We start from the raw sequence: 136599 nt of genomic DNA on the forward strand, positions 1-136599 counted from the left end.
TATGTTGTCTGTGTGACTTAGTGTAGAATAACAATCTGATGAGGACAATGGAAATAAGCGTACATGCTTTTTGTGTTATCCTTGGCAATTTGCGATTATTATTCCGAACTATGTGTTCTTGTCATTATTTGCACTTCATGTACATTGATTCATTGCCAAATAAAGAGTATCTGTCTATCTATCTATAGTTGAGTAGATCTTGGCATCATCTGCAAATAGGCTGGCTTTCATCTCGAGGTTGTTGACAAGGTTGTTGATATATGTCAGGAATAATACTGGCCCCAAAACAGACCCCTGTGGAACTCCACTCATTACAGGTAGCCAGTCTGAGGTGGTGTTTCGGATTGTCACTCTGTGTTTTCTCTCTGCTAGGAAATTTCTAATCCACCTCAAGGCCCTGTCCCTTATACCAAGAGTATTGGTGCCCTGTCCACTGTCTTTGTGGGGTATGCTGGTGGGAGGAGTTACCAAATGTCTCCATAAACACAGTTCTTTAGCAAAAAACAAATATTTTTTATGCAATGGGGTTGCCAGAGGTTGCCAATATTTTATCTATTTTATGCTGTATAAAAAAATAGAAATGAAATACTGTTGTATAACTTTGTATGAGTGTTGCTACTATCATAGAGATTCTTTTGAAATGTTTACCTAAAATTCGCTCATGTACCAGAATTTTTCAAATGATTGCTGGTGACGCTCACTTAATGCATGGTGTATTTGTTTTATTTTAATTAATTCCTTGAATATATATATATATGTACAACACTGAATGGGTCCCACTGATTTACCCTTACCTTACCGTCGTGCCATATCCTCTTGGACTTCGGCAACCATGGAGCGCCACTGTTCACGGTCCCTAGTTACTTGTAACATCTGTGCTGGTTTGAGTTGTTTTCCCATCGCCCTCATCAGCCCATCCATATACCATACTTCTCCCTCTGCTTTCCTCTTGCTCTCCTTCCCTCCACCATTCCCGTCATCACCACCTCTTCCAACCCTTCCCTCTGCATTATATGTCCTAAGAATTGCAACTGTCTTTTCCTTATTGTTCTCATCAATTCCCTATCTGTCTCCATTTCTCTCAATACTTCTTCATTTGTTTTCTTCGCTGTCCATGGTACTCTTAATACTCGTCTCCATATCCACATTTCTGCTGCTTCTAAGTTTTCCTGCAATTTTTTGCTGATTGTCCATGCTTCTGAACCATATAATAGTGTTGACCATATAAATGTTTTAACTGTTCTTCTCCTTATATCTGTAAACATTTTCTTGTTTGTTAAAACCCCTTTCATTTTCTGAAACGTGCTTTTAGCTATCGCTATCCTTGATTTTATTTCTTTTTCACATCTACAGTCTTCTGTCAATACGCTTCCCAGGTATGAAAATTTGGTTACTTGTTCTATTCTTCTCCCTGCTATTTGTACTTGCACTCTTGGTGGATCTGTTTTACTGGCCACTAGTATTTTAGTTTTCCCCATATTTACATTTAAACCTTTCTCCTCACTAGCTCACTGACTAGAGATACATTTTTATCAACCACAATGCACTTTAATTCTAAGCCATCAACATCGGAAGAACCATGGAGGCAACATGCAGAAATTGAAACGTGGTACACCCGAGGACTCGAACCTACGGCCAGCACGTGACCAGTGCTGTAGTGACTTAGACCATTGCAATGGTCCAAGTCACTACAGCACTAGTCACGTGCTAGCTGTAGGTTCGAGTCCTCAAGTATACCACATTTCAATTTCTGTATGTTGCCTCAACGGTTCTTCCAATGTTGATGGCTTAGAATTAAAGTGCATTGTGGTTGATAAAAAAAGATATATATATATATATATTCTATTTTTGCAATATATTTCCTTTTGTTGAAGAATTATTGGTTTTTATGTATTCACTATCCAGTTTTTGGTAGAGATTTTCATAATTATAACTTATACATATTTCTGGATTTTGTGGACAGCTTTCCTTATAGTCTTTCAAATTGAGTAAGGAATATAAAAGGTTTTGTGATTGACATCATCTAAAATACTGTTAACTTCATAGTCATTTGAGTTGTCCCATCTTTTTACATATACTGTAAAATTATTGCAGCTTTACTCCAACACATAAATGAGAGAGATACCACTCAGCACTTGTCACCGAGCCGGTGTCCAGGAATGCATCAAGAAAGGAATCCGGCAGGATGGAAGAGAATTTCTTGAGGTTCGGCCAGTTGATATTAACTTTGGCAAAGATTATGGCTCCTGCACAGTTATGCTTGGAGCAACAAGAGTGTTGGGCCAGGTGAGTCCCTCCCCCTCCTTTTTACACACATTTTGTTACTCATTCATGCATACATATGCAGTCATATTACTTATTTGTTTAGTTTGTAAACATTTCTTGATTTCTAAATTTGTTGTATTGTGGGTTGTGTAGTTATCTGAATTTTTTTCAATCAATCTGTTGCCCCTGGTCTCTCTTGCAAAAGAGCTGCAGGATTCAGCTGTATTTCAACTCCAATAATTAGTGTTTCTATCCTTGAGGATAATAGTTCACTGAAGAAGCAGTCATAGAGTTGGCAACAGGAAAGATTTAAGGAGGGTAATGGAAAGGAGAAATAGTAGAAGATAAAAGTGATTGACATCTCCTTTGAATTAAGATTAGATTTCACTCATGAAAAAATGCTGTACAAGTGGTCCATAGTAATACCAGTCTTCAGCATAATGACTGTATAATACTCCATGTAGATTTGTGTATGTAAGGAATCTACATTTAGGTTTAATGAGCAAAGTATTGCCATATGTATTGCTTTTAATATTCATATATGTGGGGGTCATACAATACTTCCTATTTATTTATTTATTCAAAGGAGAATAATTATAGTTTCATGTTATTCACAGGTGACTGGAGAAGTTGTGGAGCCAAGAGCATCTCGTCCCAATGAGGGTAAAATCCAAATTTTTGTTCACTTGTCACCCATGTCTGCCCCCCAGTTTGAACCTGGAAGAGCTAATGACCTTGTAGATGAACTCCAACAGATCCTTGAAAGAAATGTCAAAGATTCACGTTGTATTGATGTCGAGGCACTCTGCATCCTTGCTGAAGAAAGTGTATGGCAGCTACGTGTGGATCTCACAGTAAGTTGACATAGCAAATATTTAATAGCTTTTAAGCTTAGTTTATTTGTAATGTGTGGAAATACAGATTGCAAACAACATTCTAATGTTTTTTCATAGATATTTATAGGAAGGTGTGAGGGCCATTGCTCTTTAACAAAGAGCCACAATTGTCTGGTCTAAGGATAATGATGACAATAGTCTACTTATATATCAATCTATCCACTCTCAACTTACCTTCCACCAAATATTGATCTGATATTCCCCCACTCTCTCCCTTTAGGACATGTACATCCTTAAATCTTCCTACTATTCTCCTGGTTACCACTATGTAATCCATTAACACCCTATCTAGCACCCTTCCATCCACCACCCTCCCCCATGTATACTTATGCCTGACTTTCTTCCTAAACTCTGTATTTGTTATCATCAACTCTCTTTCTAGACACATCTCCACCATCAACTCTCCACTATGATTTTTTCCTGGAACTCCACACTTCCCAACCACTCCGTCTGTTGCTTCCTTACCTACCCTAGCGTTAAGGTTTCCCAATACCACCACATTGACATTTCTCCCTAATCCTTCTATGCACTCATTTAAATCTATCCAAAAAAGACAGGAGAAAGGGATTATATAATACATATTTTCATAACACTTCATTTCACCCTAATGTGTGGAATATAATGTTAGGACACAAACAGAGGCCACTCCAGTTTCAGTGTCTAGCAGGAGACAAGACTCCAAGGTATTCAGCACTGGCTTCTGAGTTGGCACAGAAGAAATATTGTACTACTGTCTGTTGTGTTAATGCTGGGCAATGTAAGCCCATGTATTTTCTGTCATCTGTGTGATGTCTGTTGTACAGGATAGAAATATGAGAATATCTTCATATCTTAAAAAAAAATAATAATTGCTGAATATCTTTTCTTCTAGGTCCTAAACCATGCTGGAAATCTGACAGATGCTTGCAACATTGCTGCAGTGTCTGCCCTTAGGCATTTCCACCGCCCAGAGGTGACGGTAGAAGAAGATGGGCAGGTTACCATCCATTCCTTAGAGGAGCGTGAGCCCATTCCTACCTTTCTGAAGAAGATTCCTGTGTGTCTCACTTATGCCTTCTTTGTTCTTGATGATGATTGCTTCATGCTCATGGATCCTACAGATCTTGAAGAGAGGGTAGGGTGAACAGTTGTTGCCGTCTATCTTTATACCAAGTGGTTTCTTCCCCAATATGAAGGAAGTAGACTACCAAAACATGCAACCACCTATTTGTTTTTCTTTTAAAAAGTTCTTAGCTCCTTGTTGATGAAAGGCCATCCTTGTTACCATTTGTTAGAAAACAACAGTTGCTGCCACTGTGAAAATTTTGTTGAGTGCTTTTACATGGCTGGGTTACTAGGGTCCTATAGATAGAGACCAAAAATAGTTTAAGAATGTAGGACCATCAGAACTTAAGGCACTGGATTACTAGTACACATGATGAACATTGTTGAAAATGGCCTCTTTTATATTGTGTCCTTGTCATAAATGTAAAGCTGTACTGAGCAAATGGTTTCTTGATTAATTCATGTCTTACTATCTGTCATAAATGTTGCTTCTTTCCAGGTGATGTCAGGAAAGTTGGTCGTTGGCTTAAATCCACACGGAGAAATCACCTCGTTACTCTTTCCGGGAAAAGTTGCCCTAACAAAGCAACAAGTTTTGAATTGTGTACAGAATGCATTCACCAAGGCCAAAGCAACAGCAGAACTGGTGCAGAAAAAAGTTGAGGATGATATCGAGGAAAGAAAGTCCATCATTCGACCTGAAGGGTTCACCAAAGTTCTCCGAGGTTATGGTGAATATATTCTTCAGAGATCCCAGAAACTCATAGAATCAAATACCTGGGTTCCAGTGAAGAAGGAAGAACAGAATGGAATGAGTGATAAGATGGCTGATGTTCAGATAGCAAGCATGGAGGGTATGGATGATGGTGAGGATGATGATAATGACAATGATGTACAAATGAATGATGAAGGAGCTTTGGATCACATGAACATTGCAGGAGCTCCTGGTCAGACTGTCAGAGGAGGACCATCATTTGCACAAGCTCTTGGCAAGAATGTGAACAGAAATCCTGCAGTTGTCAAAGTGGAGGGTGATAGCAGTGAAGAAGAGGAGGAAACTAAACGGCTCACTGCATCAGACTTTATGTGAAAAATAATATATAAATAAAATAAAAATACAACTTTGTAATAAAACGAAAATGTTGTTAGCTGGAGTTATTTTAGACAATAAATGAAACCTTTACAAGCATGTATTTTAATACTATTCCATATGCTTTGCTTGGAGGGTAGCCTTAGCAGCTATAAAAATGAATGGTGTGATTATTAATTTTTAGCTAAGGTGCTAAGATGGGAGGGGGTGTGGAGTGTGTTCAGGGGTGGAATGGGTGGTAGTGATTTTATGCCTCTTTCTTTTTGGCTACCTCTCTTGTAAGGAGGAAAAAGCCTTGGTATATGTATGTAGCTATCAATATTTACAAAATGCAGTCACCTTACTAGTATCCCCATTTCCTTTTCTGCATGAGGAGACGGAGAGGGGGGTCACCGATTTAATGAAGCAGCCTTGCTGTGGATGTGTGGTGTCTTGCGACACGGCTTCTGACCCAGGGCAGTAGACAAGATACAGGGATGACCCGTCATCTATGAGGTGCCGAGATAAGAGGGAGGGGAGTGGAGTGTGATGGGGATGGAATGGGTGGGAGTGGTTTTTATGCCTTTGTGTTTTGGCTACCTCCCTTATAAGGGGGAAAAAGCCTTTGGTATATGTATGTATTATTATTGGAGATGGTTAAAGAAAATGGAGAAAAATGGGAGATTTGCCAGTTGTTTGCTGTCAACACTGCTTGTAATGGGATCAGAAGAGGGATTAAGGAAATTAGTGGCAGAGTTTGGGAAGGTGTGCGAAAGAACGAAGTTGAAGATAAGTGTGGGTAAAAGTAAGGTGATGAGATATAGAAAGGAAGAGGATGGCAGATAATTGGAGGTGAGTATTAAGGGAGAGAAACTGGAGGAAGTGGATATTTTTAGCTACATGGGGCAAATGTGGTAGGAAAGGGTTGAATGGAGGCAGAGGTAGAATGTAGATTGTAAAAAGCAAGTAAATGCCTTTGGGGAATATAAAGTGTAATGAGAAACAGACATTTGGGGATGGATGCTAAGAGGAGATTGTATGAAGGGGTGATTGTGCTGACAGCATTGTATGGAGCAGAAACATGGAACATAGGAAGAATTTAAATGAGATGAAATGTCTAAGAAGTATGGTAGGGGTTACTAGGCTGGATAAAGTGAGAAACTAGGAGAGCAGGGGTAGAAAAGGAGTTGGGAGACCAGGTTAATGAAAGAATATTGGGATAATTTGAACACATAGAATAAGATTAATAAAAGAGGTGTGGAAGGCAGAGGTGGATGGAATGAACATGAGGGGACAACCAGGGATGAGATGGATGGATAGGATGAAAAGGGCATTGGGAAAGGGGGATGTCTGTTGAGGAAGGAAGGGAGAAGACAGATGATAGGGGTGAGTGGAGAATGGTTGCGTATGGATGATGCTATGATACATGGAAGAGAGTGGGTGGGGGATGGGGGGTAAGGGAGTATGTGTGAATGATATTTTGATGTATCCCAAAGGGATTTTTCCCTGTCCTCTCTTTTTCTGCATGAGACAGAGAGGAGGGGTCACTGATTAAATAAAGCAGCCTTGTTGTGGATGTGCTGTCTTGCTACATTGCTTCTGACCCAGGGCAATGGGTGAGATGCAGGGATGACCCATCATCCAGGAGCCAAGAAAAAAGGGAGGGAGTGGAGTATGTGGGGATGAAATGGGTGGGAGTGGATTTATGCCTTTTGGCCACCTTGTAAGGGAGAAAAAGCCCTTGGTATATGTATGTTATTATCAATCTATTTACTTTTTTTCTCTCTTTTTATGCTTAGTTCAACTGATATGGCTGGGTCTGGTGAGTGTTAGGATGGTTCAGACATATGGAAATAATGAGTGTAGAAAGATTAGTAAAAGAGGTGTGGATGGGGTGAGCTTGGGGGGACAATCAAGGATGAGATGGATAGATGGGGCAAAAGGGGCTTTGGGCAAAAGGAGAATGTCTGTTGAGCAGGGAAGGGAGAAGGCAAGAGATTGAGGTGAGTGAAGAATGGCCATGTAAGAATACTTTGAAGCAAGGAAGGGATGGGGTGGGTTAGAGGTGGTTATGTGTGGATGACATTTTGACAGCCCAAAGGGATTTCTTCCGATCTTCTCTAATTTCCACAAAAGGGGACACCAATTGAGTGAAGTGGCCCTTCTGTGTTTTGCTGCATTGTTTGACTCAAGGCAGCAGGCAGGAGAAAAGGATGACCTCTCATCCATAGAGAGCTTAGATAAGAGGGAAACAAGGGTGGTGAATGGGAGTGTGTGCATGTCTTTTGACTTGGTATATAAACAACTAATATGATCTTTTCAACACTCAATACAGATATTTCCTTTGTTAAAATTCCTATTCAATCTGGTAAACCCTTTTACCATAATTTGTCTTTTCATGTTCACTGTGGGAACTGCCAGGCAGTTTTACTTACCTGAGGGAAACCTTTCCAACAAACAAATGATTAAATGTGTCTCGTTCATTCCTAGGTAGATGGTAACACCCACCAGATTGCTCCACAAGTCATTAATAGATGAAATATAGTATTGCCTTAGTAAGGCTAAAGCAGAACAATATAATAAAGTGGTGTCTTGTGTGTGGTGATTTAATCTGGGTCAATCACCATATGACTTAGCCTATCCTCTGTTGGGATTTTAAAGCTGGATGGTAATATGAATGTATATGTTTAAGTGGTTATTGCTTGTCATAGGAGTAATTTCTCAGTACTCTTAATGCAGAGAAAAATCGATAAGTAACCTTTGGAAATTAGGGCATCACAAAAACAAGAAAGATCTAAAAGTGTCTGTATTTATCAAAGCTTTATCTACATATCCTGTACACTATGTGCAACCAGTAGCCACCCAAATGCATATATTGTTGCATTTAGAAAATACCCATTATGCATTGGGGAGTTTTTTTTCATTTTATAACAAGGTTTCTACTTTCCACACATCATTGTCATTTGTGAAATCTTTAAAATAGTCTATAAAAATATTGCTCCTGTTCCTTAACAGCTCAATAACGAATTGGACTGTGTTAAGAAAACAGTGCATTTTTTGTTCTAATACTTTGTGAAATACATGTCCCTAAAGTACCCATAGAAACTTCTGGACAAAATGGTAAACTGATTTTCAAGTAGTACAGATCCACAAAACAGTGAAATCCTACTGTGCCCATACCACACCCCATCCTGTTTACCTCTGCATTGCGAAACCATGACTAGATTCCATAATATGAGGCACACTATCATCACAATATGACCTGGACAAATATTTCTTAAAAAATAAATTCTGATGAAAATAAATAAACAAGTAAAATAAAAATAATAAACATAAAAACCTATTATGCATTACACAAACCAATCCATTACTAGTCAAGCCATTAAAATACAAGAAAACACAACCATCCCCCTTTTCCTATTTTCTTTAAAACTACAATTGTCTCCTAAGATCATGTTTTGAACTCTGCTTGAAATCTGTTGAAGCACCTCACATGTGATTCAAGCATCTGAACACCCTCAATAAATAATTCCCATTCATCAGATCAATAAAAGAACAAAAGTATGGGATGAAAAATCTTTTAATAGGATCCTTCCATCCGTGCAGCTAATGGTCTTGCCCTATGGGAGAAAAAGGGGTGGAAAAAATGAAAGAGCATTAGTATGCATTTCTAGAAAAAAATAAATAAATAAAATAAATAATAATAATAAAAATAAAGTAATAATAATAAAATAAATTAAAAAGTCATCAATCAAATGGCAGGTGCAAACATAATGTATCATTACACGAACAATCCACAATGAATGTGCTGGTGTTTTTTTTTTTTTTTTTTTTTTTTTTTTGCTGATCCAAACAAGAACCTCCCTATTTTAGCTCAACTTCAGCACAAGGACTTGCTTAATAGGTTCTGGACTCACTACAACTACATTATTTCATTCAATTGTAAGGCAAAGGTAGGCACAAACCTTCCAGTCAGAAAATGAAGAAAAGGAAGAAAAGAAAAAATAAATATACAAAATTAAGAGAGAGAGAGAGGAAGAAGATAGGAACAACTTAAACATCTTAAATAACAAGACCTGTTCATTATGCGGCCAGTCACTATGTACTTATACACTTCTGAGCAAAGCATTTTAAACACTACTTTTGCTTTACTAATGTGAAACTTATATTATTGATCATGCAAGCAATCCAACAGTCTTTATTCAATTAAATTGTTGCCTCGAGTTTCACTTTGTAGAAAAAATGCAGACCCCACAGTGGCTGGCAATGGTCCTCAGAACCTCCCACAGATCTCTTTGGGAAGAAACTTTGGACTGTAGTCTGTGTTGTGTGAGTGTAGGACTATTTGTATGTTACTGACTCAAAGTGGTAGGTAGGGGAGAGCAGCTATCAGCTCTCCATGTGTGAAAAGTGTAAGAAATACAGTTGAAGTGGATAGAAAGAGATTTTGGGCCCAGTCTGGAGACCAAATGCCAGCTCCTCAGGGCTGCACCTCCTGATGGAGATGAAGGGATTGATGGGTTTTGAAAATGAGCAGCTCCATTGTCCATTTTGCAGGACCACCACACACAGGTATTTGTCATTGGCTCCTAGACTTCCCCATAACGGCCATAAATGGGCATGCCTAAGATATTCACTAAACTACTAAAAATCCACTACACTTGAACTAATACTTACAAAAGGCCATTCCTAAATTTCTGATAGGTGTAGCAGAGCTGTGAATAGTTCAAAACCTACATGTTAGACGTGCACTTGTAAAATGAGCAACTCACACACAACACAAATGTTACACTTTAGAGACAAACATTAGTTCATTGATTACAACACAATATTCAATGTATAAGACTGTACCCTACATAGTGTAATGGTTTAAAAGATCACCTTTACTATCAGTTTTTGTTACAGTGTTATTTCATTCAGAACCTGAAGTCATATTTGAAATGTATCCAGCCTGTGAGTCTGACACTGGAAGCTAGACTACCTACTCCACACTACTTCAAAAAATAAATAAATACATAAATAAAAGACACGTGCATGTCATTTTAACAAACACAATGTTTCCAAAACAAATCACTCATATCTGAAGTTGCGCTGTATACGCACTTAGAGGACATGCTCTGCAATGGCAATAGTGTTATTATAAAACACAACAAGGAAAAAAAGAGAAACCAATGCTTACCTGAACCTAAGAACAGTTTTTCCTATCTGTTCCCCTTTACCAATGTGATTAAAAGCAACCTCAGCATCCTGGGCTGAGTATGCTTTATCCACAACCGCCTGCAGCCGACCAGACTCCACCATCGGAGATACGGTATCTAGAACTTGACCTGCCACTCTGATTGTACCCCAACCACTACCAGTTTGCCAGGGAGCCTGCCATGATAGAAAGACCCTATGAAGCTCAAGATTGTATGTCATTTCAATATAAACATATAACATCTTTCATTTCCAGCACCTGCACAGAACTCATTCACTGGTAGCAGGTGTAAATAACAAACTGTACTAAAACAACCATTCACCATCCACACTCAGGAACAAATATACTTCTACAGAGTAACACATTAGAATGACTAGAACATAGTTCTGTTCAAAATCCCTTTAACCCAGATGAGGAATAATGGAGGGAGGATGAGGAGGAGGGTTGTACCCTTGTATTTGTTCCTTTTTCCTTTATATAATGGACTTCTCCATGCACTCCTCCAGTCCACTGGCACTCTTGCCTCCCTTAGGCACATATTACACAACCTCACAATGCAATTCACCACAACTGTTCCTCCTTGAGTCACACAGTGACACCCATCCAACCTAGGTGCTTTACCAGATTTCAATGTTCTCTATATCTCTTCTTTTTCTATAACCCAACCATTCTATTCTTCCATAATAGGCATTTGCCTGGCATTTCCCACTTCCACAATCAGTCCTTCCATAAACTTCTCTACACTCCACAAATCCTTGAAATATTCTGCCCACCTACTTACACTGGATTCTGAAGACCCAATTTATTTCCAAATCTACGTCCACAGTTGAACAAAATAATTTAGCATTAGGCACATCTTTTGAGTGACAGCAGTGAAAAATGTACAAAAATTTGTGATAAGTATCAACAGATTGAAGGTGTTACTATCATGACTGCATCATCTTACCTTTGTGAAGAAATATTTACATCGCATGAGGAGGGAGTATAACGCGCCCGAGATATACCCATAGGAATCAGACGCTAGAGGACACATGGTCGTCGTGACCACCATACCTCCAGGAAGACAATGTTTTGTGCTTGACTCGTGCAAGACTTGGCCAACTGTGTTGAGTATCACATCATATCTGTATGCAATAAGATATCAAAGCTTCTACAAAAGGATCACATAGGTTTTAGCATCAGAGGGAGGGCCTCAAGTTTACTATGGTATTGTCCATACAATTTTAATTCATACAAGTTCAATCTTCTGCCCCGAGTATAGGGTTAAAACTGTACTGACAGATATAACACTGTAATGGATGCAACAAATTTCAATCCCTCATGCACATATTCACCAATTCCCTTCCATTTCTTCAATCTACAACCTTTCCTCTTTTCAACTCACTTTTCCCTAAGAAGAAGCTCCTTATCAAAGTTGGAGTTGTCAAAGGTAATGACATCATCTGCTCCAAGCATGTGGACAAGTGGTGCTGCCCGGGTCGTTACTGTAGTTGTGACATGAGCACCCCAGGCTTTGGCAAGCTGGATGCCAACCACGCCAATGCCACTCGCCCCTGCATGGATCAGGACTCTGTGTGACAAACATCAGATGTATACGATGGGATAATTAAGTTACCATGACCAATGAGAACATCATTACTTCTAACATAAAACGACACATACATACATAACCACCAGAGGGCCTTTCTCCCCTTTCTAAGGGAGCAGCCAAGTCAGAGCCTACAACCACCCCACACCCATCTAATAAAATCAAATCCACTTGAAAGAAATAACTTCACCACTTTGGCTGCAGGCCTTGTTATTGACCAATGAATCTACCAGATTGCTATTCAACTGTAAAACTAAAAACAGCATTCTATAATGGGTGATAGAACCTGTGGAGTTTGTATAATTAACCTCTTCACTCCCGGACACATCGCACGTCTGGCAGTATTAGCTGCCCAACGTGCGATGTTGCGTCATAATAATCGCATTATAAAAAATAAAGTCAGTGCTCAATCGTTCGTTCTCTTTCACCTGTGAATTTTGATAACCATAGAAAATATGAAGAAGCCAGTTTAGAGAGAATGGAGGTTACGTAGGTACGACTACAATAAATATAATCAAGATGCCGACGTCGGCATCATCGCGTACCCACTTGCTCCTCATGACGCCAACGTAGGCATCACCGTATGGAAGTGGTTAAGTTCATGTGGGTGGGATATAGGGACAACCCATCATCCATGAGAAGCTAAGATGAGGAGGAGGAAGGGGGTGATGGAGGGGAGTGGAATGGATGGGAGTAGGCACATGCCTTTGATTTGGCTACCTTTGGCTACAAGGGGGAAAAAGCTCTTGGTAAATGGATAGATAAATGAAGAAAAGTTATGCATTTTCTCTATGAAGTTTCCTTCTGTTTAACAATATAAAGGCCTGTTTCTCTTAATAAGGGGGTGGCTAATTCAACACCATATTATTTGATGGGAGAAAGAAAATATTATAGACTTCATATTGTAACATTATATGGATTTCTTGTCTACTCAGTGTAGCAGGGAGGGCATCACCATGTAACAAAGCAGTGGAGGGTGGGTGTGGGGTGGATATATGCTTTGACTTGGCTACCCCCCTATAAGGGGGAAAGACCTTTTGGAGTATGTATAATATACACACTAAAAATATATTAAAAAAATATATACTTTCAGCAACAGATATATTGGTGTATCTAACTATATATCAAAAGTTTTTTCCCCCTTCTAAGGGAGGTAGCCAAGTCAGAGGTATGATTCTATTTCCACCCATTCCACTGCCATCCACCACCCTTTCCCCTCACCCTCTCATCTTAGCTCCTCATGGATGATGGGTCATCCCTATACCCCCACCCACTGCCCTGGGTCAGAAGCAATACAGCAAGACACAGTACATCCACAGCAAGGTCACTTCACTTATCGGCGATCCCCCCTCTCTGTCCCCTCACACAAAAAAAGAGAAGACTGGGAGAAATCCATTTGGGCTATGTCAAAATATCACTCACACATAAGCACCCATACATAAGATATATTGACTAGATAAACACCATATGAGGACGGAGCCTTTATTTGTACGACGTTTCGCTTATTACAGCTGTAATAAGCGAAACGTCGTACAAATAAAGGCTCCGTCCTCATATGGTGTTTATCTAGTCAATCTTGTCGGCAGACTGCAACTTTTAAGCATAAGATATATTGGTAACAACTATTATTAGCAATAACTTTAAGTTCACAAACATGACACATAATATAACTTTAGTATTACCTTTTCCCTTTGGAAGTCTCTGGATTAAGCCCTGCTTGTCTGACAAGTGCATCCCACGCTGTCATAATATTGTATGGTAGAGCTGCTGCCCCTTCGAATGTCAATTGTCTTGGCTTCAAGGAAAGAAACTCTTCATTTACTACAATATACTCACTCATCGTTCCCGGATGAAACACAGGTACTGCCAACCATACCTGAAAGTTTCATAATTACTCATTACTACCGGTTCCAATATGATAGTTATACAAATTTTTAGTAGAGTATATGAAATAACACATCATGACTGTCTTTATATATATATACATATATCCCAGCATTTGCTGAATACGACCATGATTCGTGACAGCATGATTTGAATAGCCTGCCAGGTCATGTGAGTGCCAGTGTCTGGAGAAGGTCTGGGAACCTAACCTATTTTTTCCAATAAGACTTGTTATTTACCCAACATGATGGTTAAGGAACCTACCACTCATGTTTGGCAAGGTCTGCTGTATACCAATGGCCTTTTCCCCTTTGTAAGGGGGAGGCAAGTCATAGCATGCTTTGAAAATCTATGAAAAAAAAGTCTCCCCAGTTCCTCCACCCTGCCCCCTGTTGTTTTTTTCCTAGCATCTGATCCCATTCCCAAAGGAGTATGAGAAACAGAGAACTGGAGTTATCAACATCCCTAAAGTATTGATAGCATATAACTATGCGGCCAATACCTCATACAGGGTTGTAAAAATATTTGATAGGCCACAAAGTTAATGTGGAGTGGTATGACGTCCCAAAATAGTTAAGAACTATAGCTGAGAATCTTACCTCATCTCCTTGGTCCACCCGTGAAACCTCTTTGCCTACTGCTACCACAATGCCAGCACAGTCTCTCCCTAGAACCACAGGAAACTCCCCAGTGTTGTTCTGCAAAAGAGAATTTGTATATAAAAAAAATAAATAAAAATAAAAAAAAAACCATACAATTACTACAATTTACTTTATACTTATGACATATTTTGCTTTTTGCCCAATTAGTTGTCACCCAGAAAGGCTCAGTGTGGGAAAGAAACCTTTTCACATTTGTCTCGTAACCTTACCAACCCCTTGTCAGCCTGATCTCTTTCTTCCATCTCTACACCAGCCTATTCATGAACCTTTTTACTCCACATATTTCCAATGAAAAAATATATATTTTTAATATTGAATCCACAAAGTCAGACATAATATCTATAAGGATGTCATTCAAATACTTTCTCTAATGTCTTAAGCTAAATGATCAGCTGAAACAGAGAGAGAGAGAGAGAGAGAGAGAGAGAGAGAGAGAGAGAGAGAGAGAGAGAGAGAGAGAGAGAGAGAGAGAGAGAGAGAGAGAGAGAGAGAGAGAGAGAGAGAGAGAGAGAGAGAGAGAGAGAGAGAGAGACAAGAGAGAGAGAGAGAGAGACAAGAGAGAGAGAGAGAGACAAGAGAGAGAGAGAGAGAGACAAGAGAGAGAGAGAGAGACAAGAGAGAGAGAGAGAGAGACAAGAGAGAGAGAGAGAGAGACAAGAGAGAGAGAGAGAGACAAGAGAGAGAGAGAGAGAGACAAGAGAGAGAGAGAGAGAGACAAGAGAGAGAGAGACAAGAGAGAGAGAGAGACAAGAGAGAGAGAGAGAGAGACAAGAGAGAGAGAGAGAGAGACAAGAGAGAGAGAGAAGAGACAAGAGAGAGAGAAGAGACAAGAGAGAGAGAAGAGACAAGAGAGAGAGAAGAGACAAGAGAGAGAGAAGAGACAAGAGAGAGAGAAGAGACAAGAGAGAGAGAGAGAGAAGAGACAAGAGAGAGAGAAGAGACAAGAGAGAGAGAAGAGACAAGAGAGAGAGAAGAGACAAGAGAGAGAGAAGAGAGAGAGAAGAGACAAGAGACAAGAGAGAGAGAAGAGAGAGAGAAGAGACAAGAGAGAGAGAAGAGACAAGAGAGAGAGAAGAGACAAGAGAGAGAGAAGAGACAAGAGAGAGAGAAGAGACAAGAGAGAGAGAAGAGACAAGAGAGAGAGAAGAGACAAGAGAGAGAGAAGAGACAAGAGAGAGAGAAGACAAGAGAGAGAGAAGAGACAAGAGAGAGAGAAGAGACAAGAGAGAGAGAAGAGACAAGAGAGAGAGAAGAGACAAGAGAGAGAGAAGAGACAAGAGAGAGAGAAGAGACAAGAGAGAGAGAAGAGACAAGAGAGAGAGAAGAGACAAGAGAGAGAGAAGAGACAAGAGAGAGAGAGAGACAAGAGAGACAGGAGAGGGACAGGAGAGAGAGAAAAAGATATAACAACAAAAGATAAACTTACTGGGTTGTATTTGTTGAGTTGTTTTCTCAGCACTCTTGCATATCCTTCTGCAACTTTGATGTCGAGGTAGTCAATACCAGCTGACTTCACCTGGACCAACACCTGATAGGGTTCCACTATTCTTGGGGCTAACATGTCTTCCACTACAAGGATTGACTGCCAATATGGTAAGTCATTATATATTTCAAACCTTAAAACCTTCAGCACAATAATAAACAACATATCTTAATCTGGTTGATATCAGGCAATCTCATTCAACTGGACTCACATCACCACTGCAGAGATTAAAACCATCATAATGAATCATTCAGAATAGGGACAAATTTTATGAAATGCATCCTGGTTAACATGAGATCAATCAATCAACCCATCTGCTGCCCCTGGTCTCTCTTACAGAAGGCTCAGAACTCGCAAGTAACCTGCAACAGCCACTAGATTGGCACACAAGTCATTCAAGGGAGAGATATAGTGGTGTTGTTTGGCTAAGGCTAGATTAGGGCAGTGTAAGATGATGTGTTCAGTGTGGTGACTGCATCTGGAACAATCCACTTTTATGGCCAGGCCCATTCTGTGCTGATATTGTTTTAAAGCTGGATCATGGCCTGAATGCAGTCATTCTAGCATGGTTCTTGCTTATCGTGGGTGGAGTCTGCAAAACTTTCTGGGGGTGCCAGGTGGTCAGTCTGGGAGTGTTTGTTTTGTGATCTGAATGTGTATGTGTTTTAGTATGGATTGTTGTGAGACGTAAAGGTGTGTTGCAGTATATTTGGAGAAGAAAGGACAAATGAGAGATTGGGTGGTGGGAGTGAAATGAAGATGATCTAGGAATTGATTTACTCTAATGTTTCGACCAACATTGGTCTTCTTCAGAGAGATCTACAGAAAGATTTTACATGGGTTACAATTTATAATCACTCCTATAGGGCACTCGGTTAGGTTACAGCGCCTGGGTGGTGATCAATTTTCCCGTGCACGACCTGTTTTGTCGTGCCCAGCATGAGGACACTTGTCACCTTTGCCAAGCAAACAAGTCCATCTCTTCCATTGGTGTTTTCATTGGTATTTATGTATGGAGCTTCAATTGTTTTCCTTGCCTTTTTCTCTAAACCCTTTTTAAGAATTTTAGCCTCCTTCCAGTGGGGCAGGTGACCCACTGGACCCAGAAATGACCTTAGAGCATACAGGACTTCAAACTCTTCTTGTACAGCACTTGGACAAGCATGGTCACCTGCCCCACTGGAAGGAGGCTAAAATTCTTAAAAAGGGTGTGGAGAAGGCAAGGAGAACAACTGAAGCTGTATACATAAATACCAATGAAAACACCAATAGAAGTGATGGACTTGTTTGCTTAGCAAAGGTGGCAAGTGCCCTCGTGCTGGGCGCAACAAAACGGGACATGCACAGGACAACTGATTGCCGCCTGGGCGCTGTAACCTGACTGAGTGTTCTATAGGAGTGATATAAATTGTAAAGCATGTAAAAACTTTCTGTACATCTCTCTGAAGAAGACCAAGTTGGTCGAAACATTAGAGTAAATCAATTCCTAGATCATCTTCATTTTACTCCCATCACCCAATCTCTCAGTTGCATTATATGTCCAAGTAATGTACTGCAGTTGTGGTTTTTTTATGTGTTCACTTGACTATGCTTGTGCTGTGTATTGGGAATGATGGTTGGAGTTGAAGGCTCTATCCAAAACTCCCTTCACCCTATCCATCTTTTGTTATCATTGTTCTTCCTTTTGTACCCTCTCCATTCACTTCTAATTTCCATACTATCCTTGCATTTCCTCACTCATTCTTTCCACATGCACAAACCACCTTAACACCTATCCCTACCCTATCTGACAGCTTTCTTCCTACATCCATTCTCTGCCTTAACTCCACATTTATCACTATCCATTCTTGTAACTTTTATCATATTCCTCAAATACATCCTTGAAAACATTCAATCTTTCCTCTCTGCTTCCCTCATATTCCAAGTCTCTGCTCTATACAACACTATGGGCACAATCCTTCCTTATCTTCAGTCCATCCCAAATACCTACATAAATACATATACCAAAGGCTTTTTCCCCCTACATGGGGGGTAGCCAAAAAGAAAAAAGGCATAGAAATCACTCCCATCCATTTCATTTCCGATATATTCCACTCCCCTCCACCTTCCTATCTTGGCACCTCATGGATGATGGGTCATCCCTGCATCCTGTCCACTGCCCTGGGTCAGAAGCAGTGTCGCAAGACACAGCACATCCACAGCAAGGCCGCTTCATAAATTCGGCGACCACCCCTCTCCGTCCCCTCATGCAGGAAAGGAGAAGACGGGGAGAAATCCCTTCGGACTGCGTCGAAATTTTTCTCATACATACTTCCTCACTCCCAATCCCCCACCCACTACCCCTCATGCATCACAGCCTTATCTATACACGACCCTTCTCTATTCACCCCTACCTTCTGTCCTCTCCCGTCCTTCCTCAACAGACATTCCTCTCTTTTGTAAAGCCCCTTTCACCCCATCCATCCATCTCATCCTAGGACGCCCCCTCATATTCACTCCTTCCACCTCCGCCTTCCACACTTCTTTTACTAATCTTTCTTCACTCATTCTTTCCATGTGTCCAAACCATCCTAATACTCTTTCATCAACCCTATCTCCCAGCTCCCTTTCCATCCCTGTTCTCCTCCTCATTTCTCACTCTATCTAGCCTAGTAACCCCTATCATACTTCTCAGATATTTCATCTCAAACACATTCAAACTCCAAATACCTAGTTCTCATAAAACTTTTCATTCTTACCAAATATCTACTCACTTCCCTTAAATCCATTATTTAGTGCTATACACATCCCCAGATTATAGCCTCATGTTAATATAATAATCTGACACAAATTATCCACAAATATAAACAACATTGAATGAAAATACCGCCTCACCTCAACACCTTTGTAGCTATTGGCAACCACAGCTCGCATCTTTTGGGGAGCAACAATACTTGCACGCAGACGCATACCCACCACTATTCCAATTGTTCCGCCAACAATAAAACAAAAACCTCCAAAATACATATGGGCTTTTGTCACTATGGAAGTGGGGAGAAAATAAAAATGCTCAATTCTAATCTTTTTCAAATTACTTTCTTTCTAATGTAACTTATTTCATGGGAAACATTCAAGATATATGAAGTATCTATAATTAGATTTTATCTTGGAAATTCATTCTCATACAAAAATTTAAAAAAATATTTTTAAGACTAAAAAGTTGCAGAACTACTATGTACTGTACAGGTATATGTGATGAAACACACAATGACAATAACCTAAGAAAACATCCACCTTTGGGAACTATCAGAATTCTAATATTTACAACATGCATCAATATCAAGATGTTAATAGTGAAGGAAAAACTTACTTTCCGTGAAAACAAAGAACATAAATCGTTGATAAATTTCCTCTGGTTTTAATGTTGATAATATCTCTCGTAACCTTCTCATCATCTCTTGGATTTTATGTGCCAAGTCTTGCCCCAAGTTATTGTGCCGTAACGACATACGGCTCCATGAGTTATGAGCCCCATCTCGTAACTGTTCATACCCATGAGCCACACTAGAGGACATGGATCGCAGGCTCACCTGTAGAAAGTAATATTTAAATTTTAGGTTATGAATGAAAACCCAGTATTTTTTTTTTTCCTAAACACATCACACGAGCATCTCTACAAAACATTCCTCTGGTTCCAAACTCCTACTCCCATTCAAGAACTCTACAGAACCCTAGATCCCTGCTACTTCACCTCCTTGTAACGGCTCGCAGTATTACGGAGGCTCTCAAGCCCTGGCAGTGCTTCCACACCAAAAAATTTCGTTACCCCAGACAGTTGTGTCAATTACCCTAAATTACTCTAAATCATAACTTTATTTAATATATATATATATATATATATATATATATATATATATTTATGACAAAAAAAAATTGCTGGCAAATAATAGAACTGCATAAGAACAGTATTATGTAAGTCAAAGTCACCTTTATGTAAAGATTTAGGTATTTCTATAAAGATAACAACTACAATTCTGAGCGTAATCCAGAAAATAAAGACTGAACTCCTGCTTCCAAATAGGTGCAACATGCGATTTTATGGAGACCGTAATCCAGAAAATAAAGACAGAACTCCTGGTTCCAAATAGGTGCGACATGCTATTTTATGAAGTACTGGAGCTAGGTTCTCCCCCTAGAGCAGCAGATTCTTTGCAAGTAGTACTGCTTTTCACATTTCTAACAGCTTTAACTAAACTTTCGTCAACAATTAAGGTGTTTGCTTTTGCATTGTTGTTCTTCATGCGGTAAATTGCGTGCATGAGCCCACAGATTGTTTCATTTTTCAGACTATTCCTCTGGGATGTTTTGGTTAAATTTAGTTTGCTAAAAAAAACTTTCAACAGATGCATTTGAAAAGGGCAGCGACAGTAAGCTACTGGTCACAGTTTTTAGATTGGGAAAGCATATACTTCCAGCTGCATTTCTTTTGTTGAAAAACATGTTAAAAGGCCAAGGAGCTACTGGACAGAATATTATCATACCTGTCCATCATATATATTCGTTATTTATCAATGTCGAAAATTCTAAATTGGTTTTGTTCTAAAAGAATGTGAATGTGTCTGATTGCCCTAGATTCTCTATTTGTACCCCAAAATTTGCCCAATTACCCTAAAAAAACATTACCCTAAACTCTACCCCAGCATAGGCTTGATTACCCTAAAATAGGGTAATTACCCTAAAAGTGGAAGCACTGAGCCCTGGGTGAGGTTGTTTGTGTGGGCGCGCGCAAGCATATTTACCTAATCGTAGTTTTCAGGCAAAGAGCAACGCTCACTGGATCCCGCCAGCATGCCCATGCAAGCGTTGATATAATTTTCCGTGTTTTGTTTATTATCTCACATTTATCTAATTGCATTACACAATATTAATATGAGCTACACTCCTGGGATCCTGCCTGCTTCCCTATCATACCTAGCTTGCGTGTATACTGTATGTGGATTCATGCATGAATGTTTAAGTGAGCGTTTCGGTGCGCGACTCCAAAGCATGCGAACACACATGTACAATACAGGAAGTTGACAAAAACAAATGGAACAACCTACCTGAAAATTGACTTCCGCTCGTCCTGTATTAATTTACAATATAATTTGCAACATCAGTACGAATTTTAACAATCGCCATCCACCGACCTCTTTCCAAAAGTAATAATGTTTTTAGTAGATTATTATTATACCTTGGCCAACTACAGATAATTTATAAAATGAAATGATTTCAAACGAGAGACCTGTTGGCCCATAAACAAGCCGATATAGGAGGCGCCATTGAAATAAAACAGTGAACCTCTAAACCACTATAAATGCCTTGTGCTCAAAATACACCAACTGCAGTTTTGATCTACCTCACAACGCAAACAGAGCTAGACTGATCGCTTGCTTCGCTTCTCGGAAGCATCTGACGTTCACTTTCTCGTCACGCACCTAACAATGATATCGCTAGCAACAACGCTTCTTTCCTATGGGGCAATACAGCACCAATAAAGCGTCAGAGGAGTGATAGCAGATGATACAACTGATTAGCATTTTTCTCTCTGTGGAAATTACATGGAATTTCCATTTTTTTCGCGGTTCGGGGTGAGAGGAGCAAACAGGCAAACTTATATAGTTTACCTTATATTATCACCAATTGCCTTTACATTTCTTTTACAAACTAACTTAGTGAAATTAAAAAAAAACATATATTTACAAATGCACCGCTTTAAAGCGCGTAAATTACATCAGACATCTGAACATCTTTCGACACATGCGCACTGCGACATACTCGATGTAATCACGACATGAACGATATTGTCACTATCCAGAACACAACATGGGGACAATTTTCGACATGCTGACCATAGCCCTTGAGTTATCTATCATATTGGGTACTTCATCTTTGATACACAGTATAGAGATACTTCCTGAGATTTACTCTATAATCATCCTTCTCTTCTACAGAATAATTGAATGAATTGAGATATATGAATAAATCAAAACCCAAACTTACATTACATGGTTTCTTAATTAAGTGAAACAGCGGGACTTGGTCCGCAAAATATTAGAAAATGGAAATAACAAATAACGAAAATGGCAGCTGATATGGATTTGTTATCGACGAGACATGCCTTCCTACTTCGATAGTAATAACAATGATGATGATGATGATGGATGATGATGATATAATAGTAATTATAATAATGATAATAATCACAATAATAAAATTAAATCCAAATCTGGCCCAGTAATTCCCATCACAGAAGAGAATTTGAAATCTCAACCAAATGCATCAATTAATCATTGAATGTTTCTGAACCATACTCGGTTAAATTTACACGAAAAATAGATCACACCATGTTTGAAAACTGATGCACCAAAACTATTCAACATGTTGCCAGCTAAGTGAAAATTCATTTACGAAATTGAACAATCCAAGAGAAGACAAAATGGCAGCATACTAAGCATTTCTCCCAAGCACGCTACTTGTTATTGCTATTTCGTTTCAGTATAAACGACTTCGGTTACGATCTTTTGTTTTTCGAATTTCCAAATATCAAATTACTTTCGTCATATATAGCAAAGTTGAATGACGAATTCAGAAAAGTTAAACCTACACGAATGTTAGACACATTGTTGAGATGTTCTTACGGAGGTCTAGAATAATGTAACCGAAGTAGTTTTTATTTAAACGAAGTAGCAAAAGCAAGCAGCGTGCTAGCCTAATACGCCGCCACCTTAATAAGGTTTATCGAGAAACCATGATCAAAAACTGAAAAACACAAACGATAAACAATGAAACAAGACTGAATGTCAATGCATCAACAACAAAGAAAATTCAAAGTAAAAAGTAAATAGAGTATGCCCAAGATAAGGTGGTGTAAATTTGAGCAGCCCACGCCAGGAGGCGCTGATTAGCTGCGTCTGAAACCGACACCTTTGCACTATGTATTTGGACTGTTGGGGCAGGCAACTGCTGACAATCGGAGAGAAGTGCAGGATTCGAACCAATAACTTTGACACATCTTCCTATCTCTAGCAAAAAAAATTTTTTTTTCGAAAGTCGACTCCTATTCCACAATCAGTTAATAAACAAATAAAAACCATATCAATAAAATATACAAATAGATAAATTGTGGAAGATTACTTTTCCTTGTTACTGTCTCTATATAAACATATTTTTGCAACTCCCGAATTCTTTAGCACTGACTCAAGAATGTCGAAACATTATTGCGATCTCTGGACTGGAGTATCCACCCTCGAGTTGATGGAGTTGTTACATCTACGTGAAAAGGAAAATAGAGGCCACCTGAGACAGACAGACAGGGAGAGAGAGGGAGAGGGGGAGGACGGAGGGGAGAGAGTGGGTTGTGATGACTAACTTCCTCGCGTGCATGACTAATGACCCAAGATCTGACACTACACGGTAAAATTATACCAATTATTAGCTCGGTCCACATTTCTGAGTAGCTAGTGGGTCATTCCTCCACAACAGAGAAAGGAATTATGTATGTGTACATGCGCGTATACCTCGATATAAAAAATCAAGATCAATATCGTTGCGTACCCTCTACATTTTTCTCGAGTTCCAAGATATGATCAATGTTTTCTATGAACCCTCATGGCGTTCCCTCCCTTCATCCTTGCCTTTCTATGCGTGCGAGCGAGACACTGCGTCCTTGCTCGAGCGTACATCCATGTATACAAAACTGCACTACACACGCACGTACACACTACATGCAATGACAATATATTAAAAATTAAAAGAAAAATAGCAAGGAAATTTTTGTAGAAAATGAAAATATGGAAAATAAAAATGAACAAACTGTGGAAGAGGAAAAGGAAGCCGATGAAAGAAAACGGGGATAAATTATGCGAGGGTAAACAAAGGGAGTATGAACAAAAACTAAGCTCAGTAACGACATCGGCAAGGCAGAGGGTAACGCAATTTGAAGTGTGCCGTTATAGGAATTCCATCACATTAAGACAGCAGGTCATAACTCGTAGTACTGGATTTGAATTTGACAAACTTAGTTTTCAAAAGGAAGCAGCCAAGAACTGCTCCAACAGTGGTTAACAGATGGAATTAACACAGTATGTTGTGAGCGCTGAAACAATGAATTTGAGAAAACTTTACGGATGGGGATGACAGGTGGCAATGGACATGGAACTGCCTAGTGTAAGCCTTATGGTCTCCTTTATTATGTTCTATTAAGTTCTCAAAATGTTTCAATAATTGCCCCACCGACACTCGAATAAAACCCGAATCCTCTATTGAAGTGGAGGTAAAGTTGTTATCACACTGGGCTATTTTTCCTCCGACTCTAGGAGCAGATTTGCAGCCAGTTACTTTCGGTAAGTAATCCGACATGCTGGAAGAAAATAAAAATTCTCCATCATATCAAATGACATTCTATGTATTTTTGTCCAAGAAACAAAACAGTTTGCCACGGTGATCTTACGGCGGGAAAGTTCTGGAGGTGGATGGTACCGCCGATAAGTCGGAGGTCGGAGGAGGAAGAGCCCAGTGTGATAACCCCTCAAGACTTGCCTGCATTGACTCCATCCGCTCCTGGGCAAGGAAGAGGAGGTGGTCCATCGGAGCGCGACCTTCCCTGGCGCGGCGGCCCGGGCTCCTACAGCATCGCTGCTCCTCTGCAAAGGACAACAAACGTCCAGAATAATAATTATGATAATTAACATTATCATTCCGTTATTTTCACAAACTACGTCCGTGTATCCAGCGTTTGTGCTAAGAGGCGGGTTTTCTAATTTGGATTAAGTCGTCCGTTTTCCAGTTAAAAAAAACAAGAATAACTAAAACAAAATGAATTAAATAACGGGATAAAGTAAAGCAAGAAGAAGAAATCACACCAAATATTCTAAGGAGCTATTTACAAAATACACAACTCCAAGTTCATGGCATTTTCAACCAGAAAAAGTACCCCCTCCCTAGAGGGGCACCACATCGATGAATAAAATCGCCTGACGGCAGCCAGAAAAAATCCATTTATTGCGGACGAGATTCGAAGACTCGTTTGCTCAGCTTGGTCCCCGTCTCGTGAGGTCAAAGGCCCCAGATCGATTCCCAACGGCCACAATCGACGTGTGGCATGTGTCCCGGCTACCCCAGAATATGGGGCAAAGGTGACGTCCTGGCCTCAGCTAAGCGCCTCCTGGCGTAGGCTAAAAAAAGAGTGACTCTAGCACGGGCAACAGGTAAGCAGGAATGCGGGTAAGTGCCTGTGTGTAAATATGAAGAGAGGAAGAGGGAGGGAGGGACATGGAGAGGGAAGGAAGGAGGGGAAGAGGAGAGGAGGGAGGGGAAGAGGGAGAGGAGAGGAGGGAGGGGAAGAGAGGGAAGAGATAAGAAGGGAGGGGAAGACAGAAGAAGGGGTGAGAAGAGAGGAGGAGGGAGGAGAAGAGGGACGTGGGGAGGAGGGAGGGGGATGGGAAGAGGAGAGGAGGGCAGGGTGGTACGGAGTGAAGGAGGGGTGGGGGTTACCACAGGGCTGAATAAAATCACCTGATGACACAAAAAGAAGCAGAAACGTGGCATCCGGTACGGAAGGGTGCCAATTCACTCAAAGATCTTTGGCACCCGACTCGACCCTCTACCAACTCCTACGGACCAGAGTTGGTGTGTGTGTGTGGGGGGGGGGGGGTCTGCGAGCGGGCTGTCACCCGAATTTCCACCCTTTCTAGACGGCGGGCCACTTGGTCACTCACATCTGGGTGAGGCAGCTCTGTCGGGTATTTACATGTGTTCTTTGCCTCCTCCAGGCTCCACACAGACCTGTCGTCTGGAAAGGGTGGTCTTTTGATAGGCGAGTGCACACGCTAATCACCTCTCGTCTCTGAGGAACTTCGAGAGGAGAGAAGAATAGAGAGGGAGGAGAGTGAGAGTGAGAGAGAGAGAGAGAGAGAGAGAGAGAGAGAGAGAGGGGAGGGGAGAAAGAGATAAGAGTCAGAACGCCACTCGCCTCCTCCACAAGCAATTCTATTCACCTAAGGAGGTGTCCCTAGTGCACGGAAGGCTCCAGTAAGTTGCAAACAAATGACATGTTTTAAGTTTCAGTGACAGCCCCTACGGACCAAAGTCACGCAGCATTTCTTTACGATTGAAGGCTGACTCGTTTCCACTCACTACACACACACACACACAATATATATATATATATATATATATATATATATATATTTATATATATATATATATATATAATCACTTTTTATCTTCTTCCTTTACAAACTCGTGACCCAACAATGCAACTTGGCCATCGCGAAGGTTTCGTAATTATCTCTATTACACTGATAAGCCAGGTGGGCACACACACACACACATTTACCTCGAAGTGTAGCAGTGTTGGTAAAGCACAGCCCGTCCCGTTCCAGATGTTACTTTTCCCTAGATCTTGGCTGTCGTCAGGCGATTTCATTTGTCCCTTAGGCACTGTATTTCTTAAATGGGAATAGTGATGGTGGTGGGGATGGTAATAGTAGGGGTGAGGACGACAGATAAGTGGCGATTGAAGTAGAGTTCAAATGTGACCAATATTCTTTTTTCCGCTGGTTACGAGTCACCTGTCATGAAATAATGGCACGACTCTGGTCCGCAGGGGTCACAAAAATTAATAAATAAAAAAATAAAATAAAATAGTACAACATACGCACTCGATCTCCCTTACGAGAGATCACTCACTCGCTGTTGTTGTTATTGTTCTTGTTGGCAGAGATGGTAGCGGCAGCTAAGACTAGACAAAAATGGCAACTAGATCTAATTATATCACAGGTGACAACGATTCATACTACCACCATCACCATGATCATCTACCGTGTGTATACATACACGCAAGAAACGCAATAAACGTACTACATGACTAACTCGACTTTGGCAAAAGATTCCATATCATATGTGTAGCAATTGCTTGATGCAATTGTAAATTGAAGCAGGATTATCCTTTTCACTGAGCAGGGATATTTCTATACTTGATAAAATTATCCGGCAGCAGCCTAAACATATGGCCCATTTCTGATTGGCTGTGACAGGGGATAAACAAATCAAATTTGTCGATAGGATCAAACGCTGCGAAGTCTGTTCGTTCTCATGAAAAAATTATAATAAAATCAAGTAATAATAATAATAAATTAACAAACAAAATAAATACAATAAACAAATAAAATAAATAAAATGAACAAACAAAATAAACAATAATATTAATGATAGATTACCGTAAGCCATAATATGATATTAAGGACCAACAGGTCCGCTGCTGTTCGTTTGCCCATATAACTCAGCCCCGTCCCTCTTTTACACACACACATTTTTTTTGCAGACTGTTGTGATGGTATAAGCTCACCTGTCAAGAACTGGACTAGAACAAATTAATAACACCTTACATGCCCATTTTCTGTTGCACCAAGTTGTTTTACGGTTAGAAAGGCAAGCGAGAACCAGATCATTTAAAGAACTGAAAAATATATATAAGAATTAATAATAAACAGAAAAATAAATACATAAAACCATAATCACCGGGACTTACTGAAATTATTACAACCCTGAAACACAAGTTTGTACACACACAACTTGCACACCTTGCTGATATCGTGGTTAGCGTCGCTAGCCATCACGTTACGGAACCGAGCACCCGCCCCGTTCTCAGCATGAGTTTCCCATTAACAAACTTAAAAATAAGGTGAGGGAAGACACGGAGCTAATTTCTATATCCTCACACACCGAAAAAAGCCAACTAAGATAGTACGTCCACCTCAATTGTATGGATGAAAACTAAAGACCCGTAGAATATCTACGTTACTGCTCCCCTTGTACGCACAGATTGGCCTATATGACCTCGGAGCTCTCATCTGGAAGAGCAACAGATGTCACGAGCCCAGCATGTGATCCAGGACCATGGATCATTTGTGGTGATTGGTTTGATGACACCACCAACACTATCGCCACTAGTTGCTACTAGAGGTTGATACTAGACAGTGATACTAGTTTTCGTCATCGCATCACGCGATGGGCATGACGCATCGCACGCTGGGCCCTTCTCGAACCATAAAAAAACACTCGAGCCATATGCTATTCTGCTGAAGTTGTATTTCTGAAATGGGCACGTGATGGGACGTTTACGAAAAAGGCATGTGTTCCCATTGGTCATTTGTTGTATACAGAGAGAATCTTAACCAATCATAATAAGTTGTAGGAGGAGCCTATAGCATCCAGAGGTTCCCTTATAGCCAGCAATAGTGTAAATTTCAGTCTTAAGAACATAACAACAGTGTCAAGTTCAGGCATATCTGAAATCAAGTTATTATCAATTAGTCTATTCGTGAATTGAGTAGTGCATCATGAACCGTGAAGCATCCTCGCAAACCAGAGAAAGGTCTGTACCAATTATGTCATAGTCCAGCCTCCCACATCCGCACACCGTACGCATCACAATCATTCACTATATACTTTGAATAAATTAACAATATCACATAATAATAAAAGTCACATACTTAGGAAACATTAGTCTCATTCACCACCAAATGTGAAGTGATAATTTCTTGTACATACGTTTGTTCGTGTTCCTTGTTATTCTGGTTATCTTGGCCACAGCTACCACTTACATATATTTATTCATATTTATTCGTAAACAAGGAGCACGACACATTAACGAGTCCTGGGAGGAAGCAGCACAAGTTGGCAATACCTGGGACTATCTCAAGCCACGAAAGCGTGTGGACGAGAAACACTAGAAACGACAACGGAGAGAAAGCAGTTAGTACCTCCTCCCAGCCTGATTCTTCCCAGGCTCCTGCCCAAACGGCAACAGACTATATTCAAGGCGCGGATCAGACTTACCAGCCATCTTCACACACACACACACAACCGCTAGTGGTGATCAATATACATAAATACCATTACATTTTTTTTTACCAGAAGTCGTGGTTGACTTCGCCTGCGAAGGATAAACGACACCAATTGATGGATCACATGCACGCGCACACAAACACACACGTTCGGTGAATTCACGACCTCAGCCTTCCGGCATCCGCCAAATGATGGTCTCAGACCGGGAGTCCGAGAATTATATCTTCAAAGGAATCCGCGCCGAGACACGAAACTGCTTCCCTCGGGCGACCATGGAAAGTGCGGGCGTGCACGTTTGTTTGTTTGAAAGACAGACAGACAGAGAGAGAGAAAGAGAGAGAGAGAGAAAGAGAGAGAGAGAGAAAGAGAGAGAGAGAAAGAGAGAGAGAGAAAGAGAGAGAGAGAAAGAGAGAGAGAGAGAGAGAGAGAGAAAGAGAGAGAGAGAGAGAGAGAGAGAGAGAGAGAGAGAGAGAGAGAGAGAGAGAGAGAGAGAGAGAGAGAGAGAGAGAGTCCTTACAGTAGCACTGTTGATAGAAGTGCATGGGTATTGATATTGAGGTGAAAAAGTGGAATCAGCAGTTTTCAGCCTATTAGTTTACATGGGATACAGCTCTTTGGAGATGGCAGTTAGTGTGGGTAGGGTGAGTTCCAATGCCAAACAAGGCTAGATTGTTGACACACAGACAGTAGCTTCACGGATAAAATATTTGGTTATATAATCAATTGTGTATGGATTCTAGAATCCATACACAACCATTCTAGTCTGAAGAGGATAATGGTTGTGTATAGATATGACGAGTTTAACACCATATGAGGACGGAGCCTTTATTTGTACGACGTTTCGCTTATTACAGCTTTTTCAACTTGAAAAAGCTGTAATAAGCAAAACGTTGTACAAATAAAGGCTCCGTCCTCATATGGTGTTTAACTCGTCAATCTTGTCGGCAACTGCCACTTTCATGAAAAGTGTATAGATATTGATCCAGCCTGAAGGGATTTCTCCCCCATCTTCTATTTTCTGCATGTGGGGACAAGGAGGGAAGGTTACTATGCAAGTGAAGTGGCCCTCCTGTGGTTGTACTGTGTCTTGCTGCATTACTTCTCATCCATGCAGAGGGCAGGAGACAAGGATGACCCTTCATCCATGAGAAGGAAAAAATGAGTGGTGGATGAGAGTGGAATGGTGAGTGGAAGTGGATGTGTGCCTTGACCAGTTACCTCCCTTACAAGGGGGAAGAGGCCTTTGGTATATAGGTAGACATAATCAATTGTTGTGGAGAAGAAATGGACTATGAGGATACTTCCTTAGGTGACTACTTGTTCGATATATGGAGAGGAAAGGGATGTTCCTATACATATTCAAAAGGTTTTATGGGATAGGCATTGGGATATATGAAGATGGTCAAAGCTCCCCAGAAATCCAGAAGGAACATTTTATATTGTAACTATAATTTCCTGGATATATTATATGTCTTTTTCAGGTGAAAAAATACAGCATAGGCATGTTCCCTTTCAATACAATGTGATATACAAAGGGATTACAAAGGCAGAGCATGCCGACAGGAGACCTTTAGGTCGGATGCGAAAAAAAATCAAAATAATAAATGAATATGAAATTGTGTTTCTGTTAATGCCAGAATATCATTGATGCAGTAACCTGTACATAAGTCCATTTAAAGAGATAATATGAGGGAATGGCACTAAGTTGCCAAAGTTGGAACAAGACAATTTTCTTTCTATGCATATGCAGACATTCTAAGAGAGTAACTGGATAGTAGTTGTCTGGGGTAGTTCTTCCTTTTTCAAGTTTAGAGAAAAGGTGAATGACAGCTTCTCTTCAGGTGGTTGGAAAAGTGCCTTCCACCCATATTCAGTTGAAATCATTTAGTATAAGAATGCTACAGTGCACATGGTGTTGTATCATATCACTGCACATAATCTGGGCCTAGGATTCTCCTTTTCTGTTTGTTGCTGTTCCCTAAACTGTTTGGCAGTGCAGTCCTGTCTTCCTGAGGGATGGCACAGTTGGAATAGGGTTTTCCCACAAATCCTTTATAATGTATATTGTGTTGTTGGTGTGTGTTATTGTGTACAATTTAGTGTTCCATAATGTGTTGAATGGCATGGGGTAAAGTGTTGCATCCAGGACATTTATCTGCAATGGAAGTGCATACCGGTAACAGCTTACAGGATTTTTGATGACAAGACTATTTCTACCACTTTTCATGTTCCTGAATAGTACTCTCATGTGTTTGTATGCTCTTGCACATTAACTGCACCTTGTGGACATATTTTCACTTTGTTGTTTCCTCTGTGGTGGTAAAGTATGGTGGGATCAGGTATCGTTAGATAACAGAAGTGCTTGCATGTTGTACACGATTAGCTATTAACATCACCCACTGTACAACCTGAATCCTTACATATGTTTAAGCCCACTGGAGGCACTCAACTTGTTTAGCCTACAGCCATTCAGATGTTGCACCAATCAGTTCCAGTGATGAAGACACTTATACAGTAGAAACACTACACCAATTCAAATCTGCAGCAAACAAAATTTTAAGAGCTTCTCTCAACATTTAGGTTCAAACTAGTTATCTGTCTAGTTAAAAGACCAGATAGATATTTTAAATGTTGATTCCAGAAAATTTACCCTCATTATCTGCTTGATAGGGTAATTATAAAGAACTGTTACTGTTGATGATTCTTGATAACTGTTCTTAAGCTCTGTCAGTTGTTGCACAGTTTTTAAAATAAATTTTACTTCCAATTTGCTCTTTTTTAAAGATATCACTGGTTTTGTTTCAATCTTTCTTTCTCCCTGAGTGAGTATGCATTCTCATGTCACTGTTTCTTGTGTGCTTCACCTGTTTTTCTCTAATGATTATATGAGTGAGGGTTACAAATGAGCATCCTACATCAGCTGTGCTGTTCCCACTCCACCTGTTCCATGTAGTTTAATATAATACATACCAAAAGATTTGCCCCTTATATGGGAGTTAGGAAATTCACAAACACCCATACAAACCCATTGATCACACCTCTCATTTTGGCATCTTGTAAAAGAAGGCGCAAAAAAAAATGAATATTAATTCCGTTTGTATTAACAGTCAATTATGTTCTTGAGAGGAGTGAGATATAAAAACCTGGTGGTGGTGGTTCTAGAATGTATTGTCGTATTCTGTCACTGATTTCCAGCACCTCTGTTCCTAGGGACAACAGATTATGGACCACAAATGGGGAGACATAAAAAATGATCTTTTGGGATGTGAATTTGGGTCAGTGGTGTGTATGAATGGAGTCTGATGATAAATAATGTTTTATTTAGTATTTCTGCCACTTGAAAGGGCAAGAAAATTGTTTAGGATTAATACACAAGGCACTAATCCTAAACATGATGTTATGAACAATATCAATTGGATATAGTCTTGAATAAGGAGTGCTCCACTGGGTGAAATCATTTGCCTATGCTAGTGACTGATGTTCATTCTTTCATTTAATTCAAAGGAGTACACTCAGTATGACACTATATACTATAGCTTAATAAACATCAATATAGTTGAGATTATAAACTGTTATATAGAACTCTAACAGATTTTGTTAGAATTGAAAAAATATCTAATCAAGGTCTAACTTCATCATAACCAAACCTAACCTCTTAACCTCACCCACTACCTAACATTCTTACAGAGCACTTGCTGTGGGTAGTGCACCTCCCACCTCGCTACTTTTTCCCTGCTAACAGACTCTAACCAGGGGCTACGGCCCCAGACACCACCTCCACCCTCAACTCTAGCCTTACTGCCAAATCTTATAAGGGGGGCTTCACCTCCAAGACCCTACAAATCTAGTCTATCTCCACCAACTCGCCTGTAGATATGGTCTCCACATTTGGACTGTATATAAGACATGACCTACAATAAGGTCTTCACAATTTTCTTTCCTCTATTAGACAAACAAGCAATACATAAGTATGTGTGTGTGTATGTAGGGGTTCTTCAATAGCCTACTTTAATTTTTGTTTTTGTTTTTTTTATATTCTCTGACAAAGTAATAACTATGAATACTTGTTTGCCAGCAGTTACAGTTCCTTAATTGAACTATGTGTTTAGGTTATCATTGGAGCTAACTCAGTATGGGAAATACATTATTTTCACTGCACAGTGATTTTAGACACATTTACTAACTTCACCATAAGACAATAATACCTTCACAAGCAATTTTAGCAAGTGTCATCTCCCTTTTAAGACTGGATAATAACTTTTTACTCCTATTAAGCCGTGTGGGCAGGCCATGTTAATCTTTTTTATTCATTTTAGTTAGAATTATAAATTAACTTGCCATCGCTTTGTTAATTTCTGGAAAAAGTTGCTAGGAATATACAATATCTTCTGTACTCCTCATAGCCTTGCAATTATATTGGATTAGTACTGCATTCAGTAAAGATTTAGTGATTTTGAAAATTCAAAGTATTTTTCATCAATATCTACCCAACATCAACCAAAAATAATCAACATAATACTGGCTGGTCTTCTTTCTATACAAAATGCAACCATATGATCAATGTAGCATGTCATGGCATTATATTAAATAATGAAAATTATAATTTTGAAAAGAAAAGACTCCTAATTGGTGGCAATCTTGAGGTTATTCTGAATTCAAGGACATGAAGAAGAACTACATGATTTGAGCACCTGAAAAGATATTCATCAGTTTAGAATTATTGTAATAATGGGTTCTATCAGATGATATGTTTGAAAATGTGCTAATGCACATTGTACAAAAATGTAATCATACCAAGATATTGAATGTTTAGTATGTTTTGGAACAACCATCAGTGCCAACAGTTATGGATCTTTCCTTCTAATGGAAACCTCTGGTCATATCACATATATGTTCTCTGGATGTCTCAAGAAAGGCCGAACTGATGAGTAACCAGATCAGTCAGCATCATTCCATACTCAATATAGTTTTGCATGAGCAATTAGACATAAATCTACACACCAATACTGGTGAACTAAGACATACATAAATTATCACCTCATCCATTTGGTAAATAAACACTAGTCATTTAACATTTTCTATGCCCCAATAAATTCTCTTAATTTAAATTTATGTGTTTAGTTTCCGCAATCATTCTACCAAGTACTGTCTTGATACTTTATATATATGAGCTAAAAATACCCCAAATAAACTGATTCACTTTGTATGTAAAACTCACTGACTTAACTTGTACAAGTGGGATAACCTCAAGTTCTGTAATTTTGTCTAAGACGGCGAGACGGCGGATCACAAAGTAAACATGATATGCCTGTGATCCAACTTCAAAGTTTACACTTATTTTAAGTATTCTTGTTTCGCATCCTACTTTCCTTTGTTTGTAACGATTGAAACCATGGGTTTTCGCTATAATTACCATTAATGCAAACAATCGAAGAGACTTACATCAGCTGATCACCAAAAACGGCGTGTGATGCTTCACCTATGATCCTATCTATGTTTTGATGCACCTTCGGTACTAGCAGACGATGCCGCATTGTTGCTGTTGTGCTGCCATCTGTTCTTACGTGATAATTAGCACGGGGTCACTAAATAATGATGCCTTGTACCAAGTATTAATGCGTATTGACGTTCGTATTTGCACGTGAATATGCCATAGATATGATAAAGACTATAAATCAAGCAAAACCATTGATTGACATTGCATATATAGATTTTTCAATAATGCTAAAAGAAGCCATACCCCGTGCACCCAGTAACCTGTCGGGACGAAATAATTACCTCGCCTGTCAGCTTACACTTCATAGAATGGAACGCAAAGTTTAAGCCCAGTATATACTACCAACAATGTTTTGAAAATGTGAGAACTTGAGTAATGGCGTGAATGATGAATCAAAGCATGCACAGAAAACAATGGAGATGTCAATGCTGTGAATAGCACTGAAACAGTGCGCAAAGGAAAACTGACCAACAGGCCCGGCTAAAGTAAAGTATGAGAGGTGGTATAAAATCAGAAATGGAAATATTTGAGACAAGTAGAAAACAATGTAATGTTTATTTCATGTACATGCACTTGAGGAACAAGGAAAAACTACCAACGCAGTATAGACGGTGTAGGGGAGACCTGATTGAAATCTGGAAGCACTAATCAGTACGAGGAGCAGTTGTATCCAGCATCTTTCAGGCCCCTGTACAGCCCCAGTCTGTTACACAGTAGGCAGCTTTACCAGCATCATCCAGCAGACGGCGTGTATGGAGTGCAGCGCAACAGCTTCTACTACAGAACGACTACTGTGTGGAACAACTCCCTGCCGAGGTTGCTGAAGCGACAACACTAAATATGTTTAAAAACCGCCTTGATAGCCACTGGGAAAACCAAGATATCAAATTTGGCCCGACCAAACCGCCACCACAGTCTGGTCAACGCACTGAACATCATGTGAGCGCAGCATAGAGTCATCACCGACTGGTCTGCGATATGTACTTAGTGTAAGTGTAGAAGAAAATGTAAATTGCAAGCACTGGGTAGTGTGGCTGAAAGCAAACTTTTGTATTATTCTTATACAGTTACTGGTAGAAAATTTCCATTGACATCACAGCAGATGATGTTAATAGTAAAGCGCAGCGGGAAAATAAGAGAATTGGCCAGGATATAAAATTTTCTTCTGATGGCACCAAAAGTCACTAAAAGTCTTGAAGTTGACGATTCGGCAAGGTACTTCCTATCTCACTTTTTTTTTTTTCTTTTAACTAATTGGGAATGGATGCCAAGAGAAGATTGTATGAAGGGTTGATTGTGATGACAACACTGTGTGGGAGAGAAACATGGAACATAAGAGAGGAAGAGTTGAAATGTGTTTGAGATGAAATGCCAGAGAGGTGGTAGTGGTTATTAGGCTGGATGGAGTGAGAAACGATGTGAGGAAAGCGGGGATGGAAAGGGAGTTGGAAGATAGGGTTAATGAAATAATATTGGGATGGTTTGGACACATGGAAAGAATGAGTGAAGAAAAAAAAATGAGTAAAAAAGGTGTGGTAGGGTATCTATCTGATCTCTGGCTACCCTTTCTCACTGGCCTCGAGGTAAAACAATAGCTGTGTACAAATCCGGTTGTTACCCGTGCTTGCGTATGAAGTTTTGTGGTTTGTTACCTCGGATGAAATATTATCACCTCTGCTTCCTAACCTACAGTGAGTTGATTGGGTTATATCCTAGTTGGGTGGACTATTGTGTTCCGAATGTCCACTCCTCCTACGTAAGATGTATTTGGTTCCTCTTTTATATCACGCTGTGATCTATCCTTGTACAATATATCTGGTGGTAAGTAACCTTTGACCAGTTCCACCCGCGAGTGATGTTTACATTAGATCCAAGATCTAAGAATATAAGGTCTAACCACTTCCGACCGAATTTCGAGGGAGTTGGCGCAGCGGGCCCGTGAACGTCACCTGGCTGTTCAAAGTGGGGTTAGCGGGTCCTATAGCTGTCACTGTAGTGCTGGGCAAATACCGCTAATTTCAATACCGGGATTACCGGTAAACAACAATGCCGTTACCGGAATTACCGGTAATTTACCGGTAAAAGACTCGTGAGGTAGTAGTGACGTCCCAAGTTCGAGTCGCCTTTATGACTTAAATCTAAACAAATTTCATCCTACTATGGTGTGTAGTCACAACTCAAGTTTTATAACGTCGTCACTATAAAAATCCTGCGCTCCGAGTCGTTTCTCCAACTCTTGTGGGCGGGGAGTAGTAAGGTCACAGCATTACCTCCTCTCCCTCAGTGCATAGGCCTACGCACAAATCCCCCCTCCCCCTCTCACACTCCACTTCCGTCTCTATGTAAGTGCAATTTCATACAAAGAATATATTTTTCACATAGAAACACAATTTCATAAAATATTTCTTTGTCGCGGCTCGTGCCGCTTAAATTCTTCTTATCGGCTTAAGAAACCTGCACAGCGAAGCTATAGCGATAATCCCATACCACACTCCTGGTCATTTGGCCATTTCCCGAAGGTTGAGTGTGGTTTGAATTTTCCGCCAAAATCATCGGAAATTTAAAATTCCCGGCTCTGTGCAGGCATGCGCATTGTCGACCCCACCTCCCCCTCCCTATCCCCTCCCTTCTTACCCGGCTAGCTCGAGCCGGACGTCGCGTCACTTCAATGAGAAATGAAGGCTTCGCCTGTGGGAGGAGGGAGGGACCCTAAATCTGTGCAGGTTTCTTAAGCCGATAAGAAGAATTTAAGCGGCACGAGCCGCGACAAAGAAATATTATTGGCTGAAAGAAACCTGCACAGCGAAGCTATGCATGAGACGAGGACAGGTGGGAGGAGAGGTGAAGCCTGAATCAAACCGTTATTACGTGTGTCTTTCCTATGGGAGACTTATTCATTTTATCACTCAGTAGAGGGGAGACAGAAACGTCAAGTACCCACGCCGAAGAATGTGACATGCACAACATTGCACTGTTCACACAATGCGTAAATTATACGAAATTTGTATCCTGTTCAACGGTTCCTGGCCCCTCCCCACTCCTCGGTCGCCCTTTGCCCCCTCCACTTTTTTGAGATGAGAGGGGTGGAGCCGTTTCCATGGCGACACATGGGACAGGGGCGACCGAGTGGTAGAGACACCGTGTCCCCAAGGGAGTCGTCGATGTCCAGTCCCTAGGTCCCGCACCCGCTCCACAGAGTGGGTGCGGAGAAACTCCAGCGACCGGCGTAGGGCCCCCGACCGAAGCCAGGGACGCAACAACCTGTGGAGTGCTGAGGGTATCGGCCCGGGCAGGTCACGCGGGAGAAGCAGTATGCTCCTGTCGACCTCCCGTACCAGCCGTCGGCGCCCCAAGCGGCTCAGTGGAAGGGCCGGGGTCGCGAAGTTGAGCCCCCCCCCCCCCCCCCGCCACCGAAGGAGGGAGGACGTGTGAGAGAAGCACGCTCTTTTGGCGCAGGGGAGCACCCGAAGGACGCTGACTGTGTCCCACTCAATCCCGAGCCAATAAAGTCTCTGTGTGGGAGCAAGGGCAGACCCGTCCCAGTCCACCCCGAACTCCACGTCCGCCAACACACTCAGAGCCACTGAGATGTCGGCCGATGCACCCTCCCCGGTGGGCAAATGCATCAACTAGCCGTCTAGGAACATGAGTGTGGAGACGCTTGCTTCCGTCCAACGTACGCCTACCACTCTCACTAGTTTCGTGAAGATCCTCGGGGTAAGCGAGAAACCGAAAGGGAGTATGCGAGGCCAAGTTCGTTTCCGAGCGACCTCGTCCGTGGGCGTTAGTCAAGAGGCTTCGTCCTGGGTGAAGACGTTCCCTGAGCGTCTCCCACGAAGACGGGCCTGGACCCTCGGTATGTATCCAACTCACCCCAAGTCTTCCCGCGGGAAGTTCTCGAAGCCCGTGGCGAGCGTCTTCATCCAATAGTGTGCTACGGCAATTTGTGACGTCTCATCACCCACAAGCGGACTTCTATATGTTTAATACCTAGTGACATCATGTGATTATACTGTGACGTCACCGGATTGATCATGGCGCCATAGGATCGTCTCGTGACGTCACAGGGACACAAATTGACGTCATAGGACTACATGGTGACGTCAATTTATCACAATGACGTCATCTTATCATACCGTGACATCACTGAGTCACAGTGAGCGTTGAAATCAATTTTGACATGGTAAAATTCTGGACCATCATGACTGTAGATTAAATTAAGTTGAATAGGAAAAGTCATGTTCATTTCGACCTAAGTCACAGTGAGCGTCGAAATTAATTTTAACATGGTAAAATTCTCGACCATCATGACTGTAGATTAAATTAAGTTGAATAGGAAAAGTCATGTTCATGTTGACCTGAGTCACAGTGGGCGTTGAATTAGTTTAACATGGTAAAATTCTTGACCATCATGACTACAGATTAGCTTAAGTTGAATAGGAAAAGTCATGGTCATTTCGACCTAAGTCACAGTGAGCGTCGAAATTAATTTTAACATGGTAAAATTCTCGACCATCATGACTGTAGATTAGCTCAAGTTGAATAGGAAAAGTCATGTTCATGTCGACCTGAGTCACAGTGGGCGTTGAATTAGTTTAACATGGTAAAATTCTTGACCATCATGACTACAGATTAGCTCAAGTTGAATAGGAAAAGTCATGTCCATTTCCACCTGAGTCACGGTGAGCGTCGAAATTAATTTTAACATGGTAAAATTCTCGACCATCATGACTGTAGATTAGCTCAAGTTGAATAGGAAAAGTCATGGTCATTTCGACCTGAGTCACAGTGAGCGTTGAAATTAATTTCAACATGGTAAAGTTCTTGACCATCATGACTATAGATTAGCTTAAGTTGAATAGGAGAAGTCATGTCCATTTCGACCTGTTTTTTTTTTTTTCCAAGGTCAAGGCATTTTATTTATGTAATACCTAGCACTTTGCGCCAACTTAAACTGTACTATTTAAAACTGATTTTCCTCTTCTCATTACACTAAATGATTGTAGTTTCTTTGAACTAATTTATACTCATTTTAACTAACACTAGACTCCCTAAGTCTAAAGTTCTTTTGTGTTTTACTTGGGGGTGGAACATCAGGTAAGTCATCTTTAAACTCAAGCCAAGTGAAGTTGATAAGAGGTTGGCTGTGGCTCATGAGAAGGGCTGGGTGGTGTTTTTTTTTTGTTTGTTTTTTTAAGAAACCTGGAAGGAGGGTGGTGCCGTGAGGCGTTAGAAGACCATTGAAGCTCGGAGGTATGGGGCTGCCGAGGCCTGATGATCCTCGGGGAGCCACCCTCCGTATCATAAGACACGTCCCCTTGTCCTCCTAGAGGCCCGGGTTCTTACCACGGACGACTTGAGGACGTATGGGGAACGGAGTACGAGTGGAAAAGGTCAAAGTCTACGCCTAGGGCCTGACAAAGAAAGTTATAAGGCGTTAAAGGACCATTATTGGTCGAAGGTATGGGGCTGCCGAGGCCTGATGACCCTCGGGGCGTCACCCTCCGTATCATAGGACACGTCCCCTTGTCCTCCGAGAGGCCCGGATTCTTACCACGTACGACTCGAAGACGTATGGGGAACGGATTACGAGTGGAAAAGGTCAAAGTCTACGCCTAGGGCCTCACAAAGGGAGCCATTAAGGCGTTAGAGGACCATTATTGGTCGGATGTATGGGGCTGCCGAGAGGCCTGATGACCCTCGGGGGCACCCCCTCCGTACCATAGGACACGTCCCCCTCTCTTCCGAGAGGCCCGGGTTCTTACCGCGGACGACCCGAAGACGTATGGGGAACGGATTACGATCGTATAAGGTCAAAGTCTACGCCTAGGGCCTGACGAAGCAAGCTATGAGGCTGTTAGAGGACCATTGATGACCGGAGGTTTGGGGCTGCCGAGAGGCCTGATGACCCTGGGGGGCGCCACACTCCGTACCATAAGACACGTCCCCCTGTCTTCAAAGAGGCCCGGGTTCTTACCACGGACGGCCTGGAGACGGGGACGTATTGCGATCGTATATGGTCAAAGTCTACGCCTAGGGCCTGATACAAACCGTGAGGCAATAGAGGACCGATGATGGTCAGAGGTATGGCGCTGCCGAGAGGCCTGATGACCCTGGGGGGCGCCACACTCCGTACCATAAGACACGTCCCCCCCGTCTTCAAAGAGGCCCGGGTTCTTACCACGGACGGCCTGAAGACGGGGACGTATTGCGATCGTATATGGTCAAAGTCTACGCCTAGGGCCTGAAACAAACCGTGAGGCAATAGAGGACCGATGATGGTCGGAGGTATGGCGCTGCCGAGAGGCCTGATGACCCTGGGGGGCGCCACCCTCCGTACCATAAGACACGTCCCCCTGTCTTCATAGAGGCCCGGGTTCTTACCACGGACGGCCTGAAGACGGGGACGGATTGCGATCGTATATGGTCAAAGTCTACGCCTAGGGCCTGATACAAACCGTGAGGCAATAGAGGACCGATGATGGTCAGAGGTATGGCGTTGCCGAGAGGCCTGATGACCCTGGGGGGCGCCACACTCCGTACCATAAGACACGTCCCCTGTCCTCCGAGAGGACCCGGGTTGTTTACCAGGGACGGCTCGAAGACGGGGACGGATTGTGCTCGTATAAAATCAAAGTCGAAGAATGAGACAAACCAGCAGCCAAGCGGAAAGCGATAAAACTAACAGACGATTAACCAGCAGGAAACGGGACCGCCTGCTCCCATGTGGGCAGCGAGTTAACCACTCGGTCCCGTTTCCGCGATCTAAGTGACGCGACGTCCGGCTCGAGCTAGCCGGGTAAGAAGGGAGGGGATAGGGAGGGGGAGGTGGGGTCGACAATGCGCATGCCTGCACAGAGCCGGGAATTTTAAATTTCCGATGATTTTGGCGGAAAATTCAAACCACACTCAACCTTCGGGAAATGGCCATATGACCAGGAGTGTGGTATGGGATTATCGCTATAGCTTCGCTGTGCAGGTTTCTTTCAGCCGATAAGAAAAATAATTACATGCATCATTTTTACACATTACATATAAAAATTCATTTCCAAAATCACCCATTTTTCATTTAGTCAGGACAAAGTTGTTTTTTTTGTACAATTGAGGTTTTAAAGGTTTTGTGTGAGATGAATTGACATATGTAGGTCATTTTCATAATGTTTTTTTTTTCTTTTTTTACCAAGTTCCTCTTATAGGCTCAGGAACACATAATCTCAACCCTTTGAATTTCTGTCAAAGTTTTTTTCAATTGTTCATAGTTGTCATTTTTTATATTGGAATTACGTTAATTTTGTATTAGCAGGACTCTACGATCCCTATATTTATATTATAGTACCTTTAAATGGACAAAAAACACACGCATATATTTTATTTTAATTTTTTATTCTGTGTATCCATTTGGATACATGCCCACCGGAATCGCCAGCGCGCGCCACCTCCACCAATCTAGGGTAAGGCTCGCAAATATTAGTTACTTAAGACTGCGCGAATAATAATTACATGCGCATCACTAACAAAATATGATTTTTGAATAACACGTTACCTTGCGTCGTAGAGGCCACTTCAATGGGCACAGTGTTAATCCACCAGAATCTTTGATCGTCTCTGCCCGCTTGTTCTTGTCTCTGCTTTCCGTGAGTCTGTTGTGGTGTACTGTATTCCCTGCCCCAACCCATAGCTTATATATATATCCTTGTCAGTCATCACTCGTGCGAGTCTGACAAGTGTATTTGTGAACTTGTTTGTGATTAACTCCAATACAAGTACAGTACAAATAGATTGTAACATGCAGATGGTGTCTTTCATGAGCAACTGCGTACATAAAGTTAAATATGAAGATTGGTAAGTGTGGAAACAGTGTCTCTCCAATCTCCCCGTTCTGTGAGCTTTCATGTCCGTTCTACAAACTTTACAACGTGCCTTATTTCCATCCTCTTTCACTTCCGCTAACTATTTTTTAAACAGGGGATCCTTTAACCAGGCAGACTGAAAAGTTTTCGAGTAGTTTGACCACCTCTTCATTTCTAGATCACATAGGCTGACTAATCGAATACATACATTTTGCACTGAACCTCTGCGGGCCGAGATGCGAACAAAACGATCTAGCACGTCTGTTAATTTTCATATTCGAATACGTACATTTCGTACTGTGCATCTGTGGGCCGAGAAGGGAGCACGACGATCTAGCACGTTGAATACGTTCCTGTTAATTTTCATCCTACGTAGGGCCGTCAGTACTGTCACTCAGTACCACCAAGCCGAAACGTGCTTACCGCTCTCTGAGTATTATGGGATAGCTTATCGGTTAACGGAGCCTAAACGGTAGCAGATTTTTTGCTGGTAAGCTACCGTCAAGGTTGTTACCGATAAAACCCTTAACTACCGGTAGCTGCCCACCACTACCGTCACTCAGTACCACCAAGCCGAGACGTGCTTACCGCTCCACGAGTGTTTGGTATAGCTTATCGGTTAACGGAACCTTAACGGTAGCAGAATTATTGCCGGTAAGCTACCGTCAAGGCTGTTACCGATAAAACCGGTAACTTTACCGGTAGCTGCCCACCACTAGCTGTCAGTTGAAGCTGGTCCGTCGTTCGAAAATGACGTCGCCTTCGCTCGCACCGCTCCACTCAATTAGTTATATTCTGACAAATATTATATAAAATATATATAAAATATTATAGTTCCTGTCTATATATATGAACATATAATATATATATAATATATAAAACATTATAGTTTCTGTCTTCCTTGGCGTTTCACAGTTTTCTTCAGTGTATCACAAAGAGAAAATGGACTCAGCCAAATGACGTCAGAAGCTGCGCAGAAGAATGTAAACGGTCTGACCTGTATATTTAGACCTTGATTAGATCTTCGTACCATTGGTCTTCGTACAAACAGAATTCCGGGATTGTCTACAATTTATCTCAACCTCCCATGAGAGCGATATTCATAAATCGGCGGTAGAAAAATATAAAATAGAAATGGAAATGCTGTGCGGAAAATCTAACATAAATTGGACGGAAGTTTATTACGATAACGAGAAGTTAGCCACAATTACTTTTCTAGAATAATTAGTATTTAGAAATGTTACAATTGAAATGACGTACAGCCCATGAAAATAGAATATGACGGGGATTTTTGGAACAAGTATTGGGAATTGAAAAATAGAGGTCCCGTTTGATTTGGGGTCTGTATCCTTCAAAAGGGCAAAACTGGTAAATTAAAGGAGTATCTGCGAGATTAAAGAAATGTTTGGGTCAGGTTAGTATGTAATGGATGTGTAGTGACGTGATGCATCCTACGACCCGTCACACACTAATCAAAGAAATCTTCGGAGCTAGCCTTTCCAAGTTCCTGTAATTGGCAAGCGTAGTTCGCAAGGGTGTCCCTGCCAGCCAGCGGTCAGCCAATCAGGAACTTGGAAAGCTCCTCACGTTCCCGCCAGCCTCCTTTAAAAGGTCGGCGTTTCGCCGAGATGGGCAGCGCTCAACACACCGCTCCTAGAGGTCGGACGTCTCTTCGACCAGCTCTCTCTACAAGCTCCAAGTATCATCGCCGGCCGGTGGTGGCTGGGAGATACATCTCCTAGCTGCCGCCGGTCTGGCATGGCCGACCTCTACGCTGACGTCGGCAGGCGGGTTTACACCAATACAAATACACACACACATTTCCCAAGTCACGTAAATCTCTGTTTTCAGAGTAGTGCTTGGAAGAAAAGAGGCACATGCACACTTTCTTGCTAGCAAAGCAGAGGCCCATTCGTCTCTCTCAGTACCCCCAATCTGACCGCGGGCTGGTTGACGGAGAGACTTGGGACACCTTTCTGTCCGACCGGCCCGCAACCAAACGCTGGCCTCTCGCTGACGCTGGTGAGCGAGTTTACACTTCTGACATTTACACACAATTCCCAATCGCGTAATTATCTGTTTCAGAGTTGTGATTGGAAGGAAAGAGACCATACAACACCCGCCCGTCTGCCCCTCCCTCGCATCGCCACTGAATCTACTCTTCCGAATTCCAAACCCAGTCTGGGGATAAACAGACAACGCTCGCCCCACCTGTGGCTCATCAGGTTCGCGCTCGCCAGCGGTGGCGGCGAGGAGTTATCTCCTTGCCGCTCCCGTTCTGGTCACTGATCTCTCGTTGACGTCGGCAGGCGGGTGTACACCGCCCGTCTGCCCCCCCTCGCACCGCCCCTTGATCAGCTCTAAAAGGACTTCAAACCCAGTCTGGGGATAAACAGACAACGCTCGCCCCACCTGTGGCTTATCAGGTTCGCCCTCGCCAGCGGTGGCGGCGGGGAGTTATCTCCTTGCCGCTCCCGTTCTGGTCACTGATCTTTCGTTGACGTCGGCAGGCGGGTGTACACCGCCCGTCTGCCCCCCCTCGCACCGCCCCTTGATCAGCTCTAAAAGGACTTCAAACCCAGTCTGGGGATAAACAGACAACGCTCGCCCCACCTGTGGCTTATCAGGTTCGCCCTCTACACGCGGAAAGTGAAATCAACTCACTTCTCGTAAGATACACACATACACCTCTCACGAACAGAGCCACAAATCACGCACAAACATATACACTTACTTTTTCTTCGACTAAAATTCGCTTCCTTTCTAACTTTCTCTTCTACTACATCTTCTCATTTCAGTTTACCTCCCACTAAAGATTTTTCCGTTTTTCCACCTTTCTCTACTACTACGCCTCCTACCATTTTCTAAACTTTAGTTGGTGATCCTAACCCCGTTGGTAATCCTAACCTCCGGCGTCAGGCGCTTCCCTCCAAGCTCCTGGTCCAATCCTCCTAAGCCATGACAACAATCTAGCCCCTAATCGCTCGCAATTCGCCCGGTGGCAATAGCCCTCTTTTATATACTACTATCTTCTCATTTTCTAACAGACATTTTTCCCCTCCCACAAAACCCGATCCCGCGCAAGCGAGGTGGTCTTTTCTTGGAATCCAGAATCCAGAACAGTACCCACCAGACCGACCAGCGCACAAGCTACATCTCCTCGTCCAGACTTCTAGCTGTCCCATCGAGCCTCGCCGTCATCATCTGCTACCGCCTCGCTGACGTTAGGCTCCACGTCCAGCTACAACCATAAGCTCCACTAAGCTGTGGCCTTAGTCCGAGCTTCACCTATATTTCTCATGTGACACTTCTAGTGTCGCACCTTGTGGCTAATTACCAAAAGAAAGAGATTAGATATTTTGTGTTGATTTTCATTTGTCCTGCCGTTGTTCCGAACTAAAACTACTACAGATGTAAGGTGATGAGCCCACGCTAGGAAGGGTTGAGTAGCTGCGACCGAACCCGTCAACTTTGCCCTATGCCCTTTAATTTTTGGGGCAGGTAACAGTCATTACTAGGAACTGGAGAAAAGTGCAGGATTCGAACCCCCAACGGTGCCACCAGTGCACATAGTGAATGAGCTAACCAGATGGAAGGTGGCAGATAAAGATAAGTTTAAAAATGTTTGGATAAGAAGAATTGCAAAGAGGAAGAATGAACAAAAGAAACAAAGTAAATAAAGCAATAAACAATGAAGACATTTTTTCTATTGGAGGGGTAGTTGTGTGGCACAAGCCTACATCAACAAATAAGTCTCGTTCAACCACATATTCCATTCTTTAATCTTGGAAATAAAGGGCCATCATGTATATATTAACAACCACAATGCACTTTAATTCTAAGCCATCAAAGGTCGACATGCAGAAATTGAAATGTGGTACTGCCAAGGACTCGAATCCGGCATCCTCATGGCAAGTGCGACAGTGACTTACCAATTAGGCTATCAAGAGATATCAACGTCTGTGATGGCTTATAATTAAACTGCACTGTGGTTGTTAAAATATATCTCTAATCACTGGGAACCATTCAGTGTTGAACATATATGTATGTATATTTATATATATATATATATATATATATATATATATATATATATATAGATATATATATATATATATATATATATATATATATATATATATATATATATATATAGATATATATATATTGTCAGTGTATTTGGGCAGGAGTTTTTCTCTAATGCATGTGAAACAAATGAAAATTCTTTTAATACAACAGTGTACACAAAACCCACTAACCCTGGACACTGCCTTAATGGATCCAGTGAGTGCCCTCAAAGATATAAGGACTCTACCATCAGTGCCTATATTCGAAGAGCACTAACTCACTGCAGCACATGGACACAAGTGCATGATGAAATCGAACGTTCCACTCAAGTTCTGATCAATAACGGCTTCAATGAAAAAGGGATAAATTTTCAAAGAAAATAATGGACGGCTGGCATAACAACAACAATGATAAACAAAATAAAGAGAAAATCAACATATATTATAAATCCACTTTTTCGTCAGCTTATAAAGAAGATGAACGCATTATGAAACAAATTATAAAAAGAAACATTAAACCAGTCAATCCAGAAAAAATACTAAATCTAGTTATTTATTATAAAACTAAAAAAACTAGCCACCTTCTTATTAGAAACAGCCCCCTACAAGAGAGAAAGGAACTTCAGAAATCACATGTCATCTATAGGTTCACATGTACACGAGGGAACTGTGAAGCCCTCCCATCCACCTATATTGGCATGACGACAATGAGGTTATCCCGTCGCCTCTCATACCACCTGACATCTGGAGGCCCCAAAAATCACTTAAGAGAAGCCCACGGCATAACACTAGCAAGAGAGACACTAGAGAAAAACACCGAGATTTTGGATTTATGTACTGACGATAGACGCCTCCCAATTTTAGAAGCGTTGTATATTAAAGAGTTGAGCCCAAACCTAAATGTACAAGCAGAAGACCTTAGAGCCCTTCCAAGCATGAGACAAACCGTTACAAATACAAACATGAGACATAACACCACAAACGCCAATACGAGACAAAACGCCACTCGTCCAACTACGAGACAAAACGCCACATTCCGCCACAACACAAACCCGGAGGCTCCCTAGCGCACGTGACATTTAGTCCCTGCCCGTAATACCAGGTGACCTCCCCCAGTGATTAGCAAGTATAGGAACTCTAGTATAAAACTTAGATTTTACTAGAATCTTCGGATTAATTCTTATCCCTATAGCTACTGAAGAAGGGTCTTGAACCCGAAATCGCGATCTAGCTAATATGACTACATACAGCCAAGTCATAAATTTCCTTCCTAAGGAAAACAAATCCTTAATAAGGTATATGGAAAATACCTTTAAGAAAATTATTAATGCACAACTAGCCATCACTTTTAATGAAACATATATATATATATGTATATATATATATATGTATGTTTATATATATGCATATATATATATATATATATATGTATATACATATCAAGGACTACTATTACACAGGACGTGCGCACCCAGATCCCTGGGTCCGCTAGCGGAGGCCATTGCTTTCTTTGTAACCTAACATTTTATATTGGACAAATATATCAAAACTGAAAAAAGTATTGCTAAAAAGAGACAGGCTTATAAGAAATATAAGTGCTCGGGTGCATCTAATGACTATGAAAATTATGTATCAATACAGAGAGATTTAAAAAAGACAATAAGGAAAAGAAAACGTTAATACGAAATGAACATCGCTGATAAATCCAAAGAGAATCCCAAAGAATTCTATAGTTACATTAGAGATAAAAAGGTTGTTAGGAATCACATTGGTCCACTATTATCTGCTGACGGTCAACTTGAATATTCAAATGAAGGAATGTGTAATATCTTAAACAATTATTTTAGCTCGGTATTCGTAAACAAAACACCTCAAAGTGAATTCCAAACTGAAACCTGTGAAAAGTCTGGGGTAAACTTACTCACTACGGTAAATATAACAAAAGAAAAAATTAAAAGGTGTATAGACAAACTCAAAGTTAATAAAACACCAGGGCCTGACGGTTGGCATCCAAGAATCTTAAAGGAAATGGAAAATAAGATTGTTGTTCCATTAGAAATTATTTTCAAGAAATCCATCATATCCGGAGATGTCCCAAGAGAATGGAAGCTAGCTAACGTTACTCCCATATTCAAAAAAGGTGACAAAAAGAAACCAAATAACTATAGGCCTATAAGTTTGACTTCAATCGTAGGAAAAATAATGGAAACTATCATCAGAGATGCTATCGAACATCATTTAGAAAGTAACCGTTTGATAAATGATAGCCAGTATGGTTTCAGACGGAAACGTTCTTGCGTGACTGACTTACTTGAATTCTACAACACAGTTATCTCGAATTATGACAAAAGAAACAATATAGATTTAATATATCTAGACTTTGCAAAAGCTTTTGATACCGTCCCACACGAAAGACTACTTACTAAATTAGCTTTGCATGGAATAAGTGGTAGCCTATTAGGTTGGACTAGTAATTGGTTGAATGGTCGAAAACAGAGAGTTGTTTTAAATGGAAAAACTTCTGGATGGAAAAGTGTTGCAAGTGGAGTTCCTCAGGGTTCCGTTCTTGGGCCACTTCTATTCATAGTATATATAAATGATATAGACCATGGACTAAAATCTACTGTTCCCAAATTTGCTGATGATACAAAACTGTGCGGAGTGGCAAATGATCACTCAAACCAATTAGATATTCAAGTAGATTTAGATAAATTACAGCAATGGTCTGAAAAGTGGCTAATGAAATTTAACACAAGTAAATGCAAGGTAATGCACATAGGTAAAAATAACAGTATACGATAGGCGAGTGATACACCGGAGTTCGTCTATTCTTTATTGATGAGTGACGCCTACTGGCGGCTGGTGTGGATACAGTGGGTAGGCACGGTAGTGGTGCCTGCCTGGAGCCCAACTTATCCTACATCCCCCTCCCAAGACAATTAAATGGACCATATGGTAAATTTAACAAAACTAGCAATGTTAAGTGTTCACAATTCCGAGAAAACAATATGTTTAACACAAAAGCAAAGTGAGGGATATCTATTGTTCCTTCGTGAGAGGAACACACACACACATACACACACACACACACACACTGACACTGCGGACACGAAAACTCGCAATCCGCCGCACACTGAGTGGAACGAGTAAAGTAATCACTTATGGACTCACTGGGTTCTTGCACTGCGGAGAAAAACCGAAACCACTCCGCCGCCTGGTTGGACGCCTGCACGGCCATGCACCCAATAGCGTCCAGTGCTCCTTGGATGGAGAGAGCCTCCCATTGCTGCGTGGTGAATCTAGAGTCCAAAGAGCGTTGTAGGGTCGGCGTGCAGAGGAGACGGATATGAAGGACCGCCTCAGCAGGTGCAAAGTCGCTGAGGGCCAGCCAGTACTCCATGGAGCGCCTCCAGGATCGGAAAGCTGCCGTGGACATACTTAGGTCACATTTCTCGGGTGCTGAGGACCGAGGAGCCGATGAGTGGTGTCTGGGCTGTGCCGCTACCTGGCGTTGCAGGGCTGTGATGGCTTCCGACTGTGCCAAGAGAAGCCGGTGAGCTTGCCCCAGGGCTGTGGATGCTTGAGGGGACCCACGGCTGGACCGTGGGGTCTGAGCCGGTAGACGAAGACGACGTCCGGCCATGTTGAGTGCGTAGGTCGTGAACCGGTCACTGCGCCATATACGATAGGCGAGTGATACACCGGAGTTCGTCTATTCTTTATTGATGAGTGACGCCTACTGGCGGCTGGTACGGCTACAGTGGGTAGGCACGGTAGTGGTGCCTGCCTGGAGCCCAACTTATCCTACAAACAGTAAGTACGATTACAATTTATTTGGTAATTCGTTAACAAAAGTGGATAGTGGAAAAGATCTCGGCGTAATTATCAGTAACGATCTCAAATCATCCAAGCAGTGTATTTCAGCCTCTGAGAAAGCAAATAAGATTCTGGGACTGATTGCGCGATCTTTTGATTTCAAAAGTCCATCACTCATTAACAAGCTATATAAATCGTTAGTTCGTCCACATTTGGAATATGCTGTTTCTGTATGGTCACTGAATCTCATTAAAGACATTGACAGACTGGAAAAAGTACAACGGCGAGCCACAAAACTGATTCCAAATATCAAAAATAAATCATACGAAAATCGACTAAAACACATGAATCTGTTTTCCCTAAAAAAAGCGTAGACTCAGAGGTGACTTGATACAGGTCTTTAAGATTTTAAAGGGAATTGACAACATCAAAAGTGACAAAATTTTCACATTGAATGAAAATCAGACAAGAAACAATGGTCTCAAACTGTCCGGAAATAGATTCAATTTGGATGTAGGTAGAAACAACTTTGCCAACCGTGTAGTAAATGAATGGAATAAACTTCCTGCACAGGTAGTGCAATGTAGTTCAGTTCGAAGCTTTAAGAATCAGTTAGATAAATACCTAAGTAAGATGCTGTAATGATTATAATTTATCTTATATTATTTGTTTTTGTTTTGTTATCATTTGTCTGTCTGATTTTCATTTATTATTAGTTATATGTCAATTTATTATTATTTACTATTTACCTGTTTGTTTATTATTTAACTATACCTATGCATTTATTTATGTATTTTATTTGTTATTTACATTATTATAGTATTTATTTATTGTTTTATTATTAATATGATTTTTTTCGCATCCGACCTAGATATGGATCAAAAGGTCTCCTGTCGGCATGCTCCGCCTTTGTAATCCTTTGTAAGAGAGTTGATGATAGCAAATACAGTGTTTCGGAAGAAAATCAAGCATATGTACACATGGGAGAGGGTGGTGGAGGGAAAGGTGGTAGATAGAGCCCTAATGGATTATGTAGTGGTAAATAGGATTATGATAGGAAGAGTTAAGGATGTACATGTGCTAAGGGGAGAGGGTGGGGGAATATCAGATCATTTTTTGGTGGAAGGTAAGTTGAGAGTGGAGGATAGGTGGAGAAAGAGGAAAAGGACAGAAGGTAGGGAGGTTCTTAGAGTGAACTCTTTGAATGAAAAGGGAAAGGAGAATGAGTGCGAAAAGAAGCTGAAGGAGGAGTGGGAGGGAGTAAAGGATAGAGTGGAGCTGGGTGTGGAGGAGGAATGGGGATGGTTCAAGGAGGGAGTCATAAAGTGTGCAAGGATGGTGTGTGGAACAAGAAGGACAGGGGGAAATAGAAGAAAGGGTAGTGAATGGTGGGATGAGGAAACAAAGAAGGTTGTTGAAGAGAAGAGGCGAGCTTTCACAGATTGGTTACAAAATAGGACGAGGGAGTCATATGAGAGGTACAAAGAAAAGAAAAGAGATGTAAAGCAAAAGGTAAAGGAGGCAAAGAGGAGATCAGATGTGAAATGGGGTAAGAGTATGACAGAAAATTTTGAAAGCAATAAAAAGATGTTTTAGAAAGAATTTAAGAGAGGAAGAGGAGGCGAATCAAGTAGAGAAGAAAAGGTAAAAGGTGCAGATGGAGAGATGATAATGGAAGAGAGGGCAGTAAGGGGAAGATGGGCAGAATATTTTAGGGAGTTGCTAAATGTGAAGGAGGATAGGGAGGGAAAGATAGCTGCAGTGGGAAATACGAAGAAAATGAGAGTAATGAGTGGGGAGAATGGAGGAGAAATAAGGAAGGATGAGGTGAAGGCAGTTGTTAAGATGATGAAAGCAGGTAAGGCACCTGGTCTGGATGGATGCCATGCAGAATGTCTGAAAAAGGGAGGTACAGTGATGGTGGACTGGCTGGTGAGGTTATTTAATGTTTGCTGGAGAGAGAGTAGAGTGCCGGAGGACTGGAGGAGTGCCTGTATAGTTCCTCTTTACAAGGGAAAAGGGGACAAGTGTGAATGTAATAGTTTCAGAGGGATTAGCTTGTTAAGTGTAGTTGGGAAGGCTTATGGGAGGATCTTGATTGAGAGGATTAGGAGAGGAACAGAAGGAGTAATTGGTGAGGAACAGTGTGGATTTAGGACGGGTAGAGGTTGTGTAGATCAGATCTTTGTGGTAAGACAGATATGTGAGAAAGCTATAGGAAAGGGGAAGGATTTTTTTTTTGGGCTTTTATGGATCTGGAAAAGGCTTATGATAGGGTAGACAGAAAGGCACTGTGGGAGGTTATGCAGATATACGGGATAGGAGGAAAGCTTCTAGGAGCTGTCAAGAGTTTTTATGTGAGTAGTAGAGCTTGTGTCAGGATTGGAAATGGAGAGAGTGAGTGGTTCGAGGTAAAGGTGGGACTTCGTCAAGGATGCGTTATGTCGCCCTGGCTGTTCAACTTATACATGGATGGGGTGGTGCGAGAGGTGAATGCAAGGGTAGTGGGCAAGGGATTGGAGATGATTAAAGAAAATGGAGAAAAATGGGAGGTGAGCCAGCTGTTGTTTGCGGACGACACTGCGCTTGTAGCAGGATCAGAGGAGGGATTGAGGAAGCTGGTGGCAGAGTTTGGGAGAGTATGTGATAGAAGAAAGCTGAAGATAAATGTGGGTAAAAGTAAGGTGATGAGATGTACAAGGGGTGAAAGTGGCAGTAGACTGGAAGTGAGCATTAAGGGAGAGCGACTGGAGGAAGTGGATAGTTTTAGATACTTGGGTGCAAATGTGGCAGGAAAAGGTGGAGTGAAGGTGGAGGTAGAATGTAGATTGAGAGAAGCGAGTAAATGCCTTGGTGGATCAAAGAGTGTAATGAGGAATAGACATTTGGGAATGGATGCTAAGAGGAGACTGTATGAAGGAGTGATTGTGCCAACAGCACTGTATGGGGCAGAAACATGGAACATAAGAGAAGAGAGAAGGAGTTTGAATGTGTTTGAGATGAGGTGTCTGAGAAGTATGATGGGGGTTACTAGGCTAGATAGAGTGAGAAATGAGGAGGTGAGGAGGAGAACAGGGGTGGAAAGGGAGTTGGGAGATAGGGTTGATGAAAGAATATTAGGATGGTTTGGACACATGGAAAGAATGAATGAAGAAAGACTAGTAAAAGAGGTATGGAAGGCAGATGTGGAGGGAGTGAACATGAGGGGACATCCTAGGATGAGGTGGATGGATGGGGTGAAGGGGGCTTTGGGGAAGAGGGGAATATCTGTTGAGGAAGGACGGGAGAGGACAGAAGACAGGGGTGAATGGAGAATGGTTATATATGGATGATGGTGTGATTGCATGAGGTGGTGGGTGAGGTAGTATTTGTAAGCAAAATTTGACGCAGCCCGAAGGGATTTCTCCCCGTCCTCTCCTTTTATGCAATGGGGGGACGGAGAGGAGGGGGGTCGCCGATTTAATGAAGCGGCCTTGCTGTGTATGTGCTGTGTCTTGCGACACTGCTTGTGACCCAGGGCAGTGGACAAGGTGCAGGGATGACCCGTCATCCAGGAGGTGCTCAGATAGGATGGAGGGTGGATGGGTGTGGAGTGTATTCAGGGATGGAATGGGTGGAAATGATTTTATGCCTTTCCCTTTTTGGCTACCTCCCTTGTAAGGGGGAAAAAGCCTTGGTATATGTATATGTATGTAGAAACCTAACATTGTATATAGGACAAATATATCAACTATTGACTTATTCAATGCAATATAAGTTAATATAAATTTTTGTAGTGAAATAAGAAACTATTTTTAATGCACTGTTATGCTTTGAAATGCCAATTTTAGCCGAACTTAACAAGTATTATTGTATGAGGTTAGTGGACACCAGGGTTGGCAATTTTTTTTTTTTTTTTTATAAAAATAGATTTTTATTTAAATCAGATTTATTTGATTTAAATAGATTTTTTTTTTTATATAAATTTTAAATATTGTGGGGTTGCTATCTGATATGCGATCTGATTGCTAAAGGACATTTTTAGCATATCAATATAAGGAGCAGTGTTATATAGACTTGCCACAAGTATGCAAGGAACGGTATAAGCCGTGAGGACGGTATGCTCAGGTTCACTCGATTCCTCCAAGAGTTTTCTCATCTTGGTGACATTTGCTGCATTGTCTGTCACAACACTTCCAATGTGACAACCAAAATCTTGTTCAGCCTTCTTGATCGAATTTTGTACAAGTTGTAGAAGATATTCAGCAGTGTGAGGTTTCCTTGATGTGTCTATTGTGTCAACTAAATAAATCTGACCAGTGGATGTTGTTAGAATGACACATATTATGGGCTCATTATGGATGTTAGACCACCCATCAATTGAAAGACATACAGTTTCATTATTCAGGTCATCTGCACACTCTTTATATTCCTTTTCATACACAAGATCCAAGTACTTATCAGCAATATCTTTTCCGGATGGAGGAATATAACCTGGCCTCAGGCTCTGAACCATCTTGAGAAACTGAGGATGCTGAACAAGACGAAATGGTGAATTTGTAGCAGATATAATTCTTGTAACTTCTTTGTCGAGATTTTCCTTTTGAGAGGCTGAAGTTTTTATGATAAATCTGTCCAGAGATGTTGATGACTTTCTTTTAGATGAAAATGATTTAGCAGAAGTGGCGCCTGTGGAGGAGTCTGATAGTGACCTTTTTAATGGTGGAGTCAGGTTTGCAGATAATTCAAGTGGAGCCGATGATGAAGGGATGTCTGTGGAGGAAGGACGGGAGAGGACAAAAGATAGGGGTGAATGGAGAGGGGTTGTGTATAGATGTGATGCATGAGTGGGAGTGGGTGGGGGATGGTAGGTGAGGAAGTATGTATGAGAAAAATTTGACGCAGCCCGAAGGGATTTCTCCCCGTCTTCTCCTTTTCTGCATGAGGGGACAGAGAGGGGGGGGTCGCTGAATTTATGAAGCGGCCTTGCTGTGGATGTGCTGTGTCTTGCGACACTGCTTCTGACCCAGGGCAGTGGACAGGATGCAGGGATGACCCGTCATCCAGGAGGTGCCAAGATAAGAGGGAGGGAGGAGGGTGGAGGAGAGTGGAATATATAGGAAATGGAATGGGTGGGAGTGGTTTCTATGCCTTTTTCTTTTTGGCTACCCCCCATGTAAGGGGAAAAAGCCTTTGGTATATGTATGTATGAATGTAAATTTCTGGATGGCAGTTACTTCTGAGTAAGGTTTATTCAAATATATAACTAAGAGTATATTAAGGTAATAATGAAAATATAATAAAGCTGAGTTGTTTATTAAAATCTACAGTATTAACATTGTGAGGCAATACACAAAATCTTGTTAGATACTGTGCAACTATTTCACAAAATTCAAGTTGATGCTTGCATTAAAAATGTTATAATAGCTGATGTGCAGTGCAAACTTCAACCTATATAAAATACTCTAGATGTAAAACAAATATTCTCAAAGTGAAAACACTTCCTCTTAAAGCATTCTGATATGTAGAAATTCACTCAAATGTGATAAATGCCTTTCAATAAAAATTCTACATTTCAGTGAAAATATTTCATAGATTTCCAATTCTTAAGGCTTTGCATTTCTGATATGCAATTTGTATAAACTACTAACACACACACACAGAAACATCTATAAAACATCCAATATCACATATATCCTAGAGCTTTACATGTGCTTCTATGGCTTCACATATATAGTAAAATTTATAAAACTATCAATAATGAGTCTCATCATACACATGGATTCATTTTGCCAGTGTTTTATAACTCTACCTATCTATATTCTCCTGAAGGTAGGATATCGTAACTTATTACATAATGGTACAAATGCTGCATCTACTGTGCAATGTTGACAATGCTCAGGTATAAAGTGACAGAGCCTGCCCTAACTCTTGTACAGCCCAAATGAAAAATAATTTGGAGTTCCCTTTGTCCTTTTATGATAAATATGTAAAGACATTACAAATTACTGACAAGACCACCCTTCTGTTTTCTTTCGTATACATTTAGGGTTTTGGTTTTATTTTCTTGAAAAATAAAGTATAAATATGACACTAGGGTTAGAGGTCTAATCCCCTCCCCCTTCCTGCCTTCTTTAATCTTTAGGGCCCTAATTGAAAGATGAATTCAGTCATAGTCAGGGCCGGTCCTGAGAGTGAGGTATTATTGCAGATAAGCAAATGATATCTGTGCTAAACGATTTGGTCTTAATAAAAGTTGAAACCCATTTTTGGAATGTGGGAGATAAGTGACAAGTACAAGACCCTGTCTACATGAAATAATCTACAAATAAATCATTGTACAATAGGGTTCCACACAGCCTGATGGGACTTGCATCTGAGAGATAGTCATAAACTTATTATCAAAGTTTAAATAAAATTTGATGATGTCCAATAAATTAAAAGAGTTTGTGATTACTTACAGTACTAACCATTTCAAACCAACATCTTTATATCCTAAGACACATTTCAGTAATTTCATAGCAGCAAACCATCATCATGCCTCTTATACCCAGAGAGGAAGTGCAAGCACTATATAGGAACTTCTTTACATGTCATAGTTAACACAAACTCAAAAATCATAAAGCAAATGGTAACTTTTGGAATGGGTAGAACAGGATTCATCTCATTCTTAATAAAGAAAAGAAATTAAATGTTTCTGATGAATTTCCTTATAGCATGAGTCATCTGTTTAGTATATTGTACATTGTAGATATACATGCCATATTATCTCAATCTGCTGAAGGGAGTACCACACCCTCAATGGGGTCTCAATTAAGATTATAGTTATACCAGGGTCTATCCTTCAGCTAGATATAATTGTTAGCATTTACTATATATATAGTAACACTGAAATAAAGATGAACACAAACCATGAAGTAGTCCAATCCAGTATGAATTTTGTAAAACAAAATATTAATTCATTATGGAAAACTACACCAGTTAACAAAAAAATACAATTTCAAGTACATACATACACAATGTATATACATATATACATACCAAAGAGCATTTCATCCTCTTTATAAGGAGGGCTAGCCAAATCAAAGTAAAGTATTTAATAATGATTGTTGCCTTGAGTTTCATTGACATGAAGCTTGTAGCCCCACAGCAGCCAGGAACAACACTTAGGACCTCCTATCAAACTCTCTCTTTCTCTTAAAAAAAGAAAGAAAGAAAAAAGTGTATATATATACATATACATATATATATATATATATATATATATATATATATATATATATATATATATATATATATATATATATATATATATATATATATTGTATCAGTGTGGGCCTGTTTTCATGCCTTTAGCTAGCATGAGGAAGAGAACTGTTGCTAGTTGTCAGCTCCCAATGGAAAAAGAAGGAAGAACAGATAGAGGTGCTGGAAAGATATTGATATCTTAGGCCTGGTATGGAAACTTGAATGACACTCCCTCAGGGCTGCACCTAGAGATGGAGGGAAGGTTGTTGACAGGTTTTTGAAAACAGCCAGTAGAGAAAATGAGTCTCTGTGATGTTCATTTTGCAGGATCATCTCTGGCAGGTACCCATCATTGGTCTCTCAATAATGAAGATTTAAACACTGAATCCTGAGTTGGTAACTCACTTTCTATGGGTACATTATGTCAGTGTGAAAGTGACAGCCTATGTCTGGCATGACTGATCTTAATGTTAAGTCATATATATATATATATGTATATATATATATATATATATATATATATATATATATATATATATATATATATACATACATATATACATACATACATGTGAGACTAAGAGTACACTAATCATTCAGGGAAAATAGCAAGTAATTGAAAATTATACCTCAACGTTAAAATCTACTACAGTAACACCAGTTATTTTTGTTTGTATTTTGCAGATTTAAATATCTGCAGCTTTCCCCCCTGAAGTTACACTACTGTGTAAAGATTTATCTGCAGCCCCATAGATGGTGATTCATGCCAAGTAATTCCCACCACAACCTGTTTGGTGTGAAGATTCATTGCCACCCAGCTACTGCCTCTGCATAGCATCAGTTGGTCTGCTCCAGCCTTATGCACTATTTCTTTATGTTCTCATATGTAGTGGTTACAAATACAGAGCTGTGCTAACATGAGTGAAAAGGCAAGTTTACTGGCCTATTTTGTGCTCTCTGAGGTGAGAGACATATGTGGGTATTCAATACTCATGGCAATCTCATTTCCTCAACCTGCACAAACAGAAGAGGTTATCTATACTGAATGAAAACAATGATTGGTTTCATTGTGCTATTCCCTATGATTACGTGCATGAATGGAAGGAACTGATAATGGTTACCAGCATGTAATGGTCCTGATGGAGAGACAACAGAGAACTTCACTTTCCCATCGGCATTCCACAAAGCCAGTCACCATCCTCACCTCCACCTACAGGTGCAGTTCCTGACATTTCATTCCTGGACCAGACCCAAGAACTTTCTTCATATCTCCTTGCACTATTTTCCTTCCACTTTTTCACAATAATACCCGACAACTGGAAACTCCTCTCTTCCTCTTACTCACCAGTGATGTGGAAAAAGATCAACACTCACACAATCATTTCTCCCTAGAGAGATACCGTATTTTTCGGACCATAAGGCGTGGGAAAAATCCTTAAAATCGGCCAAAATCGTGCGGTGCGCCTTATGTGTGCCTTCAGTGCAAAAAAATGCCTCGGATAGTGACATACTATTTGACATGTTTCGTAGCTAGCCTGCCGATGGCGACAGTGCATGATAGGCCTAGCAAAAGTTACAACCAAGTTATAACCAAGATGCATGTATCTTGACAAGAAAATTGTGAAAACATCGACAGTTTTCGGGTCCATGCCACAGAATTCATTCACGCTATCATGGCTATGATATGATAGCGTCCACAACACAGACAGCCATTTTGCATTGGTATAGTCTCGCTCCACTCAGACTGTAGTCATTTGGGTATTTTTTTAGTTTCGATCATGGGCCCAATATAGCAATATAAAATTAATTATTAATTTTGTAAATTAAAATGTATTAACGTAATATGCAATTTTGTGGCCGGAAATGAAAATAAAAAATACCTTGCTACAAGCAAATATGCTAATGAACAAAGTCGGTAGCATAGGATCGGGACGCCAATGTCTCTCACGACGACAACAACGAGGACGAGCCGGATGACATTTAATTTGCAGGTAATGATTTATTAAACACAGGTTAGGTTAGGTTAGATGAATTTATCACCCTTTCATATCTTCAACATCGGCATTTATCATAACAAACATGGCGTACCATTCGTCCGACACGACTTCGTTACTTACGAGATCTGTTTCAGCACATTTTTTGTTTTTTATTTCCGCTCACAAAATTGTATATTACGTTGATACATTATAATTTACAAAATTAATAATTAATTTTTTATTGCTATATTGCGCCCATGGTTGAAACTAAAAATTTACCTTCATTTGTAATCTTGTGTTTTTAAGTGAATAGAGAATTCCGGGAATAAAACTGCTAATGTTGGTTTTATTCCCCACAATTCCCGTAACTTGTTTGTTGTTTTTTAGGAGTATTGGCAGGGCAGACCGTCCATGGAGGTGGTCTGATTTCACTGACCAAAATAAAAATATATATCATTTATTTTTGTAATTTTGCTAAATCCCAACCAATTTTTCTCATTCAACAACGAAAATGTTGTTCTGAATGCACTCACATATGCATGATTATCCGATGACGAGACCAGGTGCGCCTTATGTAAGGACAGGGAATAGCAAATTACGGGTGCGCCTTATGGTACGAAGCGCCTTATGGTCCGAAAAATACGGTATATGGAATGGCCTCAAGACTGTGACAGGATGATGTGAAAAGAACATGACAGCAATCAAGTGACTGGTTGCAGACAATTACCATAATAGTACCTATACTTTGTTCCTGATAGTCTGGCACTGAAACCCCCACCCTTTTGGTAGTTTTGATAGTCACCATTACCTAATTGGTGGAGATAATATATTCAAAGGAATTCAAATTCCTTCAGTGTTTCTCATCAGTATCCTTATCCAAATAAAGATTTGCAACAAGTAAAACAAGTTGTTAACATTTTTATACAGAACTGTGAAATGGGTAGGGCTTTGGTGTTAGAGTGCAGTAAATAGTCTATACTTTTAACATCCATCATCCAAGCATATAAGTATGTACCAAAGGGCCTCTCTCTCTTACAAGGTAAGGGCTGAGTCAAGACACCCACCCACATTAGAAATAAATAAAAACTTATTCAACTACCCCACCCATCTCAGCATTCAATCATGTTCCTAGAAAAAAATTTGGTTCCTCAAAGAGGGGAAGAGATAGATGACATGGCTTACCAGAGGAATTGGTATGTGCTCAAAGTATACACAATTACAAAAATAAGTAGAAAGGTATGGTAACTTCTAGACCATAGAAATAATATTTAACATGATAAGGTACTGCAAGTTTCATCTTAGTTATCTGTAAAAATTGATGAGCACAGTTCCTTTATCATGTCAAATCAGTTCCTGTATGCATTCCATGTTATCTTTGTTTATTTATTTATATATTATTCAATTAGTTATTTATTTATATATTTATCTGTTTATACTTTTTTGTAAAATATATGATTGTCACCAATATTGTAAGATATATGATGAATTAAACTGCAATCCAAAAGTTGCCCTAAAATATATACTGTCCTGCACTATAATTTCAATGACTGACAACCACTCCCTAAGACAAAAGGTATTAAAAAGAAGAAGAAAATAACAAAACCAGGTCCCTGGCTAAGGGTTACACCAGAATATAAGCCCACAACAGCTATGCATACATAATGGACGGATGAAATGAGATTCGTATCACACAAATTCATACAATATGCTGAGATCAAACCTAGACTAGAATAGAACAATAGTCAACAATGACCAAAACCATCTAAGAAGAAAGTGTATCAATAACCAGGAACAAGTGCTTTTCATTTGATCACTAGTATGTTATTCAGACTGAGGGTTGATGCTCTAAAAGTATTATACCCTTAACAATGAAGGAATGTCTAAAAGTCAACATAAAAAAGAAAGTTACAAATGACACATTACTAGCAGCTAAAAACAATGTGAAAGAGATATAATGAGCATCAGAGCCCTAAATATACTTTATGAAAGTTGCACTTGACTTAAGAAATTATTGATAATTGGCAAAATATAATAAGATTAACTAGTATATTTCAAATGTAAAGTTCTGATAAATGTAGAAATTTAAGGCTGTGAAAATATACTACTAATGTATAACCAAACAGACAGGGTAATGTCTCCTATCACATCTCTAAAAGAAATAATAATAATAGATAAATAAATAACAGTGCATAATAAATTTCCTTAGCATAACTCAAGCTGACATCCAAAATTGAGAAAAAATGGAACTACTTTGTTCCTGACTATAATGATAGTGTCATAGATGCATATGAAAAGAAAGCATCAATCTGCTTTTCATTTGTGTCTGAGTCTGATGTTACATAAACTACCTCCTTGAGCTTTCCTTCACAGTTTTCATTCATCCGAGAAGCAATCTGAAGAAGAAGAAGAAGAAGAAAAAAAAAAATGAATTATGGTATTTCCCTGGATTGTTAAATTATATGGAAGCTGTGTGCAAAACTAAATGTTTTTCAAATATTCAAAGTGTTGTATTGTAATTAGTTTAAAATATAGAATAAAAAGATAAAACCAAAAGCCTCTTACTTTGCTACAAACTTGCTGCACATCAAAACCAAGACATAGTAGGGCTATAACAGGTCCTTGATTCACAACCATTTTATATTTCTGTACCTGAAATACCCTTTCTGCATCACTTGGCTCCATTTTTACTTCACGACTCAACTGAATCACACTTTGAGGCTGAAACAGTAACAAGCATATTTGTCAAGTGCAATACAGTAAATGGAAAATAGTTTTATGGATTGTAGGGTTAATGACACAAAGCAAGAAGGGAAAGGAAGACATGACTTCTATACATATAAACCTCAAGGAAGGGCAGTAGTTTGCAAACAAAGACAGCCAAATCCAATTATGAGTGGATGAAATTAAAGGAAATAGATATAAATTCAAGAAAATTTGAAGAAAAAAAATCTTAAAAGATTTAGCTTCTTCAGTATATCACCAACATTTGTTTGAGGTAGTTCATCACAAGGACCCCTAGGAGGTATTGACTGCATCAATTTTATGAATTTGAATAAGTGAGGTGACATCTTTACAGACCAGAGTCATGCAGTATTCTTTTAGGATTACAGATTGACTTTCACTCAAAGAAAAATGCTGATCACTTTTAACTTTTACTACCCTTTTCTGCTACCCTCCTTAAAATTTTCCTTTAACAATTATGTGACTTCATCTCTTCAATGTGATATTGTCCTTATGGTAGAAGCACTGATAATTATGGGTCATGAAATATGTGTTCTGTGGATAGCCCCTACCTCAATCAGAAACATTAGGGGAAATCCTATAGCCATGGGTATTTTCTCATCTACTTAAGAGGTTTTTTTTACACGGTCTAACGGTTTGTCGAATGCGGTTCGACAGACACATGTTTAAAGTGATGTGTAAATTTTAACGCAGCCCGAAGGGATTTCTCCCCGTCCTCTCCTTATATGCAAGGGGGGACGGAGAGGGGGGGTCGCCGATTAAATGAAGCGGCCTTGCTGTGGATGTGCTGTGTCTTGCGACACTGCTTCTGACCCAGGGTGGTGGGCAAGGTGCAGGGATGACCCGTCATCCAGGAGGTGCTCAGATGAGAGGGAGGGTGGGAGGGGTGTGGAGTGTATTTAGGGATGAAATGGGTGGGAGTGTTTTTATGCCTTTCCCTTTTTGGCTACCTCCCTTGAAAGGGGGAAAAAGCCTTGGTATATGTATGTATGTATGTGAACATGTGAACGGGATATTTGGGGTTTAACCAACGTGTTCGACAACCAAATACTCCGTTCACACATCACTTTAAACACATGTCTGTTGAACCGCGTTCGACGAACCGTTAGACCGTGTGAACCCCCTCTAACAGGCATAGCTCACCTTCACTCATACAAGCTGGGAAATTAAAAATTGGATAAACATGTTGAGCAGAAGCCAAAATGATTCCCAGCCTTGTTGATTAACCATACATGGAGAGACTAGGAATACCATCCCAACCATCATTAAAGAATCAGAGAAAAAGAAGGGAATTGATTGTAGTGTTCAGATCATTGAAAAGGGTGGACAAAATTGACAGAGTAGATATTTTAGGATAAGAGAGTACCATGAGGTCATGAATACAAGTTAATAAAGACTGCATGAAGGATGTGAAGATATAGTTTTCTGTACAGATGCATAAACTGAAGTAGCCTAGGAGATGACACAGCACAAGCTGGAGCCATAAATATATCTAAAACAAGGTATGGTGCTTGGAGATTAAAGAGCCAGGACTCCATGGACAAACTCCTTCCTGTGCACTAAAATTGGGTAAATAATATTAGGTAAATGCACTTTCATGCCAAACTCATGGATTGTGATACTTATGACATCTCAATTCTTCATACTGCACCAAGATAAGGACACCTAACATTTTATATATTTAAATAAAGAATAAAGGTATAAGCCTATTGACAAAAATCATAAAAATATAATTACAATATGCTAAACTTAAGAAATTAAAACATACCAATTCATCTTTTAATACTGAAATGAATTCCTTTGCCCTTGCATGCTGCTGATCATTAAAGAAGAGAATGACCAATGATGCTTCATCTCTACCAACATTTGGAGAGCCTCGGGTGTAAGGAACAACACTTTGTGAAGGGTCAAAGCTCACTTGTACACTGTTGAGAAAGAAATGATCATTATTAATGTGAAAAAAACTGAATCAGTCTTTTTTGCTTAGATTTCATGTCTAAAACAAGAAAACTGCTGTGATAAAGACAAAATAAATTAAAGAACTATGACTTGCTCCCTACACAATGTTCTGCCCATCTGAAACCAAAATGTATTTATCATCAATCAGTTAATCCTCCACTGATCCAGTTCTCTCTTGCATAAGACATGCAGCCCTAAGAAAATTGGCCATAATCACCAATTCTACCCACAAGTTATTAGGTGAAGATATTTTGTGGAAAATTCTGAAATGGATGAGTGTTGTACAGTGCAATATAATGTGCCATGTGTCTTCTTTGTGGTGGCTACATCTAGGGCACTTTGTGTCCATTGCCAGCTCAATTCTGTATTCGTACTGTCTCAGTGTGGAGTGATTATCTGAACATAGGTATGCCAAAACTACTCTTGTTTGTCTTAGGAGTGATTTCTCTCTGCACTGATTTCTATAAGTCTGATGAAAAATGTATAGAATTTGTATATGTGTATGCATATACCAATCACCTTTTCCAACCTTGTAAAGGAGGGTCATGTGAAAGCATGGTTGATGGGCAGAACATTGTGTAGGGAGCTATACAGAAAAGGAAGGATGAGTTTCCTTACCTTTTATGGCATGCAGGTAGCATGGTGTATATGATTTTATGCCTTTCCCTTTTTGGCTACCTCCCTTGTGAGGGGGAAAAAGCCTTGGTATATGTATGTATGTATGTAGGTAGCATGGTAATAGCATTATTATCTCTCCACCATGAGAAAATGAAAAAAAAGTGCCCAAGGAGTGATACAGAGGAAATTTAAGAACAACAGAAACAAGAGAAGTCAAAGTTAAATAGAAGTTTGAAATTCTCAATAAGTGGAGCTTTGTTTTAAAATATAAAAGAATGCTTCATCACTCTGGTCCATAGGGGTACCATTATATTCCCTATTGCAATGACTGTTTATAAGTATGTAGCCAATATCCCTAGTATAGAGAAATATTAAAATTTATAGTCTATGAAGGAGTGTTTGTCTTGTGATCTATGTGTGTTATGTGTTTTTGTATGGAAATGTTATGAGGTACTAGGGGTAGGCTGTTGCAGACAATAACTGTTGTTTAGAATTTCACTGACTAGAAACTTAGCCCTGCAATGGCTGACAACAGTCTTGAAAGCCCCCTATAAATCATTCTGGAAAGAAACTGGACTACTGTTTATAAGGTATCAGTGTGGGTCTGTATACATGTTACCAGGTGAAATTAGTAAAAAGTGGGTAGCAATAGCAGGTATTCAGCTCTCCATATGTGACAAGGTGTAGGAAACATGGTTTAAGTTGATAGAGAGAAATCTTGGATCCCTGTCTTGAGAATGAATGTTTCCCTCTCCCCCTAAGTTTCATCTTAGAACCAGCTTGATGGTGGTGGCTGGATGCTTTGTGGCTTCTGGACTCCTACATAAGGAAACGGAGACTGCAAACTGATGTGCAGAACATAGGTGCATATAAAGTTCTTCCCACACACCTTTTTAGGAGTTCTGAAGTGGGGAGTTTGACTGACTGATCTACAGTTGCCTGACTCATAACAGACCAGTTCTTCTCTCCTTCCACAGGTGTGAAGTCGTGGATGTTGGCCCAGTTATTATTGAAGATACTGAGACTGGCTTTATCAAATTGCTCTGTCAAAATAAATCATCTTCATTATTCATCTACTTTACCCTAGATAAATCCTGTATACTATTTGTTTTTTACTGTTTGTATAATAAAGATCCTAAAATCAACACATCAAGCAAAGTTATTAAGGAAACTTGAGGAAGCATAAAGTAGTTTTGAATACCTTTAAGTTGAGGATAATAAGCTTGGAAACAACCAAAACGCATTTTGGTGGAAGCTTCAATGATTGGCTGGGTCTGACAATGTAAGAAAATATCCATTTTGTGGCAATCTCTAATGCGAAATTGTCCACAAGCAGCAACTACGATGCAATCCTGACAGTCTCGCAGAAATAAGCTTTGAAAGTATATAAAGAACTGGCTCATAATTTGGTTTCCTACAGGTATTTCTACAGGTAATAATAATCTCATTTATAATATCTATAGGTAATTTCTAATGGTACAAAGACAACCAATGCAGAGATAAATAATTATACAAAAGGTTATACTTTTATATTAGGGTGACAATATAGGGAGGACTTCAATTATATACCTTCCTGTAGTTGGGCCAATAAACATTGTGCACCCAGAGCAATCATCAACAGTTATGGTATTGATATGATCAAATAAATAGATGAAAGATGATTGACAGTTTTGGATGATAAACTGTTGGCCTTTAATAGTTCCTGGTAGTCGTCCATATTCTCCACTGGTTACATTTTCTATTGTGAAGTCAGCTGGGTTAACCTTCTCCCGGTTTTCCCTTAAAAAAAGAAAAACAAAATAAAACACTGTTTTACTTGGTATTAAAAGAAATTCAGTGACACTGCTTATCTCTACCATGACTTTAAAAAAACACGAAATGGTCAGACTAAATAATCAACCTTTCACACTGAATAATAATTGTTGCCTTGAGTTTCACTAAATGTAAAAACTGGAGCCCCAAAGCAGCTGACAATGGTCCTCAGGCCCTCTCACACATCTCTGTAGGAAGAAACATTGGAAAGTTGTCTGTGTTATATTGGTGTGGGACTATTTCTATGTCACTTGTTGAAAGTGGTAGTAGGATGGAAGCAGTCACTCGTTGTCAGTTTCCCATGTGTGAAAAGGTGTAAGAAATACACTTGAAGTTGATCAAGAGAGATCTTGGTCCCGGTCCAGAGACCGAGTGTCATCCCCATCAGGGCTTCACCTCCTAATGGAGGTGAGGGAATTGATGGGTTTTGAAAATGAGTAGTTTTACTCTCCATCTTGCAAGACCACCACCTGTCAACAGTCCTTTTCATGAAGAAATGGTGTGGTATTCAGTAGAAGGTGATAGTGAGGAGCCTACACCAGGAGGTGCATAATGGCCGAAGCCTTCACATCTGCCCTATTTCCTTGGACTTTTAGAGCAGTTAATACTCACTGAAGAGAATTGGGGAGGAGTGTGGGATTTGAATCCACAACTAAGCAAATGTGAGACCAGCACATTTCTTATTATACCACCAGCACAAGTAAAAAATCTCCTTTTTGTTTTTCTTTCTTTCATACTTCACATTGAAACAGCAGTCTATTTTGAACTTCCACTGTTGAAGGTTAGATCACTGGTTTTAAGAAAATGAATATCAAAGTAATGGAAAGGAGCTTGTAGGTGAATAGAATAGAATATAAACCTACTATCTATTTTGTGAAATACAACAAAGTGAATACACACACTTATGGTAAAATCAAGTTATGTAGTACTGTATAGTATTATGGCACTAAAATCTTAATAAGATATTTACTGCGTAAGTTGATTCATGAGGATTTAGAAGTATGGGGACAAAAGTAAAACAGGAGTACACCTAGAAGTTCTCTTAATCCATCACTCACCAACTGCCACTTGTGCAGACATTTGGGCCTGGGACATAAACCAACTTTGGGAATTAGTCCACAACATAAAATACCACCAATTCCCAAACGGAGTTTATGTCCTAGGCCCAAATGTCCACACAAGTGGCAGTTGGCAAGTGTTGGATTAAAAGATGTGGGTGTACTCTATCTGACATACAGCATATCTAATGCCAATCTGCAGAATGTGAGGAAAAAGTTTTTCATATAGATACATAAATATTTAGAATAGCTTAGAAGGTGATATAGCCTATGCTTAAACAAGATGAATTCAAATCTAAATATGATAATTGGAAATCAAGGATATAGACTAAGTTGGAACTGCACATGAATTTGTGGCTAGGTATGACAAAATAGGAGAGTATGAGACACGACCCAATGAGTGTTGCTCCTTTCTTGTATGCTACAATTAGGTAAATACCTACAATTTTAACTTTGAGACTTGATAATCCTCTATGAATAATGCAATTCTTCCTAGATTTGATTTAAGTTACCTTATAATATGGTCTATCTTATCCAACTAAACTTAACTTGTACTGTCTATCTTAGGTTTCATGCTATGGTTAAGAATATCTAATATATGCAACATCTTGCAGGAGGGGAATAAAATGTGACAAATTTCATAAATGAATCTTTCGGAAAAAATGTGGGTCAGACTAAGAGAATAGCAAAAATGCTAGTTTTTGAATAGATTGAATTTGATGTTAACAGAAATATATTATCATATTATGGAAAAGCTTATGGCAGAAGGTACTTCTACTTGACTGGGGCTGAAAATATTACCTTTGCTCTTTAGGCTTGGAGAGCTAAGGCAGGTAATGATTACTGGTGGCCAGTGTTGAACAAACTAGTAAAACTACATTACCAAAATATATATTCATAATCTTGGAAGATGTGTAATTTATTCTATAATTATTAAATACATTACACATCTAAGTAATATGTTTAAACATAAAACATCCTGCACTCAATTAAACACCTGGAGACTAACTAATATTTATAATTTTCCTATACTGAAGAGCACATATTCTCATATCAGGTTAAACACATGGAACTTAATAAGACTTGTTTTGGATTATTCATACCTTCTTTCAGATTTTACATTGGTTGTTTTGCCAAAACAAACCCCTCTATGAAACATCACGTGTAGACTAAGTTGCAATTGTTACAAGAAAGAGTTTGCACTAATTTTAGAGAGTTTCGAAGAGTATCCAGGTAACACCTTTACAGAAAAATAAGACGAAAAACACGCTCGTTTTCAAAGATGGGTCAAATTAAAGTCAAGGGAGTGGTCAGTGTAACAAGACTACTAATGTACATTTAACCATCTATACGAACCAGGAGTAGGTCTTTGGGACTTCCGTTTCTTTATTTGGGTTGCAGGAGCTAGCATCGCCTTTACTGTGTAGACAACCCATCTCCCTCTTTGTACTACGTTGACATTTAGACTGCAGACGACGTTCTTTCGTCTTTTTCCCGCGAAGAATTCCTTGACGATGTAAACAATGCAGGGTCAGCAAGCAGCGATGTAAACATGTAAAACTTTATTGTTTTCATGTCTAATAACAAAAAAAGTCATAAGGGCAGCAAATAATTTGATATTAGCGTTTTTATTTAAATTCAATAGATAACTGAATACAGTGAAAGTGATCATTTTACCATACCAATTGTTCCATTAATCCGGGTCATCTTTTTTCATGCACGTGATAACAAATATGTTTATTCATGAACGTACATGTTTTATTTTTTTACTTTAAAACTTATACGTTTCTCATACTTTATATCAGTTTTGGAATTGGTTATCAACCTGTCAATTTTATCGGCGGTTTTCATCGTTTCGAATGAAGTGTTGACATCCTGACTGAACTGCAGAAGCAATAATAAATACCACGTATGTTAAACATTTTGTTTAGGTTTTTCTTTTATTGCAATATAAGTTGAATGTGCTACAAATTACATTCCATGCTATCAGTCTGTATTAAGTAGAATATCATAAAGCATTGAAGCTAGTTACCATGTTTTAAACTTGTGAAAGATTGCCAAGTTGGCTGTATGAAGAGGTCAGATTGGATTTCCATGATGAAAGCATGATCACTCTGACACTCATTTCTCATAATTCAAATTCATTTAAGACAAATTTGTTGTCATTACAAGAGGTTTATCTTCAGTTGTGCTGAATGTGGTGATCACTGCAGTTACACACATCAAAAACTCAAATAACAAAAATAATAGTGGTTGAAAGGTAAAATCTTACTGCACGTAGTTAAGTATCAGTGTACTGATGAATTGTGGAACTTGAAAATTATTTGAGTAAGCATTGTACATGCAAATGTTCATTACTTATCACAATAGTAGAATAGATGTGTGTCTGATTATACTCAGACTTGCTTATTTTCTTTACTTTAGAAGTTTGTTTTCTAAGGAAAATATAAAAGAAAAATTGGGTAATTGTTAAAGTTGACACATGTTATTATTTTCTAATTTGAGTATGTTTATTTAAAGTTGATCTGACAGAATTAAAGGGAATTCTTGTGTGTTCTTATTGTCAAGGTTTAATTGCAGCCCACCAAAAGGATGCAAATCTTGGCAGAACTTGATATCTTCTTATTGATGTCTTGGTCACAATATCATTTATTATTTCATAGTTGAAATTCATCTTGCAGAGTTTCTAATTTTAGATCATTGCATCTCTTAAATGGGATTGATTTTTAATTTGATTTATTCTAATGGGTAATTTTTTAAAATTGCACACCTATGCGTTCTACCATTAGAAAATTAATTATTGATTTTGTAAATTATAATACATCAATGTAATATACATTTTTCTTGGCAGAAGTCAATACCAAAAAACCTTGCTAAAATTAGATATACTACTGAATGAAACTGTAAGCACATTGAGATGCCATGTTGTCATCTGTCCAGTCAAATCAATGTCATTTAGACAATGGCTTTCACATTGTGCATCGGGTGTTCTCCAACTCCAGGTGACGTTAATAAGTGCTGTTACAAAGATAACAGGGCTTCCTTCAAGCTATGGAACAACTCTATTCCCCACAGTCTGATCAAGTACTTAATTGGGCCTTCAGCATCTGTGATGACAATGACCCAGATGATCTTTAGAATTATAGGTACTGCATTACTAAATACAGCTTAAGTTATGTAGATTAGGTAGGTTAAGTTAGATGAATTTATCATCCTTTCATTTCTTCAACCTTGGCATCTATCAAAACAAGCATGGTGTATCATTCACCCACCATGACTTTGTTTGTTAGTAAATTGGTTTTAGCAACTTTTTGTTATTAATTTCCTCCAAGAAAAACATATATCACATTGATGTATTATGATTAACAAAATTATTAATTTTCTATTGCTATATTGTGTAGGTGTGCATTTCTAAAAATTTACCTTTTAATGTTCAGTTTTTGTAATGCTTTAATTTACCCAGGCAGGTGAAATTCCCTCATTTTTGTGAGATTCTATTTATCTAAGAAAGTTTTCTCATGGTTTGGCAATATATATATATATATATATATAATATACAGGGTGTGTTCGGGATAAATTTGACACTTTTGGGAAGAAATAAAATGTCATATCTTGGCCAAAAATTGATGTATTCTCAAAATTCAAAGTGTATCTCTTAGAGGATCTTTTGCCAAATATAGCTTACTCAAAGAAGCCACCCTGAGCCTCCACCACGGCCTCTAGGCGGGACCTGAACCTGCAGCACACGGCTTTCACAGTGTCCTTCGAGTGACACCAGAACACCAGTTTGATCCTGGCAATCAGCTTGTCCTTAGTGTTGCAGGCAGTACGATTGGTGTCTTTTTCAAGTGCGCCCCACACATAATACTCCATGGGGTTCCAATCTGCCACATTGTGGGGCCAGATGTTGGGACTGGTGAAGTTGTAGAAGTTCTCAGACAGCCACTGCACAGCAACTCAATATAGCCATCTGAAGTGAGTCTGAGTCCCTCTTCAAAGATGTGGGGCAGCATGATGTGGCCTTCACAGGAAATGCACCTAAAGACCACAGTTTGAGGGAACTTGGTCTTCATGAAGCGCAGGACTTCGTGTGGACTGTAGGCTAGCCACCTGTTAATCTGCGCATTGTCCAACTGGTCCTGGCAGAAGTTCTTCTTGTCTGAGAAGAACCAGAGCATCTGTCCCTCAACTGAGTGTTTGACTTTCATGAGGAATTTCTTGGCTTTTGTTAAGTGGTTCTCTTAGGCCTTGGCGGTGAGTAGTTGGCCCTTGCACCTCTTGTATGAAGAGTAGCGAAGATCCTCATTCAGCGCTTTCTTCATAGTCGCCACTCTGATGCCCATCTCTCTCGCCAAGGTCCACATTGCCTTGCCTGGATCTTGCTGCACCTTTTTTTGTAGCCCTTCAACAAATTTCATTGTGTGGATAGAGTCAGAATCCCAGGTATGATCCTTCCTGCTAGCCATTGTTTCCACATCTCCGTCGCAATTCTCCAGCTCACATCTCATGGCTTTCACAGTATTCAAGGAGTACTGAGCTGCAGCTAAGATTTATGAATTTTTTAATCCAGAGCAAATCATCATGATGCAGGTCACTCTCTTCCAATGTTCTGGTACTTTCCAGTTGTCCATGCTCTCTAGCTCTCACACCCTCCAATAGTACACAGAATCAGCTATCAGTTGCACTTTACTGCTGTTAAATCTTTTAAATGGTTCTGAAATGACAGAAGATAAAAAAATTATCAAATTTATCCCGAACACCCTGTGTATATATATATATATATATATATATATATATATTTATATATTTTAACAACCACAATACACTTTAGTTTTAAGCCATCAAAGGCCGACGTGCAGAAATTGTAATGCGGTACTGCCAAAGACTCGAACCCAGCAACCACATGACAAGTGCCATAGTTACTTACCAACTAGGCTATCAAGAGAGATACAAGTTGAGCGCAACTTTTCTTATATATTTGTATGCTCGAGTACATACACATACATGAAATTTTGTGTTCAACCCATCTCCACCATGATAGTATAATTCAACACTGAATGGGTCCCAGTGATTAGAGATACATCTTAACAACCACAATGCACTTTAGGGTACGAAATGAACCAATTGATGAAGTGGTTGGGAAATTTGGAGTTCCAGGAAAGAATCGTAGTGGAGAGTAGATGGTGGAGATGTGTTTAGAAAGAGAGTTGTTGATAGCAAATACAGTGTTTCGGAAGAAAGTCAAGCATAAGTACACATGGGAGAGGGTGGTGGATGGAAGGGTGGTAGATAAAGTGTTAATGGACTATGTAGTGGTAGATAGGAGTATAATAGGAAGAGTTAAGGATGTACATGTTCTAAGGGGAGAGAGTGGGGGAATATCTGATAATGTTTTGGTGGAAGGTAAGTTGAGAGTGGAGGATAGATGGAGAAAGAGGAAAAGGACAAAAGGTAGGGAGGAACTTAGAGTGAACTCTTTAAATGAAAAGGAGAAGGAGTACAAGAAGCTGAGGGAGGAGTGAAGGATTGAGTAGAGCTAGGAGTCGAGGAGGAATGGGGATGGTTCAAGGAGGGAGTCACAAAATGTGCAAAGATGGTGTGTGGAACAAGAGGACAGGATGAAATAGAAGGAAGGGTTGTGAATGGTGGGATGAGGGAACAAAGAAGGTTGTAGATGAGAAGAAGTGAGCTTTCACAGATTGGTTACAAAATAGGACGAGGGAGTCATATGAGAGGTACAAAGAAAATATAAAAGAAGTAAAGCACAAGGTAAAGGAGGCAAAGAGGAGATCAGATGTAAAATGGGGTAAGGGTATGACAGAAAATTTTGAAAGTAATAAAAAGATGTTTTGGAAAGAATTTAAGAGAGAAAGAGGAGATGAATCAAGTAGAGAAGAAAAGGTAAAAGTTGCAGATGGAGAGATGATAATGGAAGAGAAGACAGTAAGGGGAAGATGGGCAGAGTATTTTAGGGAGTTGCTAAATGTGAAGGAGGATAGGGAGGGAAAGATTGTTGCAGTGGGAAGTGCTAAGAAAGTGACCATGATGAGTGAGGAAAATGGAGGAGAAATAAGGAAGGATGAAGTGAAGGCAGTTGTTAAGATGACGAGAGCAGGTAAGGCACCTGGTCTGGATGGATGCCGTGCAGAATGTCTAAAAAAAGGAGGTACAGTGATGGTGGACTGGCTGGTGAGGTTATTTAATGTTTGCTGGAGAGAGGGTAGAGTCTGGAGGAGTGCCTGTATAGTTCCACTTTAAAAGGGAAAAGGGGACAAGTGTGAGTGTAGTAGTTTCAGAGGGATTAGCTTGTTAAGTGTAGTTGGGAAGGCTTATGGGAGGATCTTGATTGAGAGGATTAGGAGAGGAACAGAGGGAATAATTGGTGAGGAACAGTGTGGGTTTAGGACAGGTAGAGGTTGTGTAGATCAGATTGTTGTGGTAAGACAGATATGTGAGAAAGCTATAGGAAAAGGTAAGGATGTTTTTTGGGCTATTATGGATCTGGAAAAGGCTTATGACAGGGTTGACAGAAAGGCACTGTGGGAGGTTTAGCAGATATAAGGGATAGGAGGAAAACTGTTAAGAGCAGTCAAGAGTTTTTATGAGAGTAGTAGAGCTTATGTCAGGATTAGAAATGGAGAAAGTGAGTGGTTCGAGGTAAAGGTGGGACTTCATCAGGGATGCATTATGTTGCCCTGGCTGTTCAACTTATACATGGCTGGGGTGGTGCAAGAGGTAAATGCAAGGGTGGTGGGTCAGGGATTGGAGATGTTTAAAGAAAATGGAGAAAAGTGGGAGGTGAACCAGCTGTTGTTTGCGGACGACACTGAGCTTGTAGCAGGATCAGAGGAGGGATTGAGGAAGTTGGTGACAGAGTTTGTGAGAGTGTGTGAAAGAAGAAAGTTAAAGATAAATGTGGTTAAAAGTAAGGTGATGAAATGTACAAGGGGTGAAAGTGGCAGCAGACAGGAAGTGAGCATTATGGGAGAGCAACTGGAGGAAGTGGATAGTTTTAGAAACTTGGGTGCGAATGTGGCAGGAAAGTGTGGAGGTGGAGGTAGAATGTAGATTGAGAGAAGCGAGTAAATGCCTTGGTGGATTAAAAAGTGTAATGAGGAATAGACATTTGGGAATGGATGCTAAGAGGAGATTGTATGAAGGAGTAATTGTGCCAACAGCACTGTATAGGGCAGAAACATGAAACATAAGAGAGGAAGAGAGAAGGAGTTTGAATGTGTTTGAGATGAGGTGTCTGAGAAGTATGGTGGGGGTTACTAGGCTAGATAGAGTGAGAAATGAGGAAGTGAGGAGTAGAACAGGGGTGGTAAGGTAGTTGGGAGATAGGGTGGATGAAAGAGTATTGGGATGGTTTGGACACATGGAAAGAATGAGTGAAGAAAGACTAATAAAAGAGGTATGGAAGGCAGATGTGGAGGGAGTGAACATGAGGGGGCGACCTAGGATGAGATGGATGGATGGGGTGAAAGGGGCTTTGGGGAAGAGGGGAATGTCTGTTGAGGAAGGACGGGAGAGGACAGAAGATAGGGGTGAATAGAGAATGGTTGTATATGGATGATGTTGTGATGCAGGAGGTGGAATGGATGGGGGAATGGGGGGTGAGGTAGTATGTGTGAGCAAAATTTGACACAGCCTGAAGGGATTTCTCCCCGTCTTCTCCTTTTCTGCATGAGGGGACGGAGAGGGGGATCGCCGATTTAATGAAGCGACCTTGCTATGGATGTGCTGTGTCTTGCGACACTGCCTCTGACCCAGAGCAGATGTAGGGGTGACCTGTCATCCAGGAGGTGTCAAGATAAGAGGGAGGGTAGAGGGTGGAGGGGAGTGGAGTGTACAAAGGATTACAAAGGCGGAGCATGCTGACAGGAGACCTTTTGATCCATATCTAGGTCGGATGCAAAAAAAAAAAAAAAAAATCATATTAATAATAAAATAATAAATAAAAACTATAATAATGTAAATAACAAAATGAAATACATAAATAAATGCATAGGTATAGTTAAAATAATAAACAAACAGGTAAATAGTAAATAATAATAAATTGATATATAATTAATAATAAATGAAAACAAAAACAAATAATATAAGATAAATCATAATCATTACAGCATCTTACTTAGGTATTTATCTAAATGATTCTTAAAGCTTCGAACTGAACTACATTGCACTACCTGTGCAGGAAGTTTATTCCATTCATTAACTACACGGTTGGCAAAGTTGTTTCTACCTACTTCCAAATTGAATCTATTTCCGGACAGTTTGAGACCATTGTTTCTTGTCTGATTCTCATTCAATGTGAAAATTTTGTCACTTTTGATGTTGTCAATTCCCTTTAAAATCTTAAAGACCTGTATCAAGTCACCTCTGAGTCTACGCTTTTTTAGGGAAAACAGATTCATGTGCTTTAGTCGATTTTCGTATGATTTATTTTTGATATTTGGAATCAGTTTTGTGGCTCGCCGTTGTACTCTTTCCAGTCTGTCAATGTCTTTAACGAGATTCGGTGACCACACGGAAACAGCATACTCCAAATGCGAACGAACTAACGATTTATATAGCTTGTTAATGAGTGATGGACTTTTGAAATCAAAAGATCGCACAATCAGTCCTAGAATCTTATTTGCTTTCTCAGAGGCTGAAATACACTGCTTGGATGATTTGAGGTCGTTACTGATAATTACGCCGAGATATTTTTCACTATCCACTTTTGTTAACGAATTTCCAAATAACTTGTAATCGTACTTACTGTTATTTTTACCTATGTGCATTACCTTGCATTTACTTGTGTTAAATTTCGTTAGCCACTTTTCAGACCATTGCTGTAATTGATCTAAATCTTCTTGAATATCTAATTGGTTTGAATGATCATTTGCCACTCCACACAGTTTTGTATCATTGTATTTAGGAATGGGTGGGAATGATTTTTATGCCTTTTCCTTTTTGGCTACCTCCCTTGTAAGGGGGGAAAAGCCTTTGGTATATGTATGTATATAGTCTCCACTCTGCCAGTCCAGTGCTAAATCTTTAATTCTGAAAGAATAAAAGTGGTATACATTACACATACATCATGTAATAATGAATATTAATAAGAATGAAGAACCGTATTAGATAAAGACAATAATCTCCTACTGTATTTGAACTAATTGGGTAGCAGGGTGTTCAGATTTGAAGAGTAATTGGATATGCGAGGTCAATTTATGTTTTGATGTTGGTGAGGTTTGGTAAATGGCAATCTGAATATAGAAGGGATTTACTGTATGTGATCATTCTTCTCCTCTTGTAACATGAAATAACCTAGCCTAAGGCATCAGAAAACTCATATAACAATAAAATTGGCAATATTACCATTTTAATTTCCTATAATTTCCATAGGAAAATTAAATATTTCAAAATAAACTCTTACCAAAGATTGTTGCATAACTGTGTAACCTTTCTTTTAGGGTAACCTGGTGGTTGTGGCCAGATACTTTGGGACCACAGGTCCCCAGAAAGAGAAATCCAAGACCACTAGATCACTTGGTTGTTGATGTAATATTGGTCTATGTTAAAGAGACACCTTTGCACCTATTGAAACCATGTTTATTATGTTTGGTTGAGGGGCATATAATTCAGTTAATATTTTTCATATGTACCAAAAGCCCTTTCCTCTTTGTAAGGGAATGCCTGAGTCAAAGCCTAATCACAATAGGTATATATCATAACGATTTGCACACCACTGTGCCTATGATAAACCATGTCCATTAGTACATGACATCTTAAACAGTTACCTGTGGAAGTGCAAAATTGTTCTTTAATGTCTTTAATGAGATGCGGTGACCATACGGAAACAGCATATTCCAAATGTGGACGAACTAATAATTTATATAGTTTGTTAATGAGTGATGGACTTTCGAAATCAAAAGATCTTGCAATCAGTCCTAGAATCTTATTTGCTTTCTCATAGGCTGAAATACACTGCTTGGATGATTTGAGATCGTTACTGATAATTACACCGTGATCTTTTTCACTATCCACTTTTGTTAATGAATTTCCAAATAACTTGTAATCGTACTTACTGTTATTTTTAACCTGTGTGCATTACCTTGCATTTACTTGTGTTAAATTTCATTAGCCACTTTTCAGACCATTGCTGTAATTTATCTAAATCTTCTTGAATATCTAATTGGTTTAAGGGATCATTTGCCATTCTGCACAGTTTTGTAACATCAGCAAATTTGGAAACAGTAGATTTTAGTCAATGGTCTATATCATTTATATATACTATGAATAGAAGTGGCCCAAGAATGGAACCCTGAGGAACTCCACTTGTAACATTTTTCCATCTAGAAGTTTTTCCATTTAAAACAACTCTCTGTTTTCGATCATTCAACCAATGACTAGTCCAACTTAATAGGCTACCACTTATTCTGTGCCAAGCTAATTTAGTAAGTAGTCTTTCATGTGGGACGGTATCAAAAACTTTTGCAAAGTCTAGATATATTAAATCTATATTGTTTCTTTTGTCATAATTCGAGATAACTGTGTTGTAGAATTTGAGTAAGTTAGTCACGCAAGAACGTTACCTAACAACAATTTTGTCTTAACTAATCCACACATTTACTTAGTTGGAGTTAGTTTTCATGCTCATCCAAGAATGACTATTTTTTTTAATATTCAGTGTTGAATTTTATATATTGTCATGAGTGCAGTTTGATTTGACCAGTCCTCTTATAATGGGTAGTGTGGCCTTTCAACATAAATGTGTGTTTGGTATCAATCACCACTGTTGATATATTGGTGATGTTTTATCATTCCAGATGGATGCAGGACCAATGTAGCTCTCCAAAGTTGACGACCCTTCATCTGCAGTCAAATCGAGAACAGCAGAGGACAGCAGCAGCAAGTATGAGGAAATATCAACAGCTTGCCTTAACTATTATTACAATTATCAGCCTTGTCTCCTTTTTGTTCTACAAACATGAATATGAACGGTTACGGTATGTTTTGGAATATTTAGACACCTTTGGTGAGCCACCCTCGGATCTTGGGGCTGTCAGGCCACAGTGCGGGTATAGCACGCAGAGCAAAGTTTCTACACCTCCTGCTGACTGGGTGCAGGTCTCCCCTGAATTCTACATTTACTCAGCTTTCTGGGACGATAATGGAAAGGGACAAGCTCAGGTGCGGGCCATAGGAGTTCTACGCACTGGTGTAGAACCTAAAGAGGTCAACTGCAAGTTATGGTATGAGAGAGAAAATCAACCAAGAAGTGGGAAATGCACCATGAAGAAAGAGAATGATCGTAATCATGGACTAATGCCTGAGGAAAAGAGCAGCATAGAGATTTGGTCAGTTTTCTGTTCACAGGAGGGAAAGGTCCAGTCTGGAGTTGTTCCATATATGATACAATTTGAACAAACTAATGGAGAGCTGTCCAGTGCTGTTTATGTGTATGAGAGTGAAAGCTGGAAGAGTGTGGTGAACAGAACAGCCATTTGTGTCATTCCTCTGGATGCACCAACAGAAACTTTAAGAATTGTTGAATTCATATCCTACCACAATCTTGTTGGTGTAGAGAAGTTCACTATATATGGATCTGTTTTAACTCCTGCTGCTCGAAAACTTCTCGATAGGTATGGTGATGAAGTAGGCATTCATTTTGAGGAGAAACAGTTCAATACACCCATGCAGATCCAAAAAACCAGTTTGACTGCCAGAAGAGTCATAGAATTGGACTGTATGTACCGACACAAGGACACCCACGAAAATGTTCTTATCCTGGCACTAAATGAATTTATTTTACCCAATTATCATGGTAACACCATTCAGGACCTCCTGGCAGATTTTGTCTTGGGGAGGAGCAAGTCCATTTCTGAATTTCACTTGAGCTCCCAGAAGATTTGTATTGATGCTGACCATAGTGCAGGCCATGCATCTCTCTGGCTGGGCATGAGGACCCATATCGTTGAGCAACCTAGAGAAGTTGGGGTGGCACTTTTGAGGCCACATTTGGTGGCAGTTCCTGTAGGACACCTCAACCCAGCAGACGAGCAGCATGTACCGCCTTCAGCTGCAAGGATATACAACTACGTCAGTTGTAATACACCTTCTCATCCAGAAGAGAACCACCTTCCTATTATTGCAAAGTATGTTGATTTGATAGAAAAATCTTTGCTATATAGAAAATGGAAAATAATTTATTAATGTAAACTGAATTCTGTATGATTGTTTGTAATTATCTTCACCATGTTGAGTTTTAGTGGCAATTTTGAAGACATGCATTTACCTTCTTTTGTGACATGAAATATGAAAAATTCCTTTTCATACGACAAGGTGCCACATGTGTTGGTTGCTAGTTAATGTAAGTACCATAGTTTCATTAGCTGTCTCACACCATGCCCTTATATCTTTAGTATTCTCAGATTTCTTTCACCTGAATAGATATTCTTAAAATTTTTGCATTCCGGAAGCATTTAGATGAGTTAACCCTAGACCTTGCCAAAGTAATGATCTGTATTTTTGTACAAGATTTGCTTAAAGATTGACTAGTACACCAAGTCTTCCCACTTTTGTACTAGTTTTAGTATGATACAAGTCCACTGTATATGTTTGGAGTAGAGATAAAAACTCCCCTGTTTTCATTACTGCAATGTCATGTCAGGTCACACTAGAAAAGACATGGTGCAGTGAATAATTGACCCTTTTTGGGGTCCTGATTAGTGTAACATAATTATGACTGTTATCCAGTAGGCATTGGAAGGTAAAATTATTGTTATTTGTTAATGATCAATCAGTCTGTTGCTCCTGGTCTCTCTTGCATAAGACCTGCGGCCTTCATTTGTTAATGAAAGATCTTTTGGTGTAATGGTGCATATTTCTTAACCTAGATCAAGGGTTCTCAAACTTGTTTTTACCACACACCTGAAGTCAGGAGAAAAATGGATGGAGTAGAACGGCACAAAACATATTAGAATGTAGAGGAAAGAAAATAGCTTGACCTCTTATTGGTAAGTTGGTTTAAGTGAATAATAACTCCTCCCACTTATGCACATATACATCAAAACCACCCCAATCGGACAACTACATATATACTTAAATCCATACATATGCCAAGGGTTTTTTTCTCCTTACAAGGGAGGTAGCCAAAGTCAAAGGCATAAATCTATTCCCATCCATTTCATTCCCACATACTCCACTCTCATTCACTATCCCTCCCTCCCTCCCTCTTTTCTTGGCTCCTCCTGGATGACGGGTCATCCCTGCATCTTGCCCACCGCCCTGGGTCAGAAGCAATGCAGCAAGACATAGCTAATCCACAGCAAGGCTACTTCATTTAATGGGTGACCCCCCTTCTCTGTCCCCTCATGCAGAAAACCCTTTGGGCTGCATCAGAATATCATTCATGCATACTCCCTCAAACCCCCAATCCCCCACCCACACCCTTCCATGCATCACAGCATCATCCATACACATCTATTTGAAACTTCTATTGGGAAGTATAGATGGGTAATGAGGAGGAAACATGGGTAGAGAATGAAGATTCACCACAAACTAATTTTGCCAAATGGTGTCATTGAATATATATTATGTTCATTTATGTATTTACTGCACTTATTTATTTTCCATACAATGGGAGTTTTTAATTTTATAGTTGTACTGAAAGCCCTTTATCCCTTTATAAGAGGGTGGCCAAGTCAAAGCATGTAGCTATATCCTTAATAGATAAATCCCATTCAGCACCTCAGAGATGAATGATTGCCATGTCCCTTGCCTCTGTGCTTGAGCTTTTATGCATACAGACACATAAAAGGACCATTTTTTCTCCTATGAGGGTGGATGGTCAAGTTAGAGCATACGTCCACCCACACCTTAGGAAAGCAGATTACTTAAGGTTGAAAAAACCTTTGAAGAAGCAACCTGGGAAGAATTTGTGAATACCACAGGAATAAGGAGGAAATGGGAAATCCTTCTTGACATTTACAATCTAGGAGTGAACAAATGTGTGCCAAAGGCTAGTAGGAGGAAGAAGCAGAAACAGGAGTGTTTTAACAAAAAGTGTGAAATTGCAAAAAAGGCCAGAAGAAGAAGAAGCAGTAAAACAAAAGAAGCTTACAAACAGGCAAGGAATGACAATACAAGAATTTGCAAGGAAGAAGGAAACAATTTTGAAAGGGGTGTAGTAGATGAATGCAAAGATGAACCGAAACTGTTTTACTGGTTTATAAATGGCAAATTAAGACACAGAGAAGTAATCACCAAGTTAATAGTGGGTGGTGAGATCTTTGAAGAAGACTCAACTCAGGCAGAAATAATAAATGAAAGTTTCCAGTCGGTTTTCACAAAAGAGGGCACTTTTTTGGAGGGAAATGAGGGGACCAAAAAGCCAAGTTTAGAAGATATAAATATGAAAGTGAGGGAAGTGGTGAATCTCTTGAGATAAATAGATGTGATAAAAGCTTCAGGAACTGATGGGATCTCAAACTGGATATTTAAAGGATATAGTGGACAAAATTCACATTCTTGTTGCATGTTCATTTAAAGAAGGCATTGTGCTGCTTGATTGGAAAAGGGCAAATTTGGTGCCAATTTACAAAGGTGGAAATAAGGAGATACCATTCAGTTATAGGCCAGTGTCACTGACTAGCACAATAGTGAAATTATATGAAAGGTTTGTGAAAGATCAATGGACCAAATATATTGAAAAGATGAACATTCTGAGAGTTTGACTTCAGACCTGGTAGGTCGTATATGCCAAACCTTTTAAGCTTTTACTTGAGAATAATTGATGGAATGCAAGAGAGAGGGAGGTGAGTGGACTGTGTGTACCTCGACCTAGAGAAGGCATTTGATAAAGTACCTCACAGTTGATTTATGTGGAAATTGGAAAGCGTTGGAGGACTGAGTGGCAAACTATTAGAATGGATGAAACATTTTTTAAAGGAAAGATACATGAGGACAGTAATAAAGGATGAGACATCAAGATAGAGGGCAGTAATGACAGGAGTATCGCAAGGTTCAATGCTGGCACCATTAATGTTTCTTGTCTATGTCAGTGACGTGATGGAAGGAACAACAAGCTATGCCAATATGTTTGTAGATGATGCAAAAATCATGAGAAGAGTGAAAAATGAGGATGGTAGATTATTAAAAAAAGATGTAGACATTATTTTTGACATGGAGCCAAAAATGGGAAATGAAGTTACAAAAAAATTAAAAGTACTGGAAATTGGCAATAGTGGCAAAAGAACATCCTTAAACTACTCCTTGGGAAGTGAACCCATTCCAATAGCAAAAGAGGAGGAAGATTTGGGAGTATTGATAAAAGACAAATTGTCACCTGACAGACATATCAACAAGATTGTGGGAGAGACATACAGACTACTGCAGAAGATTAAAGTGGTGTTTCACTATATGGATGAAGAAATTATATAAAAAATTCATCAAAACCCTGATGCATCCAAGACTGGAATATGCAGGATAGTACTGTGCTCGTTACTGGTCTTCATTTTGACATTTTATCCTTTACCACTGTCCCCACACAGAGTGAAGGATGTAAGCAAGATAGAAAGAATACAAAGGGCAGCAACCAGACTGGTCCCCAGCTTGGCAAATAAACCATATGATGAAATACTAAAAGCAGTGGGTCTGCCAACTTTGAAAGATCAAAGAGAAAAGTGATATGATTGAGGTCACCAAAGGGGATTGATTGCATTGACAGAAGAGATCTGATTAAAGATGGGAGGGCTTTAAGAAGTTGTGGGAGCAGATTAAGAAAGACCACATATTTAAAGGATTTGAAGAAATAGTTTTCCATATAGGTGCATGAATACCTGAAATAGCTTAGGAAGTGATATAGCCCAAGCTCAAACATGACGTGAGTTCATATCTAAATATAATAATTGGAAATCAAGGATATAGATTAAGTTGGAACCATACATGAATTAGAGGCTAGGTAGGATAGATAATATAATTAGGGATTAGGAGATGGGACCCAACAAGCGTTGCTCCTTTTCCTATATACCACAATAAGGTAAATACACCTGTCTAAAACCCATCTTAATACCTCGTGGATGGAGGGCCATCCTTGTCCCCTTCCATGTAGCTGTTATTTAACTGTTGGGGTCAAATGTGGAAGAGCTGTGCCTCATTATATTTTTGACCCAAACAGTGTGATGGGGAATGGGGAAGCTCTTCATCCCTGAGGTTCTAAGATGGCAAGGTTTTACTTGTTTATGATGTGGGTGTGCCCTTTTGACTCAGCTACCTCCTTTGATAAAGGGGAAGGGACCCTAAGGATTACAAAGGCGGAGCATGCCGACAGGAGACTTTTTGAAATTGAAATTTGTTTGACATTTTCACTTATTTGTTCATTGAGATCAGTAGACCTTTCAGGTATCCTTAATTAAAGAAAGATTTGATTATCCGTACCCTGGAAATCTTAATTCTTTACTTGTGTTTTCCTTTGACTATTCACCTGTACTTCTAATGCACCACAATCCATGCACTAGTCAGATTATGCACACTGACGTTATTTTACACCGACACTAGACACTTCAACTTAAGGAAATGAGGTAGATGATTAACCATATATTTACACTGTATATATATATAATAGGTCAGGTTTTGTAAATGCATCATTATATTGTTACTGGTACTTATAGTGTACATTCAGAACATATGTTACTGTATTATTTATCTACACTTACATGTATGTATAGCATCCTTGCACTATTATGATACATGTATGTATAGCATCCTTGCACTATTATGAATTTTGCATTTTGGCTCTCAAGATATATAGAAATGTATGAGGATGAGCCATGTCAGAATGGAAGTGTTTTCTTTTGAGCATTAGGAGATCATGATTCTTTGATGTAAATGAAAGCACTGATGATGGAGAGGGAGAATGTAAAAGAAGAGATCAACCTGTTGGAGTATACATTTAGGCTGGAGATAAGGTGTGGTAGGGTCCAGCATGGTGATCAGCTTCCTGGGTCTCAGCCAGATGGTCTTGCCTTTCCTCCAGGATAGTCCACCTCTCTTCCAACACTATTGACTGGTAGCATCACTGTGTATCAACTTAGTCATGCACTTACAATAAGCAAAACATTTGAGTGAGAACTTACATTGATTGTCAGTTAATAAAGGGAGACCCTATGTCTGGAAAATAAGTGCAATCTGTGTACAGTGTTTGAGGTAACATTGTAAGCAGCATGTATACTGCATATTCATATTGTGTGGGATTTGTTGTGATAGAAACCATGACAAGATGATCTTTATTGTCAGAAAACATTCTTGAAGACATACAATTTTAAATTCTTTGTGGGTAGAGGTTACATTAAATACAATATGCATAAACCAAATGGTCAGAAACAACACATATTCTTTCATTAGTTACATATGGTACTGGTAATAGTAATTGTTGCCTTAGGTTTTGTTGACTGGAAACATACAGCCTCACAGTAGCTGGCAACAGTCCCCAGACCTTCCCATAAATCTCTAAGGAAAGAAACTTTGGACTGATGTCTGTGTTGTATTAGTGTGATACTATTTCTATCTCACCAGCTGAAAGTAGTAGAAGGAGGGGCACAGTTACCAGTTATTAATTCAATTTGTGTTTAAAGGTGGAAGAAATACAGTCCAAAGACAGTGCAATAGATATGAAGAAGTTAACAGGGTTGGAAGGCAGGTTGCAGAGGAGACTGGAGTCCTTGCAGAACTACTTTATGCAGTTACCATTTGTCCCAGTAACAGATAAATTTAGGAAGTAACAAGTTGATGCCCTCGAATGATTTTATAGTTTCAAGCTTTTGTGGACTCTTTACACCTGTTGATTTATTGTGTGGGTAGAGCAAGCCCCCTGTCAGATCTAAATACAACAGTGTGTAAGGGATGGCTATTACCACTCATTATTTTCTGTAACTGCTGCATCACACTTTTGATAAACAAATCTTCTGGTGACCTAACCTCTGCCCCAAGCTTACTTGCCCTTTGAATCATCTGATTAATTTTTAACCAACACTTCAATATAAATAATTTTCTTTTCACCATATAAATTTCTGAGCACTTGTAGAAAAGGAAGCTATAAAGATGGTCAATTATAGGTTCATAAGTTTTGCTGACTGGAAACCCATGGTCCCACAGCAGCTGGTAACAGTCCTCAGACCCTCCTGCAGATCTTTCAGTGAAGTGACCTTGGATTGTGTGCGTTGCATGAGGATGTGACTGTTTCTACATCACTGGCTGTAAGTAGTAGGAAGAGGGGACTAGTTGCTGGTTGTCAGCTGTCTTTGTTCTTGGTAACATTGTGGAATCTTGTTATCATGTCATCACTGTTATTACTGTTTTGCAACTCCATGAACTTCCTCACTTTCATTTGGAAGTCCCTGAGGGTGTGACTTGGGGCTGACTCTTTGTCATTGGACTGGGACCAAGATCTCTTTATGAACTGTCTGTATTTCTTCCTCCTTTAAACACAAAGAGAGCTGACGTGAATAAGTGTTCCCATCCTTCTTCTACTTTCAGCTGATGTAGAAACCATCCCACACTAAGACAACACTATCAATCTAAGATTTCTTCCTAGATTCAATCATCACACAGAGGACAGTGAACACCCCATCTTGCACTGCTCCACACTGTATCCTGATAACAGTACAATATTTCTTCCTTGAGTGATTTATGGGCCAATCCGGTAGCTGATGCCAGTTATCTGGAAGCCATGGGGAACAGATTGATTAGTTGAGATTCCTGGAAAGATCTGTGGAAAGCCACTTGGACCATTGACAGCTGCAGTAGGGTTGTGGCTTTTCAGTCAGCAAAACTCAAGGCAACAATATTGATTAATTCATTGACTGATTGGCTTGTTTTCTTAATTGGTGGATACCATGCAGTGGAACCAATTTTAGGATTAGGTCTTATGAGGTGTTTATACACAGTGATTCAGTCTTTCTTTCAGTTGTCAAAATCGTGTGGCTGCAGCTGGTCTGAGTATATTCCATTTCTTATTTGACCTCACTGTGAGGTCTTTTGTGTGAGTGGTGAAAGTCATGTGTGGACTTGAACTTGTAGTTTAAACAATTATGCACAATATAGTCGTGTAACGGAAATTAGTTCCTTGTGGTCTTTATACAAAGGAGTGGGCTTATCGCTGAATGGATATAGAATAATAACTTTATTCCAATCAGTTGTATTGACTCCATCCATGATTAAAATATTTGTGCATGCAGTATTTGTATTTTCTAAAAAAAATAAATAAGTAAAAAATAAAAAATAATAATAAAAAAAAAAAAAAAGAGGGGGGGAAGAGAAGTGCTGTGCACTTTTATTCAAATTTGTTACTGCTGTCTGAACCAGTGATGTTTTTGACCAGTATTTAGCTCATCAGAAGCATCATTTATGAGACGGATATCCCTTCCGTGTGCATGTTTGAGAACCCCTGCCTAGATGCTTTAATATATTTAGATTTGTGTGACATTTCTGTATATTTGATGCACAAACATTTATATTTATTTTGAGGAAGTACATGTGGAAAGGTATGTACACATTTGTCTTCTGTTATTGTCTTTGATAATAGCTAAACTGTATCTAAACATGACCATGTAAATAAATTATTGTCATTATTTTATGACTTTCATTATAAATCCAAAGATTTCGTGAATGATGTACAAGCTTTTAAAGAAACCATTTGTTCTTAACCACTTTGGTATGATGATGGCTACATAGGCATCATGAGGTACAAGTGGGTACTTGAGGATGCCAGCATTGTCTTGATTACATTTATTTTTTTGTACAGTGGCTCCTTGTTATACGGTACATATGCGTTCCTGAAAACCTTACCGCAAATTGAAATTACCGTATACCAAACCCAAGTTTTGACTTATGGCAGACATACCTTCTCCCTGCTCTTTCCTCTTCAAAATATCTAATTTCATATCCAAAAGTGGTTGGGAAATGTGGAGTTCCAGGAAAGAATCGTGGTGGAGAGTTGATGGTGGAAATGTGTCTAGAAATAGAGTTGATGATAGCAAATACAGTGTTTCGGAAGAAAGTCAAGCATAAGTACACATGGGAGAGGGTGGTGGAGGGAAGGGTGGTAGATAGAGCGCTAATGGATTATGTAGTGGTAAATAGGATTATGATAGGAAGAGTTAAGGATGTACATGTGCTAAGGGGAGAGGGTGGGGGAATATCAGATCATTTTATGGTGGAAGGTAAGTTGAGAGTGGAGGATAGATGGAGAAAGAGGAAAGGGACAAAAGGTAGGGAGGTTCTTAGAGTGAACTCTTTGAATGAAAAGGAAAGGGAGAAGGAGTACAAAAAGAAGCTGAAGGATAGAGTAGAGCTGGGTGTGGAGGAAGAATGGGGATGGTTCAAGGAGGGAGTCATAAAGTGTGCAAGGATGGTGTCAAAATATGATGTATGGGAAGTCGGACGCAAAATGTTCTTATGTTGCTGATTCACAAAGATATAGGATATTGGGGCTGGTACTGCTCATGAGTTCCACAAAGAGTTAAAATATCCATCATCACATGGCTCACATGGCTGGCAAAGGCACAGTTTAGTCATTGCCAGGATCAATGCTGGTACTGCGAGTTCCTCAAAGAACCGTTGTCCATCCCAAAGCAGCTGGCCAAGGTGCAGGTTTAGTCATAGAGGTCCAAACTTGGCTGCTGTTCTAACCACATGTGTTTCCCCAAAGAGGCTATGTCCCACCCATGGGCTTCAAGGAAGCTTTGGTCAACCCGACACAGCCGGGTAGGTGTAAGCGTGTCCCATGGGACCACTTTACGGGTCAAGGTCATGAGGTCATGGGATGAGCCAGTAGAAGAGGGGAGGAGGGAGGAGGAGAAGTGAGGTTCGTCATGAGGACAACTTCCCTAACACCCATCATCCATAAGGAGTTAAGATGAGAGGGAGGAAAGGGCAGTGGATAGGAGTGGAATGGATGTGTGGGTACTTGCCTTTTGACTTGGCTACCTCCCTTGTAAGGGGAAAAAAGCCCTTGGTATATAGATAGATAGTTTTACTGAAAGATTTTGGTATGGAATAACAATGGTAATTATATTACAATTTTATTTTTTGTTTATATATTGTCTGGTACATGGAAGAACCAAATAACGTTTATTTAGGAAACTTATATATCCTAAACCATTGACATAATATCTACTGGTTCATCAAGAATAAAACTTGGATTAAGACTCCAGTCATTCCTCTTCCCACCCATTAAAAATATTTTGTTCATAAGGAAACTTAACTATAACATCCAACCTTATCATTTACAAAATTTACATGTTTTACACAGGTTGTTAACTCAAATAAAAATTAATTCACACATTTGATAGAGCAGGAAATAGAAAACCATATAGTATTGCAAGAAACACCAAAGCCAACGGATTGACTTTAAATCCTAACAATGATCCTACTACTGGATCACTGACTGTAGCTACATGCAATCAATTCCAGACGGATTTTTTTGGGTCACTCTTGTGGACCATATCTATACATTTGTCTTACACTGGAGAAAAATATCTACTCAGAAGAATGACAAGTCAATTTATTATTATTACTGCTGTCCCTCTTTATTGTCTATCCTAACTGGCCCTAAGTTTTCACATCTTTCTTTTGCTGTGCCCCTTAGGTGAGGGATAACAATGCCATCATGTTCCCAAGTGTGTTTTAGAAAGTGCTTAAATGGGGACGGAATGAGGGGGGCTAGGAATCTTGTGTATTTTTCCCCAACAAAGTCATGGCAAAAGAAGGTCTGAGATGAAAATATGGGTCTGAATGTGCAAGGATGCGGAAAAAGTGAAAGTAAAGTCAGAAGTGTAATATACATGTGAAAAGAAAGTTGGATGTTAAAAGATTTTTTTTTAATTTGGGAACGAAATTAGGTGGTTGAGAGAGGAAGGAGTGACTGCTGGTAAATGATCAGTTGTGTAGTTGAGTGGAAGGAAGTACTGTTAAGGATAATGTGGGTTGAAATAAGGATAGGTTGGTTTGTAAGTGAATATGATTCTAGTAATAAGAAATGAGAGAGATGAGTGTTTTGTAATGATTTAGAAGAGTGTGTAAAGAGTTGGAATGGAAATACAGTGGTCTACAGGCTATGAACCACTGGATGGAGTAATAGGAAATGAATGCAAAGAGAGGGCTGTATGAAGGAGTGATTGTGCTCAGTGCTGTATGGAGCACAACTTGAATCCTCTCTCCCCCGAAAGGACAGTCTACCTGGCCAGACTGCAAGGCAGCCACCACCCAGCCCTTCTAAGCTAAGGTCAGATGACAGCATTGCAAGCAACTGCCCAGGATGTAACACTTCACCCCAATACATTATGGAAGACTGCATTGTAAATTATACCCCAACAACACAATATACACTCTATAGAGGATTTGTGGGGAAAACCCCGTTCCAGCCATGGCATTCCTCAGGGAGACCGGACTGCTCGGCCAGACAGTCTAGGGAACAACAACAAATTGAAATATGTGAAAGAGGCAGAAATAAATATTGTTAGGATGAAGTGTTTGAGAAATATATTTTGTGTTACAAGTGAGAAATGTGGAGGCAAGACAGGAACTCAGGGGTGGGAATGGAAATGGACATGGTAGATCAATGATTGCTATGGTGACTTAGGCATATTAAGTGAATGAATGACTAATGGAGTGTGGACAGCACAATTGGATGGAATGAACTTGAAGAGCTGAATGAAGTGAGCAGATGGAGTGAGGGGTGAACTGGATGCATGAAGAATGTTTGCTGAGCAAGGAAGAGAGTGCAGATGATGGGAGACTGTAAATGAATGAAAGGATGACAGGCCCAAAAGGGTCTTCCCATTTGTTTTATAAATTATTTTGAATGGGTAAGGAGGTACTGGCTGCCTTATGATAATGCTGTGGAGGTAAACCAGCTCTGGTTGTTAGGTCCTGCTGTGAAAGTGCTGTGTCTTACTGCATTGACTCTTGACCTGAAGAGTGTGACAGGGAACAGGGATGACTCTTCATCTACGAGATACTGAGATGGGATGGATGTTAAATGGGTTTTAATGTGTATGTAGTGGGTATAAGCTTTGACTTGACCACCACCCCTATAATAGGGGAAAGGGCTTTTGGTATGTATGTACATACACATACCAAGGGCTTCTTTCCCCCTTGCAAAGAAGGTAGCCAAAGTCAAAGGGCATAATTCCACTCCCACCTATTTCACTCCCAATCACCACCCCTCCCTCCCTCTTATTTTGGCTCCTTCTGGAGCTTGTATGTACAAAAATAAATATGAAACCTCAGTCAACATCTGTTGGAGTCAAGCCAAGATTTAATTGCAGAGTTCTGTAGCCAGTTCTGAAAAGGAAACATGACATACATTAGTATAAATATAGACACAATTCCCAGTATTGCCCTTATTTCTCTATATTTCTTATGTTTCCTCATTTCTTCTTTGTAACCATTCTTCATATACTCATCTTTTCATCCCACCATTCACTGCCTTACCTTTTGTTCCCTCCCATCCTCCTCATCCCACATACACCACCTTGGTGCACTTCAGTAAACTTCAGTATATAAATATATACATATCCAATGGCTTTTTCCCCTTAAAAGGGAGGCAGCCAAACACAAAGTCATAAAATCCACTCCCACCCATTCCATCCCCACATAATCCACTCTCATTCAGCCCCCTCCCTCCCTCATATCTTAGCACCTACTGGATGATGGGTCATCCCTGCATTTCACCCACACCCTGGGTCAGAAGCAATGTAGCAAGACACAGCACATCCACAGCAAGGCTACTTCATTTAATTGGTGACCCCTCTTCCTAGTCCCGTCATGCAGAAAAAGAGAAGACAGGGAGAAATCCATTCAGGCTGCATCAAAATATTATTCATACATACTCCCTCACTCCCCATCCCCCATCTACTCCCTTCCATGCATCACAGCATCATCCATACACAACAATTCTCCACTCACCCCAATCTTCTGTCTTCTCCCTTCCTTCCTCAACAGACATTCCCCTCTTTTCCAATGCCCCTTTTACCCCATCCATCCATCTCATCCTTGGTTGCTACCTCATATTCAGTCCTTCCACATCTGTTTTACTAATCTTTCCTCACTCATTCTTTCCATGTGTTCAAACCATCCCAATTCTCATTCATCTTCTTAGCTTCCATTCCCAAACATCTGTTTCTCATCACACTTTTTAATCCCCCAAAGTATTTATTTGCTTTTCTCAATCTATATTCTACCTCCACCTCCACTCCTCCCTTTCCTGCCACATCCACACCCAAGTATCTAAAGCTATCCACGTCTTCAAGTCTCTCTCCCTAAATATTTCCAATTAGCTGCCATATTCTCTCCTTGTACCTGTCATCACCTTATTTTTACCCACATTTTTATCTTGAACTTCCTTCTTTTGCACCCCTTCCCAAACTCCATCACTTCCTTAATCCCTCCTCTGATCTACAAAGGATTACAAAGGCGGAGCATGCCGACAGGAGACCTTTTGATCCATATCTAGGTCGGATGCGAAAAAAAAATCATATAGTTAAATAATAAACAAACAGGTAAATAGTAAATAATAATAAATTGACATATAACTAATAATAAATGAAAATCAGACAGACAAATGATAGCAAAACAAAAACAAATAATATAAGATAAATTATAATCATTACAGCATCTTAGGTATTTATCTAAATGATTCTTAAAGCTTTGAACTGAACTACATTGCACTACCTATGCAGGAAGTTTATTCCATTCATTAACTACACGGTTGGCAAAGTTGTTTCTACCTACTTCCAAATTGAATCTATTTCCGGACAGTTTGAGACCATTGTTTCTTGTCTGATTCTCATTCAATGTAAAAATTTTGTCACTTTTGATGTTGTCAATTCCCTTTAGAATTTTAAAGACCTGTATCAAGTCACCTCTGAGTCTACGCTTTTTTAGGGAAAACAGATTCATATGTTTTAGTTGATTTTCGTATGATTTATTTTTGATATTTGGAATCAGTTTTGTGGCTCGCCGTTGTACTTTTTCCAGTCTGTCAATGTCTTTAATGAGATTCGGTGACCATACGGAAACAGCATATTCCAAATGTGGACGAACTAACGATTTATATAGCTTGTTAATGAGTGATGGACTTTTGAAATCAAAAGATCACGCAATCAGTCCTAGAATCTTATTTGCTTTCTCAGAGGCTGAAATACACTGCTTGGATGATTTGAGGTCGTTACTGATAATTACGCCGAGATCTTTTTCACTATCCACTTTTGTTAACGAATTTCCAAATAACTTGAAATCGTACTTACTGTTATTTTTACCTATGTGCATTACCTTGCATTTACAGCCAAAAAGGGAAAGGCATAAAAACACTCCCACCCATTTACTTGTGTTAAATTTCATTAGCCACTTTTCAGACCATTGCTGTAATTGATCTAAATCTTCTTGAATATCTAATTGGTTTGAGTGATCATTTGCCACCACACAGTTTTGTATCATCAGCAAATTTGGAAACAGTAGATTTTAGTCCATGGTCTATATCATTTATATATACTATGAATAGAAGTGGCCCAAGAACGGAACCCTGAGGAACTCCACTTGCAACACTTTTCCATTTAAAACAACTCTCTGTTTTCAACCATTCAACCAATTACTAGTCCAACCTAATAGGCTACCACTTATTCCATGCAAAGCTAATTTAGTAAGTAGTCTTTCATGTGGGACGGTATCAAAAGCTTTTGCAAAGTCTAGATATATTAAATCTATATTGTTTCTTTTGTCATAATTCGAGATAACTGTTTTGTAGAATTCGAGTAAGTTAGTCACGCAAGAACGTTTCCATCTGAAACCATGCTGGCTATCATTTATCAAACGGTTACTTTCTAAATGATGTTCGATAGCATCTCTGATGATAGTTTCCATTATTTTTCCTACGATTGAAGTCAAACTTATGGGCCTATAGTTATTTGGCTTCTTTTTGTCACCTTTTTTGAATATGGGAGTAACATTAGCTAGCTTCCATTCTCTTGGGACATCTCCGGATATGATGGATTTCTTTAAAATAATTTCCAATGGAACAACAATCTCATTTTTCATTTCCTTTAAGATTCTTGGATGCCAACCGTCAGGCCCTGGTGTTTTATTAACTTTGAGTTTGTCTATACACCAAACAACAACTGGCTTACCTCCAATTTTTCTCCATTTTCTTTAACCATCTCCAATCCCCGGTCCATAACCCTTGCATTTACCTCTTGCACCATCCTATCCATGTATAAAACTAACAGCCCTGGCAAAGTCCCACCTTAACCTCAAACCACTTACTACCTCCATTTCTAATTCTAACACAGGCTCTACTACTCTCCTAAAATCTCTTGACTACTCTTGACAGCTTTCCTCCTATCCCATATATCTGCAATACCTCCCACAATTCCTTCCTGTCTACCTTGTCATAAGCCTTTTCTAAACCCATAAAGCCCCCCCCCCCAAAAAAAAAAAAAAAAAAAAAAAAAAAAAAAAAAAAAAAAAAAAAAAAAAAAAAAAAAAAAAATCCTTACCTTTTCCTACAGCTTTCTCAAATATCTGCTTTACCACAAAAATCTGACCCATGCAACCCCTACCTGTCCTAAACCTACACTGTTCCTCACCAATTACTCCCTCTGTTCCTCTCCTTATCTTCTTCAAAACACTCCTATAATCCTTCTCAGGTACACTCAACAAACTGATCCCTCTGAAACTACTGTACTCACACTTGTCCCCTTTTCCCTTGTAAAGTGGAACTATACAGGCACTCCTCCAGCGGTCAATCCTCTTTTAGACAAACATTAAATAACCTTACCAACGAGTCCACCATTACTGTACCTCCCTCTTTTGGACACTGCATTACACCCATCCAACCCAGTTGCCTTACCTGCTCTCATCATTTTTATAACTGCTTTCACTTCATCTTTCCTTATTTCTCCTCCATTTTCCTCATTCATCACTTGTCATTTTCTTAGTGCTTCCCATTGCAAATACCTTTCCCTCCCTATCCTCTTTCACATTTAGCCCCACAGGGGACATTTCTAAAAAAAAGTAAAGTACAGACATTTAGCAACTCCCTAAAATACTGTACTTTACCAATCTTCCTCTTATTACTCTCTTCTATTATTATCTCTTCATCTGCATCTTTTACCTTTTCTTCTCCACTTGATTCATCTCTTCCTCTTTTAATTTCCTTCCAAATCATTGTCTACTTTACATTGTCTACTTTATCTTTCATTACATTCCCATAACTCACTCAGCTTTGCCTGATGTTCTTTCTCCTTCTCATTCAACTTGCTCTTCTTCAGTACCACTACTTCCCCCTATTTTCTTTTTTCTCCACTTTACTTCCACTTACAATTTCCTTTCCTCCAGACATCAGACATAACACTGCCACCTCCTTTGAACACATTCACATCCAGATAATTTCCAATCCTCCTTTTTGGCACCATTACACAATCTATTCATGCCCTCTTGACTAACCTCTCACCAACAATCCTGGCCCATATTTGCTTACATTTACATTTCTTACACACAGTAAAATGGATTCAATTTTAAATACAAGTAATCAGTTGGAAACAATCCAACCATATTGACCTTAATACATTATATAGCAACTAAGTCCTTATATGGCTAGAGTGCAAATACTTTTTCTAGTACTTCATTATTCCTACCTTGTGAGGGTAGTCACAGCCCAAGATGAGAGCATAAATACAAGTTCATTTCCTCATCATGGAAGAATAAGGCATGCTTTGAACTACTGTCTCGATAAGTGACTAGGTAAGCTTAACCCCATGAGAAGTGTCTCAGACTTGAGAACTTCATTCTGGCTTATACTAGATGATTTTATTCAGCTAAGAGGTTTTTACTCCTTAAAGGGATAAGGGCTCTCTCAAATTAGTCACAGGAGTACATGAAATTTATGAATTTTATTCTGGATAATGCTGCATGATCTTATTCAGCTGTGGGGGATACTTCTACTCATCAGTGTTAAAGTCACAACCAATACTCATAGCTGCAATACTACACATACATAAATAGACCTTCTATTACCTTAATGCCGCATCTCTTCCAGAACCTCGTTTATTTTCTGCCTCTTCAAGTTTAAGTGTGATATGGTGGAAGGACTCGGTAATAACCTGGCGGTGCAGGATACTCAATACTCCCAACAACTTGAACAGTCGTGCAGGATGCCATAACATGTGCTTCGTCACAAATGATTTTATGTACTCAACAAGGTCCTCCCTTTAGAAACACAAGGGAAAAATTATAAATATAAATATATATACATACACACACACACACACACACACACATGGAGTGTATTGTAGGTGTATAAATTAAGGGGAAGCCTGCTGATGTCAGTTAAAAACATCTATACAAGTTATACATTATGTGTGAGGGTCAGAAATAAAGAGTGAATAGTTTGAAGTAAATGCAGGATTAATATTTTCTAATGTTTTTAACAAATGTGATACATGTGACTGGATAAATACATATACCAATAGCTTTTCCACCCCTTATAAGGGAGGTTGCTAAAAACAAAGGCATAAAATCCACTCCCACCCATTCCATCCCCACATACTCCATTCCCATTCGCCCACTCCCTCCCTCCTGGCTCCTCCTGGATGATGGGTCATCCCTACATCTCACCCACTGCCCTGAGTCAGAAGCAATGTAGCAAGACATGGCACATCCACAGTAAGACTGTTTCATTTAATCAGCAACCCCCCTCCCCATCCCATGCAGAAAAAGAGAAGACAGGGAAAATCCCTTAGGGCTGCATCATAATATAATTTACACATACTCCCTCCCCCTCCCCCATCCTTCACCCACTTCCTACCATGCATCACAGCATCATCCAGACACAACCATTTTCCACTCACCCCTATCGTCTGTCTTCTCCCTTCCTCAACAGACATTCCCCTCTTTCCCAATGCCCCTTTTACCCAATCAGTCCATCTTTTTCATTTAAGCAGTTCACTCTAAGTACTTCCCTACCTTCTGTCCTTTTCCTTTTTCTCCATCTATCCTCCACTCTCATCTTACCTTCCACCGAAATATGATCTGATAATTTCCCACTCTCTCCCCTTAGAACATGTACATTCAATACTCTTCCTACTCTTCTTCTGGTTACCACTATATAGTCCATTAAAGCCCTTTCTACCACCCTTCCATCCAACACCTTCTCCCCTGTGTATTTATGCTTGACTTTCTTCCTAAATAATGTATTTGCTATCATCAACTCTCTAGACACATCTCCACCATCATTTCTCCACTATGATTTTTTCCCAGAAAATGTGATAGGTGTGACTGGATAACTGACAAAATACAGGAGTGGTAAGTATACATTAAATACTTCTTATCCCGTACTGAAATGAAACTGTCACATTGTGAGCAGTGTACCTCGGAGGAATGGAATGCTTCTGTGCTTCTTCAAATAACTTCTTCAGTAGTTCTGTGGCCAGCCTCTTGTTGGAAGGGTCTTCAAGAAGTAGTAGCTGTTCAAGCAGGGCAACAAAGATAAACTTGCACATAAGGCCAACCCATTCTATAGGACTCCTATTCAAGATTTCTCCCAGAAGAGAGAGTACCTAGAAAAAGATAAGCAAATAATGAAAATATAAATACATATACCAAAATGCCTTTCCTCACTAATCAGGGGGTGGGCAAAACAAAGCATCCACCCACTCTACACTCATCCAAAACCCATTCAATATCCTTTCCATCTTAGTACCTTCTGGATGAAGGGTCATCCCCATCCTTCCACCATACCAAATGTTACACACACACACACACACACACACACACACACACACACACAACGAGCATAGCTCCCCTTCCCGCAAAATACAACTAGGTAAATATATATATATATATATTTATTTATTTTAAGGGGAGGGGGGAAAGAAGCTCAGTGGCTGAGATGGTTTAGGTGTTGTTACATACATATACCAAAGGCTTTTTTCCCCCTTACAAGGGAGGTAGCAAAAAAGAAAAAGACATAAAATCTATTCCCACCCATTCCATCCCTAAATACACTCCATTCCCCTCCACCCTCTACCCTCCCTCTTATCTTGGCACCTCCTGGATGACAGGTCACCCCTGCATCTTGTAAGACACAGCACATCCACAGCAAGGCCACTTTATTAAATCGCCGACCCCCCTCTCCATCCCCTCATGCAGAAAGGGAGAAGACGGGGAGAAATCCCTTTGGGCTGCGTCAAATTTTTCTCACACATACTACCTCACCCCCATCCATTCCACCTCATGCATCACATCATTCATATACAACCATTCTCCATTCACCCCTGTCTTCTGTCCTATCCCATTCTTCCTCAAAGTCCCTTTCATCCCATCCTAGGTCACTCCCTTATGTTCATTCCCTCCACATCTGCCTTCCATACCTCTTTTACTAGCCTTTCTTCACTCATTCTTTCTGTGTCCAAACCATCCCAATACTCTTTCATCAACCCTATCTCCCAACTCCCTTACCACCCCTGTTCTCCTCCTCACCTCCTCATTTCTCACTCTATCCAGCCTAGTAACCCCCATCATACTTCTCAGATACCTCATCTCATACACATTCAAACTCCTTCTCTCTTCCTCTCTTATGTTCCATGTTTCTGCCCCATACAGTGTTGTTGGCACAATCACTCCTTCATACAACCTCCTCTTAACCTCCATTCCCAAATGTCTATTCCTCTTTACCCTTTTTAATCCACCAAGGCATTTATTCGCTTCTCTCAATCTACATTCTACCTCCACTCCAACCTTTCCTGCCACATTCACACCCAAGTATCTAAACCTATCCACTTCCTCCAGTTGCTCTGCCTTAATGCTCACTTCCAGTCTACTGCCACTTTCACCCCTTGTACATCACATCACTGTATTTTTACCCACATTTATCTTCAGCTTTCCTCTTTAACACACTCTCCCAAAATGTCACCAACTTCCTCAATCCCTCCTCTGATCATGGTACAAGCAGTGTCATCTGCAAACAACAGCTGGCTCACCTCCCACTTTTCTCCATTTTCTTTAAACATCTCCAATCCCTGACCCACCACCCTTGCATTTACCTCTTGCACTACCCCATCCATGTATAAGTTGAACAGCCAGGGTGACATAACACATCCCTGACAAAGTTCCACCTTTACCTCAAACCACTCACTCTCTCCATTTCTAATCCTGACACATGCTCTACTACTCTCGTAAAAACTCTTGAAAGCTCCTAGAAGCTTTCCTCCTATCCTGTATATCTGCAAAACCTCCCACAGTGCCTTCCTGTCTACCCTGTCATAAGCCTTTTCCAGATCCATAAGAGCCCACCTATACCTCAAACCACTCACCCTCTCCATTTCTAATCCTGACACATGCTCTACTACTCTCGTAAAAACTCTTGACAGCTCCTAGAAGCTTTCCTCCTATCCCGTATATCTGCATAACCTCCCACAGTGCCTTCCTGTCTACCCTATCGTAAGCCTTTTCCAGATCCATAAAAGCCCAAAAAACACCCTTCCCCTTTCCTATAGCTTTCTCACATATCTGTCTTACCATAAAAGATCTGATCTACACAACCTCTACCCGTCCTGGGGTATTGACTGCATATTGTTATGGCAAAGTAGTATGCAGTTGATACTTTAGGATCTATATGGGGCACCCCTACAGACCAGAGCCACATATCATTTTGTCTGTGATAAAGGAGGATTGCTCACAGAGAAATGATGAAACTTTTATTATACTACTACTGTCCCTCCGTTATGCTGTCCCCCAACCCCTTGTTGCTGTCCTGTACCATTTCTCTGAATTTCATTTCCTTGTTTCGCCTACCCTGTGGTGGGGGGAAAAGAATGCTGCCACCAAGTATTCCCACTTGGATCGTAAGAGGCGAGAAAAACAGGACGGGGATTGGGACCAGGCATCCTTCTCCCTGTAGCCCCACAGGGGACATTCCTAAAAAAAGTAAAGGCATAAGAGGGTCTAGGAGTTTTCCAATCAGGGTGTTGTTACTTGTGGCAAAGGTCGAGGGGATGGGGGTTTGAACCCTGCTATCAGCAAAGTTGAACCAAGGGCACAGTTCATTAAATTCTACATTACAATGTCCTTTGTAAGGGGCACCATCCTAGCATCCTGATAGGATGAAGTTTGTGATGTTAAACCATTAAACCATATCATCATCATATACCAAAAGATTTCTTCCTCCCTTACAAGGGAGATAGCCAGCCAAGCCATGTACCCATCCTCCACCCATTCCACACTTGTTCAATATCCATTTGCTTCCCTTTTATCCTAGCTCCATATAAATTGCTGAATATTAACATTCTCCAAACTTTTGTATTTCTTTTTTAGCTGACTGTATTTGTGTAAAGAGATCTTACCAATTTAAGATGTGAAGCACAGACTGTTTTCTTCAACAAGTAGCCATCCCGCACTGACTCAAGGAATGCAATCCGCAGCTCATAAACAGCTTCAGATTTCAAGTTGTCATCATATACACAACTCTAAGGAAAAAAAAATCCATTATGAAATATCTATCTATCTATATACCAAGGGTATCTTCCCCCTTATAATGAAGGTGGCAAAGTCAAAGCATACACCCACTCCCATCCACTACCCTTGTTTCCTTCTCCTCTTAGCTCCTCATGGATGAAGGGTTATCCCTCTCTCCTGCCAACTGCCCAGGTCAGATCTGGGTCACTATGGGATGAAGACATGAGAGAGAGAGAGAGAGAGAGAGATAGAGAGAGAGAGCAAGACAAAATTATACCTAAAGATTATATTTTCATATATCTACTGCAACCTTAAGAAAACATTAAGTATCACAGGATTTACTCATACATAGAATGGATGGAAAAGTGATGAACTATGTCCTGTGGAAGTGACTAGAGGAAACCGGTAAATGTAGTTCACGAAGATGGCCCGGATACATCGTGCAAGATATGCATCACCCACTGTGCCCATGGATGCCAAACCACACAATATCTGCAATGGATTTGCACAATAAAAAATAAACAACTTTAAATAGCTTTTACACAATCTTTGATGACATGCATAAAAATTATGAATGCAAGTATATATACAATTTGAAATGACTCCAATATATAAAGTACACTATACCACACAATAAAATGATCTATATTTGACATGTTCAAATTATCACATTATCCATGTCTAATACATATTAAAAATATCACAATGTTAATCACTGCAGGCATCAGTACAGCCTCCTAAAGGGGTTTATTTCAACCCAATTGTCTTATTGCAGTTGGATAGTAAGACGTGTCCACAAACACACTGACCTGAGGAAGTGCTTGTGCAAGAGCTGCTACACATGGTCGGCTGAGTGGTTTATCTGCACTGTAGATTGTGTGTGGTAGAATCAAACCATTCAACAAGTTGGGCAGAGGGCATGTAGCATTACCCTGGAAAAAAATTAATAAATAAAATAAATAAATACTATCAATTTATATACCAAGGGCTTTTCCCCCTTTTAGGGGGGTAACCAAGTCAAAAGGCATGTACCAACTACCACCCATTCCATTCCCATCCACCACACTTTCTTTCCTCTCATTTTAGCTCTTTGTGGATAAAGGGTCATTTCTGTCTCCCACTCACTGCCCTGGGTCAGGAGCAATGTATTAAGATGGTATTTAAATATAAATAGATATATACATACATATACCAAAGGCTTTTTCCCCCTTACAAGGGAGGTAGCCAAAAAACAAAGGCATAAAATCCACTCCCACCCATTCCATCCCCACATCTCCACTTCCATCCACCCTCCCTCCCTCTTCTCTTGGCTCCTCCTGGATGACAGGTCATCCCTGCATCTCGCCCATTGCCCTGGGTTTGAAGCAGTGTCGCAAGACGCAGCACATCCACAGCAAGGCCGATTCATTAAATCGGCGATCCCCCTCTCCATCTCCTCATGCAGAAATGGAGAAGACAGGGAGAAATCCCTTTGGGTTGCATCAATTTATTTTTTACACATACTCCCTCACCCCCCATCCACCACCCACTGGCCCTCATGCATCACAGCATCATCCAAACACAACCATTCTCCATTCACCCCTATATACACAGAATAAAAAGGTGGATATGGGATAGATGGGTAAAGGAAAAAACATACATAAAAAGTTATGAGTTATGTCACAGCCTATTCATTCACAGGGCACTAGAAGAGTTCTCACCTTAATGTAAATTAGTGATGCTGCATGATAGAAGATGTGGCCAATGAGCTGGAAGGCCTGGTCAAGGTGGGCAGGTGCTGGGCTCTTCTTCATGAGTGCCACAGCTGTCTTGTCCAGGCCAGTAAAATAGGGCATAACAGAATCCCTGTAACTTATACGACTCATGAGCACCTGTACAGAAATAAATATGGAAGAATAAATACAACTGCAAAAAGTGAAACAGTAAGAATGTCCATAAATATACCAAAAGGACCTTTCCCTCTCATAAGGCCTTGTCATAGCAAACACCCACCATTCACCCATCCAAAACCCATTTGTTCCCCCATTCTATCCCAACTCCTTATGGGCGGATGATCATCCACCCCACCCACTGCTCAGGTCAGAGGCAATGTTGTCAAATCCCTCCAGCACTTGTGTAATGTTTGTGAAAAGTGTGCTGGTGGGATGGCCCTCCTTGAATCCATGCTGGTTTGGAGAGGAAGGAAAAAGTTGTTTCTGTTATTAGTCTTTTCCCATAAACCGGATATGGGAGTATTCCCTCTCGGATCAACAAATGCCTAGCACCCTCATCTCTCCAATTTTGCTGAAATTTGATTTATGGATAGTTTTAGGGCTCTAAACACATTTCTGAAATTTTAAGGTCAATCCAAACAACCATTCAGGAAATATGACTTCAGATATTTTGAGGTCATATGAGAAGTCAATAACATTTGGTGACCAATAACTAGGGTGATAAGTCAGTTATATAAATGTATATATATCTAAAAGGGTAGAGGGTGGAGGGGAGTGGAGTGTATTGGGGATGGAAAGAGTGGGAATGATTTTTATGCCTTTGTTTTTTGGCTATCTTCCTTGATTCTAAATATACATACATATACCAAGGGTATATGTATGTATATTTAGAATCAGAAAAGAAATCCAAATAGGACCACCTTGACATGAGAGGCACACAAACACTTGCTGCAGCCACCACAAACACATCACACCTGCTACACTACATAGCAGAACACCCACACACACCAAGAAACATTAAAACAACACCCAAAGACCTGTATCACACACAGATACTCTCTTCTCTTCCTCCACAACCACCAAATACCAGCCTCAGGAAACATATTCATAATCATATCACTCACTGCTCCATTATCCACCCTTCTGAATCCTCTCTCCCACAAAAGGACAGAGTCCACCTGGCCAGACTGCGGTGCGGCCACCACCCAGCACTTCTAAGCTACCAGAAGAGGCTGGATGACCGCATTGTGAACAGCTGCCCAGGATGTAACACTTCACCCCATACCATACAACACATAATGGAAGACTGCATTACACACAATCATGCACGCAAACAACACAACATACACTCTATAAAGGATTTGTGGGAAAACCCAGTTTCGGCTGTGGCATTCCTTGGGGAGACGGTACTGCTCCGACAGACAGCCTAGGGAACGACAACAACAACAACTCCCTTTCCACCCCTGTTGTCCTCCTCACCTCCTCATTTCTCACTCTATCTAGCCTAGTAACCCCATCATACTTCTCAGACACCTCATCTCAAACACATTCAAACTCCTTCTCTCTTATGTTCCATGTTTCTGCCCCATACAGTGCTGTTGGCACAATCACTCCTTCATATAGTCTCCTCTTAGCATCCATTCCCAAATGTCTATTACTCATTACACTTTTTAATCCACCAAGGCATTTACTCGCTTCTCTCAATCTACATTCTACCTCCACCTTCACTCCACCTTTTCCTGCCACATTTGCACCCAAATCCACTCCCTCCAGTCGTTCTCCCTTAATGCTCACTTCCAGTCTACTGCCACTTTCACCCCTTGTACATCTCATCACCTTACTTTTACCCACATTCATCTTTAGCTTTCTTCTATCACATACTCTCCCAAACTCTGTCACCAACTTCCTCAATCCCTCCTCCGATCCTGCCACAAGCGCAGTGTCGTCCGCAAACAACAGATGGCTCACCTCCCACTTTTCTCCATTTTCTTTAACCATCTCCAATCCCTGACCCACTACCCTTGCATTTACCTCTCGCACTACCCCATCCATGTATAAGTTGAACAGCCAAGGCGACATAACGCATCCTTGATGAAGTCCTACCTTTACCTCGAACCACTCACTCTCTCCATTTCTAATCCTGACACATGCTCTACTACTCTCATAAAAACTCTTGACAGCTCCTAGAAGCTTTCCTCCTATCCCGTATATCTGCATAACCTCCCACAGTGCCTTCCTGTCTACCCTGTTGTAACCCTTTTCCAGATCCATAAAAGCCAAAAAAACATCCTTCCCCTTTCCTATAGCTTTCTCACATATCTGTCTTACCACAAAAATCTGATCTACACAACCTCTACCTGTCCTAAATCCACACTGTTCCTCACCAATTACTCCCTCTGTTCCTCTCCTAATCCTCTCAAGATCCTCCCATAAGCCTTCCCAACTACACTTAACAAGCTAATCCCTCCTAATCTAATTACCTTTATTTTCTTAAAAAACTTATTTGTGAACACCATGTATTTACAAATTGCATATAAGCATTATATATTGCACAAGCATAAGCATTATTATAACAAACAAATTAAGTTAGCATACAATTGTATTGGATACAATTTTGGCATATTCAATATTTTCATGAATTTCTTTCTGAGGAAAAATATAGTTAATTTGTCTGCCTCCTCTTAGTCTAAGACAACTCATGACAGATAATATATGATGTCCTGGCACTGAACATGAATCTTTATTGGATGGATGCAATTGCTCCTGAAGACCCAGATGGATGTAAAAAGTTCAGTGTATAATCACCAAATTCCTCAACATTCCTCCACAATTCCAATCCAGACTTAACCATCATAAATGCAGCTAACATACTCTCCTGGTTTGGCACATTTTACGTTATCAACCATTCCAGGTTCATTAGTAATATAACCTTTCTTTATTCATTTCTTCTCTTTAATGCCACATCAAATGGGATACACCATCAGTGTTTTCCTTGTTTATGGGCACAAATCTATATTTCTGAGTTCCCTGAATAGCCACATTGTCATGGAATCAATGTTCCACCTGTTGTTATGCATCTTTCAAATCAGATGTAGTTACAAAGAAAATTTTCATTGTCTTGCTCAAGTGTTCTTCATAGAATTGAAACATGTTTTCTGGTGTAAAAATTTGCCTCTCTTTAGTTCTCTGCAAACTGACACAAGCACTGGGTGGGGGATGGGAAGGGAGGGAGTATGTGTTAAAAATAAATTGATGCAGCCCAAAGGGATTTCTCCCTATCTTCTCCATTTCTGCATGAGGGGACAGAGAGGGATCACCGATTTAATGAAGTGGCCTTGCTGTTGATGTGCTGTGTCTTGTGACACTGTTTCTGACCCAGAGCAATGGGCAAGATGCAGGGGTGGCCTATCATCCAGGAGGAGCCAAGATAAGAGGGAGGGAGGGGTTGTGAATGGGAGTGGAGATGTGAGAGTGGATTTTATGCCTTTGTTTTTTGGCTACCTCCCTTGTAAGGGGGAAAGAGCCTTTGGTATATGTATGTACTGTATGTATGTATAATTGCGATGACTGTATCCACCCTTGACCCATCCCACATATCACATAATTCTAAATAGTTGAGGATAAACTTAGAAACATGGGTTAAAAGAAAGTTTATAAAACAATAACTCACCTCAATTTGCTTAAATTTTTGTGCAACAGCTGAGACAAGACTCTCTGCAGCTATGAAAGGATTGTTTGACCAATTAGGAACCACAGAGGCTACACTGGGTAGCTGCGGCACAAGCTGAGTAAGGGCAACCACCTCCTCACACTCGCCCCTTGACACCAATGACCGAAGCCATCCACCCACCATGAGGGCATCAAAGTCTTTCACAGAAGCACTGATGATGGTCACAGATCCTGGTTCATCCAATAGGGAAGATACGTAATGAACAGTGGCACTGTTGAGAAAAAAAAATATATATATATATATATATATAATAAAAAAAAAATAAATAAATAAATAAATAAATAAATAAATACATACATATACCAAGGCTTTTTCCCCCTTACAAGGGAGGTAGCCGAAAAGAAAAAGGCATAAAATCATTCCCACCCATTCCATCCCTGAATACACTCCACACCCCTTCACCATCCCTCTTATCTTAGCACCTCCTGGATGACGGGTCATCCCTGCACCCTGTCCACTGCCCTGAGTCAGAAGCAGTGTCGCCAGACACAGCACATCCACAGCAAGGTCGCTTCATTAAATCGGCGACCCCCTCTCTCCGTCCCCCCATTGCATAAAATGAGAGGACGGGGAGAAATCCCTTCGGACTGCGTCAAATTTTGCTCACACATACTACCTCACCCCCCATCCACCCGCCCATTCCATCTCATGCAATCACAACATCATCCATATACAACCATTCTCCATTCACCCCTGTCTTCTGTCCTCTCCCTTTCCTTCCTCAACAGACATTCCCCTCTTCCCCAAAGCCCCCTTCACCCCATCCATCCACCTCATCCTAGGACGTCCCCTCATGTTCACTCCCTCCACATCTGCCTTCCACACCTCTTTTATTAGTCTTTCTTCACTCATTCTTTCCATGTGTCCAAACCATCCTAATATTCTTTCATCAACCCTATCTCCCAGCTCCTTTTCCACCCCTGTTCTCCTCACCTCCTCATAAATAAAATAAATAAATAAATAAATAAAATAAAATAAAATAAATAATAATATTAAATAAATCAATAAATTAAGTAAATAAAATAATACAATTATATATATCTATATAATATGATGGTCACAAGTCTATCTTCTTTATAACATGGTATACTAATGATACATTTTCCAGTGGAGTACAGGCATATCAATCTTATTCACTAAATCCATTCTAATTATCAAAACTTTCCACTCTACTGTATCATTGTCATGTTCATCCACTCTATTCAATTATCCTATCACTCTTCCATTACCATCCAAGCACTACTTACACTGGACAAACAATTTCATTCGCAACAAAGTGTGAAAACAGGGAAGTAGCCAAGTCCTTTGGTAGTGTGGTTTGGCCCCTCTGCTCAGCCAGTCCAAGGCAAAGAGTCAATAGTGCTGCTGTAGAACCAAGGAGAGGTGGTGGGGTGGCTGTGGTGGCATGATTCTTCAGGAAAGTCCCAAAAGTCTGCCAAATCAACCGCACTACTTCAAAGGCTTGGCCTCCTAGAAGAAAAGAAAAGAGAAAAAAATACATACATATACATATACCAAAGGCTTTTTCCCCCTTACAAGAGAGATAGCCAAAAATCAAAAGCATAAAAACCATTCCCACCCATTCCATCCCTAATACACTCCACTCCCTCTACCCTCCCCCCTCTTGGCACGTCCTGGATGACAGGTCATCCCTGCATCTTGTCCACTGCCCTGGGTCAGAAGCAGTGTTGCAAGACACACACACACACACAAAAGATAAAAAGATAAATACATACATAAGTAAAAATAAAAAAGAGAGAGAGAGAGAGAGAAGGAAAATCTAATCTAATAACACATTCTCATCAAATTATAAATATCCACCAATTTTCTTTTTCATCATACATCTTGTTTTGAATCATAACACAAGTTACCAGATTGCATTACAATGTCTCAGTTTACTTTTTTTGGCTGAAGATAATTTCATTATACCTTCTTTTTTTCATCCAAGCAACTGAATATAAATAATAAAAAGGCAAGGTATTACCTACCTGTATCAAACACCTGTCTGGTTGAAGTGCTGAGAACCTTTGCCAATACAGAATGAGCAGCACTTAATAATGCTTTGAGCTCAATGATACTACAGTTCTTCAAATAGCCTGTAACTGCTGGACCTATAACAAAAACATCTGATGAGTATGATTTTAATTTACTTTTTTATTCATACATATACCAAGGATTTTTCTCCCTTACAAGGGAGGTAGCCAAAGAGGAAAAGGCATAAAATCATTCCCACTCATTCCATCCCTAAATACATTCCACCCCCCTCCACCCTCCCTCTTATCTTAGCACCTCCTGGATGACGAGTCATCCCTGCACCTTGTCCACTGCCCTGGGTCAGAGGCAGTGTCGCAAGGCACAGCACATCCACATAATATATGAATGACCCATACTTTGAACAGATAATGGAAAACTAGCTGGTATACTGACATAACAAGGAGTGTTGTGAGAGAGTGAGGTCATTGCTCTGTTCATAAACTTCTTGTAGTCCTTCAGCATACATCGTTGCCAGCTGACCAAAGTCCCTGAAAGGAACAACTGTTTACATTTTTGTATAGTTTATATGACAATACAATAGTGTATATTTTCCTTGATATTAATAATAGTTGTCAAATTCATTATTTAAGACTACCATACAAACAAAAACAAATATCCTTTCAATCTTACCTGGAATAAACCTTCACTGTAATGTTACAAGAATAAAGAAGAAAAAAGACACACTGTAATACTTGTCAACACCTCAGTAATCAACCCTTGCATGTAGCTCCCTTACCCTGCACAAATCACTTAATAGAAGTTCTTGCTTGTAAACATATTTCATTTCATATTTGGTTATTTTTTATATCAAAGCTTTCCTTGATCCCTTGTTTTTTATATTATATTCTTTTTTTAAGTCCTGCCAAACTCCTAATCTATATAAAAGGGCTTCTTCTCCCTTATAAGGGAGGTAGTCAGTCAATGCGAGCACCCACTTCCACCCATTCCACTTCTATCCACCACTGTTGTTAACATCTCTAAGATAATGTGGAAAGACCTGCAGGACCAACAATAGGTGCAAGATGAACTTTCCTGGCATCCATCCAAACAGCTGACAACTGTAACTCCCCTCCCTTATTACCCAATGAAGTACCAACAGCATGACACCCATACAACACAGGAAGGACCTGAGAACTGTCGGCCAATGTGACTGACAAAATATTGTGCCACACTTCAAAATGTCAAATCCTCCTCCCCCTTCTTTTTATGATTACTTTATGCAGTTCCCATCCACCCCAAAAGAAAAGGACATAAATACACATTTCAAATTCCTCTACACCTCTGAGAAGCTTTTCTATTAACTATATCTATATACCAAGGGCATTTTCCCCCTTATAAGGGTGGTAGCCAAGTCAAAGGGCACAGAACCATTCCCACCTATTTCACTTCCCCTAACTGTATATCCATTACATATTATTACCTATACCTAGAACAGAACTCAAACCTAAGTTTAGAATACTTACCTCTTTGCATTGGGTTCCCTGGCTGTTGTATATCCGTGACATCCATATGTGATGAGATTCTTGATATTTGGTGCAAGAGGAGCAATATCACAGCCTTTTTCCACTAACAAGAGTACCAAAGCTATGTGGCCTCTCAGGAGGATAAAGAGTTTTGAGAAACTCTGGCTATCAAAATCATTCTCCAAGTTCAGCAGACTTGTCATTTTTGTACTCTGCAAATTATAAGTTTAATGTTCAATGGGCTTGCTAATGGAGATGAATAAAATGATCTGAAATAAGTCAGTAAAGCAAGAGAGGTGGAATGTTGGCACTGGATGACTGAGAGAGGATGTAAGGTGGGAAAGAGAGATGAGAGAACAAGAGAGACAAAAAAGAGAGAGGAGGATATCTTACCAGGTCGAGGATATCTGTACTGTGGGCGAGAGTAAGGTACAAGGTAATGGCATTGTGAAGACCAGTGGCACTAAGAGCTTTAATCTTGCTTTGGGAGAACTTGGAGAACACACGACCCTTCAACTGTCGCCATTCCTTCTCACCCTGACTAGCTGCAGCTGTAAAGGTAAAGCACACTCAAAATTTCATCAAGTTCTGTGAGTAACTCCATTCTGTAACCTGTAAACATGGTTACAAATGATTCTTTGTACAATCTATTACTGACAACTTTATTTGGCAATTTGTTTGACTCGAAGGAGGAAAGGCACCCACATTTACTAAAATAATCAGACATTATCAAATTCTTGCAATACGGAATGGGATTTTCTTTACCTAAATGATACTACCTGGTACCAGCAAGAATAAGCACTAAAGTCATAAAATGCAGCAAAGTAGTTCAATTAGATGTTAGATGGGTTCAAATTCTTTTTTATATGGAGGGATTATCCAGCTGAATAAAACTGCATTTAGAATCAAACCCAATCATAATATGTACCAATAGGATGAAAAATAAACAAGTAACAAACAAAAAACAGATAAAAAATTAATCAACAAATGCGAACATGAGAGAGAGGGAGTGAGTGTGTGTGTGTGTGTGTGTGTGTGTGTGTGTGTGTGTGTGTGTGTGTGTGTGTATCAAGGGAGAGCAACTGGAGGAAGTGGATAGTTTTAGATATTTGGGTGCAAATGTGGCAGGAAAGGGTGGAGTGAAGGTGGAGGTAGAATGTAGATTGAGAGAAGCGAGTAAATGCCTTGGTGGTTTAAAAAGTGTAATGAGGAATAGGAATCTGGGAATGGATGCTAAGAGGAGACTGTATGAAGGAGTGATTGTGCCAACAGCACTGTATGGAGCAGAAACATGGAACATGAGAGAGGAAGAGAGAAGGAACTTGAATGTGTTTGAGATGAAGTGTCTGAGAAGTATGATGGGGGTTACTAGGCTAGATAGATTGAGAAATGAGGAAGTGAGGAGGAGAACAGGGGTGGAAAGGGAGCTGGGAGATAGGGTGGATGAAAGAGTATTAGGATGGTTTGGACACATGGAAAGAATGAGTGAAGAAAGACTAGTAAAGGAGGTATGGAAGGCAGATGTGGAGGGAGTGAACATGAGGGGACGTCCTAGGATGAGATGGATGGATGGGGTGAAGGGGGCTTTGGGGAAGAGGGGAATGTCGGTTGAAGAAGGACGGGAGAGGACAGAAGACAGGGGTGAATGGAGAATGGTTGTATATGGAAAATGTTGTGATGCATGAGGTGGATTGGATGGGGGAATGGGGGTGAGGTAGTGTGTGTGAGCAAAAATTTTTGACGCAGCCCGAAGGGATTTCTCCCCGTCCTCTCCTTTATATGGGGGGACGGAGAGGGGGGGTCGCCTATTTAATGAAGCGGCCTTGCTGTGGATGTGCTGTGTCCTGCGACACTGCTTCTGACCCAGGGCAGTGGACAGGGTGCAGGGATGACCCGTCATCTAGGAGGTGCTAAGATGGGAGGGAGGGTGGAGGGGTGTGGAGTGTTTTCGGGGATGAAATGGGTGGGAATGTTTTTGTGCCTTGTCCTTTTTGGCTACCCCCCTTGCAAGGGGGAAAAAAGCCTTGGTATATGTATGTATGTACGTATATATATTTTATGGGACGGGAGCTATGCTTGTTGTGACCCATTTTCGTGTGTGTGTATTTACCTAGTATTTACCTAGTTGTATTATAAGGGAAGGGGAGCTATACTTGTGGTGACCCATTTTTGTATCTCGCAAGATCAAGTTTGTACTTAAATTGTTGTATTGTAATTGCACACAATATTTCATCATCCAATTTGTTCCATACATCTATCACTCTGTGTGGGAAGCTGTTCTTTTTCAGGTCTCTTCTGTAGTTATCCTTTTTGAGTTTCATTGCATGTCCTCTTGTTTTTCCTCTGTCCCATTTTAATAGGTCCTCTCTATCAAGGCATTCTTTTCCTTTCATAATTCTGTGTGTGTGTGTGTGTGTGTGTGTGTGTGTGTGTGTGTGTGTGTGAGAGAGTGAGAGAGAGAGAGAGAGAGAGAGAGAGAGAGAGAGAGAGAGAGAGAGAGAGAGAGAGAGAGAGAGAGAGAGAGAGAGAGAGAGAGAGAGTGAGAGAGAGAGACCTACCCATAATTCTGAGGAACAAGAGCCAAGAGCTTTCTGTCTTCAAAGCTGTAGGAACCTTCCTACTGTGACCCTTGACTTGTTCCACCCAGCCACTGGCAGTTTTGCTGTTGGTATTTCAAGGACAGCAGGTCATAAAATTGTGAATTACGTGCTGAATTAAGTCTCATCCTAGCAAAACCATTTACAGATTTTGTTATATCTAATGCCTACAAATTTTATTCAGAAGAAGCAGATACATAATGAAATAGTCTCAATTACTCAAGATATCATTTCATCAAGTCAGTTTGTACATTTATTGTGTATATATATGTGTATATATATATATATATATATATATATATATATATGTGTATATATATATATATATATATATATATATATATATTTGAAATGTCAATGTTCTGTAGTAGAGGATCAATATATATTGGTGGCACTTCACCTATATATCACCACATTGCTTCATCTATGATTTGCAAACTAAATCAAACACTATATACACACACACATATAATATATATATATACATATTTACCTCATAAAAGCCAGGCCACTAAGTCCAGCACCAGGCAACAGAAAGCTTTCATCCAACCGCTTTGAGAAGAACTCCCACAAAACTGCGACCCAATCCGTGCTATATCCCCAGACTTGTGCTATCTTGATGCCACAGTGTATGTAAAACCGAATTTCAAGTTCTGTGGGGACACGGCCCAGAATATCAGACAGTGTTATGCTGAACAATGTCTTTATCAGTTTAGAATCTGCGTTCTGGTCCTGTGAATTAAAAGATACACTGTGACTGATGCATATACAAAGAAAAGAATAAGAAAAGAAAGAAAAAATTAATATTTTCTATTACTAGTCATAACAACAATAACGCTTGCCTTGAGTTTCACCAGCTGGAATACCAAGTGTTCTCCGGTTTTCCCAGAGATCTCCGAGAAGAAACATGGGACTGCTGAGTGTTGTAGGAGTAGTAGGGGCAAAAGAATGAAGAAGAAGAGGAAGGGAAAGAAGAGAAGGAAGAGGTCTTGGCTTAATAAATCATCTGGCAATACTTAGAACAAAATCTTTTATATTCCAGAAGTTAACCTACATGCACATACAAGCCAGGTGGCCAAGTCAGCACACTCTTTGCCATGAACCTATGTGGGAGAAAGTGCAGAGAAGAGGGACAACCCTAGTCCTACGAAACATGATGAGGAAATGACAATGCTTACCTGCCTGTGTTCCAATTCTCTTCCCATGTCATCATATTTAAAACAATGAATAATATCCACCATGAGGCACCACACATGAGAAGGTTTGGAATTTCTGAACACAGAACTTGGAAAACTTATGACATCAAAATTCTGATCTTCGTTGACTTGATTTGGGGAGTGGTTGGTCCCAGTTAATTTTGCAAATGCTAGAATTCTTAATCTTACTTGCTCTATATAACCCTGAAATATACATTTTCTGGTTAATCATTGGGATATTTGAAAAAATCCATAAATTAAATCTTACACCTAGATGCTTATGACCTTACACATACTGTTTATAAAGTATGCATGAATACAAAACAGAAGAATTTACATAAATGGAAAGACATACTGATTTATTAAGGGACGAATGACGATGCTGCATAACATGTTGAGCGAGGAGACACAGTTCTTGCATACAGGTACACGAAAAAGAAGAACTCAATAACAATTCATCAGGGTTTTTCTGTGTAAAGACAAAACATATATTCTATTACACCTTAAACCAGGTACTACTTTCAACTATACAATATAGAACATACTTTAATCCTTCACATGGTTTTAATTGATACTACTGTTGACATTCCTATTGTTGTTGGTGCTTTCCAAAATACGCCAATAACTACATCCTTTTCTCTGTGCTTAGTACTTACTTTATCACAACATCTAGTTGCTGTTGTTGTCAAGTCCCAGAAGATAAGCGAGAAGACCTGTCCCAGCAATGACTTGTCCAGCAGGAGTCCATCTGGACCACTGGGCTCAGAAATTAATGAGACTTCAGTTGGTTCAGGCTGAAGCATTGGACTGTGTGCTCCCTCAACCATGTACAGTAAGGATAGGCACCACCACCGAACATCCAAGTGACTGTGGAGCAGATGGTAGGATGCCGATGAACACTAGAAAAAAATAGATAAATAAGTAAAATTATACATACATACATATACCAACTGCTTTTTCCCCTTACAAGGAGATAGCCAAAGTCAAAGGCATAAATCTACTCCCACCCATTCCATCCCCACATACTCCACTCCAATTCACCTCCCTTCATCTTTTCTTGGCTCCTCCTCAATGACAGGTCTTCCCTGTATCTCGCCCACTGCCCTGGGTCAGAAGCAATGCAGCAAGACACAGCACATCCACACCACGGCTGCTTCACTTAATTGGTGATGCCCCCTCTCCGTCCCCTCATTCAGAAAGAGAAGACAGTGGGAAATCCCTTTGGGTTGAGTCAAAATATCATTCACACATACTCCCTCACCCCCCTTCCCACACCCACTCCCTTCCATGCATCACAGCATCATCCATACACAACCATTCTCCACTCATCCCTATCTTCTGTCTTCTCCCTTCCTTCCTCAACAGACATTCCCCTCTTTCCAAATGCTCCTTTTACCCAATTCATCCATCTCATCTTTGGCTTCCCCTCTTGTTCATTCCCTCCACCTCTGCCTTCCACACCTCTTACTAATTTTTCTTCACTCATTCTTTCAACATGCCCAAACCATCCCAAAACTTTTTCATCAGCCCTATTTTCCAACTTTCTTTCCACCCCCACTCTTCTCCTCACCTCCTCATTTCTCACTCTATCCAGCCTAGTAACCCCAACCATAATTCTCAGGTATTTCATCTCAAACACATTTAAACTTTCTCTCTTCCTCTCTTATATTTCATGTTTCTGCTCCAAACAGTGCTGTCAGCACAATTGCTCCTTTATACAATCTCCTCTTAGTATTCATTCCCAAATGTCTATTTCTCATTACACTTTTTAATCCCCCCAATACATAAATAAAATAATACATGCATACATTATACCAAGAGCTTTTTCCCCTTACAAGGGATGTAGCCAAAGTCAAAAGGCATAATTCCACTCCCACCCATTTCATCCCCACCCACTCTACTCCCATTCACCACCCTTCCCTCCCTCCCTCTTTTCTTGGCTCCTTCTGGATGACTGGTCATCCCTGCATCTCGCCCACTGCCCTGGGTCAGGAGCAATGCAGCAAGACACAGCATATCCATTGCAAGGCTGCTTCATTTAATCAGTGACCCCAGTCATTGTACATACATACATATAGATCAAAGGTATGTGTTCCCTACTACTTGCAATTCTGAATTACAGAATAAAAGAGGCATTGAAGGTGCTAAGATGGGAAGAGTAATGAGTAGGTCTTGGATGGGTGCAAGACTGGTAATCATAATTTGAGAGTAAGAAATGTATATATCATACACTTACTTTATTTCCTAAGGTAGATGAGGCCAAGGCAACATGAGCAGGTAGTACATGAAGAGGACCAATATACTTCAGTAAATCCTGAATTTCTATGAGAAGCTTCTTCATGAAACCTTCATGCCTTCCAGTTTGAATACCTGCTACATATGACACCAGACAATTGAAGAACAAAGCAATGTCTTGATGCATTGAGGCGTACTTAGCATGCTGCTGTGTGTGTTCAAATGGGCCACTTGACACAGTGCCTTGCTCAAGCTCTCCAAATGTTTGCCTGAAAAGATACAAAAACAAAATAATCTTTAGGAACTTGTACACACCAAAGAAAAATCTAATAGCAAAACAACATCCTTCCACTGACCAAGAGGCCCAAAATCCTGGACCTCAATTTCATACTCATATATCTTTCAGCATGAACGTCAGTGACCCAACAATGAAAATCAAAAAGAAAATAAACATACTACAAACAGTAGCAAGCTCAGGTATGGTACTGGTCTTCAGAAAAAACTCTAATCATAGTTTACAAACAACTCACAAGAACAAGTGCGACACCCTCAGGATGGTTCCCATTCCCTACAACCTACACAAATCAAAGCAATAACAACAACCGGATGTACTTGAACCATTTCGACAGAATAGTATACACACATACATACATATACCAAAGGCTTTTTTTCCCCTTACATGGGAAGTAGCCAAAAAGAAAAAGGCATAGAAACCACTCCCACCCATTCCATCCCCTACATCCTCCACTACCCTCCCTCACATCTTGGCACCTCCTGGATGAGAGGTCATCCCTGCATCCTGTCCACTGCCCTAGGTCAGAAGCAGTGTTGCAGAACACAGCATATCCACAGCAAGGCTGCTTCATTAATTTGGCAACCCCCCTCTCTGTCCCCTCATGCAGAAAAGGAGAAGACGGGGAGAAATTCCTTCGGGCTGCATCAAATTATTTCTCAAACATATCCACCACCCCCTCATGCATCACAGCATCATCCATACCCAACCTTTCTCCATTTACCCCTATCTTCTGTCCTCTCCTGTCCTTCCTCAACAGACATTCCTCCTTTTCATAATGCCCCTTTTACCCCATCCATCTATCTCATCCTAGGACACCCCCTCATATTCACTCTTCCCACCTCTGCCTTCCACACCTCTTTTACTAATCTTTCTTCACTCATTCTTTCCATATGTCCAAACCATCCCAATACCCTTTCATCAACCCTATCTCCCAAGTCCCTTTCCACCTGTTCTCCTCCTCACCTCCTCATTTCTCACTCTATCCAGCCTAGTAACCCCTATCATACTTCTCAGACATTTCATCTCAAACACATTCAAACACCTTCTCTCTTCCTCTCTTATGTTCCATGACAGAATAGCAACAACCAAAATCCCTTAATGACAGGTCATCCTGCATCTCGCCCACTGCCCAGGGTCAGAAGCAATGTAGCAAGACACAGCACACCCATAGCAAGGCTACTTCATTAATTGGCAACCCCCCTCTCCGTCCCCTCATGCAAAAAAAGAGAAGACAGTGGGATATCCCTTTGGGCTGTATTAAAATATCATTCACACATATTCCCTCACCCCCCATCCCCCACCCACTACCTTCCATGCATCACAGCATCATCCATACACAACTGTTCTCCACTCACCTCTATTTTCTGTCTTTTCCCTTCCTTTCTTCCTCAACAGACATTCCCTTGTTTGTCAATGCCCCTTTTACCCCATCTATATATCTCATCCTTGGTCACCCCCTCATAAATAAATAAAAATAACAAACAAGTTATACATGTTATTTCATCACTCCACAAAACCTACCTTACACATGTAAAAAAATATTCCAAGTTGTAATGTAGTGTGTCTGGAGTACATGGTGCATGAAAAATAAAAGGCAGCTTCTTGAAGGCCTGTGGACAAGGGTTGTTACCATGAAGGAGGGCATTAAGTGTTCCTGAGGTAACTAAGCTTGAACCAATGCCTTTGTCCCCTTGAGATACAGATCCGCGACAAACAAACCAGAGAGGGCCCTCATCTATGGCTTCTATCTCCTTCACTTCTGAAATGGTCAGGTCAGGTTAAAACAAAACACAAAAAATGAATTGTTTAATACAAAGTTAAAGGTGGAGGACATACAGTCAAAACTGATTAAGAGAGATTAAGTGTCAACCCCTTGATGCTGCACCTCTAAACAGGCAGAGAGTTAATGAGATCTGAAGAGGGGCAGAAGGGAGATGATTCCCTCAGTCTTCTGTCTTGCAGGACCAACATTTGTAGGTACTGACACTAGTGGCCCCTGCACATTACAATTAAATAAATATGATTGTCTGCCTGTGGGGGCAGGTTTAGTTTCCCGTTACTCCACTGATATAACACAATAACACCACAGACAACTGTAAGACTGCAGGTTTCCAGTCAGTGATCTCTGAGACAATAATTTTTATAATTCAGGTTCTATATACCATAAGACTTCTTCACCCTAATAAGGGAGGCAGCCACTTTAGCTTTGCACCCATCCCCACTCACCCAACAGTTTCCTGTCATCTTATAATCTAAGTCACCCCAGATAATGTTTACACATCATTCCCTCTTATTCAGTATGGTCCTTGATATTCCAAATTTGTAAAGCATTTAGAGTCCAACTTTTTATATTGCACAAATTCAATTTTTACCTGGTTTTTCTGCTGCAACAAATGGATCAACATCACTTGTGAAGAAATCCAAGTAATCGAGGCTATCACTATCAAATGCACAATCCCCGTTTGTCTTGGGAGGTGTTAGTGGCGGTGTCATCGACATAGATGTGCCTGGTATTGAATCTCCATCATTCTGTAAAGAAGGAAAGGTTACAAAAATTTTAATTATAATAATTGACGTAACTATACAGACACACTGTGCATAGTGCATTAATATCTACACTATCAACAAACTACACAAAACAAGAGTACAATTTTTTATTTTCTTCTTTATTTTCAAAAAAAAATTCATGGGGTGTAGACTACATATCTATTAATGAAACAGGTGTTGTCTAGACTTTGAACCATGTTGCCATGCCATTTCCTAAAACTTCTGACAAATAATTTGTCAATGAGTTTAAGCACTGACATGTTTAACATTTCCTTCTTCAATTACTTTATATGACCAACATGAAAAATGACCTAATCATCAGCTAGGAACAAAACATTCACCCTTGAGGTACACTACTAATTATCTAAATAACAGAGAACCAAAAAGTAAATGGATACCATATTTATATCACTACACTTACCCTTCCTTCCATGATTGTCTTTCAAATACTTTTCCAGGACTCCCAAGTTGTTCCCTGAAAAGAATGTAGATGTTTTTTACAAAGAGAAACTTTATGAATATAAATAAGAATCTTCAAATTTGTATACTATTTAATTGATCCATTGCCACAGATGGCAGATATCTTGCAGGAGACCTACAACTCCAAGAAGTCCAATCATAGACAGATTACAGTCCATAAGTCACTTAGAGAAGAGATTCTGTTGAGTTACCAGTGGTGTGTGCCTTCCCACAGCCATACTGAACTATGTCCACAGGAATAGACCCCAAACATCCATCAACTAAGAATGACAAAATTTCCCCAACATGACTTGAGGATGATGTTATGATATGACTGAAACCTGCTCTCCAGATCATTACTATTCCATATTTACTACATAACATCTTAGAACTTAAAATGGGGATGGCTGAGTCAAAATACACACCAGAATCATACACAAATAAAACCAAATTAACCTCTTCAGTATGAGTCAAAACCTCACACACAGCATCAGGTGCCTAATGTATGATGCATCATACTACTTGCATTATATAATATAAAGTCACTGCTGTATTACCCTTTCTCTTTCACTGAGTAATAATAAACACAAAAAACAATGAAACTAGTTAACCCCTTCCATACGGTGCCGCACACGTAGGCGTCATGGACTTAGATCTCGGTGGCAGCAGCCAATGCCAGCCGTACGACGTGTCGTAATAATACTCGCATCATAAAATATAGTCACCGCTTATATCGATCGTTCTCTCTTCACCCGTGAATTTTGATAACCATAGAAAATGCGATTACAAAAGAATTAGAAAGAATGTCATTATGGAGGGGCGACTACAATAAATATAATCAAGACGCCGATATGGCAGCCTCGCGAATACACTCGCTCCCCATGACGCCTACGTGTGCGGCACCGTATGGAAGGGGTTAACAGAATTCAGGGACAGCTGTCAACTCAGTTAAAACTACAAAATAAATAGAATCTAGATGCCAACGCTGGCATTCTCATATATCCACTTGCGCCTCATGATGCCTATGTACTTATATGTAGGCATCATTAGACATTACTCATTGTATCAAAGATGTTCAAGTTAACCACCTCTCCAATCCCAGCACTTTACTTTAGGGATGAGAGGTCATGTTGTCTTTTGCTGAAGTGGTTGGGTCAAAAGTAGTATAGCAAAGCACAGCTCTTCCAGAGTAAAGCCCAGCTAAGAGGTAGAGTTGGTTCACCATGACCACTTCACCACACTACACAGACTCCTCTCCTCATACAATAACAATAACAGTGGTACACTCAAAAAAATTATGAAGCTGATGACATCCCTCCACTCTCTCCATTTTTGTTCTGCAATTCTATACTATACTCTCTAAATATAAGAACATATAAATGAAGCTACAAAAGGACAAGTAATCTAAAATTTCACCTCATTCTGAATTACCTTTAAGAATGGTAACCCATACCCACATAGTGACATACCCTGGTACCAACATGCGAGTACCAACATATATCGATCATGCCTTTCAAACCTACTGGCACACTATGACTGGCTACTACGGAACCTGTCGGAGGGGAGAAATGTTGACGTAGTATTCCTAGATTTTGCTAAAGCCTTCGACAAAGTGGACCACGGTGTCCTCCTCCATAAGGCAAGGGATCTAGGAATCTCAGGGAAGCTAGGAGTCTGGCTCTTCAACTTTCTGACAGACCGTACACAAGCAGTCGCAGTTGATGGTGTGAAGTCAACTGAATCCAAGGTAATAAGCAGAGTACCACAAGGATCTGTGCTTGGCCCCCTCCTATTCCTTGTCCATATGAATGACATAAATAGTAGGGTGGACTCAACCCTCCTGTCTTTTGCCGATGATACCCACATCAGCTGTGCGGGAAAGTGGGGATGTGCAACATCTACAAGACGATCTCAACTCAGTTTATGCATGGGCCAACAACAGCAACATGCAATTCAACGAAGAGAAGTTCGAGGTCTTGAGATATGGCACAAATCAAGGCATTAAAGACGACACTGAGCTGCACACGGAGAGAGGTATGAAAATCACACCAAAAGCCCATATGAAAAGCCTGGGCATTCACTTAAGTGATGATGCCACTTTCCAACACCACATCATGCACTCAGTAAATAGAGCAAGAGGGATGGCCAGCTGGGTCCTAAGGACCTTCTCCTCAAGAGAGGTTCAAGTGATGCTTACCCTCTGGAAGTCGCTTATCCAACCGATACTGGACTATTGTAGCCAACTCTGGTCACCACACAAATGCGGAGACATCCAGATGCTTGAAGCTGTCCAACGGAACTACACCAGGCGCATCAAAGGGATGCAAGATCTCAACTATTGGGATCGCCTGGGAGCACTAGGCCTATACTCTCAACAGAGGAGGAGAGAAAGATACAGGGCCATTTACACATGGAAAATCCTTGAGGGACTTGTTCCGGACCCCACGCCCTCTACAATCAAGCCATACCACAGTATAAGGCATGGGCGCAAATGTGAGAGACAAACTCTCCCATCAAGAGCCCCGGAGAGGATTAAGACCCTACTGGCAACCAGCCTAGGCCATGAGGGTCCAAAAATCTTCAACGCCCTCCCAAAAGAGGTGAGAGAGAAAACTAAATGCTCGGTGGACAGCTTCAAACATGCACTGGACAGGTTCCTGCGGAAGGTGCCAGACGAGCCTCCAGTGCCAGGCTACACTGCCATAAGTAGGTTCTCTCAAAACACACTACCAGACCAACTGACCCTCGCAAGGAAGGACAACAGGACTGGCAGCAGCGGTAGTCCACTACGGCTGTGAGGATCGACCTCAGAACTTCACTAAGTAAAGTTACAAAAGTAAGTAAACATGAACCATGCCATGCACTAAATAATAAAATCTAGGAACACAAGAAAAAACTGAAGTAACCTGACGCAGTAAATCACATTATACAAACGAAAAATATTGTTAAAAAGTAATGTTTTTCAGTGACAATTTCCTTGCAAATGTTATCATAGTTTCAAGTTTGGGAAATTAAGCTACGTCATTACAACGTTGTTACTTCCAGTTTACCTTCTATCTGGACGAATACTTTGGGCGTTTCATATTAAATCATAATTTCATTACATCTGTAACATGCGAAATAATCTTGAAATCCCATCGAAAGCTTCTTTGTTTGATGTTTATTTTCTCACCCTAAACTACCCCAGCTGATCAATCTTGGCGCCGAAACCTCCGAAACTTCACACATATTTTGTAATGTTGAAAATTGATAACAAATTACAAATTAGTTTGTTCTTCATTAGTAAATATATAATCCCAGAATATAATTCTTAAATTCGTTTTTTCATAATAGTTTATGATTACTTGGTGAAACAAAAACGTTTTGTTTACGAAATTATACCAGTAAAACAAAGGAAAATGTTTGTTACTAAATTGGTTATAATTTTCTCGGGTTACAGCGCCATCTCTAAGTGAACGCTAAAACTAGAAAGAAAACTATTATCTTTTTGGGGTAGCTATATTTCTTTGTTGCTATCTTATTCATTCGTATATATATTCTTTTTTAAATTAAACTATTAAATAATAATACATGGTATTGGAATAAGGCAACCAATTAATTAGCCAATGAGGAGGGAACAAACACTGCAACATAGAATAGCCTTACCCACCCTTCTCTAGCCCAGTAGATAATTTTATTAATGAGCAGACTCGATCCACCTCCAGACTTACTGAACTTCATCCATACTGAATCATCGTTTATAGGTGACCTACATAAAAGGACTACTTCAATAAGCAGTTCCCCACCCTTCATGGAACTTCTGTGTGTCTTCTAGCAAAATTCCACGACTTTGCAAGAACCAGCACCTTTGCAAATGGTCCTACATGGCTCAACACTTCGTGGACAACCATTTGGCCCGAAAAAAATATATATACATAAAAGCATCTACTTGTTTTTAAGAACAACAGAGAAACAAGGCTATCGAGATAACTAGATCTGGCAGCAGCAGTGGGCCACCACGACTGTGAGGAAGACCTTCAAGACATCCTCAAGTAAGTAGATCAAATAATCCTTCAAAAACGGCAACAAATGAAAACAAAACAATGATGATAAATAGATTAATAAATATACAAACCACAAGTGAATAAACGAATATATAAACAAGTGAACAAATAAAGGAAATGCAATATTGTGGCGGACAGGAACAGGGGATGGTTAATACATCTGGGGAGGCCGGGAGGAGAAGTGTCGAAAGGCAAAATAATCGCTTTACAAAGCTAGCAGCTGGTGTGGACTCATAAAAATATATAACAAAACGCTCAACTGTATCTATGTTTGTCGAAGCATGGCACAGGCCGTTACGTTAGGTTTGCATGATCCACAAATTCCGCAAGTCCGCAAATTATAAATACCCGCCAGCAGTACTAACAAAGATGGTGGTGTGCTGAGATCCATTAAGAAAGACTAGAGGACAGGGGCCTCCCACAATGGAAGAACGATGAGAATTGACATGATAATTGTAGTTAGATTAAACAAATCAACATAATGGACAAAGAAGACCTGTTGATATGGGTTGAAAGATCAACGAGAGCTCATAATAAACTTTGAAAAGGGAATATCTATGGTGTGGTGACATTGCCTCAGCCGCCGATGCCGAGCATACTGAAGATGTCTGCTTCCCTGGCCGGTCCAATCCAAGGTCCATATAGTATGGTCCAACCTAGACTGGTGATGTCACCAACGCGAACGGAGGCGTATTCACTCGCCAAGGATCACAGCTCGCTCACGCGTACCACATCCAAAGGGAAAGCAGTCAATCAGAAAGCTAGACGTTCCAACGAGACCCGTCCGTGATCCCACCACGGGGTTTAAAAGGACGGCCTTTTGCCAACCGAGATTACGAAAAACGCATTTTGGCAATAGCCCTCTTTTATACACTGCTATCTTTTCATTTTCTTACAGACATTCTTCACCTCCCACAAAAACCGATCCCGCGCGAGCGGATGGTCTTCTCTAGCAAGTCAGAACAGCCGACTCAGCAGAGGTTAGACGTCGCTCTCCGCTCCAGCTCTCTCAACAGCACCCAGCAATCTTCGCCGGCCGATCGCTGCGGAGAATTTTCTCCTTTGCTGCTGCCGGTCTGGCACAAGGCTGACCTCTTCGTTGACGTTGGCAAGTGGGTTTACACCAAAGACAAATACACACATTTCCCAAGTCGAGTAATTCTCTGCTTTCAGAGTTGTGCTTGGAAGGAAAGAGAGATACACGCACTCTTTCTCGCTGGCTTAGCAGAGGTCGCACTTAATTGAACTCTCAGTCAGAGCCCTTAATTATTCGCCGGCCGATCGTGGGGGAGGATATGCCGGGGCCTCTCCTGTCGACCGGCCCGCACCCACGCCTGGCCTCTTCGCTGACGCTGGCGAGCGGGTTTACACTTCTGACAATTACACATAATTCCCAAGTCACGTAATTCTCTGCTTTCAGAGTTGTGCTTGGAAGGAGAAAGATAAAACAACACTCGCCCGCCTGCCCCCCTCACACTGCCATCGGATCCACTCTCTTGACTACGCTTCAGATATTGCCCATTCAACGCTCAAGCCTCACCTGGGGCCAATCAGGACCGCTCAAGCCTTACCTGGGGTCAATCAGGAACGCTCAAGCCTCACCTGGAGTTAATCAGGACCGCGCTACCTAGTTGGGGTTTATCAGCAACGCCACTTGCGGAAAGTGAACTCTACTAACTTCCCGTAAGATACATACACACAACTCTCATGAACATAACCACGCCCCACGTACAAACATCTACACGTCTTTTTCTTCGACTAAAATTCACTTCCTTTCTAATTATCTCTTATACTACATCTTCTCATTTCAGTTAACCTCCCACTAAAGATTTTTCCGTTTTTCAACCTTTCTCTACTACTACGCCTCCTACCATTTTCTCAACTTTTGGTGATTTTAATCCCAGGCATCGGCGCCGCCGTCCAAGTTCCCTGCCCATTTCTCCCGTGCCACCACCATCAACCGCCCCTAATCGCTCACGAAAAAGCGCTTTTTGGCAATAGCCCTCTTTTATACACTATATTTTCATTTTCTTACGGACATTCTTCCACCTCCTATAAAAACCGATCCCACGCGAGCGAGTGGTCTGCCCTAGCAAGTCGACAGAACAGCCTCACCAACCGTCGCAGCAACAACTCACCTTCAGCTCCAAGACCTTCTCTGTCCTAGCATCGATGGATGACCTCCAGCTCCAGATTTCAGGCTTGCCAAATACTCCCTGATTCGGTGATTAAAAGAGATGAAGATTGCTGTGTAGTTAGGAGTGATTTCTTCCTTGGTTTCCATTCCAGAACACTATTATAAAAAGAGGTTTGGAAATATGGTTTCCCACATAGATATATGAATTTGTAATGAAATAATAATAAGTTAGAAAACGTGAGAAGATTTAAAGGGAGGACACTAGAATGAATGATGGAGTTGGATTGAAGAGAGTCGACTTGTTGGGAATTACAAGGCTCGGTGTTGGTACTGATGATATTCTATTGTATATTATTGGTATGATAAATAAAATAATCAGCCACACATACTTCGTAGATGATGATGCCAAGATCGTGAAATGGAAGAGTATTATTAATAACAGACTGCATAGTTGACCTCACAGTTACCACGTTCTATCGGCAGTTTGGCAAACTACCAAGTGGTCAGATGATGCAAACTCACTGCATTTAGTATATGAAAAGAGAGTTAACATTGGCGACATGCGGCCCATTTCCAAACGTTTTATGGTTAGAGGAAGATGTTCCTTGGGCCAAGATCTACATTCCACGTACCTCTTCACTCCGGGGCACATCGCACGTCTGGCAGCATTAGCTGCTCGACGTGCGATGTTGCGTCATAATAATCGCATTATAAAAGATAAAGTCACTGCTCAATCGCTCGTTCTCTTTCACCCGTGAATTTTGATAACCATAGAAAATATGATGAAGCCAGTTTAGAGAGAATGAGGGTCACGCAGGTACAACTACAATAAATATAATCAAGACGCCGACGTCGGCATCATCGCGTACCCACTTGCTCCTTATAACGACTACGTAGGCGTCACCGTATGGAAGTGGTCAGTTATTCCAGCATAACAGCATTCAATTGAAGCATTAGCTGGAGTGTAGAGGACTAACAACTTGTGGAAAGTTAGTCATTTTCCACTGTCTGGTCTTTTCTTTAGCATGTCTAGGCTTTGTTTCAAGTTAGTTTCTCCATGTATCGCATTACACAGTAATTGCAGTGTTTTAATGTTTTCAAAGTCGTACTTTATCAGTGTTTATTTTAATTACAATGGCTAGAGTCCGCAGTCTACGGGGGCTGCTGACGGCATGAAATGCATATTACATAGGCTAGAGCAAATTCAAATTTTATCAATTTGATTAGGCATATTAGGCCAGGAAAGTCATTCAATTGCCAAAGGAAATTTATTTTTGTTTCAAAATAAGCATGGTCCTACGTGTATGTGCCGTGTGTGTGTGTGTGTGTGTGTGTGTGTGTGTGTGTGTGTGTGTGTGTGTGTGTGTGTGTGTGTGTGTGTGTGTTTGTAAAAAAAAATCTGCTATTGTAAAACTGCTTTCTGCCACATACCGGTGTAAACGAGGCAGGTTTCTCGACCACTGCAATGAGGTAATGAAAGAACAAATTTGGGGAGGACCTTCAGCCCCCTCAGCCCTCCCCCTGGATCCACCTCTACTGACCTAAACCTAGTTTGTCAGTAAATTATTGATTTATTAAATTTTGTTCTTTTAATTTTTCAGGGTGAAATATTGTGTTGGAGCAGATGCTCACACAACACTGACTAAAACAGTCGGCAATGGTAAATGGTAAATAAACAATGTCAACAGCTATCTACAGAGGAGAACTCCGCCCACCTAATGGTCATAGTGAATGTTGGCATTAGGCCTAGGCCTAACCTACATACAAGTCTATGCCTCTGAGGCTCCGTAGCTGACGATGAATGAATAAACCACATATGAAATTGAATTGGGCAACGTTGTACTGTTTCAATGCTTTGAGGACTAACCTGTTCTGAGCTTGAGAGGGCAAGAATTGGATATGGGTGATTATCAGTAGGCCCAGATTCACCTACGAAGTGTTCACTACATATGTATGTGTCTTTTTCATGCTCTCGGTACTCCCCCCTTCCACACACTCGAGCCCATCGCTGACATTTTTTTCAAGTCCAAATATGGTAAAAAAAAAAACGGATCTAAGTAACACCCTTCATATGCAATATATCCTCATAACGTGAGTCACTACGGCATAACCCATAGCAGTATATATAATGCTTAGTGGCTGGCATTTTGTAAAATTCAATCAAAACGGATCCTGTCAAAATAGCCGATAAATGTGGGTATTTTTCACAAGAAAACGAAAGGCGTACATGTTGTCCGCATGGGATTCTCAATGTGTAATGACTGGTGACATCATAAACAATAGGGGCTTCTGTTTATAAGATCTGTGCGGCCTGCTATCACTGTAGAAAGACCTAGATGTTGTTTATGAATGGAACCAGGAATGGAATATAAAATTCTTTGTAAAGAAATGCAAAACCTTGGAAACGAAAAAAAAAAAAATCAGATAGTTATACAGATTAAAATAAAATAGTCACAAAAACAAAATAAGAAAAAGAACTGAGGAATCTTAATTAGATATAATCTGTTACCGGAAAGTTATATAAATTGAATGATGGGAGACATATAAATTGTTACTGAAAATAAAAAGACATTTCATTATATATGATATGATTAAAACATTTTTGCCTCAGACTGGAATATGCAACATGTGAGAAACTCAAAAATTGGGGCTATCCACTCTGTAGGAGCCAAGAGAGAGGGAAATTAAATGCAAGTGATATTTAGAACATTAGAACAGATAATTTGGAAAGAAAAATGAACAGAGAGGATCAGTTAGTATGGGAGGCCCTAACAAAAATTAATAAACAGATTAATATACTAAACTAAATGAGTGAAAAAAGTTATATTATTTGGAAGGTGTTCAGAGAATCGTGGGACGACACTGCGCTTGTGGATAGTCATAGGAGGGATTAAGGGAGTTAGTGACGGAGTTTGGGAAGGTAGGAGAGAGTTGAAAGTAAATGTGGGTAAAAGTAAGGTAATGAGATGTATTAGGGGAGAGGATGGCAGCGAGTTGGAATTAAGTCTTAAAGGAGAGAGGCTGGAGGAAGTGTATTAGGTATTTTGGGTCACATTTGGCAGGGAAAGGAGTAGCGGTGGAAGTAAATTGTAGACAGAGAAGCAAGTAAATGCCATGGGTGATTAAAAAGTGTTATGAGAAACAGGCATTTGGGGATGGATGCAAATATATAAAGGGGTGATTGTGCCGACGGTACTGAATGGGATAGAGACATGGAATGTGAGGGTAGAGAGGAAAAGTTGAAATGTGCTTGAGATGAAATGTCTGAGTAGTGTGGTAGGGATTACAAGGTTGAATAGAGTGCGAAACGATGAGGTGAGGAGGAGAACGGAGGTGGAAAAAGAGATGGCAGATAGGGCTGATGATAGAGTACTGGGAGGGTTTGGGCACATGAAAAGAATGAATAAAGAAATATTAGTAAAATATGTGTAGAAGGCAGAGATGGAGGGAGTGAATTGGAGGGGACAACCAAAAATGAGAAGGATTGATAAGGTGAAGAGGGCGTTGGGCAAGAGGGAAATGTCTGTTGAGCAAGGAAGGGAGAAAGCAAGGGATAGGGGTGAGTGGAGAATGGCTGTGTATAGATTATACTATTATACAAGGAAAGGAGGGGTGGGGGATGGGAGTGGTTATGTGTGAGTGATATATTGGCGCAGCCCGAAGGGATTTCTTCCCGTCTTTATTTTTTTCTGCATGAGAAGACGGAAGCTGGGAGTGTGTGTGTGTCGCCGATTAAGTGAAGTGGCCTTGTGGATGTGCTGTGTCTTGCATCTGACCCGTGGTAGTGGTTGGGATACGGGGATAACCTGTCACCCATAAGGAGCTAAGATGAGAGGGAGGGAATGTGGCGGATGATAGTGGGTACTTGCCTTTTGATTTGGCTACCTCCCTGGTAAGGGTGAAAAAGCCCTTGGTATAAAAACATATAATTAAGCATAGCTTTCCTCATAGATGCACCTAATTTGGGGGAAATGGGAAAAATAGTCCAGGGAACCAATATAGTTGAATTTAGGGTACATTTTGATAAGTAGAAGTATCAATTTTAAGACTACTATACAGAAAATTAGCACTGACAAATAAAATACGATCGTAACGACATCTGTTAGTGAGCGAAACAAGTTATCTTGAAAGCTGTAGAAGAATTCAGTGGTATGGGGAGTTAAACTTATATTTTTCAGACAGTAGCGAAATGGCAATTGTAGTGTGGTGAAGGTGTAAATTGAGAATTTAAAGATTGAGCACCAAGAAGTGACGACTGCCTAAAACCCATAAGTTGTGTATGTTATGTGTGTGTAGCCAAATTCAAAATAGGACAACTGAGTGAGAATATATGACGTATATAACCTGGAACTGTCTTAATTTAAAACATATGAATGAACAAGAACTTGAGATTATAAATGATAAGTATAAACAGTACAACAAGAACACGATGATGTGAACAGGTATACTTTTATAGGCCCACGAGCAAGAAATATCTGACACTTGATTGATGGCGGAAAGTTAACCCCAAGATTTGAGTTGAAGAATTGCTCTACTTCCTACTACTGTAAGTTAAGGATTGCAATTTCAAGTTTCCCAGTTAAACTGTTTTGGTTTTATACTAATATAGTATATTAGGTAAAATACCAGAATCACTTAAGCACCGATGATAACATGAAACTTACTTTGTTCATACTCCAATACTCAATAACTTATTATAATGTAACCTGACCTAGCACAACCATTTCATAAAAGTATATATATCATTCAAATACTAAAAAGAAGTGAAAAAATGTGTTTGTTATGCTGATGTAGAACTTATACTTGGAGAGTTATGTGATTTCCATTTATACGAGTGCACAATTTCTGGTGTTTACAAGGTTGTGGCATGACAATAAATTCTGGTATCACTCAAACACATTTTGGTATTTTTTTTAGTTGTACACACCTACATGATATAGCAATAGAAAATTAATTATTAATTTTGTAAGTTATAGTACATAAGTGTAATATGCGGTTTTTGTGGTGTTAATAATACAGTTGCTAAAACAAATTTACTAATGAACACAGTTGCGGTGGTTGAATGATAAGCCATTTTTGTTTTGATAAATGCTGAGGTTAAAGAAATGAAAAGATGATAAATTCATCTATTCTAACCTAACCTAACTTAACCTACCTAACCTAACTTACCTAACCTAACCTACCTAATCTAACCTAACCTACCTAACCTACCTAATCTAACCTAACCTTCCCAACCTAATTAACCTAACTAATCTATGGAACCTAACTTATATTTAGTAATTTGGTACCTCAAATTCTAAAGATCATCCGGGTTGTCCTTGATGTCATGGATGTTAACGGCCTGCTTATTATTGTACCTTGGACATTTAACAGAGAACGGCAGAACCCCTTGTTCTCTCTAAAGTCCATGGAAGCCCTATTGTCTTTGTAACAGTGCTTATTAACATCACCAGTAATTGGAGAATACCTGGTCCACAATGTGAAATCCATTGTCTAATTGACAGTGGACTGGACAGGGTACCTGAATGAATTTTATTTGACAAGACATTTTAGATGTTTATTTCTCTTTCAGGGAATTATGGATGTGATAAAAAAAGAAAACCTTGGAGAACAGGTTGGAAATGGAAACATTGATAAGGAACATTGTGACGGTGAAAGTGGAGAGGAAGAAATATTCAAGAAGCCACAAATTATAAAGAGTGAAGGAGATGGTGTGGAGTTCAAGAAACCAATTTTTATTTCAAAGATTGTAAGGACAAAGATTGTAAAAGACAAAGAGAATAAGTCCAAGGAACCTGTCAAAGAAGTAGATGTCAAAACAGAGGAAACCGCTCCTGAAAAATCACCTGCTCAACAATTGAAAGAAAAAGAATCGTCCATACCATACAAAGTAAGCTGTCAAATAAAATTAAGTTGTTTGAGGTCAATGAATGATGAATTTATGTTTTGTTATGTTGATATCATGCATTGGTTTTGTTGAATATTTTTTCAATGTTTTATTCTTCTATATATTTACATGTTTTTATTTTATTCATTTGTATTTAAATATACAGTACACACTTATACCAAAATGCCTTTTCCTTCTTATAAAGGGATTATATTTTTCTAAATCTTGCATCTTTTAAGGAACCACCATGGAGTGGGGTGCCAAAGGAGAACTACAGCTTTGAAGTTTTGAAAGGAGGAGTTATTGTTGACACCATCCAAGTCAACAAGCCCTTTATAGTGTTGGGCCGGTTAGCCCAATGTGATGTGCAAATGGAACATCCTTCAATATCAAGGTGATGTTTATTCACAATATCTTTTGAGATCTGAGAAATAGATGACAACTAAGTTTTTAACATGTGTTAATGAGATTCCAGATGTTGAATGAAAGGATTTTGTATCTGAATGTTTTACAGTTTTCTGTGATATTTCAAGCATATTTGAAATAGTCACCCTTGTGCATTTTATGTGTCGTAGACATACATACATACATATACCAAGGCTTTTTCCCCCTTACAAGGGGGGTAGCCCAAAAGAAAAAGGCATAAAATCATTCCCACCCATTCCATCCCTGAATACACTCCACACCCCTCCACCCTCCCTCTTATCTTAGCACCTCCTGAATGATGGGTCATCCCCGCACCTTGTCGCAAGACACAGCACATCCACAGCAAGGCCGCTTCATTAAATTGGCGACCCCCCCTCTCCGTCCCCCCATTGCATAAAATGAGAGGACGGGGAGAAATCCCTTCGGGCTGCGTCAAATTTTGCTCACACATATTACCTCACCCCCCATCCACCCGCCCATTCCACCTCATGCTATCACAACATCATCCATATACAACCATTCTCCATTCACCCCTGTCTTCTGTCCTCTCCTGTCCTTCCTCAACAGACATTCCCCTCTTCCCCAAAGCCCCCCTTCACCCTATCCATCCACCTCATCCTAGGACGTCCTATCATGTTCACTCCCTCCACATCTGCATTCCACACCTCTTTTACTAGTCTTTCTTCACTCATTCTTTCCATGTGTCCAAACAATCCTAATATTCTTTCATCAACCCTATCTCCCAGCTCCCTTTCCACCCCCGTTCTCCTCCTCACCTCCTCATTTCTCACTCTATCTAGCCTAGTAACCCCCATCATGCTTCTCAGACACCTCATCTCAAACACATTCCCCATACAGTGCTGTTGGCACAATCACTCCTTCATACAGTCTCCTCATAGCATCCATTCCCAAATGTCTATTCCTCATTACACTCTTTAATCCACCAAGGCATTTACTCGCTTCTCTCAATCTACATTCTACCTCCACTTTCACTCCACTTTTCCCTGCCACATTTGCACCCAAGTATCTAAAACTATCCACTTCCTCCAGTCGCTCTCCCTTAATGCTCACTTCCAGTCTACTGCCACTTTCACCCCTTTTACATCTCATCACCTTACTTTTACCCACATTTATCTTTAGCTTTCTTCTATCACATACTCTCCCAAACTCTGTCACCAACTTCCTCAATCCCTCCTCAGATCCTGCCACAAGCGCAGTGTCGTCCGCAAACAACAACTGGCTCACCTCCCACTTTACTCCATTTTCTTTAACCATCTCCAATCCCTTGCCCACTACCCTTGCATTTACCTCTCGCACCACCCCATCCATGTGTAAGTTGAACAGCCAGGGTGATATAACGCATCCTTGACGAAGTCCCACCGTTACCTCGAACCACTCACTCTCTCCATTTCCAATCCTGACACAAGCTCTACTATTCTCATAAAAACTCGACAGCTCCCAGAAGCTTTCCTCCTATCCTGTATATCTTCATAACCTCCCACAGTGCCTTTCTGTCTACCCTATCATAAGCCTTTTCCAGATCCATAAAAGCCCAAAAAACATCCTTCCCCTTTCCTTTAGCTTTCTCACATATCTGTCTTACCACAAAGATCTGATCTACACAACCTCTACCTGTCCTAAATCCACACTGTTCCTCACCAATTACTCCTTCTGTTCCTCTCCTAATCCTCTCAACCAAGATCCTCCCATAAGCCTTCCCAACTACACTCAACAAGCTAATCCCTCTGAAACTACTACATTCACACTTGTCCCCTTTTCCCTTGTAAAGAGGAACTATACAGGCACTCCTCCAGTCCTCCGGCACTCTACCCTCTCTCCAACAAACATTAAATAACCTCACCAACCAGTCCACCATCACTGAACCTCCCTTTTTCAGGCATTCCGCATGGCATCCATCCAGACCAGGTACCTTACCTGCTTTCATCATCTTAATAACTACCTTCACCTCATCCGTCCTTATTTCTCCTCCATTCTCCTCATTCATCACTCTCATTTTCTTTGCACTTCCCACTGCAGCAATCTTTCCTTCCCTATCCTCCTTCACATTAAGCAACTCCCTAAAATATTCTGCCCATCTTCCCCTTACTGCCTTTTCTTCCATTATCGTCTCTCCATCTGCACCTTTTACCTTTTCTTCTCTACTTGAATCGCCTCCTCTTCCTCTCTTAATTTCTTTCCAAAACATCGTTTTATTACTTTCAAAATTTTCTGTCAAACTCTTACCCCATTTCACATCTGCTCTCCTCTTTGCAACCTTTACCTTTTGCTTTACTTCTCTTTTCTTTTCTTTGTACCTCTCGTATGACTCCCTCGTCCTATTTTGTAACCAATCTGTGAAAGCTCGCTTCTTCTCTTCTACAACTTTATTTGTTTCCTCATCCCACCATTCACTACCCTTTCTTCTATTTCCCCCTGTCCTTCTTGTTCCACACACCATCCTTGCACACTTTATGACTCCCTCCTTGAACCATCCCCATTCTTCCTCCACACCCAGCTCTACTCTACCCTTTACTCCCTCCCACTCCTCCTTCAGCTTCTTTCCGTACTCCTTCTCCTTTTCCTTCTCATTCAAAGAGTTCACTCTAAGAACCTCCCTACCTTTTGTCCCTTTCCTCTTCCTCCATCTATCCTCCACTTTCAACTTACCTTCCACCAAAAAATGATCTGATATTCCCCCACCCTCTCCCCTTAGCACATGTACATCCTTAACTCTTCCTATCATAATCCTATTTACCACTACATATGTGTCATAGACATTGTCTATTAAGTAAACAGTGTAGATAACACTAATAAAGATAATGTTTTCTTGTTAAAATTTTACTAGAGAATAACAGTGGTCCTTGGGTCTTTACATAGGTCTAGGAAGAAATATTGAACTTTTCTGTGTTGTATTAGTTTGGGACAGTTCCTATATCATCAGCTTATAGTAGTAGGAAGAAAGAAGCCCAGGTTGTCAGCTCTCCTTAGATGAAAAGGAAATACAGTTGAACTAACTTGGTTCAATCTAAAAATGAAGTGTTAATCTCTTGGAGGTGAGGGTATTGACAGGCCTTGAAGATGCGTGGTAGGGAGATGATTCCATATGATGTCCATCTTGTAATACCATCACCTGTAAACCCCTGTCCTTGATCTCTAGTGCTCTGCATTTGAGAAAAGATAATGTAGAAGGTTTAGCATTTTTGATTATAAGGATGTTCCTTAGCTTAGTTAAAGACCATGTATGCTTACATGTAGTTTAAATTTTTCAGACCAAAAATAATCAATGTAGAAAGGAGGTTAATCTCCGTTTGGGTAACACTTTTATGGGTTGAAAACCATCAACAATGGGAGGGCTAGAGTAGGAGCACCTTTTAGTTGGGAATACAAGATATAGGGCTCAATGATGGGTTCCTGCTTGTAGGGGTCTTGTGAAACAGATGTAAAAGAGAACCAGCTCGGTTCCAGTTGTCTTTATATCCCTTCAACATCTTCACCTTCATTTGGAGGTCTTTCTAATTCAGGACTGGGTCCAAGATCTTCCTCTGTTAGCTTTGACTATTGTCTCTCTATTTTTCTTACAAGGAGAGCTGGCAACCAGCAAATGCACACCCCCTTCTCAAGTTAGTGAAATAGCAACAGATTTGCACAAATACAATACAGACAATCCAGCATGTTTTCTCAGAGAAAAATCCAGGGGCCAGTGCTTACTGCTGTGGATCTGTGGGGTTCCAGTCATTTGAATTTGAGGCATTGATTATAATTATTTTTACACAAAGATTTACCTGTAAATATTATTTAATTTATAATTGACTGTAAATGAAAACTTGTAATGCATCCTAGAAATGTAGCTCATCATTTTATGATTCTAATCAGCCATAGAAGACTCTTTCAACAATTTAGAATTTTTTTTCTATCAAAATCTATCTAAACATATCACATGGTATCACTTTGTTTTATAGTTACAGGTTGACTTGTGCAAAAGATTATAAGTGAATGATATATTTAGTAGTCTAGTGTTGTACACAGTTTGACAGTGATTCAGGTTTATTCATAATGTTTGGCTGTCAGAATGAATAAAGTTTTCTAACTTTTTCTTAAAGTATATGAAATATGCCACCAGATGTATGAAGTTAAATTTAATATATTTTCCTCTTACAGGTTTCATTGCATCATTCAGTACAGAGAGAAAGAGGAAGAAGGATATCCAGTAGGTCTTTATGCCTATGACCTTGACAGTACCCATGGTTCCTTCCACAACAAGCAGCAAATGAAGCCTCAAGTTTATTACAGGTTGAATGTGGGACACATACTTAAATTTGGGGGCTCAACCAGAATGTTTATTTTGCAGGTGAATAAATTGGAACAAATATGAGAGTCCAAAAATAATGTTATCATATCTAAAGCGAGGTGCACCGTATAAAAAAAAGAATGATAATAATGCATTCAACATGTCAAAAGACCTTCATAGTACCTTAATCTAAATTGATTCATCATTGCAAATCAGCACCTAGTATCAATTGATTTTCTAATGGTTAGACTGCTTAGAACCAATTGTAAATATAAGATAGGAATTGAAGAGGATCATTCCACCTACCTATTATCCCTTATTACCCATACCATCAGTACTGCTTTTGGTCTCCAGGCTGGACCAAAAATCTCTTTTGTCGTCTTCAACAATCTTTCCACCACTTTTTCCACATGAGGAAAGCTGATAACCAACAGCTCTTTTCCTACTAGCTTACTCTGTTTGGGATATTAAATGCTTAAGATTTATGCAGTCAGTAGTTTAGGATTATGGCATTCCTGTGAATCAGTCATGCATCATTTGTTTACAATTGGAGACAAATCTTCTCTCATAGAGAGAGTACTAATTTCAACTTCTGCTAGCAATCCTTTCTACTATCTATATATATATCTATATACCAATGATTTTTTCCCCCTTACAAGGGAGGTAATCAAGTCAAAAGGCACATACATGCCCACTCCTACCTATTTCACTCCCACCCATTCCACTTCCATCCACCACCCTTTCCTCCCTCTTAGCTCCTCATGGGTGATGAGTCATTCCTGTATCCTGCCCACTGCCATGGGTCAGAAACAGTGCAGCAAGACACAGTACATCCACAGCAAGGGTGCTTCACTTAGTTGGCAACCCTCTCTCAGTCCCCTCTTGCAGAAAAAGAGAAGATGGGGAAAAGTCCCTTTGACCTGTGTCAAAATGTCATCTGTACAACCACTCCCCACCCCCTCATCCTCCACCCCATCCCTTCTTTACATCACAGTATCATCTATGCACAGCCATTCTCCACTGACCCCTATATCCTGCCTTCTCCCTTCCTTTCTACTACCCTCCTATTTCTCCTTGACCACCTCTCTGATTCCAGCTCTCCTGCGCAGTATTGTCCTCAGTAGAACACGGTTACCTATCAGCCGATGGCATATAAATATACACAAATACAGCATGGAGAAGAGAACAGTATTTAATTTCAGATAGATTTGTGGGAGGACCTGTGTGGCTGTGGGTTTCTGGAAAAAAAATCAAAGCCAAAGTAATGATTGTTGATGAACAAGTGTCAGGTCCTCAAGCCCACACCTTTTTTAAGTGGAGTTGAGGGTGTTGTGGGGCTTCATTGACAAAGGGTGGGATGATCCTCTGATAACTACCTGTCGAAGCACCTCGTGCAAGTACCAATTTTTGGTGCGTAAGAAATAATATTCAGTTTCATTATGGATTTAATATATTGTTTGCACAATGGCAGTAC

General features: G+C 40.1%; 6 protein-coding genes across 14 annotated transcripts in view; 3 read left to right on the plus strand and 3 right to left on the minus strand.

The window, feature by feature from the left end:
* LOC143026544 (uncharacterized) overlaps positions 1-5391 on the plus strand; it is a 339242-nt gene extending 333851 nt beyond the window's left edge. For all 3 annotated transcript variants that reach the window (XM_076187114.1, XM_076187112.1, XM_076187113.1), the window contains exons 2-5: positions 2095-2286; positions 2883-3119; positions 4033-4275; positions 4705-5391. In XM_076187114.1, the coding sequence (XP_076043229.1) occupies positions 2113-2286; positions 2883-3119; positions 4033-4275; positions 4705-5295 (1245 nt within the window). In that variant the 5' untranslated portion in view covers positions 2095-2112 and the 3' untranslated portion in view covers positions 5296-5391. The remainder of the gene's footprint in view (positions 1-2094; positions 2287-2882; positions 3120-4032; positions 4276-4704) is intronic.
* A 2676-nt stretch (positions 5392-8067) lies between these two features.
* LOC143026545 (NAD(P)H oxidoreductase RTN4IP1, mitochondrial-like) lies at positions 8068-34521 on the minus strand. 4 transcript variants are annotated; one of them, XM_076187115.1, is made up of 12 exons: positions 34401-34521; positions 24648-24751; positions 19438-19657; positions 18963-19108; positions 16032-16187; positions 14543-14641; positions 13742-13935; positions 11856-12041; positions 11418-11595; positions 10454-10647; positions 9952-9989; positions 8068-8894 (listed from the first exon to the last, which is right to left on the minus strand). In XM_076187115.1, the coding sequence occupies exons 2-12, from the start codon at positions 24693-24695 to the stop codon at positions 8881-8883; spliced, it is 1473 nt and encodes a 490-aa protein (XP_076043230.1). In that variant the 5' UTR covers positions 24696-24751; positions 34401-34521; the 3' UTR covers positions 8068-8880. The 4 variants fall into 4 exon arrangements, with proteins under 4 accessions (XP_076043230.1, XP_076043232.1, XP_076043233.1 ...); XM_076187117.1 differs by lacking the exon at positions 34401-34521 and adding an exon at positions 34177-34225; XM_076187118.1 differs by lacking the exon at positions 9952-9989.
* A 22947-nt stretch (positions 34522-57468) lies between these two features.
* Positions 57469-69083, minus strand: LOC143026546 (protein XRP2-like). Its single transcript, XM_076187120.1, has 7 exons — positions 68937-69083; positions 66280-66489; positions 65912-66084; positions 65600-65753; positions 63902-64058; positions 61954-62109; positions 57469-61784 (listed from the first exon to the last, which is right to left on the minus strand). The coding sequence occupies exons 1-7, from the start codon at positions 69014-69016 to the stop codon at positions 61653-61655; spliced, it is 1062 nt and encodes a 353-aa protein (XP_076043235.1). The 5' UTR covers positions 69017-69083; the 3' UTR covers positions 57469-61652.
* Positions 69084-69338: 255 nt separating this feature from the next.
* On the plus strand, positions 69339-86869 carry LOC143026547 (uncharacterized). Of its 3 annotated transcripts, none has more exons than XM_076187121.1 (2): positions 69339-69489; positions 78395-86869. In XM_076187121.1, exon 2 carries the CDS (start codon positions 78399-78401, stop codon positions 79779-79781), a length of 1383 nt encoding a protein of 460 aa, XP_076043236.1. In that variant the 5' UTR covers positions 69339-69489; positions 78395-78398; the 3' UTR covers positions 79782-86869. The 3 variants fall into 3 exon arrangements, with proteins under 3 accessions (XP_076043236.1, XP_076043238.1, XP_076043237.1); XM_076187123.1 differs by lacking the exon at positions 69339-69489 and adding an exon at positions 69696-69840; XM_076187122.1 differs by lacking the exon at positions 69339-69489 and adding an exon at positions 70583-70726.
* An 893-nt stretch (positions 86870-87762) lies between these two features.
* On the minus strand, positions 87763-121578 carry LOC143026548 (protein MMS22-like). Of its 2 annotated transcripts, none has more exons than XM_076187125.1 (23): positions 121517-121578; positions 118307-118360; positions 117711-117867; positions 116860-117097; positions 115045-115312; positions 113465-113707; positions 113164-113277; positions 112791-113012; positions 112106-112344; positions 111574-111677; positions 109409-109566; positions 109016-109227; positions 107946-108040; positions 107507-107629; positions 106766-106988; positions 105459-105729; positions 101777-101947; positions 100886-101008; positions 100425-100568; positions 99965-100087; positions 96993-97180; positions 95640-95831; positions 87763-90911 (listed from the first exon to the last, which is right to left on the minus strand). In XM_076187125.1, the coding sequence occupies exons 2-23, from the start codon at positions 118316-118318 to the stop codon at positions 90854-90856; spliced, it is 3678 nt and encodes a 1225-aa protein (XP_076043240.1). In that variant the 5' UTR covers positions 118319-118360; positions 121517-121578; the 3' UTR covers positions 87763-90853. The 2 variants fall into 2 exon arrangements, with proteins under 2 accessions (XP_076043240.1, XP_076043239.1); XM_076187124.1 differs by having other exon boundaries at positions 121395-121546.
* Positions 121579-128744: 7166 nt separating this feature from the next.
* The window catches only part of LOC143026549 (kanadaptin), a 20688-nt gene continuing 12833 nt past the window's right edge, over positions 128745-136599 (plus strand). Inside the window, exons 1-5 of the mRNA XM_076187127.1 lie at positions 128745-128801; positions 128981-129070; positions 130097-130414; positions 130651-130805; positions 134996-135185. Of these exons, the coding sequence (XP_076043242.1) occupies positions 130103-130414; positions 130651-130805; positions 134996-135185 (657 nt within the window). The 5' untranslated portion in view covers positions 128745-128801; positions 128981-129070; positions 130097-130102. The remainder of the gene's footprint in view (positions 128802-128980; positions 129071-130096; positions 130415-130650; positions 130806-134995; positions 135186-136599) is intronic.

Source organism: Oratosquilla oratoria, chromosome 6, assembly GCF_046742065.1.
Source record: "Oratosquilla oratoria isolate Oo_2021 chromosome 6, ASM4674206v1, whole genome shotgun sequence".
NCBI lineage: Eukaryota > Metazoa > Arthropoda > Malacostraca > Stomatopoda > Squillidae > Oratosquilla > Oratosquilla oratoria.

Excerpts from the sequence above, each read along its gene's own strand:
- LOC143026545 (XM_076187115.1), bottom strand. The coding sequence starts at position 24,695 with ATGGACCACCTCCTCTTCCTTGCCCAGGAGCGGATGGAGTCAATGCAG. Across the intron at positions 19,109-19,437 it reads GTTCTTTGTTTTCACGGAAA|TGACAAAAGCCCATATGTAT; the intron begins GTAAGTTTTTCC and ends CCACTTCCATAG. Across the intron at positions 9,990-10,453 it reads AAAACTGTTCTTAGGTTCAG|CTCTGCTACACCTATCAGAA; the intron begins GTAAGCATTGGT and ends AACTATTCACAG.
- LOC143026546 (XM_076187120.1), bottom strand. The coding sequence starts at position 69,016 with ATGGGTTGTCTACACAGTAAAGGCGATGCTAGCTCCTGCAACCCAAAT. Across the intron at positions 65,754-65,911 it reads TTATTATCCTCAACTTAAAG|AGCAATTTGATAAAGCCAGT; the intron begins GTATTCAAAACT and ends TTATTTTGACAG. Across the intron at positions 62,110-63,901 it reads CAGTATTAAAAGATGAATTG|CCTCAAAGTGTGATTCAGTT; the intron begins GTATGTTTTAAT and ends TTACTGTTTCAG.
- LOC143026547 (XM_076187121.1), top strand. The coding sequence starts at position 78,399 with ATGCAGGACCAATGTAGCTCTCCAAAGTTGACGACCCTTCATCTGCAG.
- LOC143026548 (XM_076187125.1), bottom strand. Across the intron at positions 117,098-117,710 it reads TGTTGCAGCAGAAAAACCAG|AAGTGAAGGAGATAGAAGCC; the intron begins GTAAAAATTGAA and ends TGACCATTTCAG. Across the intron at positions 97,181-99,964 it reads GTGCTTCACATCTTAAATTG|GTACTCTCTCTTCTGGGAGA; the intron begins GTAAGATCTCTT and ends ATCTTTTTCTAG.